The 139286-nt window shown below is 34.4% G+C and overlaps 4 protein-coding genes, 2 long non-coding RNA genes and 1 pseudogene across 6 annotated transcripts; 4 read left to right on the top strand and 3 right to left on the bottom strand.

Annotated features, from left to right (window-relative positions):
• The first annotated feature begins 29991 nt into the window (after positions 1-29991).
• Positions 29992-41718, top strand: LOC117690846 (uncharacterized). Its single transcript, XM_034475585.2, has 4 exons — positions 29992-30515; positions 38835-39282; positions 39467-39682; positions 40062-41718. Exons 2-4 carry the CDS (start codon positions 38836-38838, stop codon positions 40380-40382), a joined length of 984 nt encoding a protein of 327 aa, XP_034331476.2. The 5' UTR covers positions 29992-30515; position 38835; the 3' UTR covers positions 40383-41718.
• Positions 41719-45907: 4189 nt separating this feature from the next.
• LOC117685331 (uncharacterized) lies at positions 45908-58860 on the top strand. Its single transcript, XM_066087184.1, has 6 exons — positions 45908-46155; positions 53605-53739; positions 55016-55225; positions 56244-56299; positions 57271-57408; positions 58599-58860. The coding sequence occupies exons 1-6, from the start codon at positions 45925-45927 to the stop codon at positions 58858-58860; spliced, it is 1032 nt and encodes a 343-aa protein (XP_065943256.1). The 5' UTR covers positions 45908-45924.
• A 14493-nt stretch (positions 58861-73353) lies between these two features.
• LOC136274060 (uncharacterized) lies at positions 73354-75879 on the bottom strand (annotated as a pseudogene).
• A 30217-nt stretch (positions 75880-106096) lies between these two features.
• Positions 106097-113809, bottom strand: LOC117681027 (uncharacterized). Its single transcript, XR_010712339.1, has 5 exons — positions 112255-113809; positions 111098-111166; positions 110927-111004; positions 110205-110387; positions 106097-106499 (listed from the first exon to the last, which is right to left on the bottom strand). It is a non-coding gene; the product is annotated as an uncharacterized lncRNA (long non-coding RNA).
• A 2628-nt stretch (positions 113810-116437) lies between these two features.
• LOC105345982 (uncharacterized protein F54H12.2-like) lies at positions 116438-117848 on the top strand. Its single transcript, XM_066087177.1, has 2 exons — positions 116438-116995; positions 117294-117848. Exons 1-2 carry the CDS (start codon positions 116438-116440, stop codon positions 117846-117848), a joined length of 1113 nt encoding a protein of 370 aa, XP_065943249.1.
• A 6138-nt stretch (positions 117849-123986) lies between these two features.
• LOC136274037 (tropomyosin-like) lies at positions 123987-125562 on the top strand. The gene has a single exon (XM_066080056.1). It carries the CDS (start codon positions 124205-124207, stop codon positions 125498-125500), a length of 1296 nt encoding a protein of 431 aa, XP_065936128.1. The 5' UTR covers positions 123987-124204; the 3' UTR covers positions 125501-125562.
• Positions 125563-131222: 5660 nt separating this feature from the next.
• Positions 131223-132599, bottom strand: LOC105348297 (uncharacterized). The gene is made up of 3 exons (XR_010712299.1): positions 132258-132599; positions 131611-131666; positions 131223-131446 (listed from the first exon to the last, which is right to left on the bottom strand). It is a non-coding gene; the product is annotated as an uncharacterized lncRNA (long non-coding RNA).
• Between the last annotated feature and the right edge of the window lie 6687 nt (positions 132600-139286).

Below are 139286 nucleotides of genomic sequence, written 5' to 3'. Positions count from 1 at the left end.
ATGGTTGAAATTTTTACACAGTGTTTGTTAAGGCATGCCATATCGTGGGATTTATTTTTGTACCAATCGGACGTCAACTTCCTGTTAAATGACGACTTTGCTTATTTTTAAACCAAAATTTGCAAACAAATTTTCGTCAAAGATTTCTCAGCAACTATTTATCGCAGATGCTTGAAATTTTTACACAATATTTGTATAGGCATGCCATATCGTGGGATATATTTTTGTACCAATCAGACGTCAACTTCCTGTTAAATGATGACTTTGTTTATTTTAGCCAAAATTTTCAAACAAAATTTTGTCAAAGATTTCTCAGCAGATGCTTGAAATTTTAACACACTATTTGTTTAGGCATGCCATATTGTGGGATATATTTCTGTACCAATAGGATGCCAGCTTTCTGTTAAATGTCGACTTTGCTTATTTTGCATATTCACATCAGAGCGGGGGTATCACTAGTGAGCATTGGCTCACAGATATCTTGTTAACAACAGTTTATATAGCTTTATCATTTAAAAACGATATTTGATTAACAAAATTCATGCACAACTAGTTAACCTTTATTTTACTGCGATTTCATTATTGCATTGGGAACAAATTGCCAGGTCTACACGTGGGTGTTTAGAAACCTGTGCAAGTGTTGCTACTGTTGCAAAACCATTCCGTAATTAAATAAAGAAAACAAAAGAAAAACAAATCATTTAACGTTATTTTTGTTTTCTTCTACGCAAGATATATACATCGATATTCAAACATTTGTTGTAATGTTGTATTTGTTTTCATGAATCGACTTTATTCTTTGAGCAATTGTCTGAAGAGTACCTGACTTTAGCAAATCTTAAATAGATAATAAACACTGATCAAATATAATAAAAAGAGATTATTTCTAAAAGAGTTGATAAGGAGTTTGGGCTCATTCAAGGGGTTTATATCCCACTTGATTTTGATACAACGAACTTTGAAGCACACGCGTTAAGTAGAAGAAAAGAAACTTTAAATACATTTATAACAAAAGTCTTCTATCATATCTATGCCCATTTGCTCACTGAAATTTTATTTTTTTCTTATCTTTTAATTACAACAAAGTTGATTTAACTTATTCTGGACAATTGATATTTTTTTTTCAATTGGAGGACTATAGGAAAGTTTCTGTGATATCTTGACATAAGATTAAATTACTTTTGTCAGATGAAATACAAAAACTTTGCAGTCAGCCCATTTCCTTTAATTTACATTATACATATATTACATGGCCTCGAGGGCGACATACCAGAATATTGCCCCGAGGTGACAGGAATTAAAGCCCTGGAGTGTTATGTCGGCCGATGCCGAAGGCAAAACATTCGATAATATATCAGCGATGTTGAAAAAGCACATGCATATTAAAACAAAAAGTGATAATGACTCTGATCTGTTTATTCCTTTATTATCCCGATTAATAAACTCAGTTTTAATATATATCAAGCATAAGCTAAGTCCTCTAACCGATTAATAAACTCAGTTTAAATATATATCAAGCATAAGCTAAGTCCTCTTACCGTTTATCTCGTGTGCCCTCTGCTGAGATCGATTCTGAAGTTAACAGGCTAACGATACTCTCTGCGGGTGCGAGCGTTTTTTTTTTTGAAGTTTGATCGGGATAACGTCAATTTTATATCAACTAATTACTGTTAAGATATAAAATAATTGGAGAAAGAGTTTTTGCTTGAAAATAAGCATGCATAGCGGAAAGCATGGTGGCACTAAGTGATGCTTGTTTGTTTACTCCACTTTTCTGCGTTCTATTATTAGAGATCGAGTCATCAGTCTATTTTTACTGAATATAGATGGCGTTTAATCGGAAGCGTCATCCCCATATTGCAATGCCAATAAGCGCTTTGCGTACTGCGTACGCTTAGCGCTTAAAAATGTTATAGGAATGGATTATTATACCCCCCGCAAACGAAGTTTGGGGGGGGGGGTTATATAGGAATCACCATGTCCGTCTGTCCGTTCGTCTGTTTGTTCGAAATTCGTGTCCGGTCCATATCTTTCTTATGGAGAAACATTGAAAGTTCTTACTTCACACAAAGATTGCTTATGACCTAAGGGTGTGTCATGACCTTGACACAAGGTCATTCAGGTAAAGTCAAGGTCACTGGCAGAAAAAGTGCACATTTCGTGTCCGGTCAATATTTTTCTTATGGAAAAACATTAGAAGTTCTTACTTTACACAGATTTCTTCTGACTTAAGGGTGTGTCATGACCTTGACCCAAGGTCGATCGGGCAAAATCAAGGCCACTGAAAGATAAAGTTCAAAATTCGTGTCCGGTCCATATCTTTCTTATGGACAAGTAATGAAAGTTCTTAATTCACATTAAGATTGCTTATAAGCTGAAGGTGTGTCATGACCTTGACCCAAGGTCAATTGAGAAAGTTCAAGGTCATCTTTTAAAAAACCCTTGATTCCTGTCTGTGTCATGTCTTGTATTAATGGACATAATAAGAAGCTAAAATTTGACACAAAGCTTGCTTGTCCAAGGCCAAACATTTTTTTTAGATTCTTATCCCTGTTTCTCTGGTAATGGCCTTCTTTTACTTAATATTAATTATTTATTATTTTTTTTTGGAAAAAAAAATGTGGAGAAAAAATTTTGAAAAAAAAATCGGGCTCAATATACCAAGAATTCAAAATGTTTATATTAAATGGCTGCTTGACATGTTGATTTTCGTTTTGATTCGAGTCAAGTTTGTAAACAGAAGGATGCAAATGTCCTCATGCATTAACGTTTAACTTGAAACAAAATGAAATTTAAAGAATAGAAAATGGTTTGTGTACTCATATTAGCATAAACAATTTTAAAAAATAGAGCAGTTCTTATTTATAGACAATGGACGGTGAAATAGATTCATCCAATATTTTCTATATTTAAAAAAAAATACAAGAATTTTGATTTTTTCTTAGCGGGGGGTATCAATTGTGAGCTTGCTCACAGTACCTCTAGTTTTTGCTGCAGCCCCTATAATCATTTTCACAAACAGATAGACAGTGATAATTCTATCGAACTCCTGCATTTTCATGTGGGGCCATTATTAAAAACAGTTGTACCCATAGAATTTAAAATAAAAAAATATAATTTTGATGTCAAACTAAATGCATACTTACAATGTATAGAAACATTTCTTTTATAATCATTTTTCTTTCATGTGCGATGACCACTCCATTAAAAGGTACTCCGATATCAAATAATTTACTGAAGTTGCGCTAAGATATTTCAGTGTTTTTCTTATTCATATAATGTCATAATCTGATTCTCAGTATGTTGATATAACTCTCCACAATATTATTATTGACCCCACTAGCAACATCTTCGGCAAAAAAATACAGAAATATCATTTGATGTTTATTGTTTGATTTTTTTTTTTTTTTATAAAAACGCAGTCTTATGAAAACAAATCTCATTAAACCCAAAAGGGCTTTGTGAAATATGTGATTACATGATATCATAAACAAATTGTTGATGTTTGACGGCTTGTTTTTCAAAGGCAAGAATAACCATCATGAGGAGTGTCTCATGGACAAAACCATAGGAAATGTGTATATTTGTGTTATCATTTAAAGCTCTTAATACATCTGCCAATAATCGTGAGAAGTGCATCTCACGAATTTAAAAATCGATGTTGATGGAAAGAGACAATGTTCTTAAATGTGCAGTTCTTCTTAAATGCACAGGGGTAGAAGAAGCCATTTTGACAACGATGTGGTTTTATTACCTAAGGATATTACCCTACCCAGCCCAGGTTACTGGACCGAGTCTGCTCATACAAGACTTGGTACTTGAGGATAGAATATACAGTGTGGACACTTATGCTCTGAATAAAGCTATTAAAGAATATGAAGCCTACACGTCAAAGAAAAATGATGAGTCATTGCTCTTTTGGTCACTTTGTTTTCATGCTGCAATGAAAAAAAAATTAAGTAAACTAGCGTCATTTTCATTTTATCAATTATTAGGCCTAGAATTTTTATTTTATTCGCTAAATATAAAATTATCAGGAATTAATTTAAATTCTTCCCAGGTATATCTATTTAAGGTCTTCCGTTTCAACGGAAGTCCTTATTGTTATTGCTTTGTTTCTTTTCCTCTATTATTATTATTATTATTATTATTATTTTTTTTTTTCTGTAACGTTTTCTCAAAAACGCTTCAGCCGATTTTCATGAAACTTTCAGAACTTAGTCTAGACAAAATTTGTAAGAAAATTGTCGATCATTTTTTTGATCGTCACTTCCGGTACCGTGATATTAAGGATTTTATGTTTTTGCTTGTGGCTCATTTTTCAAAAAAAAAATAAAAGATGGAACTTTCAAATTTTCAGGGATGGTAGAGAGTCGTCAGCCGCAGTGCCCTTCGCATATCCGAACGTCCGCCGTTACTTCCGGTCGTCACCGGAAGGAAACAAAAAACAGTCATTTTTTAACTTTTTTGATTTGAATTTTTTTGTTGTTATTATTTGATAGAGACGCTTTCAAAACATCAGAATATGAAATTTGTTTTAAAATCGATCCACGCTTTCTCGAGATTTTGGGATCTAAAGTCCTGAAGCGAGGGTCCGCGTAGCTCAGTCGTTAGAGTGGTGGACTTGTGTCCAGGCGACCCGGGTTCAGTCCCCGAGTGCGGAATGTTTGTTTTTTTATTTCTTAATTGTGTTTTGTTTAACGATTTTATCTTTAAAATGATTGATTTCTAATGTTTTCCATTTTAAATTTATCATACATAAAAATAACAGCGCTTTTTTCCAATACAAATATAGAGCTTGTTTCAAAATACCATCAATATCCCGGTTTGTGACAGTCTTGTTTTGATCAGCAGCTCTCTAAATTCAGACTTTTGTTGCATCGCCGGCTTCAAAGACATTGCCGGCATCAAAGAAATGCCGCAATCTCAATGACTGTATGCAAAGAACATTTAGCAATGCGCCCACGTTGCAAGTATTCTACGGAACTTTATAAGGAGGACTGATTAGTATTTATTCACATATATAGATACATGCATGCATGTATACATGCGTTTATTGACATATGTTGCTTTTATCTATTGATTTCCTGAACACTCTAAAACACTATAAAAAAAACCCTCTCTCTCTCTCTCTCTCTCTCTAACGTACGAATATTTTAGTATTTGAATAAGAAATACCACAGGTAACAGCAGTAATATGGGTAGAGACTAAATGTACGTTCGGCGCTCAAATATTAGTTACTGGATAATGGGTATATGGATTTAAATGATTTGAAATTCGTTGTTTATTGTTTGTCTTCTTACTGATTGGAAATCAACGCTAAAAAGTCATTTTTAAGGCGTCGAGCTAATGCTCGGTAGCCATTCGTCCAAAATTCATGTTCTGCACCGCCTTTTAAATGCGCAAAAGAAATAAGTTCCTTAAAGTATTATATGTATTACAAGATTTTTATTCTATTTATTCAACTAAATTGTGTTCAAAAAACCCAACTTTGCCTCCCTGGTTATTGACAACTTATTGCATAAGTAAATAAAAATTTGCTTAATCAAGAAATGGCGGATGAATACAATAAGGTGTAAAATTTTACTAAATATTATATTAGTTTATCGTTTACATTTTAATTGGAGACCTTGCCCGATAAAAATAAAATTTGATATGTAAATTTATTTGTTATCGGGCACAGTCTCCAAAATAAATGTAAGCGATAAACGCATCTATAGTGATTTTGATCTAATGAATAAACACGATAATGCAGTTGGTTTGGTCGGGCATTTTAGATAGCACGTGTTGTGGATTTGTTTGTAAACAAACACCTCATAGGTAATCTTGTTTCAAACGGGAAATGAAATAAATAAAAGTATGTTTTATTGTTACTGTATTTAAATTATGAACATGTGAAAATTGTTCAAAGATTGTTTAAGCAGAAAGAAAATAATATATTTTTGAACTTTGAAATTTCTTCGATTTTTGTAACCACGATCAGTTAAATATTGTATTATAAACGCATCACTACCTATTTTAGAAGGAAATATACTGATTTTTGTTTTTAAAGCAGCACAAAACATAATTCGTTTACTTTTTTATTCTAATGTTATTTGATATAGGACTATTAATACAGAAATTCAAATTATTGATATCATTCTATATTTAAAAAATGTCAGCTCGACGCCTTTCTGGCCGTTCCAGCCTTTGATAAATATAAAGACATTGTTCTTTCTTCTTTCTGTGTACGTCTGCAGATACACATCTTTTGTCTGTTTGGAATTAGGAAAAAACTATACACAACAACCGAGTGACTGCGAACTGACCATCTGTGGATGTGTGTTTGAGCCTAGGAATAAACAGATATATTTACATCTTCAACTGTCTTTCTCCGTAATAACATTACGAATCAATTTTGAACCCTAAAAATGAGTGACACAAAATGGGCGTGGCTTATCGCATAATCGAAACACGGTATTGGCTGCGCCGCGTAGTAATACATACCAGGTGCTACATTAAAAAAATAGTTATTTAAAATAATGTTGTTTTAAGTGTACAAATTGGAAATAATATAAATATAAGTAATAAGGAATCATTCTTTGAATATTATGAGGTGATAATTTCGGTCGGAGCGTGGTCAAATCTATCATAAAGCCCTTCGGGCCTTTTTTGGATTTGACCACGCCCCGACCGAAATTATCACCTCATAATACTCAAAAAATGATTCAGTATTCCTTAAGTAAACACCGATAGGGGAAATACACTGTTTTTATACATAAAAAAAATCATTACGGCAGGGTACATAGGGATTATAATCATTTAAAATATGTCGTAAGTTTATAATTATTTACAAAAGCCTACATACAGGTCCATAAGCGGGATTTATTATATCTGTTAAGTGATTAAGCATCGAGGTCAAAATTTATTAATTTCGTATTTTATTAACCGATTGCTTGACACCGATCGTTTAGACATAGCACTGGGATATCCAGTGGATTCGGGAAAACGGGGGATAATTAACCATTCTACATTTGTGAGATGTATGCTTTTCATTTGCCGAGTTAGCAGAATTTGCTATCAGACAGTGTTAGTCGGCAAAGATACACTTTAGACAAAAGGAAAAATAATCGATATATAAAAGAAGTAGATAAAAAGATAATCAATTTCTTTACCGAATCGATTTTTCATTTATTCTCTCTCTCTCTCTCTCTCTCTCTCTCTCTCTCATGGATTCACTAGTCCTAAAATTTGAGGCCCCAAGTTGGACAGGTTAAAGAACGATGAATCGCCGTACAGCATCACTTATTTTCTTTTTGACATGGATATCTGTGTTAAGGTAAACCCAGTGTTTTAGGAATTTAAGTCAAACCAAACTTTTTTTTATTTGAACAGTTACAACAACTTATGAACTTTTCACGTTTGTTTTTCTACAGTGAGCTTAAGCTCACAAATTCCGAAAACTCAACAGCCAAATTTGACACAACGAAGCATCTCATAATTTATTAAATTATGCATCAAAATATATTATTTTAGATTATAATTTAAGAAAATCTTATAATAAATGTACAATGAAAATGTCTCTTTGATTTTTTAGAGCAAATATGACAAAAATATTACATTTATTCACACTATTTCCCCAAAAATTCATATTTTTGGAAATTGCTAAACATAGCTATCACAGATTACAAAGCTTACCGAGACTAGATATCACCTTTATGAGGCATCACCTTTATGAGACCACCTTTATCATATTATATAAATATCATATTTATGATCTTGGATATTCAGATACTGTTTTGACACAATATCGTAAATCATATCTTAAAAAATTGTATGATAATCATATGTTCATTTCATACGGTATTAAAAGACACACGTTTATCAATATAAACATATAAAATATGATATTGCATCCTATGATATTTACAGTATATATTATATAATACAATACTGTAATAAATCATGATGGAATATAATATTGTAATTAACATATGATATGACATTGTATCGTGGTATATATTATTGTATTTGATCACATATTACAATATCACTATATAATATATAATACAATATAGTAGTATATAATACAATATCATATTATACAATATCGTATCATATGATACATTATTTTTTCTACAATATCTTATAACACAACTTCATGTGATATAATAATATATCATATAAACCAATTTAATATTATACAATATCGTATCATATGATACGATATTACATATTTTACAATATTGTATAATAATATAAAACAATGTAATATAGCAATTTTATATGAAACAATAAAATGTGATAAAATAATATATCGTAGAGTATCATATTATACAATTTTGTATCATAATTTACAATTCTATGCATAAAATTACATGATACAATATCATATCATGTACAAAAATATGATATAATATCACATTGTATCATATAACTTTTTACAATATAGTATATGATATAATATTGTATCATATAAAACAATAGTGTATCATATCATATCATACAATAGTATATCTTAGGAATCAAGTTAAATATCATTTAACAACAAATTAATCTATCAAGTATGTTTGAGTGATGTAGGAAATTTTTTAGCATCCTTGATAATAGAGATCAGGCTCTGCATCTGAAGCTACCTCTGCAATTCATTTACATTATAGTTAAATCAAGTATGCAAGTTTGAAAAAGTTCTTTTATCTATTTAACATGTGACCTGTTCCAAAAAAACTAAACCTCATCCAGCATCCAAAACCTATGACTCAGATTCAGCATTTAAGCCTGTCATGTGCATCAGTATAATAAGACCCATCATCCATGCAAGTTTGGTGAAGTTAGGACCAGAATAACTAAGATGTAATCATCAGAGGGAAGCTGCTTCAAAAACTTTAATCAGCTCTAAAAACTTTAACCTCCTCCAGCATCTGAATTAATGGCCCAAATATAGCATCCAAGTCCATTAGTAGATCCAGATGCATCATCCATGCACGTTTGGTGAAGATAGGACAAGTAATAAGTTAGATACAGGTTCTGCAACAAAAACTTTAACCAGGTCCGGACGCCGATACCGACGCCGGGGGTATAGCATAAGCCCCCCCCCCCCCCCCCCCCCAACTTCGTCTCGGTGAGCTAAATATTTATACAATTTACATACCATTTTTTATTTAACAGTTATTAAGATTTATATATTTTGTTAAGAAAAAAAATATAGTTTATCAAAATTGACCAGCTCCTTTTTGTTTGATAGTTTTTTTAAACATGTATACCCCGATATTGTTGGATTTAGTTTTACAAGTTATCTTTTACAAACATTTTTTAAAAGAAAATTGAAATGTTCAAATAAATATAATTTAACAGTCACTTGAAAGTAAACCCTCATTTAAACTGTATAAATAGTTTTTTGAAACATATGAGCAATATATTTGTGAAGCCATCGAACCATACTTGTACAATACATTAAAACAAATACACGTCATCTTAAATGACAATTAAAGTTTATTTTTTTTAAAAGATAGGTGAGTTAGCGCTGTAGCCATTCTAAAACACAGAAGAAGATTTCTAAACCATTGCTTTAATTTTCTGAATCGATTAATTGTCCATAGGAGGGCACCATGCGTACAGAGTTGCACTGAAATTGTGTTGGGGTGGGATAATGGTCTCCATTGATACTCGTGAATCTAGCCTGAGTGGGCTTCACATCGGCACTGGCTGGCATAACTCATTAACTGTGTTAACATAATTGACACACTCTGTTTACTGTAATTTCCATTTTGAGGTGAAATACAAGAGACCAGTACAGCCAACGGTATTGTTTTGTAGCAATCGTATCATCTCGGGCCTTTCCGGCGAGGTCTAAAAAAATATATCCGAGGTTGTTTTCCGAGCTTAACGAAGAGAACCCAGGATAATATTAAAGATAGATGTGTATTATAATTTTAGAAATAACTTTGCATTTTAAATTTAAGGTACTGTTACTTTTTTGCCATTTAAATACAGGTTGAACTACAAAACACAAACTTCAGATCATATTTAGATGATAGAACGAAATTGAAATGGTACAGTTTATCTATAAAAGTATTCCCAGAATGCCCTACTGTGAAGTCGAGCATGCGTATTCCAGTAAAAAAAAAAAAAGGTAGTTGTTACCGCTCGAGAGCGCTACCAAAAGATTGACGTGTCCAAAACTATAATCGGATATTTAGCACCCTGTGTTAAAAAAAAAAGAACCAGACACGAGATTTTGAGTCACTTGGTCTACCTTAATTAATTTTAGGATGATTCATTTGTACAACTCTCAATGGTTCATTTGTCTGAAGATGTTATATTTAATCTAACTTGAAATTCCTTTTTTTTATTCTTGTAAAACTGATATCAACGATCCCAATCTGTTAAACCTTACTGAAAGCTATTCGTTGATCATAAAAAAAACCTCCTGATGAGGATAAAACAGTTTATATGTTAGACAATTCACAATCACACTGTATGACATTTTAAATAATAAACCTTCAAGGGATGTTAGTAAATGTTTGAAATTAATTTATATCGTTTTTTTAAGAGGATGAAAAGTTACGACATGTTTAAATATGATAAAATAGTCAAAAATTGTCATTATATATACTTGCAGTATTTCAACTCTATTCCTGTATAAAGATATTTTAAAAGGGTTCTTACACATGATTTGAGATCAAAATTTTAATGTTAGAGGTCAAGTTTTAAGCGAGATATAGAGGTAAGAAATTATTGTTATGTAAACAAACCCGGAGTCTCATTTTTTGTATGTAAATAATGGAGAGTACAAAAATTACCATTCCTTTGGCAAATTGACTAGTACCAAACAAAATAAATTAATTCGATGTGTTCATAAATAATCAAGAAAATAAAAACAACATCTCATTGAAGTCTATACCAATACCACACATATGTAAACAATAACGAGACTCGATTTTTTTTTAACATAACAAATAATTTCGAGCTTTGTATCTTGCTTGTTACTTAATAAATGACTTTCAAATTTTGATGAATCATAAAAAAAGCCCATATTTACCATTCTATATACTAAAAATGGAAAAAAAATTAAAACATTTGAAGCCAAATCGTGTCAAAGTCTATTTAAGCATGTATTTTGGAAGCACTAAGGTGTTTGATGTTTCATGGTCAGCAACAAGTAGAGAAAAACTCAAGCATTATGATCCTTTGGATGAATTGTGACAACAACAGCATCATGATAACTAAAGTACGTAGACATCTTGCATACGCCCACTTCCAAAGATCCAGAGACATATACGTGATCTAGAATTGTTGCTCCTTCTGTTGTATTAAAAGCAACAAGCTGCCTAAATCCCTGATTTGTCATGAATGATTGTATTGGCCCTGTCACGTGTGCATCCTCATTAAAGTCTCCAATGCAAACAATGTTCCAGTTTTCTTTCCTATAATGTTCAAGTAACTTTTGAAGCCGCTGTAGAAACTGGCTTACAATGGTTGTTGCAGGGCGATACAGAGTAATAATCAATGTTTGAATGCTTTGTAAATTGACAGCAATTCCTTCAATATTTTTCACAGGAAGACAGTTAGCCATTATTTCATTGTCATTCTCTTTTATGTATACAGCAACTCCACCACCCTTTTGAGCACGTTTGTTATGCATATCAATAGACTGATCATCATTGGCATTTCCCCTCGCTTGAGAATGGAAAGAAAATCCATCCATAGAAAAGTTTAAAAGATTTTCATTTGGTCTCAACCATGTCTCTGTCAAACTGATTATGTCTGCTTCTGTAAATCGCAAATCGTGCTTAAAATCTAACAAGTGTGCTTTAAGACTCTGAATGTTGTGAAGTATAATTCTGGTGCACTGAGGTGACCTCTCAAAGCTATCTGAAAACTTCACTTTTGTCATTCCAAGAAGAGCGTTTTTTACTTCAGCATCAGCGTATATCTTTTTATTTAATGCCGTGACATCGTTAGTTTCGATGAATAATCCGTCTTTGGATCTCACTCTTGTTAACGCAACATATCCTTGACCTGCAGAAAATGTTCGGACTAAATTGACGACGACTTTGTCAACAGTCATTCCTTGGACCTTATGAGCTGTACACGCCCATGAAAGTCGTAAAGGAAACTGATGTCTTACAAATGATCTTGATTTTTTTTCGACCACTTCCTCTTGCACTCTCTCAATTAAAACAACATTTCCTTCAGATGTTTTTCTGCCAGTTTTTCTTCCAACATGAATATTATCGAATATCACCCCAATTGCAAGAACATTATTTACATTTCCATCTTTCAGTATAAAATGTGAAATGTTTCCCATCACACCATTCACAAGTCCGTCCTCTACATCACAATTTCGAGTCAGCATTACCCGTGCATTCACTGCAATCAAAAGGGAACTTGACAAGCCGTCTGATTTTGATCTAGATAAAGGCTTTTTTCTGAGTGTTAGTTTTCCTGATGCTGTGTCTTTTTCGAAATCCTGAGCATCAATCTCAACAAAATCCTTGCATTTTTCACGTAGCATTTTAAGATTGTAGGTGTTTACTTCATCGTTTGTAGCATACACATGTAACACGTCTTCTGGTCCGTCCCTTACACAATCATGAAGCATGGACAACATTTCACCTTGTAAGGGTTCACGCAATTCCCGTGTACGCAGAGAATTAAGAACTTTTGCAAATGGTACATCCTCTTTTTGTCTCATGATTTCTGTTAACTCGACAACTTTGAAAAATTCTTGCCAGTGGTCAACTGGATATGAAATGTTGTCTTTGTACAGTCTTTCATCTTTACGTTGTTTCACAGGAGGGAGCTGGTAAAAGTCACCTACTGCAATCACACTCACTCCACCAAACGGGTCTTTGCTTTTTTTTATTTGCACAAGCCTTTCGTGGATATAATACAGCAATCTCTTGTAAACCATTGACACTTCATCAATAACCAGTACATTAAGATCTCGAAGCTCTACTCTTATTTCGCTGAGAGTCTGTTCTTTTAATGGTTCATATGGTAGACGCATAAACTTTGGCAGGGAAAATAGGTGATGAATTGTATTTCCCCCAATGTTAAATGCAGCTGTTCCTGTGAAAGCAGTTAGCAGGACTGCTAAACTATCTGGCGTCGACATGTTTTTTGCAAGCAAACGTGAAGCCTCATACTGAATAGCCTTGATTACATGACTTTTTCCTGTACCAGCACCACCTGTTATAAATATGTGAAAGGGGTCTGGACATTGTCCAGCTGATTTCTCTAGACACCAGTCTCGAACATAATAAAAAATGTTTTTCTGTGTCTCATTTAAATTTTTGATTATCTGCAAGGCTTCTTCTCTGCATTGGTTATTTTGTTGGACTCTGTACATGACATCGGCAGAGTTAATTTTGGTTTCCATTTCCGGTATATCGTCGACAGGATCATCCAACAGATGCAGTGTATTTCTTTCTTCCAAACATTGTTTTCGTATCAATTCAGTTTCTGGACATAAACTTGCCCATGCGTCCTGCGGTTCTCCAATAGTCTCAAACGTTTCTTGGGCATCTGCTATCACTTCTTCATTTTCTGCAAATTTTGAATGATTTCTATCAACCAATATCTTGACTGCTTGTAAGTTTTGATCATTTCTCATTGTAACATAACCATTTTCATAAAATGTCTGATACAGATCAAAACTTGGTGGTTTTAATTGGGTTTCTCTCTGGTGAGGCAGGAAAAGCTGTAAGAGACACTGATAGTATTTTTCAGGCGTTTTATCAACACTAAACCTAGGATATCTAATAACAGCTGCCTTTGTTCTCGTTCTCTTCTGTATAAATCCCTTCGAATTCTGCAATTCAAATACATTTTCATTTGGAGTCTTTGGAACCTGTGACTTTGCAAGAACGCGGTATTCTGAACAGAATTCAGCCAAACACATGTCATGAAACATTGTCTTGCTTGGTCGATTTTCATACCTTTCAACAATGTTCGTCATCCATAAATCTTCCTCCTCATCTCCCTCCTCATTGCCCTCTTCTTTCTCCTTATGTGTCCGTCGTTTTATCTGAGAAAGCGGTTTACTTAAACGGGTTGGGTTTTCTCCCACTGGTACGAAAACAACCTTCCTCGAACATTCTTTCATTTTCAAATTACATACACGATATACAGCTTCTTGTGCACTTACTTCCCTGTGTTTCAAGTAAGCAGACCCAATTTTCTTTAAAGTTTGGCGTGCTTCACAATTTCCTTCCTCGGCTTCTATCTTTGTTTGTTTAAGCAACATGCCCATTTCCCTCTCGGACTTTGAGATATAAGAAATGATATAAACAATGCAGCTAAATGGATCTAAAACAAATTGTATGTCCATGTTTGCATCCCAGCACCTTAGAAGACATGGGTTGTACTGATTGGTCCAAATCTCACATGGCTGTCTACGTAAAACAATCGACTTCTTTTTCGTAATCATGTTAAATGCAGCTTCGTATTGTTCTTGTGTCATTCTCAATGTATTGAAAATTTCCTCTACTGTCCTTGAAGCATTGATGTCGAGTTGCATTTCTTCCCAGACGCGCATTAGCATTTCTTTACCTACACTTTTCTCTGTCTCATTTTTGGTTTCTGTTTCATTACTTCCTTCACTGTCATCAGTTTCAGGTGAAGTGATAAATGTACGCACAGATGGTGGTCTAGGAAAGTTAAATCTGCAATCTGAGCCCTTCTTCCTGCATGACTTTGAGTGCTTTTTACTGTGTTGTTGAACAGCTATCACAATATTTCTTAACTCAGCGTCTTCTTCCTCTGCAGGAACTGTGCAATATATATATCTGTCGATGAAATTGCAAACTGCGTCTTCGCCATCTTTATCAATTTTAGGAGAGTTTTCAACCCAATATAGGCAGTGCATATGAGGCGATCCCCTTTGTTGAAACTCAACTCTCTGAAAAAAGTCTACAACTTTTCCAATCGGTTCGGATGGCGATAAAATGACATCTTTCTGAAACACGTGAAATCTGTGCTCAAACATCCTTGCAACAGTCACTGGATTACTTTTCATTACTTCATTCTTTTCAGACCAATCCAACAAATCTGGATCTCTTTGGTCATTTTGTTGCTGTAGAATTGTTCTAATCGCGTCATTCCATCTGTGTTCAGCAGCAGAGAAAGAACAGAACCATGTCGGTATACCCAACTGCCGAAGCATTGCAAAAAGATCTTTCTGGGCTTCGGACCAATATGCTGGTGTTCCACGAATAGGCTGCATGAATCGTAATGCCTCGTCATTTCTCAATAGCTTTGAAAGGGTCTCAGGATCTTGTAACATGTCTGTTGTAACCAATTTACCACTCCCAATCTTTGTGACAGATTTTCGAATTGAAATTTGAGTTTTCTCAATAACTTGATTCAGTTCTGACAAATATTGGCTGAAAAAAATGTAACTTGTATCTTTTGCAAATCGGTTATCTGCATTCATTAACCTGTTGTTGAAATATCTAGACAACGTTATCTTTTCCGACCTCTCGTCATTCCAGGAATACTTTCCACTAGGAAAAAGATATGGAAAAGCCTTAGCTTCATTTCCTGGTTCTTGCAACATACGCACTGGATTCTTACCTTCTCCTGGTGCTATATTGTATATATCATCAAAGTAATGATCTAAAACTTCCTGTGCAATATCCAGTGGCTGTAAACAAGTATCAGTGGCTACTTCATGGTGTTCTTCATCATCTAATTGCACTTCATCGGTTACCTCGGTAACTTTTTCATCTATATCATTTCCTTTCCAATTCTTGTCTATTGTGACATTTGTATACCATTTGTTATTCTGTTTCAAGTAATCCAAGGCCGCAAAAACATGCTTTGGGTCTACGAACTGATATTCGAAATAGCCTTTGTAATTCAATTTCCTTTTCAATTTTACACGCAACAACAGATTTTCATCTTCCTTCATCGGTAAACGTGTTACTTTCTTTATGTCTGATGGCACACACACAACTGGTCCATGAACATTCCTCTGACCACCATGAGGAAGCCCAATCAACTTCATAAAAGGTATGTGCAATGCAATTAGGTGTCTTTCGAGGCTATTTAAATCGGAGAGTTCCTTTGGAATATCTTCTAATATCAAATTGTTCACTGTCGCCTCCGCTGGAATTTTCCCATTCAAAATCTTCCTATGACACGTAAAGCAAATCCACAATGATGATCTTGTACAGTTTGGAAGGCAAAACTCTGAACACTTATGGAAATACTTTTTCTGAATGCAGAACTCGGCTGCCGATGCCGCTTTTGTGTTCTTCTCATAAGTACTGGGATTGCACCTTTGGACTTGGTTTTCAAATAGCAGTCGATTGCAACAACAACATATGTAATCAATGCCTTCCTTTACTTTAGACTTAAACAAGTTTACTACTTCTTGTTTAGTCTCTAGTTGTTTTCTTTTCACTCTCCTTTGCTGTATCACTGCATCTTTTTTCTGTAATCTGACAAAAGGTTTTGATGCATACATTTCTTTGCTATAGACTTTAGCTTTTGATCTGAAAGCATCATCTGTTTCATACTTCATAGACCTTTTCCTTAGATTTCTTTTCCTGTATGATTCATCGGTATTATATCTCAGAGTACTTGCAGTATTAACACGCTTTCTGTGAGGTTCGTCCATACCATAAATCTGCTTACTCCTATTCTTTACATTTTCTCTGTGTTTTTCATCTGATTGGTACTTGGTTACACTTCTTTTTTTCATCTCTTCTCTATGCATAGTATTAGTTTCATATTTCACTGTACTTCTCTTTCTTATTTCCTTTTTGTGTATAGGGTCTGTTCTGTATTTCTCTATGCTTCTCGTTTTCACATCTTCTTTATGTTTTTCATCTGTTCTGTATTTCTCTATACTTCTCATTTTCACAGCTTCTTTATGTTTTTCATCTGTTCTGTATTTCTCTGTACTTCTCGTTTTCATCGCTTCTTTATGTACAGGGTCTGTTCTATATTTCTCTTTACTTCTCAGTTTTACATCTTCTTTATGCAAAGTGTCTGTTCTGTATTTCTCTGCACTCATTTTTTTAAGGTCTTCTCTATGTTCTCTGTTGGTATTATACTTCATAACACTTCTCCTTTTAAGGTCATCTCTATGTTCGTCATTATACTTGTACTTTTTAATACTAATCTCTCTCTTAACATCTCGATCTTTGTCATACAGTTTCTTACTCCTTTCTCTGTATTCAGTACTAGATCTATACTTTTCCCTGTACTTTTCCTTCACAGATAATTGGTAATACTTGTCTTCTCTATACTTGAGAGCTGTTGTAGCTAATTTCCTGCTTCGTACCTCTGGGTCCTGATTGTATGTCTTTCTCTGCATTTTTTTTCGCTTTTCATAAGAAGTTAATTTTGAAGCTTTTCCAATATTCCTCCTTTGCATTAAATTTTCTCCTCTTTTCACATGCAGAAGTACTGTGTCATCACTATCAGAGTTGACATGCACAGAAACCACAACATTGTAATGGTTTTGATGTAAATGGTGCAAGTAAATTGACCCACGTCTTTTGTTCAAACGCTTGCTAACCATGTCCCCTGAGAATTTCAACCATCGACCACCAGAGTATGTAAAAATATCCACTCTCAAGAAGTGTGCCATTGCCAAAATCTCTACCTCAGTTGCCCAAGTCCCTTCATGTGTCATCAACGAAGCAGAAAGATGACTCTCAATAGACCCCTCTCCATGACGTAAAAATGTTTTAAATAACTCTTGATTTGTCATCATGTGTTCGCAAACTGCACTTCTAATGGTACTATGGAAATCTTCTGAGTTGACACACTAAACGAAACTGCTCTGAAGAAACAATTACCATCTCCAGTAATTTCTTTTTCTGTTGCAGGTGAAGTTAATTCTCTTTCTACATCTTGAGGAATATGTACATTTTCAATGCACATTAAAGAAACATTCAGTTCTTCACATAGATTTCCTTTGACATCTTCATACAGAGGCACAAACGTAAAGCGTTCAATTTCATTAGATAGAATCATGAAATCATCATTCTGCAACTCATCTTTGTTCCCATCTAGCCTTCTTTCTGTATCAATGAACGTACAAAATGGTTCAAACTGACTCTCTGTGTCTGTCATACCAGTAGTTTTGCAATACACCCCAGTTATATTACAAAGCACATTCTCTGAGTATCCCATTGAAAACGCTAAAGAATAAAGATGCATATAGACATCTTCCAGATCAGCTAGAAGAATTCTAGTGCTTTTCCCATTTTCATTTACCATTCCATCAATAGACCTTGAGTGAGAATCAAACAGAAAAAAACCATGTTCGAATTTGCCAATTACAAATGAGTTTCCTCCATAACAAACAAAACAACCATCAGTCTCTCCAAGAGCAATCTGTAATGCTTCGTTCAGTGGCAAGGCATGGAAATTTGCATAATTCAATTCATCACTAGGCAAAATCACACTGGTCAGTGGCTCATCTGCTTTAAAAACATATGCCATACCGAAACATTCATAAAGTTGGGGTAGTTCCTCTACCAACAAGTATCTGTCATTTATAGTTGAACTTCTTTGCAGAAATGTGTACAGTTCATTGCCTGTTATAAGTATTTGGTCCATGTCTTCTGATGTCCAATATATGGCATTTTTTGTTTTGTGATAAGAAATACTTGCAAGACAATTTGCAACACACTGAGTACCAGCATTTTCTCCAAACATTATGTCTCCTTGATGAAATGACCCTTGAATTACTTTTTTCGAAACAAAATTTAAGTTTTCATTAGTTGGAAATTGTTCTGACACTTTTAACTTTCTTCCGGAAAGAAATGCATTGTTATAGAGTTTCATTTGCATGTAATTGCTTTGTGATGCAATAACATTCCTTTGCCCCTTTCTGCCTCTTTCATCATTTTTATTTGCTTCCAGATCATATTCATTTTCTTTTTTATGATTTATATCCTTCACTGTCCCCGTCGGTTGATTCTCATACACATTGATATATTTTCCATTCTTGATCTCTATTACTTCTTTCTCTGTATTTTCATACAGATTCTCAGATATCTCATTATGGTTGTCATACACATTCTCTGCTATCTTCATGCATTGGTTCTCTTTCCTATTCTTTGATATCCCATTATTATGATCAAATATATTCTTTGATGTCTCATTGTCTTGGTTATCATATATTTTCTCTGATATATCATTGTTCTGGTTCTTATATATTCTTTCTAGTATCTTGTGTTCGTTCAAAATATGTTTTGTTCTTCGTTCAGAATACGTTTTGTTTTTCGTTAAAGTTTCCTCATCTTTTAGCATAATGCTGGTTTCCTCCTCCCTGGAGGTATCCAGTTGCGCCTGACCTGCTGGACCAGACACGTGCACGGTGTCCGGTCCAGGTGCCCTCGGTGGAGCACAAACCCACGCTGGGGAGTCAGGGGACGGTGCCTTGCCCTTGTTGCGGACAAACAGACGACTTCCCTGAGGAGATGGCAACCTCTGGGCAGTTGAATGCATTCTCTCGTGAAGAGAGGCCTGCACTCTGGCCAGGGGTTTTTCAAACTGAGGAAACTCCATGGGAACCTGCCCCAGAAAATTACTGGGGGAAGTAGAGATTGTTCCATCCAATGGTTCAACAGGAACACTGCACTCCACAACCAGCTCATTGGGAGGAGTGTCTAGGCCCTGAGACTGCTGTCTCTTCTGTCTCATTTTCAGTTTTTTTTCTCCCTCTGTTTTCTGCCATCAAGTGTTTTACGTTTTGGCATCTACAATATTAAAAAAAAACCAAACCTCTGTGATTAATTTCACGAATCTTAAAATCTGAAACTGTGTTTGTTCCACAAAACTACTACTATTAACATCTTTTCAAAGACAATTTGAATTGTCACATTTTCCTTCTGAATGCATTTATACTAGGTTATAGATCAACAAACAATAAAAGCATGGGTCACATCGCTCACCTCAGCAACAATTGTCATAATTAAATCATTATTATAATTCATATACTAAACATCTGGACAATAAAGTAGAATAGACCCTGTTTAAAAAGATTTTCAAATTGTAAACTCAAATTATGATAATTCTATTTTTAAAATACATACCATACATTATGCATTAGAATCTTGTCTTTATATTTTTCTGAAATTCTTTACAATTTACAATGTTGTTTTCTTTAGTTTGTTTCAGAGTCAACAAGATACCCATAGCCACATCACTTGCCGGAACCTTGCTCAACAAAGTACAGCAGAAATTTCTGCTTATGATCTTCCATTATTGAATATTGAACAAAATTAATCCCTTTGATTTACAAATAAATTTAATAAAAGTTTTAAGTGTTCACCCTAATAAATAGAATAATTAAAAAATTATGCAATAAAATAATGTGAAAATTTTCAACATTTCATAACTGATATGTCTTTTCATCCATAGCACACATAAAAAAGGACAACAATTGAAATCAATTACCCGTGACGAAATGTCAAAACATAAAATTGGTATATATTCCTGCACGTTCTTAATACCTAATATAATTGACAATTTTTAGGTGAATGATTTAAGTCTTTGGTGGTAGTTTATAAAGAAAAGCACTTAAAATGGCCAAAATGATCCTTCAAAAAACATTGCACTCACTGTATATTTGCTGTCTATTTTGTACTTGATAACATTATTTTAAGTATTTACAAATCAAATGAAACCTTATTTTGATATCATTTTTCAATTCCATAAAACTAACATTATTTCCATCTGCAGTTTAATACAACCCAAAAGCTCTGAGCGAATTTCAACTAATCAGAAACTGGAAGTGTTTGTGATATTTAGCAAAGGTCATGTTCTTGGGTCGGAACAAGAGGTCAAGGTGAATACATCTTAACTATTTGAAAATTAAGTGGATATCAGTTACCCAGACAACAAGACAAATAAATGTGATAATTTCATTCAATAATACATTGCGTAAACACTTTGAAGTTCTGTTGAGTGTACATGTCTACATAAAAATTACAATAGCTTTCAATATACAAGTTGATATAACAAAGGATAGGCCTCGGATGGCCTACAAAAAGGCTCCTCAAACATTTTGTTATTTATTAAATTATAAAACAGGAAACCCATGAGCCACATCGATGAACTGAGCAACAATAGCCATAATAAAATCAGCTTTATGGTAATGTTCTTATTTTCCATCTGATAATGCGATAAGACATACGTAGAACTAGTCATGTTTCTTGATTGAAGCAATATTGACACTTATCTGGTTTTCACTTTAATTTTTTAAAATTTAAATTATTTTCTTTTGAAACACTGGAAAGTTTTAAACCGAGTTTAGGGGAAATAAACATCAATAAGTGCCAGTCAATCAATGAACGAACTAACATTTTAAAAACAAAATGGCGGCTAATATGGCGCGTCCAGGACTGGAAGGAATTTTTTTTTAACTTATACTTCCCCCGATTCAACTCTCATTTTTCACTGATTTTCTTATATATACGTGTTTCCATTAATTCTCGCTTCATGAGGCGGGCTTTGCCCGTCTCTCGCTGCGCTCGGTACAAGTGGTTTGTGTGCTCATAATACCATTAACAATTTTGTATGTAAAAATTCACCCCACCCGACATTGCAGTTTTATCATTTTTAATTTGATTTTTAAAGATTTTTTTTATATACTACACTGTCTAAAGTTGCTTCCATACAAGGTACACATTTTCTGATTCATTGATTTTTGAATAAAAGATATTTTTCTTATACATTCCTATGTAAAATTTGACCACGCCATAGTATAACCACCCTACCCCCAGGGATCATGATTTCAACAAAATAGAATCTACACTACCTGAGGACGCTTCCACACAAATTGCACCCTCTGTTACCAAATGATTTTTGAGAAGAACACCCATCGTGGTCTAAACCGACCCCCAGGGATCATGATTTGAACAAAATAAAATCTACACTACCTGAGGATGCTTCCACACAAGTAACGGCTTGTTTGGCCAGTTGGTTTTTTAGAAGAACAGAAAAAGATATTGAAAGATTTTTGTCTATAAATTCCTATGTCAAATTTTGACACATCCACCCCGCCCCCCCTGCCACTGTGGCCCCACCCTCCAGTGATCAGTGATCATGATTTCATCAAACTTGAATCAACACCACCTGAGGATGCTTCTACACAAGTTTCAGCTTTCCTGACTGTATAATTTTTGAGAAGATTTTTTTAAAATATCAACAAATTTTTTGAGAGCCCTACTATGTAAAAATATGAAAATAAGAAAATTTAATATTGCAAACAATTTTAAAATTGCAAAAACACTGCAATCATATCCGTAGTTTTGAATTTCATTTAAATTAATGCCCTATAGGGTCACTTCATCAATTTACTTGACTAATTAATTTAAACAGCTTCTAAAAATAGCTAACTTCTTTATTAATAATGATATTATTTATTTCATTATAATAATAGAAACTTTTGGTTTACATGAAGCAGTATTAAAATAACCCCATAACCACCACCCATTTTACAGATTATCAATTTTCCCTAAACCCATGCTCCATCTAAACCATGGCTCAGATAATGGCCCCCTTGGGACAACTGAATTCAGCCACACTTGTCTTTGATGTTCTTATTAGCTCCTAAGAATTATTTATCAATGACAAAAAAAACTTTTGCATTGTCAGTTGATAGAATACTTATAAAAAATAAATTAAGTTAAGAAATAAAGACAAAAAACCTCCATCTGGATGTATTAATATAAATATATTTTAGAGTGTTTACTATTAATTAATTAATAAAATCTGTAAGGATTACCTCCCTTACTTTTCAACATCAGTGGATAATATATAGAATAAGGAAAATGAAAACTGTCATAAAATCATTAAATCTTGTCTGATCTTAAAAAAAAATTGCAGGTGCACATCTTCAGATGGTGTTTAACATATGTACAAATTTTCAGACTATTCCTATGTAGAAAATCAACCCCCAATTGTGGCCCCATCCTACCCCGGGGGTCATGATTTTCACAACTTTGAATCTACACTACTAGAGGATGCTTCCACACAAGTTTCAGCTTTCCATACTAATTAGTTTCTTAGAAGAAGATTTTAATAAAGATTTACTCTATATAATCCTATGTAAACAAGAGGTCCAGGGGCCACATCGCTCACCTGAGGAACAATAGCCTTAACTCTGATCAAATTAGCATTACAGTATCAAAATCAAAATATCTTGACAACTATGTACAGTAGATACCGTAAATCTGGAAATTTTTTACGTCGATTAGTTTTTGCGAATCCGAGTCATAAAGCAATAGATTAATTTTTACGCTTTAAATTTTTGCAAATTGGCATCAGCGCTAAAAATAAAAATCACCCAAATTTTGAATGTCGCACATATTGACATGCACAATGTTAGTTAACCTTGGAAATCGTTTATTACCGCCGTCTCTAATTTTCTCAGGAATCGTACATATTTACAAACTTCATATAGTATCACGTAAGAGTTGATATCTTGTTCAAATTACTGGTATATACATCACAGCAATGTTAAACAAGAGGCCCATGGGCCACATCGCTCACCTGAGGAACAATAGGTATGATGAAATCAGCTTAATGGAGTCATAATACAAACTATCTGGACAATGTAGTATAATACATGTAGATCCTGTATAAATGAAAATCCATTTTTCCCCCTGCATATTCTTATTTTTATTATCATTAGTCCCTTTTCTAACGGGGTGATTTATAGTCATAACACATGTTGAGCATTGCAGTTCTCAAAAAGATCCTAAACAATTGTTTATGTATGGGATATAAACCTACATCAACCTCTGAACCCCTTGTGAGGCCCAAGAATCATCAAGGGACCAAAGTTTAAACAATTTTAAAGAATCACCTGGCTGATTAGTTTCTGAGAAGAAGATTTTTAAAGATCTACTCTATATATTCCTATGTAAAAGTTTGAACACCCATTGTGGCCTCATCCTACCCACCGGGGTCATGATTTTCACAACGTTGAATCTGCATTACCTGATGATCCTTCCACAAAAGTTTCAGCTTTTCTGGCTGATTAGTTTCTGAGAAGAAGATTTTTAAAGATTTACTCTATATATTCCTATGTAAAATTCAACCCCCCATTGTGGCCCCACCCTACCCCCAGGGGTCATGATTTTTACAACTTTGAATCTACATTACCTTAGGATGATTCTACACAAGTTTCAGCTTTCCTGGCTGATTAGTTTCTGAGAAGAAGATTTTTAATGATTTACTCTATATATTCCTATGTAAAATTTGACCCCCCCTTTGTGGCCCCACCCTACCCCCAGGGGTCATGATTTTTACAACTTTGAATCTACATTACCTGAGGATGATTCCACACAAGTTTCAGCTTTCCAAACTTTTTAGTTTCTGAGAAGAAGATTTTTAAAGATTTACTCTATATATTCCTATGTAAAAATTTGACCCCCCTTTGTGGCCCCACCCTACCCCCCGGGGACATGATTTTCACAACTCTGAATCTACACTACCTGAGGATCCTTCCACACAAGTTTCAGTTTTCCTGGCTGAATAGTTTTTGAGAAGAAGATTTTTAAAGATTTACTCTATATATTCCTATGTAAAAATTAGACCCCCCATTGTTGCCCCACCATACCCCCCGGGGTCATGATTTTCACAACACCTGAGGATCCTTCCACACAAGTTTCAGCTTTTATGGCCAAATGGTTCTTGAGAAGAAGATTTTTGAAAATTTCTCAAAAATTCTCAATAATTCCTAATTACTAGTAACTCCCCTTGAGAAAGGGCGTGGTCCTTAATTTTCACAATTTTGAATCTCCTTTGCCTAAGGGTGCTTTGTGCCAAGTTTGGTTGAAATTGGCCAAGTAGTTCTCAAGAAGATGTCGAAAACGTGAAAAGTTTACAGACAGACGGACAGACAGACGGATGACAAACAAAATGTGATCAGAAAAGCTCACTTGAGCTTTCAGCTCAGGTGAGCTAAAAACAGCAGCAAATGCAACTAAACTTCCTATTGGGATATCATGTTACGGACTAATTGTGAGATAATTATTCCAGTCAGTAGTTCACACCTTCACATGCAACGGTTTGTGTACACTACACAAGTATCATAGGGTCACGTGTCAATCGCAGGTGATGTTTTCCTGTCTCGAGCGAGCGAGAATGAGAGGAAAATGGCGGCATTTAGCGAGAAATTCAATACACTGTACAAATTTTCATATTCCGTGAATTTCGGTACACTGTGAAATGTGGTAAAAAAAAAAATACTACATTCTGCTTAATGCTGGTTCATATCACATGTATGAATAAATCACGCATGCATGCAGTGTCATCAGTAGATACATGTACATACACATGAGGCAATCTAAGATACCGATTGCGAGTGGAGCCCTTCTCCACACACTGCTTATAAGGGGAAATTACCTTGTTCAGTTTTTTTAAATGACTACTTCTTACGGACACCTGTTCATATAGTAAGGAGTAGAGACCAGCCTATGGCAAAATTTTTATTAACTTTTTTTTTTATTGTTGATTAATTTTTAGGAAAATTTTTTTAGCAGAGTGCACACAAATTTGCTAAAAATTTATCTACGGTAAAAATTTCCAGATTTACGGTATTGCTCAAAAAATTAAAAATATCTGCCGATTTTTATCCACATATTTTTATGGTAAATACCATGTCCCTTTTGTTGTTGTACCTGTAAGAAAATTTTTCTCTTTTCTTATATAACCCCCCCCCCCCCCCCCACTTTTCTCTAGGGAATCATGGTGATCAAATTTTAATCTGCACAACCCGTGCTTTCACACGTGTTACTGCTTTTTGGACTGAAAACTTTCCGAGAATATTTATAAAGATTTTCTCTATATATTCCTATGTAAAAATTCATCCCCTTATTGTGGCCCCGCCCTACCCCCTGGGACCATAATTTAAACAAACTTGAATCTACACTATTTGAGGATGCCTGCACACAAGTTTGAGCTTTTCTGGCCAAATAGTTTTTAAGAAGAAGATTTATAAAGATTTTTTCTATATATTCCTATGTAAAAATTCATCCCCCCATTGTGGCCCCACCCTACCCCTGGGGACAATGATTTGAACAAACTTGAATCTCCACTATCCGAGGATGCTTCCACTACAATTTGGGCTTTTCTGGCCTAATAGATTTTGAGAAGAAGATTTTTAAAGATTTTCTCTATATATTCCTATGTAAAAATTCATCCCCCATTGTGGCCCCACCCTACCCCTGGGGACCATGATTTAAACAAACTTGAATCTATACTATCTGAGGATGCTTCCGCTCAAATTGAAGCATTTCTGGCAGGCATGGGCACAATTACTAAAAAATGTAATTGATTAACAATCGATTACATACGGGAATTTAGTGTAATCGATTATTAATCGATTACTTTTCAAAAAATTCATTAAAATGTGCATGGTACCTCTTCTGAACATATCATAAACTCTTTAAGATGATGGTTTTAGAGTTAAGGGGTATTTTCATTATGATTGAATAATTTGATATAAAAATTTGAGACTTATTATTTCAGTCTTAATAAGATAACATTTTATAATTTCTACTGCTTATTCAAATGTCACGTTATAAACAATTCTATAGAGAGCTCAGTCATTTAAATTATGTAAACAAGGTTTTTTGGGGTTTTTTTTAAGTTACCGAATTTGTATGAAATCTTGACCTTGCACCTTTAGCCATCATAATTATTCTGTTGTTTTTGATAATTTCTCGAGGTTTGGAATTTGATTAAAATTTTATAATTTTAAAAATATCATCGACAATATGCAAAGAACTTTGAGGGAACCTTGCTTCATGATTTGAATGATTTGTGTTTGGAGCTTGTAATTGTTCTGATTTAATAGATCCTTGTTCGGGCTATTTTAATTGTTATCTAAACATGATAAGGGTGGTCACACCTCATTAACTGCTTTGTAGATTCCTTACATGCCAAGGACAAACACACTTAGTAACACTTACACACCCTTTTGTTTCTTTCTCTGGCAAAATAGACACAAAATATAACCTCTCTCTCTCTCTCTCTCTCTCTCTTTACATAAAATGTGCATTGATAATAAACTAAAAGCTCTACAGTTTCATAATTTATTGCAAAATCAATGCAACTAATTCCCTGCACTCTCCTAGGTTCTGCAAACTTTAGCAGTTTAGCAACTTGCCTGTAGACAGTGGTAGACATCAGCTTACCACTAAGAGCATAACATCCAAACATAGATTTCGTGTGCAACACATACTTACGGTGATTTTTTGAGTTGGAAACACCTTCTTCTACTAGAAGTTGGTAATTCTTCCTACCAATAAACTTTAACTCAGCAAAAGACGTGTTAAAGATAAAAATATTCAGAACAGCGTTAATTCTTCCACTTATGTAAACAAGTGACGTTATACATAAATGTTAGTAAAGCGTACAAAAGATGTTTCGGATTACTCATAGACGAAATAATTGGGGGGGGGGTGTAAAAAAAAAAGGCAATATAAATATAGTAAGATGAAATACACGCGTGGGAGAGGGCCGGAGTGCATATTATCTTTACAAGCTTTCGGATTCAGTATAAATATAATAAGATGAAATACACGTGTGAGAGAGGACCGTTGTGCATATTATCTTTATAAGCTTTCGGATTCACCTCTGCCTTCCCTCCCCTTCCCCTTTCGTTTGATTTTCTCCGCTTTTGATCCAATGGCCAGTGGGGCTTCAACGTGTTCAAGGCAGACCGATGAACTGTTATTGCTCCCTCACCACTTTTGTTGTAAAATTTCCACAAAGAAAAATTCAAACGAGTACCCAAACTCGTCAACATGAGAAGAAAACCATCCCGAGTTTCTCTGTAAATCAATTTTTTTCTCTTTGTCATTTACAATCACTAAATATTACCTAAAACATTATAATTTATAAAATTATTATCAAAAATATTTCATTTTTATCCAAATAAGCCCACTGAATACGTTTATCACACGTGTTTATTGTCATGATAACTAATTATAAACCTAGTTCCGTCACCCATATGCCCCGGCAATGATACACCAGGGAATGAAGACCTTTAACAATTAACTTAAAACTCAATTTGTATCTAGGCCAAGTTATAATAAGTAAAAATTAATTATAGTATTAAATTTAATCAAATTAAAGTAAATGATCGCTAGAATAAAAAATTATGGGGAATGGAGTGGACCGAAAACTTTTGGTTAGCAAAGATAAAAAAAAGTGTCCTTGTAAAAACAATCACAATGACCTATTCATCTGTTCAGATTGTATGGAAGCCGTTTGATTTTTGTCCTGATATACTTTAAATATTTCATATCATGAATGCAGAGACGTAGCATCGGAGGGGGGGGGGGGGGGGGGGGGGGGGGGGACTGCGCCCCCCTCAATTCTAACTGTTTCTTAAATTTACATATAAAAAAAATGAATTTAAATGAAGTTGCCCCCCCCCCCCCACCCCGGATAAGGATTTTGAGGATTTTGAAAGTAACCTATTTTCCTTTTTTTCTTGGTTCAGTCACCCCCTCCCACACACATAAGGAATATGTTAATGCATAAGCCGATATCGAAGGGGGGGTCAGGGGGTAATTTTTTTTAAAGTTTCATTATTTTTAATATTTTCACAATCTCACTTGTAGTGCAAAATTTTTAGGGGCTTTTCTTAATTTTCCAAAAATTACCCAGTGACCATTTACTTAAAAACTAAGCCATTGACCTATTTTTTCAAAGTGAAAAATAAAACTACAACAAAAGGTCTATAACATACAATAGATGGTGTCCATTATCATCAGTATACGTTTTCATTTTCAGTACATCGTCCTTAAACATCTTGACACGAAATCGGTTTCAGAAAACTGAACCCCGCCCCTCCCTCCTCCCCACGATTGCACCATCCATATAATATAATTCATTCAATAGTATGAAATGAATTAGAAGAATAAATAGGATATTGAAACGCAAACGATCGATGAACACTTGGTATATATATATATATACTGTATGTCTTGTAGGTAAGCCTAAGAACGACTTACTGCAGCTATCAAATGCAATGCGCATGCGTATTGTTTCCCGCGCATTTGTCATTCTCTTTTGCCGTGTCGTAGCGTCAACTGCGTAAATTAAGCAACTACAAGAAATCGTCGTTTCATGATGGCTTGCAATAGTGATGGTCCTGCCGTCGATCATTTGGAAGGTCCGACAGAGCCAAAGAAATCCAGACCCTTCAGTTCCCCTGTAAGTATCTATTTTTTTTTTGGAAATTGATACACAATAGCTTGACAATTAACTATTTCTCCTTCAACTACTCTTTAATGATCCTTTGAGCCTAACATACATTCCTCTAAAATGTAAATTTAAGTTTCTCTGTTTTGAAACAACCCTTCAGTAGTATATTTACATGATCTAAGGAATGTAACTGTTTGTTTCTAAAAACGAGTATGTTATGGTGCATGTTATTGTGTGTATTGTTCGAAAAGTTATCCTGGTTGATCAGGTCCAGTACGATCTCTTGATTTAGCTATATAGCTTGAAGAAGCTATAATGGTTTATATAATAGCTTAAAAAATTATTTTAAAGAATTGTAGACCTGATAGTTAATTTGGTTGACCATCCAGTCTCCTTAATTAAACCCAGGCATAGATGCCTCTAAACTCAGCTATGCATTTTTCAAAACATTTTTTTTTCAAATCTCAATTTTTGCATTTTGGGGTTAATATACAAGGAGTATAATCAGAATACTAATTCTGACTGTTTAGTTTGATACAAGACATTATAAACTTACAATAATTCATTTAAGTAGCATATTGAATGGTTAGAAGACCAATTAATACAAAATTTCAGTTTGTACACGGTTGTTCTTTCTCCTCTTAAAGAGAGATAGATATACATTGAATTTGATTAACCCAAACAAGAGGTATAAAACCTTTATATTCACACCAACCTTCTTTTTTTACAACAAGTCTTAATTTGCATTCTCTTTTCCTTTTTTATGCACATCATTAACTTTTAGGTACATCAATACCTCTAGGCTGATATTTACAGTACTTTTTAAAGCGCTAAGCATAGCTCAGCGCTTTATTGTCGTTAGACTTCTATTTCCGGTGCAAGGAATAACTGCCCTCTATGAGCAGAAATATACATCATTTAAACTGGTAAGAGGTATAGGGAACCAGTTATCTGGGTGACGGAAATGGCCGAGTAGATACGATTGGTTTGCGGGGCTTACGTACATCAGCACGGGATGCTACGCAGTGATGAAAAAATATAGTGCGTATTCAGAAGCTAAAATATAGAAAAAATAAAATCGATTCTTTGCAAGAAAATGTCAAAATCTGTGATAAATTACTGTTCAAAAGCTATAATTTGTGATTTTAACATATCTTTTTGCGAATTCGTAGTTTTGTTACATTACTGCGAATGAATACATCGAACAGCCCGGCGCCAAAATATAGCGTGGGTTTGTTTTGTAAACAGAGCTTATCGAGATCGGAGAATTGATTGTGGATACAGCCTATCAAGATCAAGAAAAGGCGATAAAAGGCGTGACCAAACCAACATCAAGGTAAATTTTATGGTTGAGTACTCCATGTTAGACTGTGTACTATATAAAATTAACACATAAACAGTGATAAATGGCATGAAATCTTACAGTTCGAGATTGATCGCTTACGTACTTGACTGAAAAATATTTCTGTAGGGATAAATTTTATCAATTTACTTTATCATCCTGTTATACGTAGTTGCTAAATAGTTTATATTCTAACAAGGAAACAATCGGATGACCCCCTCCGGTTATTTAGATAGCCTACGCATATGATTGTTTACTTGTTTACCATGTTTCATTGACTATACTGTACTATAATCGTAAAAAGGCGACATGTTTTAATATTGTTTTTCCATTGACTGAGATAATATTGAAAGTTTGTTTATTTCTTTTCGATGGTTTTCTTTGACTGAGATAATATTGTAAATGTAGAATGTATGCAGGCTAATTTATTCTACTATCCGTATTTGAATCAGAAATTTGTAATTTTACAAGTTTGTAAAAACTGTTATATATTAGCGTAGCAGATTATATATTTGTACGTCAGAATAACATTTAAGTAAATGAATAATTTAGAGCACACAATTGAACCACAGTACTAGTATTGAATGCAGAAATTTGAAGAGCAAATTATCTGAGTTTATATGACAATTTAACACATTGATACAAAGAGATCTTTGAGAAATCTAATGAGACAGTACCATAAGAGCAATCAAAAACCCATTGAGAATATGTGAGAAAAATGAGATCTAATTGAAGAACATTGTACAAAAGACATTTTAAGAACATAAATTGAGACATCTGAGATATTATGAGAGTTTTATGAATATGAGAGATAAAATTTGAAAAGCAACTGAAAGATTGTGAATATAAAGAAATGAGAATCGTGCTCAATCAAAACAGAGAACCTGAGAAGCAACTTTATCAGATTTAATGTAGTTAATAAAATATTGAAAAATATAAAGCTGCATAAAAATTTGAAATTTAATGTGAAATCATTTCAGTTTTAAGCACAGAAGAAGTTATTCTGAGGGAAAAAGTGACAATATTGAGAGAAAAAAATACATGTACAAAAAAAAATCCTAAACAAAATTTGTTAACCAACTTGTGCAATAACAACAATAAAAAAAACTGTATGAAACAAAATTCCCAGAAGACAAACATCAAAATTGGTTAATTACAATATTATTGATAGAAAAAAAATTGAATATTGAGTGCGAAAATTGCAGGATAGTAAGAAAGTATTAATCTTCTGATTTAAATATATATATGAGACAAAAAATTTTCAAGATACATTAGATAAACATTCCAATTTGAATTTTTTTTAGTTCATGAAATAAGAAAAAGAAGAGTGCGTATGTTATTACAAGGAAAAAGATTGTTTTAAAAAATGTAGGTGATCAAACAAGAGCTTTCGCCCCCTCCCCAAAAAAATCCTTGACCATTGTGATGATAATTTGAAAAATATTTGAGTTTTTATTTTCTGTATCGTTCAAATACATATCCTTTTAATCACTTAAAAATGTTGTCATATAAAAGCATATCGAGCAATTTCCTTTATTATTTAGAGTAAAAGGAACTTTTAAAATTCTTAATTATATTGTATGAATTAAAACAGACAATTTCTTGAAAATGACATGCAAAAGTGCAGCATTTGTTAAAACTGAGTTATTCTAATTATTTATCAGTGTTATTGATTATAAATAAGAAAGGATAAAAAAAGACAGACTTTTATGTGAACTAGTACATGTACATGTATATTTTAAAAAACTTGTTCATTCTGTTACTTCAATTCTTTATGCTGAGTGAGCATACATTACAAACAAAGTTTTGAGTCAATTGTGCATACTAAGTTTTTTAAAAGATTTGTATAATGGCTAGTGCGGAATTGTCAAATTTAAATCAAAGAAAAGTGTTGTTTGCAGATTTTTGTCAAGGTGATGAATGTTTTTCCAATTTTTCAAGGGGAAGGCAGTGTGTGACAAACTGCATATCATTTCTAATGAAATCTTTTCTGAAAAAAATTGATGATTTTGACACACAAGATATGAATTTTGTTTTGATAACTGGGGACACTTTATATCAGAAACTTCGCAGTGAAGGAGAAAGTCATGATCTTTTGCATTTTTCAGATATACCTAAATTTATTCTGTTTCAAAGCTTTTGTTTCACAGTTTATGGAAAAAAGTCATATGTAGGAACTATGTGTAGGGAAGGAGGCATAGATGGAGTAGGATTATCATTAGAATCAAGCTTAAATTTGGTTTCATCATTAGCTCGTCAAGAAGTTTCCTTGCTTCTTACTTTTCATTCTGCTGCTATAGCAATCAAGTATTACAAAACAACAGGTGCATTTTATGTGTTTGACTCTCATAGTAGAGGAATGGATGGACTCTGTTTACCAAATGGAACTGCTGTTCTATCAGTTTTCTATTCTTTAGAAGACATTTGTGTTTTCCTGAGAAAACTGTGTGTGTCTTTAAGTGCAACAATTCCTTTAGAAGCAGTGCAATATGAACTTTGTTTATTTGACATTAATTATGGTAAAAGGCGAAAAAGGGGAGCAATTGATTTAGATAGAAATCTTGTAAAAAGGGGAAATGAAAACACAATTTGTAATGAAAGTACTACCAATACACCAGAAACAAAATATCAATGTTTGCAAATCAGTGGTAGTTCTCTAACACACCTGGATGGAACTAGTCCACCCATTGCTCAAATAAATGATAATGACAGTCATTATAATTGTAGTACGTCTAGTCCTGACAACAAATTTGCTAGAAAAATTGAAAGTTTTCATAAAAAGGTGGCACGAGGTCCAGTATATCAGTGTTCTTGTTGTACGCAAACTTGGTTCAAAGAAAGTGTTCGAAATGCAAGTAATTTACACAATTCGTTATTTGCAAACAAATGTTTGACAGGACTTAAAAGTGTTGATGATATTGAATGGGTTTGCAATACTTGTTACAATAGTATCAAGGCATGCAAGGTCCCAGCATTAGCTGTTGTAAATGGAATGGGTTTTCCTCCTAAGCCTCCAGAGTTGTTGATTACAGAGTTAGAAGAGAGATTAATTAGCCCTAGAATTCCTTTTATGCAACTTGTTGAAAAACCCCGTGGAGGTCAAAATAGTTTACGCGGTAATGTTGTTAATGTTCCATCAGATGTTACAACAACAGTCACAACATTACCAAGAACCTTATCTGACTCTGAAACTGTACAAGTAAAGCTAAAAAGAAAGCAGAGTTTTAAACACTGTGTATTGCAAGAGGCAATTCGACCCAATAAATGTATTAAAGCTCTACATTGGCTGTTACAGAATAGTGTTTTGTTTCAAAAACAAGGAATTTCTATCAATGAACAATGGAACATAGATTCAGAGCAACAGAACTGGTTAGGATTGCAAACTGATGATAATGATGACTGTTCAAATGTTGAACAAGATTCATCAAATAATAACATGAAAGATCATGTTGATGATTGTTCAACAGATGATTCCAGCTCTGATGAATGGACAGAGGATCCCAACTTTGAAAGTCGACTAACTGGAAATACTGATACGTTATTGCATCCACTTGATGTCAGATCATTATGTAAAACAATGTCATTTTCACCTGGTGAGGGACAGACTCCTCTTGGATTGTACCAGGACAAGAATGCAGAAATTTTGTCATTTCCTACAATTTATTGTGGTCAAATGCGCCCTGAAAATAAAGATCGTGAAACTCCTGTTCATTACAGCTCAATTTGCAAATGGGAATTGCGCAGCTTAGATAGACGTGCAGCAAGTTCAATTCCAAATATTTTTTTCAAACTTAAAAAAATTCAGGTAAAGCAAATTCAGGATAAAGTCTCTCTAGCAATGAGAAAGTGTCAAACTGAAGGAAGAAAGGTAACTGTTGGAAATGTACTCAACCCTGGGGAATTTGATAATATTGTAAGACTTAATGAAGGATTCAGGGTTTTGAGGAAACTGCGTGGTTCACCAGCTTATTGGGAAAATGCAAAAAAAGACCTGTTTGCCATGATGAGACAGCTTGGCATACCTACTTGGTTTTGCTCATTATCAGCTGCTGAGACTAAGTGGTCTGACTTGCTGAAAATTCTCGGCAAATTGGTTAAAAATGTAGAGTATACTGATGATGATATTAAAAACCTAACATGGACAGAAAAATGTGAGTTGATACAAGGTGATCCTGTTACCTGTACAAGATACTTTGATCATAGAGTACAGGTGTTTATTTCGGATGTGTTGAAGTCACCTTTGGCTCCACTTGGAAATGTACAGGACTTCTTTTACCGTGTAGAATTCCAACAAAGAGGATCGCCCCATATTCATATGCTTGTTTGGATTGAAGGTGCTCCAAAGTATGGTGAAAACAGCAATGAAGAAATTGCTGACTTTGTACAAAAACATTCTACTTGTCAAAAAAATGATGACATACCAGAACTCATTAACTATCAAACTCACAGACATGCCAGAACTTGTAGAAAAAGAAGCCAAAATATTTGTCGTTTCAACTTTCCTTTGCCTCCCATGTCCAGTACCCAGTTATTGGAACCATTCCAAGAATTTGAGAAGGAAAAATTTCCAGATATTGCAAAAGAATATGATAAAATTTGTTCATTCTTGAATGAATTAAAATCAGGTGTAGAAATGACATTTTCTGATTTCTTCAAAACATTGAATTTGAGTGAAGAAATCTATATTACAGCAATAAGATCTTCCCTGAAAACACCTAATGATATTCCTGAAAAGAAATGTGTCAGAAATAAGGGTAAATGCATACAATGAACTCATTCTTCGATGTTGGGAAGCGAATATTCATGTCCAGTTCATTACTGATGGTTATGCATGTGGTGCTTATGTAGTTAATTACATATCGAAGTCCCAAAGAGGAATGTCAAATCTTATGTATGAAGCATGCAATGAAGCCCGGCAAGGAAACAAAAATTTGCAGCAACAGGTGAGGCATATTGGAAATAAATTCCTTTCTCATGTTGAAATAAGTGCACAGGAGGCAGTATATTTGATTTTGCAATTGTCATTACGCTCATGTTCTAGATCTTTTGTGTTCATCAATACTTCACCTTGTGAAACACGCACATTTCTCTTAAAGCCCTATGATGTTTTGTCTGACATGCCAGAAAACTCAACTGATATTCAGTCTGATAATGCTCTACAAAGGTACCAGCGTCGACCAAGAGTGCTACAAAATTGCTGTTTGGCTGACTTTGTGTCAGGATATGATGTTGTATATCCTAAGAAATTTGATGAACCAACGAAAGAAAATCTTGAGTTTTTACCAGAAGATGAGCATTTTGAAACAAATGAGGATGAGATTTCATTAGAGGAATGCAACAATGAATGCCAAGTGTTTGATGAAGAAATACCAATGAGAAATGGAACCATTTTGAAAAAAAGGAAAAAGCCTAAAATTATTCGGTATGTCAGGTATAATAAAGAACAAGATCCTGAAAATTATTATAGAGAACAGCTGATGTTGTTTTATCCATGGAAGAAGGAAAAGAAAGATCTGCTGGGTAATTCTGATTCATATGAGGCAAAATATAATGAATGCATTTCTGTAATCAATACCAACAAAAAAAAGTTTGAAATGGATAATGGAATAACAGACTTGGTGGAAAATAACAGTAATGAACAGAGTTATGAAAATTATGTCGTTGCACCTGAAGTTCAACATGCTGAAGAAATAGACACAAATGCACAGGTAGAAAATCAAGGTCTTTATCATGGTTGTTTTAACCCAAAGGATATGGGACATGAATATGATCTAGGCATTGACCTTGGTATTACAAGAAAGCAAATAAGCAGTGAGACACTGATTAACTGTATAAATCATAGTGAATATACACAACTAACAAGGAATCTGAATGAAAAACAAAGGATATTTTTCTATCATGTCTTGAGCAAAATTAAGAATAGTGATTTGCCATTTTATTACTTCCTTACTGGTGGAGCAGGTGTTGGTAAAAGTGTTCTGACCACAGCTTTGTACCAAGCAATTACAAGGTTCTATGTGAAGTCTTTGTCAGACAACCCTGATGAAATTAAAGCAGTGTTATGTGCCCCAACAGGAAAAGCTGCACACAACATTGGTGGCCATACAATTCATTCTTTATTTTGTATTCCTGCTAATCAAAGCTTAAAATTCAAACCATTGGATGTTCAGCAGCTTGATACTTTTCGTGTGAAATTTCGATCTTTAAAAGTTATATTCATCGATGAAATATCAATGGTTGGAAACAAAATGTTCAACTTCATTAACTTGAGACTTCAGGAAATTTTTGCCACTGAACAAATCTTTGGAGGTGTGAGCATTATTGCTATAGGAGATCTGTTCCAGTTGAAACCTGTATTTGATAACTGGATATTCAAACAATTGCAAGATGGATATGGGCCTCTAGCAACAAATCTTTGGCAAGACTACTTCAGAATGTTTGAGTTGACAGAAATCATGCGACAGAAGGAAGATGGCCAATTTGCTGAGTTGTTAAATAGATTAAGAGAAGGCATGCACACAGAAATTGATATCGCTAAACTAAAACAGAGATTGACTGCACCTGAAACAGTAAATTCTAATGTTTCATCTTTGCAACATTTATTTACTGTTAATGCTTTAGTTGATTTGCACAACATGGAAGCTTTTGAGAAAGCAGATGATAGAAAGAAATGTGAAATTGCCGCTATAGATGCTGTTGATGGTGATGTAAAAGAAGAAACAAGGAAAATAATCTTGAACAAAGTACCAGATGATCCTTCAAAGACAATGGGACTGGTTAGTAGATTATTGATAGTTGAAGACCTGCCAGCAGAAATTTGTATAAATATTGATGTTGAAGATGGTCTTACAAATGGTACTTCTTGTATAGTAAAAAAACTGGATTTTAGAGTAAAAAACTCTACTCGTTGTAGTATAATCTGGGTTGAATTTGAAACTTTGCTAATTGGAGCAAAAGCTCGATCAAAATACGCACATTTGTATACTTCAGATTGTAGTAAGACATGGACTCCAATTCTGGAAATAACTAGAAATTTCAATGTAGGTCAGCATCGAAATATTTTCGTAATTCGAAGGCAGTTTCCACTTCGCCTTGCGTGTGCTAAAACTATTCATAAATCGCAAGGATCAACAATGAACAAAGCAGTCCTGCACTTTGGAAGTCGAAAAATTGAACATATGCATTATGTTGGACTAAGTCGCATAAAAAAATTAAATGATGTCTTCATCTTGGAATTAAGTGAAAAGAAGATTGCTGTGTCTAAACATGTCATGCAAGAAATGGAAAGATTAAGAACTGAAACCCATATGCATTCATGTGTGCCAATTTTGAAAGACATTACCAGTGATCTTAAAATTGTGTACCATAATACAAGATCTCTTCATTTGCACATTAGAGACTTAGCTCATGAAAGCAACATGCATGCAAGTGACATCATTGCAATTTCTGAAAGCAGACTGAAACAATCTGATAAAAATGATGACTACAACATTCCTGGCTTTCATATGTACAGATTTGATGATGATGTTGGTGTAAATTGTGGAAGGTCTTACAAGGGTATTGTTGTATATACAAAGCTGGGAGTTATGGACATTAAAAGGTTATTCTTGTGTGAAAATGTTGATTCTGTACTCGTGTGTGTCACTCACAATGGAAAAATGCATCAGATTGTATTCCTCTATTGTTCTCCACAAGGAACCAGTTTGTGCAAACTCTGCAATATCCTTAATCAATTGCTTGGCATTCTGGAAATGGACAAACCTATTATAATAATGGGAGACACAAATGTGGACTTCAATAATCAAAATACTCTAAGTAAATTTATGGATTTAAAAAATATTCGCCAGCTTGTTCAAAATGCAACAACAGATTATGGTACTTGTTTAGACCACCTTTATACAAACATGATGTCCAATGATCAAATTTCATCTGCTACATTAGAATCCTATTACTCTGACCACAAACCAATTGTTGCTTACTTACCATTTTTATAAAAATCTTCTGCAAGTCAAATGTAATACTTGTGTATATCCGACCATCATTAGTGTTAGTCAACTAAGTCAACAACTAAATTGATTCATCGCATCACTCATATAGAAAACTATAGCAGGGAAATAAAATTTGAATAACCCTTGCCATCAATATTTAATAAATTGTTTGATTCTCTTCAATAGGATAAATTTCAATGATAAACAAACATTCAGTTACTTATATAAGAACAACTAAGCAATTTTAATTTTCATGTTCTATCCCTATACTTGTTGTCAAATTTCAATGCACTGTTTTATGAAAATTTATGCTTTTTACTTTCAGAATGGCTCAGAAAAGCCTGTCAGAGCTTAAAAACTGTCACAGTGGGACCTCTAAGCCAGTTCCTTACTCAGATGGAGTAACCGTGGTGGTAGTTAAGAAAGGTCACACAGCAAAGTTTCTCGATAGTAACGGACAACAGGGGGAACTACTAAACTTCAGTGTTGCAGACAAATCTGCTTCCATGTTGGCCACACTTTCTGACAAAACCAAACACAGCAAAATTGTTGAAGGGAAAACTTTCCTTGTTCGAAACTTCATCCTGAAAGGAGGGAAGATAACAATGTCGTCCAAAACCTCCATCATGGGTAAACCTAGCCTAGAAATTCCAGATGAAATCAGGACAAGTGCTGTCCAGTTAATCTTACCACCTTCTCCTGAAAAGAAAGTTGCAGAAGTGCACACTGCTCCCCTCAGAAGCATCTGCTCTGTGAAAGGTCAAGTGATTAAGGTGATAATTGCTTTGCTTCCCGTAGTAGATGTACAATCTTTTTATCAATACTCCTCTTTATTTAAAATTAGAAGTTTGCTTGTACATGTACTAAGATTTAATAACAAAAGTAAATATAAACTTGTTTAAATATATATATATATATATATATATGTGTGTAAAATTTTGCAATTCTTCTCTTTAGAATGAGGCTACAAGAACTGTAAGAGTAAGTGGATCAGAAACAACTATAAGGACCATTACAATTGAAGAGAACAGTTCTACCATCGAGATTACTTTATGGCGAGAACTTGCTGAACTAGCGATAAACATTGGGGACACCCTGCAAATCACACACTGTCTCCTGAATGAGTGGCAAGGAACGAAAGCCCTCAATACGACTAGGAACACCACGATACAGGTACAGATTTTGAAAAATATCTTTGATATAATTTTCACTAATCACTATAATTTTTAAATAATAAGGAATCATTCTTTGTCGAGTAGTATGAGGTAATAATTTTGATCTGGTAATGGTCAAATCCAATAAAGCGCGAAGGTCTATGATAAATTTGACCACGCTCTGGCCAAAATTATCACCTCCTTATATTCAAAGAATGGTTCCTTATTATTTTATTTCTAATTTGTACACTTTAAAATAACGTTATTTTAAAAGCACTATTTTTTTATGTGGCACATGCTATGTATTACTACTGGCGCAGCATATAAGTTGTTTTATGTACAGTTTTTTACAAACATGTTCTGTATCTTTTTTCTGTATTCTGTACTACCTCTTTTAGGAAATACAGCCCTTGGAGGCAAATGTATCAGGAACAGTGCAAGCCCTTAGTTTAACAGAAACTTCCTGGGAAGTCTGCCTCAAAGAAGACAACAAAGAACAATATAGAGACATTGTTATTGAAAAAGACATGATGCAAAATGCATTAAGCCATATTGACGAAGCCTGCCTTCTGACAGAAGAGGAGTTAGAAAACGTCCTTATCAACAGAATTCCATTCAAACTTCAAGCTGTCATGATGGGATCAAGAATTCTTAATCTGCAACTTGGAATTTTACCAGCACAGCAGATTCCACATCCACAATTTGAGAAAATGGAATGAACATTGCCTTTGTAAATAACATGCACTTGCAAGTACATATATAGTCACTCTTTCTAGATTCTGGGAGTTTTTTTTTTTTGAGAAATTAGAATACAACTGTAAATAATAGTTACACTTTCATGAGTCAAAGGATATACTCATATGTGTTTGAATGTGTTTTACGCAACTAGTGCTTATTTTTGGGATGTTATTTGTATCAAAAAACAACAAATTTTTCTTATGTTTTTTTGTACATGTATTTTAAATAAGACAGATGTTTGTAGCAGACTACCTTTCTATTTTTTATTTGGTTTCAAAATTTTTTGATCAACTGATATTTTATGAAATTCTGACAGATTCAGGTAATATTTTGGAAGAAACTGAAAAATTAATTGTTATTTCCTATAACAACTGTAAAAAATAATAAATATGTCACCTTATCATTCACAAAAATCCAAAATTATCATTTCTTAGCTACAGACTCTGTTATAACTTTGCATCTGCATGGCTGAAAATTGAAAGAAAACATATTTTGAACCTGTACCTTTCATGTGTAGTTTTTTAAAAATATGTTAACTGACTGTGTGTGCGTTTACTAGTAATAGTACATTTTCTTAAGTAGTATTTAGTCTTCACACTTACTTGTAGTACAGAGCTTTAAACTACTTCCTTTAATAAACATGTATCATAGATATTTCTAAAATTAATATACTTTAAACAGGGAAGCTTCTGTTTAGTTTACTCTTCATGTTAACAACCAGACAATCTTGCATGTCATTAATTGTCTTTGTGATGTTTCTAAATGTAACTTGAGATTTGAATGATTTGTTATTAATTGTCAACTACTATAGATAATGGCTAAACTTCTAAGTATTGTTGAGTTGATAATACGTGTATTCTTTGTACCAATATTTTGTTGAACTGTACACACCTGTAAATATAGGTTTTGTATACATTTATGTAGATTGAATTTTGTCATTCACTTCTCATTTTCCATTGATATTATCATTATTTTTTATTATTATTTGGTTATGAAGAAAAAAACTTACCAGTCTGATATATATCAGAAAAATTCCAATTTTACTTTCAATATGCCAATAACAAAAAGCCTAAAACTCATTTTGTTGTACACTATGATAAAAAAAAATGCATGACAGGGTTATGTCCAAGTCTATTTTAATCATTTTTCAATGTTTAGCATTTAAATTATACAGTAGTGTTAGGTATTTTACTTGCAAGAACACTTTTTGTATACTTTCAATATGTCTTTTGTTGCATTTCCAAATGTGTAAAAATTATGCACAACATAGAAACTGTACAAGTTATTGTTTAAAGAGGAATGATAAAACTCAGCTTGTAAATGCCATGCACATAAACATGCTAACTTCTGTTTACTTTAACTTTAATATATAATTATTGGACACTACTTCTCAGTTTCATAATGTAACATTTATAATTTCCCCTCTTCCATTGCTGCCAAAATCTCACTTTTTCTTACATAATTTACCAAGACAGTTCTTCTTGTCACTGACTGATGAAAAATCATCTTGTGAAGAGATATATTCTATTAGAATTGTCATTAATTCCATATCTGTTTTCCAAATAACATAAAAATTACTTTTCTCCATTTTTAACAAATTGAAGTTTTACCACATGTATATGTTGTAAAAATAACTCATTGTTCAAACAATTTTGATTAGTTAAAATATTACTTCAAAATAATTTGTACAAGGTCTAATTTGAAACATCTGCAAATAAACGTTATCTTTCCTCATTTTGAGTCATTTATTGTGAGATGTATTTGCAAATTTCTACCACACCTTTGGTAATTTTTATACGGTTTTAAGAACTATTTTTTTATTGTTGACACTAGTTATTAAGCTTTGCTGCAAAATAACCTTCAATGGCGCCAATAGCTGTATAACAAAACAAAACAGAATAGTGTTATTAAAGGTGGTATAACACACCTAAAAAAAATGTCGCTCAAACTGGTAATAATCTAATATAATATGAAGTGAATTATGATGATGAACTGTAAGTATATCAAAAAAGCAAAAAATATGCAATTGTGCAAACGTATAACAACAATATAAAGTGCAAGCATTAGACCCCAAAAAACATTCAAAACGTCGAACACAAGAACCACATGAGAAATTAAGTTTTATAAAATCAAAGGCTTTTATGTACCATGTTTCAGGCAAGTATCCATATACAAGCTTTAATTCACATCATCTTCAAAAAGTAACATATATTTAAAGAAATCTGGTCTTCGATACTTTAAATTGATATTCATTAAACATAAACCAAAATTTCAATAAGGCTCATTTCCGCCTACGCTTGCACACAGTAAATTTTCTTAGAACCAAGCTAGGTTAGCGCTTTTCAGTACTTTCAGTACTTTGATTATTATTTATCCTTGTAACTTTTTTTCTTATATATATAGTATCTATCTAAATTTTAGAAAAAAGGATTGATTTGTGTTATGAGAAAGAGAGTTAGAGAGACAGACAGAGAGAGACAGAGACAGAGATATTAATTAGTATCAATGGCTTACATGTTAATGGCTCGATCTATAAATTATGGAGCATCATATAGGCCTCACATAGATTTAAGTTTTATCTTTATGAAAAAGGGCTAAAACTATTGTGTTTGAATTAGAGTGTTGATGAATTATTTGGCTGTACGGATTCTCCAGGGATACAGACGTCTCGGCCTAATGACACCTCGGCCCAGGAAGGTTGACACCTCGGCCAAGACGGGTCGGCCCAAATCTATTGACACCTCGGCCCATGTAAAAGACACCTCGGCCCAATGAAAATTTCGGTTAAAAATGTTAAAATTTAAAAAAACATTGGCAGATAATTACTGTATCTATTCATTTATGTGGTTATAATAATGCAGCTTCATTAATTTTCATTTCGTATGAACATTCTTTAATTTCGTGCTACATAAAAAGTATTAAATCTACAGTTAATGTTACACAGTAGCTGACATGCTGAGCTGACCACAGGTGCGTAACTACGGTTTGTGTCTTTCAATGTTAAATGTTAATGTTAAACACTACTTATTTAAAAATTCTGCAAAAATTAATAAGGCATGCTTTGTTCAAAACTAAGTACTGTTTTTGGCTTTCAATTCCTTGTGTAATCAAGACAAACAGTCCATTGGAGCTATTCCAAATTCACAAGGGTTGTCTATCCCCAATAAACAAGGAGATGTAAGTGTCATGCCAGGTAAATATCAAATTGCACCAGTCACTCACTCACTCACTCACTCAGAAGCCATTGTGTTTACATGTAAAAGATAATGTTGGTCCAAGAGCTACCAGGAATATACAAGAGGTGTCTACCTGCAATTAACCGGTACCTAGGTGCCTTTCAGATGAACATGAAAGAACCCACTGTGACCAAGTTTAATACAGTAACTGAACATAGCATAGTATTTTTTGAGAAGAAGATTTTCAAACAATTTTCCTATATTTTTCTATGCTGAACTTTGAACTCATCTTGGGGACCCAGTATTGGTCTGAGGGTCACGGTTTTAACAATTAAGAATCTAAAAGTACCCATTCTTAGAATGCTTGCCTAATAATCCAACAAATTTTATTTTTAACAAGTTCTATATAAATAAAAATTTAAATTTTGAAATTTGAATGCCTATTGGGGTACCAGTATTGATCTTGGTGTCACTGCTTCAACAATTAAGAATCTACACTATTTAAGTTCATTTGCATAGTAATCTCACTAATTGTAGCATTGTTGTTCTTAAGAAGATTTTTAAACAATTTCTCTATATATTTACTATGTTTAACTTTAAACCTGCACTCATGGGGTCACGGTCTCATATAATATTTTGAACCCCGCAAAATATTGAACCCGGGTTCAAAATATTGCTGCAATGTATTGAACCCCCCCCCCCTAAAATATTAAAGCCCAAGTTCAATATATTATGGCTGCTATATTTTGAACCCCCTCTTCAATAGCCATGGAAATTAGAGGGGGGTTCAATATATCACGGTCATAATATTTTGAACCCCCTTTCCAATGGAAATTGAAAGAAGGAGGGAGGTTCAATATATTGCGACCAAATTATTTTGAACCTCCAATGGGATTTGAAATAGGAGGGGGGGGGGGGGGTTCAATATATTGCGGCCATAATATTTTAAACCCCCTATCCAATAGCAATGAAAATCATCAGGGGGGTTCAATATATTGCGACCATAATATTTTGAACCCCCTCTCCAATGGGATTTGAAATAGGAGGGGGGTTCAATTTCTGGTATTTCTTGTTAGGTGGTTCTTGAGAAGACATCCACTGTATTTTCCCTGTTTCATAATTATCAACCTTTTAAAAAAGGTTACTCCCTTTATTCTAATAATTTAGAATCTTCTCTCCGTATAAGGAAGATTTTTACCAAGTTTGGTTTGATTTAAATTGGCTCAGTCGGTCTAGGGAAGCTAAACATGGAAAATCATGATAATTTATTATGTCACTTTTATAGAGGACTTGGACAAATAAATCATAATATAAAGTTAAAAAGAAATGATGAAATAAAAAAATAAACGATTATTATAGGTATACAGTTTTCCTTCACAGTCAGTTTGAATATATTATTGTGTGATATTTCTTTTTTTGGTGGTTTATTTGTTTTAAAGATTGTATCAATTAAATCTTAGAATTCTTTAGAAATGATGTTATTTTATTCAATAAAATATTAAATATTTGAAGATAAAATATCCAATTAACCCTCCATACATGTTTGAAAAGTCAAAATCAGCAATTAATATGCATTTGTCAACAACAACTAAAAGCATAGGGTCATTTGCAATTTCCAACCAAACAAGTTCTTCCAATTCCACATATCTTTACACAGAGATTAATTTAGTTTAATGATGGCTAAATCATCAAGCCCTCTTAATTAAGCCAATAAACTGTAAGTACACATGCTACAAACAAATTTGGGTAGGAATCTCTGGTAGTAAGAATTTTTTTTTTTTTTGAATTAACTATGCTTTTATAGTTTTATTCTTAAAATGCTATTAAATTATAACTAAAATGTAAGACAGTTTTCTACAAATTTCCAGTGCACGACACGCGGTTGAAACTGTCAACCCAAGCAAAGCATGACTTCATCCATGATCTTTTTTAATCGATGTTATATAGATGTTTGCAAGTTACAAGCGATATTTTTTATTGATTAAAGCGTCTTTGCAATTGGGATATAACATACGAAACCATTACTTTAAAACCAATATAATCAATATAATAATTTCCCCCCAAAAACTGAGCTGCTATTAGTGATAAAAAAATGATTCAGTCGGGCCAATTTTAACAGGTCAGTCGGAGTACATCAGACAAATCAATTTTTGATTTAGAACTTGTGTTAAAAATCTGCCTAAAAAGCAGATAAATGCAAATAAATTTTAATATCTATTCTAACTTTTTTGTACTTTAAAAAAAATATTTATAACATACCCTTTCATATTATTAAAATCTTTTTACAAACATAGTTGTCTCTGTATAATATTTCATGTTCCATATTGTTTTACAGATCTCAGGTGCAATGCAGAAAATTTTCCTGATAGAGGACGTTGACATAAGATCAAATCATGAAGGAAGAACATACGGGGTGACCTACGTCCTAGCAAAAACAACTTCATTCAAACAGTTGCATGAAGTCTTGATCCCAGCAAGATACATTGCTAAGTTTTCTTCTTCCAACAAAAAATTCCTCATGATAAGAGGATATAGTCAAAACGAGCAGGGACAAATAAGGATCCTAGAATCATCCATGGTATGAATATCACAATTAAGGTTTTTTAGTAATTTTGAAATTCCAGTTTCCAAAATTCAAGCTAACTGCATAAAATGTGATATCTCGTCACTGCCTAAGTTTCCCTTATACCATTGTAATTTTATTTAACAGTAATTAAAAAAAAATATATAAATAACCAAATGAAATTTATACATCAGAGAGCTTAATTTAGAGAAGAACCACATCAGGCCTATTCAAAACATCTAGCTAGTTTAACACCCAACTTTTTAAAAGCTTAATTTCATTTCTCAAACTAAAGGCCATGAATGACACAATTCTAATTACATTTTTTAGGTCACCTGAGTAAACTCTGGTGACCTATTGCTATCTGTTTTCGTCCGTCGTCGTGCGTTAACAATTTACATTTCTAACTTTTTCTTAAAAACTACAAGGCCAATTGTTGCCATTTTTGGTGTGAAGCATCTCTATGGTAAGAGGAATGTAAATTTGAAATTGGTGGCTCTACCACCCCCAGGGTGCCACAGGTGGAGCCAAATATGCAAAAAACAGCCAAATTTTCAAAAATCTTCTTCTCTACTCCCACACATGGGAGGAAAAAACTGATTGCATGGTTATGATGTCCGTGAAGCCCTCTACCAAAATTGTGAAATTCATGGCCCCTGGGTCAGGGGTTCAGGCTCTATGGTGGGGCCAATATGGTCATATAGTAAAAATGTATTAAATCTTAGAAAATCGTCTTCTCTACTCCCATAGATATTTGTTAAAAACTAAATGCATGGTTATGATGTCCATGAAACCCTCTACCAAAATTGTGAAATTTATGGCCCCTGGGTCAGGGGTTTAGGCCCTAGGGTGGGGCCAATATGTCCATATAGTAAAAATGTATTAAATCTTAGAAAATCTTCTTCTCTACTCCCATAGATATTTGTTAAAAACTTAATGCATGGATATGATGTCCATGAAGCCCTCTACCAAAATTGTGAAATTTATGGTCCCTGCGTCAGGGGTTCAGGCTCAAGTGTGGGGCCAAAATGGCCATATAGGAAAAATGTATTATATTTTAGAAAATCGTCTTCTCTACTCTTATATATATTTGTGAAAAACTAAATGCCTGGATATGATGAACATAAAGTCTTCTACCTAAATTGTGAAATTTATGACCCCTGGGACAGGTGTTTAGGCACTAGGGTGGGTCCAATATGGCCATATAGTAAAAATGTATTAAATCTTAGAAAATCTTCTTCTCTACTCCTGTATATATTTGTGAAAAACTAAAGGCATGGATATGATATCCTTGTGTTAAGTGGCATCAAATAGTATGTAGGTCATGAGCCCCGGGGATGGTCCTGTCCCACCTCAAACAGGAAGTGCAAGAATATCTTGAAAACGGTTAATATCCCCACCCCTAAACCATATATATTCTTGTTCCCTGTGTTAAGGGCCATCAAATGGTATGAAGGTCATGGGCCCTTGGGCCTGTCCTGACCCCCTCTCAAACAGGAAGTGCACAAATATCTTGAAAACGGTTAATATCCCCACCCCTAAACCATATATATTCTTGTTCCTTGTGTTAAGGGCCATCAAATGATATGTAGGTCATGGGCCCCGGGGATGGTCCTGACCCCCCTCAAACAGGAAGTGCACAAATAACTTGAAAACGATTAAGAACCCCACCCCTAAACCATATATTTTCTTGTTCCTTGTGTCATGGGGCATCAAATGGTATGTAGGTCATGGGCCCTGGGGATGGTCCTGACCCCCCTCAAACAGGAAGTGCACAAATAACTTGAAAACGGTTGAGATCCCCACCCCTAAACCATATATATTCTTGTTCCTTGTGTCAAGGGGCATCATATGGTATGTAGGTCATGGGCCCTGGGGGTGGTCCTGACCCCCCTTAAACAGGTAGTGCCCGAATATCTTGAAAACGGTTTAATAGTCCTCTTTGAAAGATTTCAGGCAGGGAGGTGGTCGTCATTACAAATTAAAAAATGTTCTATTCCAGAATAAAACTTAATTAAATGCATATATGAGATTCCTTGACAAGTTTGTGTATGGGTTATGCTACTCAGGTTACCGTCAAGTCCTATTGGCCTCTTGTTTACTACATTATGGGTCACTTAAGTCTAAAGAAAGTTTAAAAAAGTTTTACATGTACAATTCTCTCATTATTTAGTTTTGATGGTTTTTAGCTCACCTGAGTTGAAAGCTCAAGTAAGCTTTTCTGATTACCCGTTGTCCATCATCCGTCTGTCCGTCCGTCTGTCCGTCCGTCTGTTTGTCTGTCCGTCTGTAAACTTTTTACATTTTGAACTTCTTCTCTAAAACCACTTTACCAAATTCAACCAAATTTGGCACAAAGCATCGTTATAAGAAGGTGAATATAAAATGCAAAAATAAAAGACCAGGTTATATTCAAAGCGGAGAAAACCTCGAAACTGTAAAAAAGGGGGGTGCATTTTAAAAAATCTTCTTCTCAAGAACCAATGAGTCAAATTCAACGTAATTTAACAAACATAATCCTTATGGAAAGGAAAATATAAATTGCAAAAATTATGGGCTAATTCAGTTTCAAATTTGAGTAATTTACGTAACTAATAATAAAGAAATAATAGCTGTCAATCAGTTTATAACTATGGGTTAGGTATTCCATACCTCGAAAACGGAAGTAATTTGTTCGAAGCAGCCATGATGAACGCGTGACACAGGGGTTAAACTGACAAAGATGAATTTGCTGGTTGTGCAAAACTTTATGTGCGAAGAGAATATTTGAAACATGCAACATCGATTTGTGCCGATTTTGTGAAATAAATTCAGGTTAAATATTTCAATGCGTTGACATTTTAACTTGTGACATTGGTATTAGCTTGTTTCGATTCTCGTTTCATTTTCGTTACTTGAGGGGAACTATCGCCTGTATTTTGGAATTTTTACGTATCAAATCAAATATAGACTTCGGTAAATCAGACAGCTGATTGTTTATCTGCTCAAAATGAGCAAAATCTGATGCACTTACAACATATTATTAAATACTATACATTTCATTGGTAATTCGGTACGATCTCTACGTAATGGTCGATTAATGCAACGTGTTTTGTTAAGATGCTCAGCATTTTCAGATTGTTTTCACTGCTAGAAATATATAGGTATATATATGATGAAAAATGAATTGTGATCTTTCTTTCTTGTGCCCGTTTCTTCTGTTAATTGTTTACAATTTTTTATTTACTTACTTTCGAATCATAAGCAAGATACAGAGCTTTGCTCACAATTTTCTGTTTGCACACAGAGCTGAGGCCATGCTTTTGTTCATTTTCTTTTGTTATTATTTCTTCATTTTAAATGCTGATTAGGAAGTACCAAGTTTAAAAATCTTAAGTTGAATGTAATAAACTCTAGTGAACAAAAAAATTGACTCAAACCTAGCAGAACTACGAGCTCTGTATCATGCTTATAATTTTACGATTGACGCTGAAATTTTGATTGATCACCAGAAATGTCTCGCTAAACGTTAAGTACGTGTACAGAAAAATTATAGAAAATTTGCTGCAACTTCTTTCTTGGGCCCCCTCCTAATACGGTGAATTATATGAAATATTTGGGCCCCCTCCTAATACGATGAATTATATGAAATATACACCAACTTTGATGGTTTTCAGACACAAATATAAACGATTGCTTTAAAACAGTTTCCATAGTTATGACACATTACTGTTACGGGGATAAATGTATTATCACTCTTAAGAAAATATTACAGAAAATCATATTGGTTTGTAGCCATTTGTTGTTTTTTAATAAAGATGAAAATAATGGGTGGGCCTTAGTAAAATTCTGTCAATACATTGCAGTGGGGTCGGAAGCAAATTGAAAAGGGGGGGGGGGTCTAGACCTTATCAGAAATCTTGACAAGCAAAAAAAAAAAAAAAAAAAAGATTTTAAGTATGGCTATGTCTAACTTTGCAAAAAAAAGGGGGGGGGGTGTTACCCCCACCCACCCCATTCCGACGCCTATGCTTATAATTATAATGATATTATATTATTGATTATAATAGCTCTTTTATAACATATCACATGACACTATTTTTCATTTGAGTGTATTCATCGATCAAGTGAGTAAGGTTATATAAAACATCCTATGAGTTCACGCCAAGTAAACAATCGTATTACAAACGCATTAAGGTACAATTTTCTTCTTTCACATATAGGATTTTTTAAAAAAAAAATACAATAACTAGTAAGAAGTTGAAGAAGAAAATTACCTATATGCTCTAATATTTTGATCGCTTTATAAAGTGGGGAGGGAAGAACTAAAATAAAGGAAATTGGAAGTTAATATCCTTTGAACACCCATATAAAGCCATTGTTGCTCAAGTGAGCGATGTGGCCCCATGGGCCTCTTGTTTTGATAATGCTCTATGTGCATTGAGGAAAGATTGTGGATGCCAAACTACACTACATAACTGCATCTCCTTTAAGATTGGAAAATACCTCCTCATCAAAATTCACATGTGGCTGTTATTTTGTTGGATCTCTCTAAGACTTTTCACTGTTTGCTACCAAATATATTATTAAGTAAGATCTCTGCTTATGGTCTTTCTCCAAATTTTATATCCATTCTGAGTAGCTACTTAACGGATCATTCTCAGCAAGTAAAACTCCAGGCAGTTGTCAGTAGTTGGCTGTGGTTGCTCACCATGGTCTATGTAATATTTATATGTCAAATGTATGCACATATATATGTGTGTCTTGTTCAGATATGTCTTTCTAATAAAACTACATCACAAATGGCAAATGGGCATTAATATTAATTTACTGTTTTCAGTCATTTTTACACCCCTCCCCCCCCCCCCTCCAATAAAAAAAAAAAGAAATGAAAAAAACCACTTGTTGCATTTTATATCAATTTAAAAACACTGTGTAAATCTAATATATGAAAAAGACTGATATTGATTTTTTACCAGTAGTATATCTTTGTAAGCTACTCGTACAGATGCACCATGAATCTTGTTTATGATAAAGCTCTATATTTGTATAAGGAAAATAATAGAAAAATGTGCACTTAAGGAGGCTAGCACCTGAAATAATAGTAATGTCAATCATCCGAAAACCACTTGGATATAAGGATGGGGACCTATAATGTTCATTTATTTTTTTTTTGACCCATGTCACATGCCACTTTTTGGAAATATTGGGCCCCAAACAAAAATGATAATTTTCCTGAAATTTTTGCTAAAATTTGACATAGAAGACATCAAACAAATATTTATAGTTTGAACTATTATTTAGTTATGATTTTAATACAGTATGAAGTTGATCACATGTAGTGACTATAAAAGTAAAATCTAAGTCAAAGTTTAAAAATTCTTGCTTTACTGGTGGCTTCAAAGGCCAGTACATAATGAACACAACAACAGATGTTACATGTCAAATTATAACGCAAATAAAAAAAATCATAATAATGTGATCTTTCAAAAACTTTGCATACAAATAGACATACATTTATTGTCTCACTTAAAAGTAAAACAAGTAGGGGGTCACATCTCAAAAATTTGAGATATAGCATGAAATAAGCTAATTTTTCTTAACTTCTATGAAATATAACCTAAATATGCCAAAATATATCGATAGAAATATCAAAATATTGTTTAAATATGTTTTTTAGAACATCATGAATATATCGTAATACACAAACTATCTAGAAGTTTGGTCTGCACTGAAAATTAGGGAGCTAAAGCAACAGAACTCTAAAACTAGTGAGTTATGAAAAATGTTCATTTCCTTCTTGAAAACCTTCCGCCACAAAATATAGTCCCTTACTAAACTCTGTAAAACTGTATCTTTTTAAAAACAATTTTATTCAATATAGTTTATTTTGGCATTGTAAAACATAAATATACTACTAGAATTGATAAGTGATGCAGAATTTTCAGACTATAGGTGACCCAAAATGGCTACCCAAAACCTAAGGAGCGAACCTCTTTAATAGCTTGAAATTTTTTTATTAGCTCACCTGAGCTGAGAGCTCAAGTGAGCTATTCTGATCACATTTTGTCTGTCGTCCGTCTGTAAACTTTTTACATTTTCAACATCTTCTCAAAAAGCATCCTTAGCCTAAGGGAATTCAAAGTTGTGAAAATTAAGGACCAAGCCCTCTTACAAGGGGAGATAATTAAGAATTAATGAAAATTGTGAAAATCATGACTTCCGAGGGTAGGGATTGGCCCACAATGAGTGGGTCGAATTTTTACATAGGAATATATAGAGTAAATCTTTAAAAATCTTCTCAAGAACCATTTTGCTAGGAAAGCTGAAACTTATGTGGAAGCATCCTAAGGTAGTTTAGATTCAGAGTTGTGAAAATCATGACTTCCGAGGGTAGGCATTGGACCACAATGGGTGGGTCGAATTTTTACATAGGAATATATAGAGTAAATCTTTAAAAATCTTCTAAGAAATCATATGGCCAGGAAAGCTGAAACTTGTGTGGAAGCATCCTAAGGTAGTGTAGATTCAGAGTCATAAAATTCATGACCCCCAGGGGTAGGGTGGGACCACAATGGGGGGGGGGGGTCGACTTTTTACATAGGAGTATATAGAGTAAATCTTTAAAAATCTTCTTCTCAGAAACTAATCAGCCAGGAAAGCTGAAACTTGTGTGGAAGCATTCTCAGGTAGTTTAACCCCCCCCCCCCCCAAGGGGTAGAAGGGGCCACAATTGGGGATCAAATTTCTACATAGGAATATATAGAGTAAATCTTTTAAAATCATCGTCTCAGAAACTGATAAGCCAGGAAAGCTGAAACTTCTATGGAAGCATCCTCAGGTAGTGTAGATTCAAAGTTGTAAAAATCATGATTCCTGGGGGGTGGAATTTTTACATAGGAATATTAAGAGTAAATCTTTAAAAATGTTCTTCTCAGAAACTAATCAGCCAGGTGATTATTTAATATTGTTTAGACGATGGGTTCTGGATGATTCCTGGACGATTGGGTCTCACAAGGGGTTCAGTGTAGCTTTATATCCCATATATAAACAATTGTTTAGGATCTTTTTGAGAGCTGCAATGCTCAACATGTGATATTACTATAAAATCATCCTGTTAGAAAAGGGACTAAAGATAATAAACATAAGAATATCCAGTGGAAAAATTGATTTTTATTTATATACAAGATCTACATGTATTATACTACACTGTCTAGATAGTTTGTATTATGACTCCTTTAAGCTGATTTTATCATACTTATTGTTCCTTAGGTGAGCGATGTGGTCCATGGGCCTCTTGTTAATTATGTGAAAGAGCAAAAAATCTAGGAATAAAGATGTGTATCTTTAAAACTGAACTATGTTAGAAACTTCTACAAACATTACTCATTACAGCTAGACTACTCTTTCAAAATTGAGAATATCATCTTTGCGGGCACAGAACTAAATATAGTCCTTTACATAAAAATCTCATTTAACTTTAAGGTCCTTGACACAGTGGACACTAAAATTGCTGATTCAGAAATTGCAACATTCCTTAATCCACCAGTCCAAGAAATTGCTGCAGTGAAAACAAAAGAAAAAGGACAGAGAGTGTCCATTAAAGGAACTGTTGAAAGAGTAAGTGTAGATAAAATGAACCATCACATCACTAGTCTCAAAATACAATACGTATAGAATGATCCATATCAGAGTTTCCGAAAACTATCGGTCCTACCGGCAAAACCGATAGAAAATCGAAATGTCCGATAACATTTCATATATTACCGGTCCGTGTGACCGGATATTCCACTTTCACAATCCGGAAATTTTCTGTTTCTACGTACCTTTTTTGTCTTTTAGTAGTAATCTCTTAAACGCTTTAGGGAGTGTTTAAGTTTCTTCTAACCGCTTATCTTACACTGATATAGCATTATGTCGTGATCGCGGTTCATCACTTTTCTGTTTGTACGAGGCTAACAGCTATGCGAGGATTGAGAATAAAGAAAAGTATGAAGATACTGTAAACCAGAACAGCAGGAAATTGTTGAAATGTAGCGAGGTTAATGGCAGAACTTGTTCCGTACAATAGAGAAGGGTCAATCATGGCCGTTTCATCAATCAACTCTCACTTTTGATTCCATTAATTTTCGATTGTCTATGATCATGAAAAATCATGTGTTTGTTTAGATTTAATGAAAATTATCCAGTCCGGTACAGCGGCTAACAATCTCGAGTTTGTGGCACATACACTACTCATTTGTATATCTGACATGGAGCAGAATAAAAACAAGGAGAGAATAAAATAAATTGTAAAAAAGTAATCAATAGAAACAAATCAAAAATAAATTAAAGACTGCATATTTTGGCGGTTTTTTTTAGAAACAGAACAGAAATTAATTCTAGTTTATATAATTCGGAGTTTTTTTTAGTAATAATTGAAAGCTTTTAATATTTTGTTTAGTAGTTACATAACACTGAACAACTACTGTAGCACTAATATCTTTTTTAGTCGGACTGATAAAATTTGCTTCGGACTGGCAGAACATGCTAAGTCATCAGTCCGAATGACTGATAGAATTTTCTGGTTTTCGGAAACTCTGCCATATTATTTTAACATTTAAAGAAAAAAAATATTAAATGAGTATTTTATATTTCATAATATTTAATTTATTTTGTAACCATGTAATATTATTAATTGTTTATTGCTTTTCTGTTATCATGATAATACTGTAACAAAATTCAGCTTGGCTGTAGTTGTAAAGCACTCCCTATACAAACCAAAAAAAAGTTTCGAAAAATATGCAAATTGTTATGCTCCTGTTAAAGTGTATTAAACACGCAGCTAATCTTGTAAATCTGATGATTCAGATTTTAAAGGAAAAAATATTGATTTCAAGATATTATCTTTTTACAGATGTCAAGTGTCCTTGAAACAGGAACCAGCAAAAGAAAGATCATCACAATTAAAGATCAATCGGGATCGATAGAGATAAAACTTTGGGGGAATATGGTCAACCTGGCCATGGATTGTGAACTTGACCAAACAGTTCTTCTTTCCTGTCTAACACTAGACCTTTACTTAAACCGTGCAAGTTTGAACTCGAACCCCTCAACAACTCTAGAGGTATAACCATACTTCATCTTTTTTAATATGGACATTATCCTGTTTTTGGGTAGTCTGAATTTATCATAAACTTTAAAGACTTTTCCACCATGCCTTGGCAATAAGAGCTAGACCTATGATAAGAGGGAATTCAAATTTAAAATTAACATGAAATCTACTAACCACAAAATGAATGCAATAAATATTCAACAATTTATACCCCTCATATAACACTTCAAACCTTACATTACCCACTTATTTAAAAATTTTACCCAGATGTAATGTTCAAAACTTATCCCCTGTCATGCACCTCTAAAGTTTTACAAACTAGTGAAAAAATTGAAAATTAGAATAGAATTTACTAGATGCTTTCAAAAACTTTGAATTGGAAAATGATGATGTGGTCACTATTTGGTAAGTATTACATCATTAAGAATTCTGCTGCAATTCTATATTTTATGATACTGAACTCTATTAGTTACAATATTATTTAAACATATTGACAATTGTAATTCTTCATGCTGATCCTTTGTAGAAAAGAGTGTATGCACATATTAAAAGATTAAGGGGACCAGTTCAATATCAATTAAGGACTCTGATCTTACAAACTTACTAGTCAGCTTAAATGTATACATGTCCTTATTTATTCAAACCCATTTACAATATCTGCAAATTACTGTGGTCCACTTCACATTTTCATTTCAAACTGCTAAATCCAAATTATACCCTAAAACCTTGAAAATTAGCCGGATTTAACAAAAGGCCGCGCTTAAAAATAACCCACCTATTTCTTCCACTGAAAATTACTCAAGATTTCATGGTCTTGCAATGACATCCATAGACATGTATTGTACCTGGTCATGTCTATAGATTTAAAAGATTGTTAAATAGGATGCCTCATCTAAAAAATTTAATTCAAAATTATCCATGCATATCATTATTATTTCTGTGTATATGAGTGTTAACCTTTCACAACAATCATTAGAAACAGCTTTGTTTAAACAAAATTCCAAATGATTTATTTTTCTATCTCTTTCAGGTCTTGAATGAAGAAGAACATGTTAATGGCATAATTGAAGCTGCTTGCTTTGATGAGTAAGGGCAATTATTATTGATAATCTCATAACATTTAACACAAGGCGAATTGCTACAAATTTTAGTGTGAAGCACCTTTATCGTAAGATTAATCTAAAATGTGAAATTCATGGCTCTACCACCTCCAGGGCATCATAGAAACATCCAAATACTAGTATGCGAAAAAGCCAAAACTTTCAAAAATCTTCTATACTTCTCCCACACATATGAGGAAAAACACTGAATGCATGGTTATAATGTCCATGAAACTCTCTACCAAAATAATGAAATTTATGGCCCCTTGGTGAGAAGTTCAGGCCCTAGGGTGGGGCCACTATGGCCATATAGAAAAAATGCATTAAAGCTTAGAAAATCTTCGTCTCTATGCTCATTTAGTTTTGTATCAAATATATATGGATGTCTTGCACATCTGTAAGGAAAACTGAATTCATTATTATTTAGACTAGCAAGCCCTCTACCATAATTATAAATTCTATGTCCCTTCAGGTAGGGCTTCTGACTCCAGGGCCAGAAAAGTCATATAGTGTCAAGTCCATTCAATGATTAAAAAGCTTCTTCTTTACTTCCGCTGAGTCTGCATTAAAAAAAAAAATGACTGCATATTAACCAAGAAAATAAAGACCTGTTTATTTGATGATAGTTTCCTTCTGGGTTGTAGGGATAGCGCTGATTAAATAGAAATATGGCGGACAGTGCCTATTTACGAGCAATGTTCAGCTTTAAGATATTGTGAAAGCATTTTGAAAGGGTTCAAGGGGAGGGAGTTTTATCAATTAATAGAGTTATCTTCCCTTCTTCATATTTAGTAACTAATCATTCAATATAAATCAAATGTAATTAAGGTGACATACTATTTATCGAAATAAACAAAAAATCAAGTGAAATTTATCAAAAATTTCTTTCCCTAAATTGTTAACACCTCTATTCAATAAATCAAAACTTATCACAGTTTACAATTTGAATTATTTTAGAGATGAGCTATCCATCCTAGTGAAGGATCATTTATGGAAGATGGAGGGACACCTCATGCAAACAATATTCCCATTGGGTGAATTTTCACCCAACATGATGCTGAAAGCTATCACCAGAGGAAGGAATATTGTGGAGATGTAAGTTGTAAAAATTCAAAAAACTCCAAAAGATGCCATTAAACGAACAGAAAATAGCAGTGTCAGCAAAAGTTGTAAAAGAAATGGAAAGGCTAGGAGAGGATGCTGTTTTAAGAACATGCTAACCAGTTCTGAAACATATAACATCAGATTTGAAAATTATTTATCACAACACTAGCTCCTTACAATGTCATATGAAAGATGTTGCAAATGACGAAATCCTGAAATCAGGAGACATAATTGCTATAACAGAAAGTAGACTGGTACCTAATGATAGGGGTGAGGATTTCCTACTCCCTGGTTTCAATATGTATCGATTTGATACGTAGCAAGTGAAGGATGACCATTTAATGGAATGGTATTGTACTCAAAAAAAGAGTTGCCTAACCCAAGAAAATTTATTCTGTGTGGAGTAGAGACTGTGATTGCATCCATTGATTACCGAGATGCATCGGTGAATCTTCTGTTTATCTATTGTACCATAAATATGGCAAGCATAAGTAATATTTGCAAGTTTTTGAGGTATATTCATCAGTTAATATCACGGGAGACACAAATATTGACTTCTTTTCTCAGAGAGATCTCAGTTCATATCTGGAAAGATTGAATGTAAGACAAATAATGCACAGTTCTACAAGAGACTATGGAAGTTTCTTAGATCATGTTTATACACTTACATGTCAAATTCAGATATTTCCTGTGCCACCCTCGAATCATATTATTCAGATCACAAACCAATCATTGTATATTCGCCCCTGTAAAAGTAGTAATTCCCACAAATCAGATTACATTCATAGTACCGTTGAAATTGTTCTATTTAAAGAATGTGTTTTTTAAAGTTGATGTGCTATGTATATAAATTCATTATTTTCAAAACATTGATTCAGAAATAGCCTTTGCTAACTTTGGAGGTTATATTTTACTGAACAAATTTAAATTTAATAATGGGGAAATTCTAAGTACAACTAATTTTTTTTGTCAAAATCAACACATTTTTAGTTAAAAGCAACCTCAGTAGAATTACGATTAACACTCAACATTCCATTTATCATCATACAAGCTCATTGTGATGTTTACATTCTGTATTATAGAGTCCTTAAATGTTAGGGGGGGAGTCAAATTCATGAATTAATACTATGAATTTCAGATGCATGAAGAAAGTCTCAAAGATTTGATTATGGAAAATAAAGGGAAAGAAGAAGCAGCATATCACATGGGAAAATAGGTTGTGGTGCAAAAGTTGGACACACTGCAAACTTCACTGGCAGCAGTGGAACGAAGGGAAGCATGTTGAACTTCAGCATAGCTAATAAAACTGATTGTATGCTGGCCACATTGAGTGACGAAAACCAGATGATGAAGATCAGAGAAGACAAAACCATGCAGTTAGGAAATTTCCTCGTGAAAGAAAATAGGGTTGTCTCTTTATCTGACGAAAGAGCAGACAGATAAAGCTGTGCTGCTCATAACACAACTTCACCTTCCAAAACAATTAGAGAGGCTCTGGATATGCCCATAAGGGGTATTATAACAGTACAGGGACAGGTTATTCGGGTAAGTACAACTTAATTTAGCTTATTTTTTTTTATATCTTCGGTCCTTTAACACATCAGGCCATGCAGGCAAATTGCACGTTAAGAGTGATATGATATTTTGACTGCACAGTCTGGTGTGTTAAAAAAAAAATGTTAATGCTATTATTTATGTTAGAGTTGATGTTTATTTGTTTGTAATATTTGTGTATCCTGGCTTTAAAGCCTTTACACGCCATCTTTGTTGTTTTGCGCGTTATAGAAATGATAGGAAAATGATCATCACAGATTTCCAATGGCAATGCAAACATAACGGGAAATAGAAACTGAGTATATATATTTGTTGATGGATTGTAATTTTCTTTGTTAGAATTTTCTACTTTTCTTTCAGGATGAGGCAGTAAAACTTGTTCAAGTAGGCCACCAAGAAACCAAAATAAGAACTGTTAGCTTAAAAGAGCAGGGGCACTCCATGGAGGTGACTCTGTGGAGAAACCTAGCAGAAACCGACTTAAAAGTTGGAGATTTCGTAGAAGTTACTCATTGCCTAGTGTCTGCACCCTCTGCGAGTTTACGCCGAACCAATTCACCTTCTGCTATATTTAGCGATGGCAGTAAGAAATCAACAGTTTTCCCACTTACAGAAGAAAGTGAGTTACTTAAAGAATACACTGTTTGTTAACAATAATGTTAAAAAAGGATTATTGATATATAAATTGCAGAATATTTATATATATGAAATGAATAATTATTTTTCTCCTAGAGTTCCAACGAAGGAAAATTTTTTTGTTAACAGAAATCAGAGACCTGGTACAGTTGATACAACATATGCCTTAAATTCACTTGAGAACAGCCTGGAAGACAAGGACTTTAAAATGAAAATGGTAAGTTTTATTTATATAAATATAAGAAAAATACTCAGTCTTATTGTATTCTGTGTTGTTAAAGAAAGTGTTATTTTTGGCATTGTAGAAAAATATGTTGATGTAAGTTGGGGGTTATGATGAAGCTGACTGTGTAAAGAAGTGTATACAGAGGTAAACAAATCTTTAACTTTTCTCTTGGGGAATGGGGAGGACTGGAATTCAATGCCATCTCAATTTTCATACATGATGTTTTCCTACTAGAGATGTCTATCAAATGCATTGATGGCTAAAATTAATGTTCGAGGAAATAATGTTTTTGAATTAATGTGTTTGATGGTTCGCTCTATGAGGATACAGCGCTAGCGAATTCTCTCCAACACTCCATTCACTATGAACCGATAAGCGAAGATGAGGATTGGTTGTCAATTAACTCAGAAATGTAAAGAGAACTTTTGGCTTCAACAAACAGGGAAAAGATGGACGCTATGGTGGACAAGATACTGGAGTGTGCGAGCCAAGAGCCCATGATTCCATTAAAGAAAGACGACAATGTTAACGTCGCTGAAGATGACGACTCTGAGTGCTCCGTTGATCCGGATCCAGCGATAATTCCGCCGACATCGAGGACTGTTACGGAAAGTTATATAAAGATGACGAAAACAGTTATTTTAAAGATGACGAAAAGGGCCGTAACATATAAAGACGGCATAACGGAAATAGTGCAAGAGACTGAAATATCTCATTCAGATACTATTCCTGCAAAAGACCTTGATGTTTTCAAATTCGCCACGGACGTCCTAAGCGACATTCCAGAACATTTTCAAAATTATCGGAACGTAAAAATTGTGAAATTGAACAATTGAATCAGATGCTACACATATTGTACATGCAAATTGTAAATACTTTGAATTAAAGAATGTATAGCCGTGAATAATGTTTAAATATTTTTTTTATGTTGAGTTTTTATTGATCTGGTAATATAATTTTATTCATTGTTTTGTTTTATACATAGCCTACCAATTTCAATAGTTTAATTATGTTTGATTGTTTATTATTGCCATTATTACATGTGTCTGTTATTACCGAATAATGTAACATGACTACTTGTTTGCACACGACTATGCCTTGTAATGTTTTTTAATCTTTAATTATGTACAGTAAAAATATTGTTTATTTTATGTGTAGTCATGTGACGTGTGGGTTATACTATATTTCATTTAGTTTAAATATACATGTAAGTTTTTTTGATCGGAGTCAAAACTTAACTTGGGGAGAGTTGTAGCAAATTCATTCTTAGTACTGATTAATATTCAGATTGTAAAGTGTTATCTATTATCAATTTCTCATTTACCGTAAGCCTTACCTATCATCATGCCAGAACCCTAATAACCTTTTTATTATATTGATAAATAATTAATTTCCTGAACCGTTATAATTATTTAATATTATGTATTGCCTCCCCGCACTGAGGAGGTAAGTTTTTTACTCCTCACACTGAGGAGGCACTGTTTACTATAAAAGAAGGTAAACTAGAACTGTCCTAATGGGACTAATACCCCCGTAAGGCTAATTTCAAATGGGACAAATAATTGAATTGAATAATAAAGGTTTGGAACACATGCAAAAAAAAAATTGTAGAATTTAAAAAAAAAAAAAAAAAAATAGTAAAAGAAAAATTAAAATCAAAATTGTCAGAATTTCACTGTAAATACATATCTATATCAGTAATACAGTTACAAATTTATGTATCTGATGATATATATATAATTTTAATTTGCTTTAAAGAGAAACCAACAAAATGACAATAACCCCTCCCTTTGCAGTAAATGGAAATACCAGTAGCCAGGCAATGCTCTTCTGTTGATAAAACTTTCAATATCTTTCTAATAAGAGTCTTGACAGATGCAATTAGTTGTTTCAAATTTTGCTCACTTTCTCCTATGGCACAATGGAACTCCATATCAGAAAATTGATCCCATAGGACTATGATTTTCTTTGATGATCTTGTTAAGTTTAATAAACTCCCAAAACATTACCATAATTACCATACTATGTAAAAATATGTAAAAAAGAAAATTTAATATTACAAAAAATTTTAAAATTGCCAAAACACTACAATCATATCAGAAATTTTGAATTTCATTTAAAACAATGCCCAATAGGGTCACTTCATCAATTTACTTGACAAATAAATTTAAACAACCTCTAAAAATAGTTTAACTTCTTTATTAATAATGATATTTTTATTTCCTTATAATGATAGAACTTTTGGTTTACATAAAACAGTTTTAAAATAGCCCCAAAACCATCACCCATTTTACAGATTATCAATTTCCCCTAAACACATGCTCCATCTGAACCATGCCTCAGATAATGGCTCCCTTGAGACAAATGAATTCAGCCACACTTGTCTTTGATGTTCTTATTAGCTCTCAAGAATTTATCATTGACAAACAAAAACTTTGCATTGTCAGTTGATAGAATACTTATAAAAAATATTTTTTTTATTAATTAAGACATAAAAACAAAAACCTCCATTTGGATGTATTTATATAAATATATTTTTGAGTGTTTTAATACTATTCATTAATTAATAAAATCTGTAAGGATTACCTTTCTTACTTTTCAACATTAGTGTACAATACATAGAATAAGGAAAATAAAAAGTGTCATAAAATCATTAAATCTTGTCTGATCTTACACAAAATTGCAGGTGCACACATATGGTGTTCAACATATGTACAAATTTTCAAACTGTTCCATGCAGTAATAAAAAATTCTATAGAGGGGACAAAGTTGCGTCTACAGACAGACGGACAGGGTGAAACCAATATACCCCCCTAAACTTCGTTTGCGGGGGTATAATTAGCAATAGCAGTGGACAGTGTAGTGGAAATGTAGCAGTAGATAACGAATAGATTTGGATTTATACATACATGATGTTCTTACGTGGATTATTTCTTTTGTGAATTGTGTGGATTGTTTTTATGTGATGTGTAGACTTTGCGCTGTGCGTAGATATGTAGTAAATTAGTAATCTCTTTCAATGACTTTTCCATACAAGGACTTCATACATTCATTCTGACCTTGTTTGCATACAACAAATCAAAGTACTGAAGAACTGACGGGAATTGATTTTGTCGATGTTTATTGATTTTAAAATCAATGATGTTATTTTTCATGACAAGTACATGTAGTTTCTAATTTGAATTACGCACATTTTTATAATATGAATTTTTGGACTTTTTCGACAAGAATGTCGAGAAACCCCATATGAATTTTGTTAAATAATATTTAAAGATAATATTTATTCAATCAAAACTATGTATCAGTAATATAAATATTTCTCGAAAATTGTTTGGATCCAAGCAATATTGAACTCTGGTCTCGTTCAACCAAACGCTCGGCTGACACCGTACATCTCCAACAAGGATTTACGGAGACAGCCGAGCGTCGAGTTGAACGAGACTATATTTAACTCTGGGGTAGGAATATATACGACTACAAAAAATATTTAAATTGTTCGCACCATTTAAAATCTGACTATTCTCAAAGTATTCATAAATACGTTTCCTTAAAAAACAATGCTTTAGCATACATTACATCGCATTTATCAATTATTTTCAAGAACTTAGTCTTATCAGCAGCAATGATTTGTGCTGAGGTCCAAATAGCTGCAATAATGTAGCCCTCTCCGATTTTTTATATCTGACGTTTACTGGAGAGGGCTACAATTCCACAGGATCTCCGTAATGGTGCAAAATTAAGTTTTTAATGCGGCTGACTTCGGTCTGAAAAGATCGATTTTATATTTGTCTTCCTTGAGATAAAATTATTTTTTAACTCAGGTTGAACAAATTAATCGTATATAAATCAAAACCAGATAAAACACATCAGCATGTTTACCAGTCGTCTTTTTCAGCAGCCATGACAGTTCTCGCGTGATTTAATGGGATGTACGCTTGGAGTTTTGATGGGCTTGATAACGTTAATGTCAGTGTAAACTAGAACTGTCCTAATGGGACTAATACCCCCGCAAGACTAATTTCAAATGGGACAAATAATTGAATTGAATAATAAAGGTTTGGAACACATACATGTGTACCAAAAAAAAATTCTAAAATTGTAAAAAAAAAAAAAAAATTAGTTAACAAAGAAAAATTAAATTCAAAAATGTCAGAATTTCACTGTAAATACATATCTATAACAGTAATACATTTACAAATGTATGTTTCTGATGATATATTTTTTAAAAAATTTAATTGATTTAAAGAAAAACCAACAAAATGACAATAACCCCTTCCTTTGCAGTAAATGGAAATACCGGTAGCCAAGCAATGCTCTTCTGTTGATAAAACTTTCAATATCTTTCTAATAAGAGTCTTGACAGATGCAATTAGTTGTTTTCTTTGATGAGCTTGTTAAATTTAATAAACTCCCAAAACATTACCATAATTACCATACTATGTAAAAATATGTATAAAAGAAAATTTAATGTTACAAACAATTTTAAAAATTGCCTAAACACTACAATCATATCAGTAATTTTGAATTTCATTTAAATTAATGCCCAATAGGGTCACTTCATCAATTTACTTGACAAATAAATTTAAACAACCTCTTAAAATAGTTTAACTTCTTTATTAATAATGATATTAATAATATTTATTTCCTTATAATGATAGAACTTTTTGGTTTACATGAAACAGTTTTAAAATAGCCCCAAAACCATCACCCATTTTACAGATTATCAATTTCCCCTAAACACATGCTCCATCTGAACCATGGCTAAGATAATGGCTCCCTTGGGACAAATGAATTCAGCCACACTTGTCTTTGATGTTCTTATTAGCTCCTAAGAATTTATCATTGACAAACAAAAACTTTGCATTGTTAGTTGATAGAATACTTATAAAAAATAATTTTTTTTATTAATTAAGACATAAAGACAAAAAACCTCCATTTAGATGTATTAATATAAATATATTTTAGAGTGTTTTAATACTATTCATTAATTAATAAAATCTGTAAGGATTACCTTCCTTACTTTTCAACATTAGTGTACAATATATAGGATAAGGAAAATAAAGACTGTCATAAAATCATTAAATCTTGTCTGATCTTACAAAAAATTGCAGGTGCACATCTTCAGATGGTGTTCAACATATGTACAAATTTTCAAACTGTTCCATGCAGTAATAAAAAATTCTATAGGGGGGACAAAGTTGCGTCTACAGACTAACAGACAGACAGACGGGCAAGGTGAAACCAATATACCCCCCTAAACTTCGTTTGCGGGGGTATAATTAGCAATAGCAGTGGACAGTGTAGTAGAAATGTAGCAGTAGATAACGAATCGATTTGGATTTATACATACATGATGTTCTTACGTGAATTATTTCTTGTGTGAATTGTGTGGATTGTTTTTATGTGATGTGTAGACTTTGTGCGTAGATATGTAATAAATTAGTAAACTCTTTCAATGACTTTTCCATACAAGGACTTCATACATTCATTTTGACCAAAGTAAAATGAGTTGTAACTCCGAAATGTTCAGTTCGCACGCTCGGCGGAGAACTGCGCTACATCTTGTATTCCTTCTTTGTTGAAATATTCACTTTTGTCCAAAATTCATTTACCGCTTGCCGACTTCATTAGCCTTTTAAAAAGCTTACCTTGTTTGCATACAACAAATCAAAGTACTGAAGAACTGACGGGAGTTGATTTTGTCGATGTTTATTGATTTTAAAATCAATGATGTTATTTTTCATGACAAGTACATGTAGTTTCTAATTTGAATTACGCACATTTTTATAATATGAATTTTTGGACTTTTTCGACAAGAATGTCGAGAAACCCCATATGAATTATGTTAAATAATATTTAAAGATAATATTTATTCAATCAAAAATATGTATCAGTAATAGAAATATTTCTCGAAAATTGTATGAATCCAAGCAATATTGAACTCTGGTCTCGTTCAACTAAACGCTCGGCTGACACCGTAAATCTCCAACAAGGATTTACGGAGACAGCCGAGCGTCGAGTTGAACGAGACTATATTTAACTCTGGGGTAGGAATATATACGACTACAAAAAATATTTAAATTGTTCGCACCATTTAAAATCAGACTATTCTCAAGGTATTCATAAATACGTTTCCTTAAAAAAACAATGCTTTAGCATACATTACATCGCAATTATCAATTATTTTCAAGAACTAAGTCTTATCAGCAGCAATGATTTGTGCTGAAGTCGAAACACTGTTTCACTTTCGGATTGTCTGAGTAACTGCATAGAAGAGTTGATTAAAATTAACTTTCAAAAAGTACTTAGTCTAGATGAAAATGTAACGTACTCAGTTTTGTGGTATTTATACAGTGTTATGAAGAGATTGTAACTTTCACCCTATGAAAATACTTTGTCGTAAATTCTCATGACAAATAACTTGAGGTCGAGCTATCAAATCATACTTTAATTAGTGGAAGGTAGGTCATTCTTAAACTAATTCGCAGATAAGAGGAAATTAATTTTTTATTTGTTACTCTATTTTACCTATTTAATTACATTATGTTTCATTAGCAGATGCTCTGGAAAATATCTTCTCACGATACTTGTAATACATATATGCAAGTTAACTTATATGTGCAGTATATATTTAAATTATATCAGATCCTTTCCCCCTTGGTGCCCCGATAAAAAAGGGGAAAAAGACTTCAATACAACACAGATGTAGTAGGTTATTTCGAAGTCATTTCTAAAAACTATGATTAGACAATATTAAGTATCCATTAACGCATAAACCTAATTATGTCCAAATGAACTATGAATGTTAGAACTTCGATGAATATTTATCAAGATATTCAGCAAACAGTATTTTCTTGTGTGCAGAAAACTTTGAACCTTTCACCTCAAAATCACTAGATCAGTTCTAAAGGGGCTACCTTAAACATTGCTTAACCTAACTTCAAACCATCTTCCTATGTGTCTTTGACCTTTAATCCCAACGCAGCAAGCTAAGGGTCATGCAGATATCAAAGTTAACTTAGTTATAAAATGATCAATTCATTTTGAATATATGAAAACTTTATTGACACAACAAGTTTTAAAAGAATTGACTCGTTGTAACGACTAGAACAAAGAATATCATGTTTTGAGAGCTATATTGAACTAAAATAATACAGCTTGTAAATATGTTCTATCGAGTGCTAAAGCTACAGTTTGTATAATGCTGCTTAAGTTAACAAAATCAACAACCTTAAATGATGACTACTGATACTACGTAATTCTATAGCATTGAAAATTACAAAAAAAGTAAAACAAAAGCAAAAAAACCAAAAAAACTAACATTACAACATTATTGCTTACTACAATACAACTGTCAGAGGTTAAACAACTCTGAGATGTTAAAAAAAGTGTATATCTCACACAAATATAATGTTGGAAACATTTTCAAATGGACACCTACACAAGACATGCTCTCACTTTAAAAGTCAACATCCTTTGTAATTTCTTGTAAATTGTCTCTTTAAATACAGCGCCTATTTCATCTTGCATCAATTCACGTCTGAACATATACTTCTATAGCTAGTGAAACTATTAAACAAAAAATCTACAGAAAAAAACCAGCTATATAAAAAAATCTGAAATAAAAAAAATCTGAAAAAACTAACATTGCTCTCTACAACTGTGAGATTATTTTGCTGTAATGTAACCTTTCAGAAAAACCTAACATTGCTATCTACAACTGTGAGATGTTGTAAAATGAGTTTTTCGCTGCATCTCGTAGTTGGTTATATTTTGTATAGCTAAAACTCCCATGCTTATCTATGGAAAGTCTGTCAATATTTTCCTTTGTGCAGTCTCTTAATTTCTCTGTTTCCTTTTCACTTGGCAGTCTAACTGGTCTTCTTAAATCAGACTCCCTTTTTCTACTGATTCATCAGCACTAGCAAAAAAGGAAGGCCATATCAGATGTAAACGGGAGATAAATTTGCCATTTCTTCTGCTCTTTCGTCCTCTGTCCTCATTAGGTAATTTGCTCCCATAACCTTGCAAACATCACTTTTAAGATAACGCAGGAAAACTTTCAGGGCCATATTAATTTTGCAAAAATTTAATTTCATATTCCATGCTTTCCATTATTTTACTTTGAGCGGAAACTGATTTCTGATAAACTAGCAAAGTGCTTGCGAATAACTGACGTCATATCAAGAGTTTGTTTTTACACAGCAGCTGGACTCAGTGGGCTATAATTAACAAATGCAGAAAAACATACCAGTATTTAATAAAAAAAAATTATTAAAGAAATTTAAAGGATATGTGAAGTTAAAAGCTGTCACAAATTCTTGAATATGTTATGCGACAGATTGACATCCATTAAAACTTTGTTGATGATAAAGAATCAAATTATATAAAAAATAGTATGATAATAACTTAGTTCGCACTTGGGACCCTTCAGTTAAATAAACCAACGCACCGCCGACAGAGCTAAAGGATTAACCCTAGTGCAAGTAGAAGCCTGTCAGTACTGAGCCTTATATACACAGTATTAAACTCTTCCCCTTTTCTTTTGAGATTTCTATCCCTAAAAAATCTCGCATGAGACACTAAACTAATCCACGTTGTTATTTTGTTGGGCGCCAATGTAATAGAACAGGAGGAATGAACAACTTGGCTCGAAATTGGGACCATTTAGCTATAAAACCAACGCTCTACCGACTGAGCTAAAAAGTTAACACACTAGGTACATGATTATATCAAACTTTATAACTGTAAATAGAGATAGTGGAGGTTTATTTTTCTCATAAAATTAATGAATAGCAAACTAGCATGAACAAAAAATACCTTCCAACTGATTCAAAAATTTTCCAACTTGTGTAATTGTTTTTCATTGCCAGGGGGCATTGGGGATACATCTAACAGAACATATGAGGTTGCAACATGGTGCATCATATATGTTGCACTTATGTTGCGCTCCAATCCTGATTTTCTGCATAAATTATTTACAACAATCCACCCTGAATCATGCATAGGAGCATATGAATTATTTTTTATTAATTTCTGCTACTCTGCGTATTTCGTAATCGTTGAAAAATTTCATTGCTTGTCAGCATTCCTTGGGTATGAGAAGTGGCACTATAGCTTGTTACCTTTAAAGCATGCCTGTAAGCAATTTGCTTTCACACAAAAGCTTTTTTTACGTCATCTTCAACATGCTTTACTCTTGCTTCATCTATCAATGCACTTTGAAGGGCATCTTCCTAATCTTTGACTGTCATTCTGCTTGGCTCACCTCCTCGCCTGGCATTTAACAGTGTTAATCTACAAACAGCAAAATCACGTAGCTGGTTTTTTTTTTTTACAGCCAAAATTTTCATGCATATCTATGGAAAGTCTGACAATGTTTTCCTTTCTGCAATCTCTTGATTTCTCTATACTTGGCAGTCTAACTGGTCTTCTAAAATCAGACTGTCTCTTTTTTACTTCTAAAACATCAGCACTAGCAAAACACTGAAGGCCAGTCAGCTGTAAAACATTTGTAAACGAGAGATGAATTATGCCATTTCCTCATAACCTCACTTAGATATAACGCAGAGATGCTGCATCCATGAATAAATTTTGATGTTACTAATGCATTTCAATGACAACTAAATTAATAACCAGCATGAACAAATAAACTGTGCTGTTGGTTTTGAATTTAAACAGCATCATGATTAACAAACATCAAGTTTTGCTAGGAAAGTTTTTACAGTCAGCAAGTTTGATTCTTAAGACATTGCATATATATTGAGAAGTTGGTACATATGCAGAACTTGGACAACACCAAAGTGATCTACAGCAGGATTACTTTAAGTTTAGTACTTTATTTTCAGTCTTTATATGCCGCTGAACCAAATTCCAAACATAATATTTAACCAATTGCCATCTTCTCTCTGAAATTAACTTTTGGATGCCCTCACATTTCCTCCCTTGTAATAAAATATCGTTTTTACTTGGTGGACACTTTGAAGTAAATGTACTTTGGAATTTCTGCGCAGCAGTTGACGGTCTTCTTCTGCCCAAGGGTGTCGGATTCTTTTTTTCATTTATATTTTGCAATAGTCTCCGTCTTCTGATGGTCGTCCGACATTTAAGCTTCAACCAATTGAACAAAATCCATGAATTACATCTGTCAACAATAGTAATCACCCCTCATCCTGCCCATACTGCATTAAATATGAAATAAATGGTAAAAGGGAGACGAGAAGTTAACATTTTTATCAATAGTCATACTTAAGGTTCAACAATTCTAAAGGCGTCGATTTTGAATCAGATCAACATACAAGTAAAACCATGATGTGGATAATACTGGCATCCAAATTGTTTCATATCTTGTTTCAATTTGGATTTATATTTGTAGCAAATCGAACATAGATCAAACTTTTATTTTATTTTCCAAATTCTTAAATGCCAAAAGAAAAGTAATAAGACGTATCTTGATGTATTAATTCACATTTTAGTCATAATAAACACTTTACAATGACAAAGACAAACTGGATAAATTTATAACAATTTGATTAAAAATTGTCCTGTTAATTACCTTATTATTTCTTCTGATTGGCTTTCTTAAGAGCTTCATTAAAATATCAGGGTTAATTAAGACCCATCTGATGATTTAAAAACTCCCTCATGATCTTTTTCTGTGTTGTCACATCATTTAACTCATTATACACTGCATTTTTAATATTTATGTATTAGACGCCATTCCTCTAATTTGTAAATTTTATAGACCAATGAAGTGATATAGTTTTTTTTGTCTATTACTTTTGCATCTCTTTGGCATGATGTAGTGTATTCAAGATTCATTTAGTTTCCGCAGTATAGAAACATGGGCTGTCCACCAATAAAGATGGTTGCCGCAACGGAAACTTACTGAAACTTGAAGATTTTGCATAGTGTTAACATCCATAAATTGTTTGGATACATATGGTTTATAAAGGGTTTCCTGAATTGCAACCTACTGAAACCCTATTTTTACAACCAAGAAACTCTGCTGACTATATGAGCTAAGGATTGGATATGATATTCGAAATGGCAGCTTGGTATCTAAATTCCTTTCACCCTTCTTGAACAAATTTCCAAATTACAATTCAAAGTGAATATCCACATTTCATTAAATACTTGATTTCTTTTTCAAAAGCTTCCTGCTGTAAGCGATTATTTCTGTCACACCATCATTAAGTTCGGCGTCTGATGGAACGTTGAACCCATTCTTCGAACACTAACTTTATACATAGTCTGAAAAACCAATTTCAAACAGGTCCAAATTTATTCTAAATTGTTACTGATAATGTATAAAATACAGCCAAGATAAAATAATAGAGAGACATTCCTATGGCAATTCTCTTATCGTGGACTTTTATTTAAAATATTACAAAAAATGTACAACAAAGGTTTTAACATCAAGATAAAATAATAGAGAGACATTCATATGAGTAGTAAGGTATAGAGTCTGGGGTCTGTATGGGGTCAATGACGTCACGGCTCATACCCTAAAAACCGTCTGGGGTCACCCATCCCACAAAACCGTCTGGGGTCACCCATCCCATAAAACCGTCTGGGGTCACCCATCTAGGTCATTCACCCCATCAGACCACCTGGAAATACAAACTATAGTTCGAAGCCATTTTTAAGTCATCCCCACTTTTATAAAAATGTTGGGGTCACCTTGCACTTTTGTTTAAGGAGAATGGGTTAATTGTAGTTGTTAAATTTTTTTTAGACATATAAAAACTTTTCTAATTATCTGTGTTTGCAACTATAAGGTTATATGTCCAAAACTATATAAAGTCCAAGTTTTCTCACATTTTCTCAGTTCAATCTCGGCATTCACAAGAACACACCACCTTGTTCTAGTAAGTTATCTGAAGTATTTCTTGTGACCAAATTGATACTATTGTGATAAATTTTCGATACCAAAAGTAAGAACATTTTAAAAACTGCTTGATAATTTTTTTTTAACTCAATATCAATAATTAAAATGTACATGATCTTATAAGTATTATAAATCTAGACACATTATAAATAAGTTGAATATACCAAAAAAAAAATATTTTCGCAAAGAAAAATGACATATTATTGACCAGCACCGATTCAACCAATTCCAATACACCCTATAAAATACCCCGGTTTTAAAGGGTGCCCTCAGAAAAATGAAAAGCTTTAGGTATCAAATATACCATGCATGGGAATTGTGTTTACTTCCAGTTTTTTAAGTAGTCAGAAATGTAATTTACAAGCATTGACGTCTGCAGAAGATCGATGCGCACAGAATTGACTAACTCCACAAGCACACTCAGCTCCTTTTTCAAAGGGTATTGCCCGCTTTCAGTTGTCGTTGATAAGAGAAGTAAATTACAATCGGGTGTCGGAAGAAACTGAGCAGGAAAAGGCGGGATATACCCTGGTGACGCTGGGCCGTACCGCGGTGACGCTGGGCTGTATTTGGGTGTCACCAGGGTAGATGTTGATATTGTACGTTTTTCAAACGCCTCGTACTTGTTAGGGTTTTCCTCTAAATAATTTGGGGCCCTATATTGTTTTTAAAAAATGGCATTTAACATATGGGTCAAAAATAAAATTAATGAACATTTTAGGTATCTTTATTAACTTTATTAACATATTGACTTTATTGATTACATACATGCGGACTTTTTTTCAATTAATTGTAAAATCGTGACATAAATACATTCATAAAATCTGTCGTAAACATATTTAAATTAAAAACTACGCAAAGTATGTATTATTGCTTTTTCAGTTGTAATACACTTTTATAGCATATCTCTATTTTAAAGCAACACATAGCCACAATTACTATAAAAATGTTTGAAAAGTTGCGAAAATTACAATTTTTGTCGTTCGTCCAAATTGTTCAATTCCCAAATAAACAGTGATGCACATCTTCTTTAGCGCACACGTTAATGTCACACAGCGTTGGATCTCGCACGAACTTTTGGATCGGTCTTTAGTTATTCATTTAAATATACACAACTCTTCATTCGCGATAGTTCTGTAAACAATTTACCAGGAACGTCACCAGTAGCATTTCCCTAGTTATCTTATTGCAAGATCTTGACTTACTACCTCCCATAGCATTTATATAACATACTGTTGTAGTATTGTCTGACAATATGTGGACATGAGCACAAGAAATCTTTTTACACAGAGATTTAAGAGCAAATAATACTGCTAACTTATATGCAATTGTAATTCCTGTTCATTCCATCTACCACCAGTAGTTACATTATCAAACTCAGCTCCCCATCCACTACTGGATGCATCAGTTCTGACAAGAAAATTGGGTTCACCATGACAAATTTGCTTCATACATTTGTGTACATTTTCTATCCACCAGTTTATGTCATTTCTTGCTTCCAAGGAAATTTCCATACTTGCATTATAATCCCCTCGAGAATATTTTAATGCATTAATTTTGTCATTTTCTAAAGTACGGTAAAATAAAGGTCCATATTCAACTCCTGTAAAACTAGCCACCATAAAGCCAAGCAATTGAGAAATCTCTAAAATTTTGACTTTTTTCAACTTTAAAATTTTTTGGCAACATTGGTACAAGTTATCAATTTTATTTTGTGTTAATTTCACTGTCATCTCTACTGAATTCAAAATGAACCCTAAAAACACTATTTCTTGTTTAGGGATGAAGACTGATTTTTCAATATTCAAAATGAAACCCAAGCTCTGCAATTTGTTGACAGTAGTTTTAACATTTTCCCAACAATCATATTGATTATCACCTTGCAAATACACATCATCAATGTATGGAACATTAGAAAAGCCTAGTTTTCTAAGATCTGAATAAACTGGTTTCATAAGTTTAGTAAACTTTCTTGGGCTGCATGCTAAACCCATAACAAGGCAAGTGTACTGAAACAATTCTCCTTTCCACATGAATCTCATGAATTTTCTGTATTCTCTCGCAAGTGGAACTGAATAGTATGCATCTTTCAGATCAACTGATGCCATATAACACCCTTGTTTCATTAAATTCAGAGCCGATTGTAAACTTTCCATTTTGAAATGATTGTATTCTACATAACTGTTGAATTTTTTCAAATTCAGTATAACTCGATAACTTTTGTCTTTTTTCTGCCTGATAAATATATTTGATATAATTTCATCAGAACAATGATTACATTTCTCAATGACATTCTTGTCTAACATTTTGTAAACTTCTTTAGACACAATATCAGCTTCTCTTTCATTAAATCTCAAGGGGTATGATGGGCTCAATTGATTTAACTCATATTCATTTGTAATTTCAATATGACATCCTTTTACAGTGTCTAATATAGTTTTATCTGATGTAATATCTTTCCATTCATCTAAAAATTGTTTCAGTCTACCTGCCCTGAAATTTTCAGGTAACAGAACTTCAACCGATTCATTTTCAAATTTGATGTTTTTAATTTTATTTCCTACCCCATCAATAATCATTCTTGTTTCTTTTTGCCTTTTGTGAACTTCCTGTTGTAATTCCCTCTCTTGGAAGTTTGGCCTAAAAAAGGGACATTCCTGCTTCGGAAATAGCCCTGTGACCCAGACGGCCTGGAGTAAGGTTGAAATCTCTGACCTCGAGCTCCATGAAAGGTGCCTCGTCTCATATTCTTGCTTGTCATAACTTTATTGACTGCTTTATTGGTCTTTTCAATTTCATCTTAGCGTTTTCCCAATTCTCCCCCAAAAAGGAACTGGTTTATAGGAACTCCAGACGAAAAAAGAGACAAATAATTCACACTGTCTATGTCACTTTTTAAACATTCTCTTCGTCTCATGTTGAGTTCGTAATTCGAATAACTGAGCATTTCAACAGTCTTGATCAGTTCTCTGACTAACTCTTCTTTTTCTACATCTTTGTTTGACACAATCTTATCCAAAATGTTTACAAGTACTGTCACACTTTTCACTAAAAAGAGTTGACCGTATTGAAATCTGCTGTCAAGCGACTTGGTTGGAACTTGTAATCTGTTCCATATCAATTCATCGACTTTTGTGCACACGAGACTCTCGCAATTTTCTGGTCGTTTGATTTTCTCAGCAGATTCTTTCACCTGTTCGGCCAACTTTTTGTCAATTTTTACCTTGAACATAAGATCGTTCACAAGTTTTGCTAAGTCTTTGTGTATGGGCTCTGTTGTAACGTCTTGCAAAGTTACTTGTTCAGAAGCGACTTTCATAAATCTCGACTGTGACCCACTTTCGTTTTCATTTTTCCCGGAATCAGGTTTACCGGATATTGAGCCCGACAGTTTTGTTTTTGACAATAAATCATCCACAGTCATTGTATTTGACTCACTGTCTTTCTCATAAATTTCACCATCAGAGTAAAATTCATCAGACTCATAATTATTGTCTACATAGTTATTGTCACTTTTCTCACAAACAAGTTCAGCCATGTCCGACTTAAGTCCTTGAAAACCGGCTGTGATAGTGTTCGTCAACATTTCTAAGCATTTGGCCAAATTGTCAAAATTCTGAGAATTTCTGTTTTCAACAGACTCATTTCCGGTTTCTTCATTAACTTGATTTTGAGGTGAAGTACATGTCTCTGTCCTGGTGGCCATAGTAGATCGTGATGATCCTCGACCGACAGTATTTTTTGTCACATGTAACGTGCTCGGCGAGCTCATTCGTTCAAAAAAACTTTCATGTGAAATAGTAGTCAACGGAAATTGCACTGGTAGCGAGACTGATTCAGGCTTGGTGGTCTTCCCTCTTGAATCTTTCTCGCGTTCCGACTTTTTCAACATGGCGGATGCCATAGTCATGCACGTGTTCTGCGAACTCGTTGTATTAATTGGTAAGTATACTAAAGAAAATCTGTCCACGACAGATTATTATGAATTAAATGATTCACCCGTTAATTTTTTGTCCACGACAAAAAAGGGTGTAAAACTCCGATGAAATTTTCCGTTTACAACGGAATTAGAACTATTTAAATCGGAGCGCCCGTCTACTTCAAGCAGTAACAACGCACTGACCCGTCTGCGCAGATGCAATGCTATCTCACGTGATTCCCTTGGTATGATGACATAACAGAATTGATGTTCATACAATTTGTATTGAAACACTGTACCTACAAAATATGATGCATGTAAATAACATGTAAATATATAATACCTACATGTACCAGACTCATCCATAATTTGATATGAAGACATCAATCAATGTCTCTCTGTATTTCTCTCTCTTTCTCTCTCTCTATCAAATTCAACCAGATGTACATGTATATGTATATATATAGATGTATAAAACCCTGACCAAAACATATTTAAAAGTGTTTAAGTCATGAGAAAATAAATGATATGGGAAGCAACCTACACATTTTCTTAGCTATAAATGTGTAAACTGTGGAAAATAGTAATTGAACATTTTACTCACTTTTAAAAGTGACCCAGACCATAAGTCTGGATTTCCTTAGTGTGGTCTAAATTGAGGGGAAAGCCACACTTCCCACAGGCACTAAGTCCTTTTGCTAGCACATCTAGCTCTACTATTCGTCTCCCTACTCTCCAGTCTTTGCATTCCTTGGTATCAGCAGACTCAACTTTTCCTTTCTTTCTACATGTGATAAATCTGGACCTATAAAATATTGTACAAATTTAATTATATGTTTTTACCAGTACCCCCCCCCCCCCCCCCAGCCTCGTAAATCTGTTAAAGGTAAAAACAGGAAATGTTTTGTAGTATTGGATGGTTAGAAAATTGCCCGTAGGTAAAAGTTGAAGCGGGCAAGAAATTAAAAGTTATCTGATTAACATTGAAACAAGCATTCGACTTTCGGACAAATGTTTCCGTACCACTTACAATAGAACTAGTTCAAAATTCAGAGGAGACTTTGACTGATATCGCGAAGATTGTTTCATATTAATAATAGCTGCATATCTACTATGGGTTGACATAGATGTACCACACGCGAAGATTGTTTCATATTAATAATGACTTTTTTAATGATGTATTTTATATAATAATGTTTAATAATAGCTGCATATCTACTACTATGGATTGACATACCAAGACGATAGAAATGTCCGTCAGAGCAGACTACAGATCGCTAGATCTTCAGCTACGTCTCATAGTGTATACGGACCGTTTATTTCTGCATCTTTGAACATGAATGTCACTTAATGAAACAAAATTATTTAACTTTAAAGCATATGTTAATATGTATTGAGTTCCTGCTAGGAATATGAAATGTACCCCCCCCCCCCCCCTTCCCCAAATCTATATACCAAAGCTTGGGGATTATGATAAAATAGATATATATTGAGATATACTTGTGTCATATTTATTTTCATCGGATAAATTTTGATCTGAAAAATGTTCATGTATTTACCTAAATAATGCATTTTCCCCTGAACAAGTCATGTCGCGAAGGGATGCTCCGCTTTTCAGTGCCCTTGTTCAAATTAAAATTCGAATTATAAGCAATATAGAGAGTCCAGTCTTTTAGTTTATTTAAACAAGATTTTTTCTTCAGTGTCCACAATCATTCCAATAAAAATAAAAATGTCAACTGTTTTAAGCCATAATTAATCCAACAGTAAATTAAAAAGTTATTGCTTTTAACCTATTTTTTTCTCGAAAATGCATACTATACATGTATAAGAGAAAAATAGCATACCCTAGCAGCTTATCTTTCTATCCTTTGTCCCTGCTATGTTCTTATATATATCTATAGATTATTCTATTATATAATTAACAATCTTATAACAAATTTATGGCTTTAACAAAGTCATTTTCAGACCTCTGTGTGTAACATGTTAATGTAATTTATCATTTTAAGACAATTATTTTTTTTACATCCAAAAAGGATGATTTTTTTTACCCTGAATATTTTCATTCAGCTCCTCATTAAATTCGGCCATTGACACTTTCTTTGTTTTCAGTTTCATCAGGTGTTCGAAAAAACATCCTAACCTTTCACACCAGGCAACTGAGCAAACAGCATACAGTTGATCTTGTTGTTGGTTTGCTGTTTTTACTCCCATCTACTGTAGGCTTCCATGATCTGTTCAGCCAACACGAAACATCTCCTACTCAGGCATGCCACACTGATGTATTCTTTGAATAAAAAACCTCAAAAGTGTCCTTTAAAAAGTTATAAGGAAGTCTATAATTTTAAACTTACGACTGAATATCCAACCTGATGAAATATAAATATACCGGTACTATTCAGGGCTTTTCTACTTTGGGTCGAAAAGACTAATTGTTTTCGTGTTTTTTATATTATTATTCTCAATGGATTTGTGTCAGCGATTTTTTGAAAACGGAAGGACACATTGAAACAATTATGTCTTAAAGCAATTGTTAATGACATATGTATGTAAGCTTTTGGACTTCCGGTTCTGTTACTTCTGATTTTTACAAGGAAATTACTAAAAATGGAAAGAAACACAATTCAAATTTTAGAACAAGCATTCTGAGAGTATTGCATAAGCAATACACGTCCCCTACCGGTTTGTATTATTCTATGAAAGGTTCCAAGCACACAACTATTTCAGAGCTATTGTAAACGAGATGTCATGCTTTAATCAGAGATAAAAGAACAGAGGAAATTAAAACTATATAGTTGATATAGAAATTAAATAGGAAATAGGTAAAATAATACTCTTTATTTCATCTCCTGTAATTTCGCCAAGTCTATTCTGTATTCGCTTGTAAAAAATTGTGAAAACAATGCACTGTTATGCACAATATCATTTCTTACCGTCTTCTGTACCCCGAATCAAACGAAACAGTTAAACAGCCCAACCCGACAACGAACCCGATTGTAATAATACTACAAAAAAACCCTGCCGATTAAATTTACAACACAATGCTTGACACTATTTTATAGAATTTATTTGTTTGTTAGAAATGATAAAAGGAATGGTACAGGAAAAGAAATGGTACAAGTAACGCACGATATTATTACTGACTACATACTGACCTCGTTTATTCAGGTACACACCGAACCCGATAACGAACCCGAACATTAAACAATTGGAATATCAAAAATTAATTTTCTCGAAAATATGTCAATCAGACGCTACAAAAGTGTAAACTTGATATGTAGTTTGACATTTTGAAGCTGTTCAGCAAGTTTCATATTATTCCTCAAATGCATAAAGAAAAAAAATGTGGAAAACTGAAGTGGGACAGACAGACGGACGGACGGACAGACGGACGCAGAGGAAAGCTATAGTCCCCTCCGGTGAAACCGGTAGGGGACTAATAAGATATACCTTGTCAAGCTGTACAAATCTGTCAGTGTAAACGTTTTTCTATATTTTATTGTTTTTAACCGGGTTTTCCAACGGAAAATCCGGTTATCAAAATGGTGAAAATGGCGGGCGGGCGGGCGGCTGCCAAAAGGGTACCCTCATTGTACGGATAACTCCTCCTACAGTTTTCAAGATAGGAAGTTGTTCTTTTGCAAATCAATTGTACATATATCAGAGGTGTGCATATTGCTAGGATTTTGATTTCCGATAATTTATGGAAAAAATACCAGCTTTTGAACTTAGTCATTTTTTGGCAAAATGTTGCATATAGGGTACCCTCATTGTACGGATAACTCCTCCTACAGTTCTCAAGATAGGAAGTTGTTCTTTTGCAGATCAATTGTACATATATCAGAGGTGTGCATATTGCTAGGATTTTGATTTCTGATAATTTATCGAAAAAAATACCAGCTTTTGAACTTAGTCATTTTTTGGCAAAATATTGCATATAGGGTACCCTCATTGTACGGATAACTCCTCCTACAGTTCTCAAGATAGGAAGTTGTTCTTTTGCAGATCAATTGTACATATATCAGAGGTGTGCATATTGCTAGGATTTTGATTTCCGATAATTTATCGAAAAAATACCAGCTTTTGAAATTAGTCATTTTTTGGCAAAATATTGCATATAGGGTACCCTCATTGTACGGATAACTCCTCCTACAGTTCTCAAGATAGGAAGTTTTTCTTTTGCAGATCAATTGTTCATATATCAGAAGTGTGCATATTGCTAGGATTTTGATTTCCGATAATTTATGAAAAAAATACCAGCTTTTGAACTTAGTCATTTTTTGGCAAAATATTGCATATAGGGTACCCTCATTGTACGGATAACTCCTCCTACAGTTCTCAAGATAGGAAGTTGTTCTTTTGCAGATCAATTGTACATATATCAGAGGTGTGCATATTGCTAGGATTTTGATTTCCGATAATTTAAAAAAAATACTAGCTTTTGAACTTAGTCATTTTTTGGCAAAATGTTGCATATACATGTAGGGTACTCCATTTCACTGGATAAGGGTTGACATGGATTATGGATACAGTTTACATAAAAGAAAACCCGGTTTGCTGTCACATTGACAGCTTTTCACTTCTTTTTTTTAAATATAAGACCTCAAACTTCAGAAAAGGGGGATAACAAAAATTTCAAATCAGTTTATCTTGTATGCCACGAGTCAATTGCTAAAAAAAATGTTAATTCCATAATTTACATTATTAGTAAACAATATAAGACTCGAGCTTTGTTCACATAACAATGATTTCTTTCTTTTGTATATCTCTCATAACTTGACTTTTAACATTCAAATGTCGGTCAATCATTCAAAATGAGCAAGTAAACCATTTTTTTCATATAAAAAAGGAAAGAAAATTTTGATAAAATTGTGTCCAAGGATTCAAGTTTCGTTTTGATATCCGTCTTAATTTTCGACAGTTTGTTCAGTTTATTCCAACACATACCACAAGAATAGTTGCTCCCATCGTCGTCAGGGTGTGGAACACAATTGATTATCTCTAGCAGCTGATCGGAAACCCCGAACGTCTCGCCAATAATTGTTCATGGTTTTTAGGCAAAACGCTGTAACAAAGTCGACAACACGGATGGTCACTTGGCACTGCCTTTGCTCTTACCGAACATATTTGTATAGCGCAATTTGATTAGATGCACTGGAACGTTAAAGCGCAATGATTTGAAAGCTTACACACTCGGCTAAATCTGCCAAAAGGGGATGAGAAAAACGAAATGGACACTTGGCTAGCGAAGATTGTTCCCTGCATCAAAACAATTCTCGCCATTAGGTATTTCAGCCACCTGTTGACTTGTTAATGTTTGTTCAACAACTTCTGGTTAGGCATGCACTTTTCTGGTTAATCGGATGTATTTAAATTTATCAATAACGATGATTTGATTGAAAAAGTATTTCCACCGTATGTATTCCGTAATGGATTTATTGCCAGGGTTTTCCGAAAAAAAAATTAAAATGAAAATTGGTAACGTAAATAAAATCGATGAAATGTAATATATTTCAGAAGAATTGAAAATTTTGCAAGAATATGACGATCAAGACCTACTGCAGTTAATACTATATTTTTTTAGAACCCCCCTCTGTAGGATAAGACAAGTTTTGCTGTACAATGTACAAATTTATTTACAAAATATTTCGCCTCGTGTTTAGACTAGCTCCTTACGTCGAAGTTAGTATGCTTGTATTACGACTTTGACATCTGTCCTTTTTATATGATCTATCATAACATATAAAACATTCAGCATGAGTATTTAAAAGAACGAACATAAAGCAGTGTGCATTTGTTGATTAACAGTTTTTAAGTTTACGTTGTTTATAATCGATGCTGAACATGCAGACTGAATAAACCCAATCATTCAGAGGATGAAACCCAACGGTTTTCTTTTCTAAACATCACCATGATGTATTTTGGGGTTTTTTTGTATGCCCATTTTTTTTAAGGACTTTGAATATTTCTAACGTTGAAAGGAGAGCAATTCCATGTAAATACGTCTATAACTTTGTAAGATCATTCATTTGGTTTGCATGGAAAATTATTTGATACTGTAATGGCCGACAAATTGGAACATGCAACTTAAATAGGCACCTAACAATGAAGGGAAATGGATCTAAATGTTAAAATATTCTTATGATAAAATTGTGTATTTATGGCAAACATAGATTTATCTCCTTCAAGATATAATCACACTTTTGTTTGTATCAATCTCTTTTTAACTCTTTGTCACCAACTCTGTCAAAATTCGTGGTCGTTTGTAAACCACGCTGAAATGTTCACAATATTTGTACCACTTAAGCTGCCTTATCTCGAACGCTTTTCATTAAATATATTTTACCTTTTACTTTCTACACCTTGCTTGCTCTCTCTCCCTCTCACTCTCTCATAAAAAGTCTAATATGTTGTTAGTCAAATGAATTATCACAGATTGCAGATATTTAAGATGTGCGATTGGAATAATCCTGTTGTGAATAGCGCCCTTTTTGTTGAAATGGGTAGTGTAATACTTAAATTCTCAGCAGCAAAATGTCAGAAATGGACACAGGTGAATGTATTTACGATTGTAAAACGTTGTATTATATTCATTGATGACAGTGTGTTTCTTTATTTTACGCACTCTGATTTAAATCAATGGTTTGAAGCAACCTTAACCAATATAATTGAAAATTGAAATAATTTCACAACAAATCAATGTGTGATAACGTATACATATTAACATGTGTCCTAGACTACAGCGAATCGGTTGTCCACTTGCGCGGCGTCTCCCGTCCCGTGTTATGTAAATATACACTCAACGTGCTGGGTTTAAAATGTTTTCAGTTTGATAACTGAGTTTGTTTTCCAACAATAACACTATTTTATGACATATAGAAGATCACAATGAACGCCTTATTTCATTGACAGTCATACTTTCTTTATTGTTTTTTAATTACGAGGCCAAAACAACATTATTTCGTAGGTACTGGTATAATATTTTTTTCATTTACTCTTTTAATATCGTTAAAATCGGAATTCTTTGTGTTTGCAGCTACATAAATAAACCAATGTGTGCATTTCAGCAAGGCGCAAATTATGTGTATTGGATAACGGTAGACCGCTCGCTAGTCCTGCCGTGACCTGTTTCTTCGGCCGTGGGCAATGAATCGGATACATATCATTGTTTACATAAATGCAGCTCGGAATCCAGCTAGGTTTTAAAAGTGACTCAAATGCATTGCATTGAAGCAGGTTTTCTTTTACCCATATTGTGTTTCCCTAGAATAGAATTAAACTGTTTAGACACTTTCTGAATGTAAGCTGGTACATTGTCTCTGGTAGTAGGTAAAGGTATAATCTTTTTTTATTTGTTATTCAAATCGTTAAAATCGGAATTTTGGAGATTGCAGCTACCCATGTGTGAATTACAACAAGTCGCAAATCCTGTGTATTATTAAAAAACGGCAGACAGCTCGCTAGTCCAGCTAGCCGCGACCTATTTCCTCGGCCGCGGGCAAGAATCGGATATGTAATTGTTCACATACACTAATGCGACTCAAATGCATTGCATAAAAGCAGGGTTTTTTTTTTATCCATAATGTGTTTCACTAGAAAATAACTAAACTGTTTAAACACTTTCTGTAAACTGGTACCCTTTATGTCAGTTATACGCACAAATACCCCGTTTATTTGTAAAATAAAACACAAATACATGGTAACAAGTCTCGCTTTTTACTCTCATATTACACGATACCCGAACAAAATATTATTGTTATGACATTAATAAGATCCTAATGAACAACTTTTGCTGCGACAGTCATATTGAAATCTTAACCGTTTTTGAGTTATAGAGCGATTACTTTCAAGAACTCTAGGTCCCTAGTTTGAGCGGCCAGTCCCTTTTTAGCTCACCGAGACGAAGTCAAGGAGAGCTTATGCTATACCCTCGGCGTCGGCGGTGGCGTCGGCGTCGGCGTCCGGACCTGGTTAAAGTTTTTGTTGCAGGTCCTGTATCTAAGTTATTACTTGTCCTATCTTCACCAAACTTGCATGGATGATGCATCTGGACCTACCTATGGACTTGAAAGACTTGGATGCTGAATCTGGGTCCTAAATTTCAGATGCTGGAGGAGGTTAAGGTTGTTGGACCAGGTTAAAGTTTTTGTTGCAGGTGCCCTTTGATAGCAGTATCTTAGTTACTGCTGGTCTGTACTTCACCAAACTTGCATGGATGGTGTGCCTTATGATACTGATGCACCAGACAGGCTTGAGTGCTGAATCTGAGCTATAGGTTTCGGATGCTGGAGGAGGTTAAGGTTTTTGGAGCTGGTTAAAGTTTTTGTTGCAGGTGCCCATTGATAGCAATATCTAAGTTACTACTGGTCCTAACTTCACCAAACTTGTATGGATGATGCGTCTTATGATACTGATGCACCTGACAAGCTTGAATGCTGAATCTGAGCAATAGGTTTCGGATGCTGGAAGAGGTTAAGGTTTTTAGAGCTGGTTAAAGTTTTTGTTGCAGGTGCCCTCTGATGATTAATCTTAGTTACTACTGGTCCTAACTTCACCAAACTTGTATAGATGGTGCGTCTTATGATACTGATGCACCTGACAAGCTTGAATGCTGAATCTGAGCAATAGGTTTCGGATGCTGGAGGAGGTTAAGGTTTTTAGAGCTGGTTAAGTTTTTGTTGCAGGTGTCCTCTGATGATTATATACTGGTCCTAACTTCACCAAACTTGTATGGATGGTGCGTCTTATGATACTGATGCACCTGACAAGCTTGAATGCTGAATCTGAGCAATAGGTTTCGGATGCTGGAGGAGGTTAAGGTTTTATGAGCTGGTTAGATAAAGTTTTTGAAACAGGTGCCTTCTGATGATGATATCTTAGTTATTACTTGTCCTTACTTCACCAGACTTCCATGGATGGTGTGTCTTATGATACTGATGCACTTGACAGGCTTGAATGCATAGTCTGGTTTCGGATGCTGGATAAAGTTAAGTTTTTAGGAACAGGTCACATGTTTAATAGATGATAGTACTATTTCAAACTTGCATAGTTGATTTAACTGTAATATGAATGAATCGCAGAGGTAGCTTCAGATGCAGAGCTTGATCTCCATTATCAAGGATGCTAAAAAATAAATCTTAGTTATTACTGGTCCTAACTTCACCAAACTTGAATGGATGGTGTGTCTTATGATACAGATGCACCTGACAGGCATTGATGCTGAATCTGAGCCATAGGTTGCGGATGCTGGAGGAAGTTAAGGTTTTAATTGCTAGTGCCCTCTGATGATGATATCTTAGTTATTACTGGTCCAAACTTCACCAAAATTGCATGGATGATGCGTCTTATGATACAAATGCACCTGATGGGCTTGAATGCTGAATCTGAGCCATAGGTTTCGGATGCTGGATGAGGTTTAGTTTTTTGGAACAGGTCACATGTTTTATAGATGATAGCTTGCATAGTTGATTTAACTTTATTATAAATTAAATGCAGAGGTTGCTTCAGAAGCAGAGCCTGATCTCCATTATCAAAGATGCTAAAGAAATCTCCTACCTCACTCAAACCAGCTCGATAGATAGATGTGTTTGTTGATAAATGATATAACATGATTCCTATGATAAAGTATTGTATGATATGAAACAATATTGTTTGATATGATACAATATGATATCATATGTTATATTATAAAAAAGTTATATGATACGATATGATATTGTATCAATTTTTTTGATATTTTATGATATGATTATGTATCATGATATTGTTATGTATAGTATTGTATATTATGATACAATATTGTATAATATTATATTGTATTTTTAATTTATCATTTTATCACATGATACAATTACTTAAGATACTGCAAAATATTATATTGTATCCTATGATACAATATTGTATATTCTATAATATTGTATCATATGATATTGTATAATATGATATTGGTTTCAGTAATATAGAATTATATCACATGAAATTGTATTATATGATATTGTAATATTATATAATATTGTATCATACGATATTGCATGATATGATATTGGTTTATATGATATATTATCATATCACATGAAATTGTATTATATGATATGTAATATATTTTATTGTGTCATATGATGCAATATGTATAATATAATAATGTATTTTATAATATTTTACCATATCACATAATATTGTATCATTTGATAAGATACAATGTTGGAATCAAATTATATTGTATGATATGATATAATATCATATAATGTATCAAATATGTTTCAGTGTCATTCAATACAATATCATTCTATATTATACAATATAATATCATGTTTCAGTGTTATGATGTATTATGTAATATGATATTGTAATATGATACTATACTGTATTATATTTTATGATATTGTATTATGTGATCAAATACAATAAGGTATAACACAATACAATGTCATATCATACGTTACAATATCAAATCTCATTATTGTTTATTACGGTATTTTATTTATTATATGATATATATTATATTAGAAATATGACATGATGCAATATTTAATTTTATATCATTGTATTGATTAACATATGAACATATGATTATCATAAAAAAATTTATCAGATGATATACGATATTTTGTCAAAACAGAATCCATGAATATCCAAGATCATAAAGTATGATTTTCATATAAAATGATAAAGGTGGTCTTATGAAGGTGATGTCTCATAAGGGTGATGCTCCGTCTCGGTGAGCTTAGTAATCTATGATTACCTAAGATCTTTTAAACAAAAATCTTTTTCGTTCTACATGTCTTAACAAAATATTTCCGGGAAAGAAGATAAACTAAGAAAACCATGCAAAATCACAACACTTGTTTTATCTCATTTTTGGAGCCCTGACGAGCATAGGCGCTTCTTGCGCTGAAAAATAATAAATGCCCTATTACATATCTACATTCGTTTGACTATCATTCCTAAAATTTTGAACTCAATATCTTTTTTAGTTTATGAGAACCTTCGTGGACAAGCCGACCCTCTAAAAATCGTTGGATTAATAATATCTCAAAACCGAAAGCGACGTCACGTTTAAAAAAAATTTCCAATAAGGTTCAGAGCTATATCTATCAGATCGAAAAGTTACAAGTAAATCGACCAAGTAGTTTCTTAGAAATGGTGTACACAAAATTTGTAAGAAAAAAAAGAATAGGGAAAAAGAAAGCGAACGAAAACAATAAGCTCTTCCGTTGGAAACGTAAGACCTTAATAATAGGGAAAAAGAAACCGAACGAAAACAATAAGGGAAACGGAAGACCTTAATAATATAGAAGAATGAGACCGCGTAGAAAAACAGTAAGGTCTTCTTCTGAAGACGGAAGACCTTAATAATGATAAAACCCTGCCGTTAAAATTCATACAATACTTATCACCATTTTACAGAACTTATTTGTTTGTTATTAGAAATGATATATGTAATGATACAAATAACGAACCCGATCATTAAAAAATTTGGAGTGAAAACAATTAATTTTCTGAACATGGTGTTGACCAGACGCTACAAAAGTATAAACTTGATCTGCTGTTTGATATTTTGAAGTTTCACATCATTCGTCAAACGCATAGAGAAAAAAAAAACACTGGAAAACTGAAGTGGGACAGACAGACAGAAGGACGGACTGAGGGACGCAGAGGAAAGTTATAGTCCCCTCCGGTGAAACCGGTAGGGGACTAATAATAAAAATAGAATTGGACCAAAATGGTGACCATGCCCTTTTAATTACCACTTTATAGGTTTTTTACATTTTTTTTATTGTGTGACATGACATAGAGGTAAAGGATTGCTCCTTTTGACTAAATGTTTTAATTTTTTCAGATTGAATATAATAAAAAGAAAGACTGCAACAGTAGGAGCAAGAGAAGAGGCAAGGGAAACTCAAATAAGAAGGTCAGTATTAAGGTATCCGATGTACAATTGACCAAAAAATGATGCCTGGTAAGGTATATATTCAAAGTACTCGTTTGATTGGTAAGGATATGTAGTTTCTAAAAATAGATGTTTTTCCCGCCAAATCACTAGTAACTCTAGCTCTGCAAATCACATATGGTAAAATACTATTTTTCTTTGACGAAAACATGTGTAATCATTCATAATATTTACTTTTTATACATTTCTAAGCACATTTGATGACATAGAAAAATATTAAATTTAGAGATGATTGGTGAAAATGTTTGGGACACTGATAACATATAACAAGAATGCTTAATTTAGAGACAATTAAATGTTTGAGACATTAATAATTATTTACCGGTACATTGAATATTACTGAGAATGTTCTGGGGTTTTTTAAAGCAATATGAGTTGCATGTTAGCTTTATTTTAGTGGGAGAAGCAAAATTGAATTATTGTCGTCCTGTACGAAAATTGAACAGCTATATGTTCCTTCGAAGAGAAATCTTTTTTCTGACAAAAATATTTTTTTTTCAAATCTTATTTATCATAAAAGTTTAAGTTACATGCGGACAAGCAGGTTTTTGCAGCAAAATAAAATTCTAAAAAATACAGCTCTTATTGCTTGAAATAAAATTTGTCAGTGCTGTTTCTGGAATATACAACATGTAGATTAAAATAAATGATTGACTGATTGAAAAATATTATAGTAATATACAAGTAAGCCACTTTTTTACATTTGTCTTTCAAGACCTTATACATGTAAAAGTCTGAAAATTTTAAAAAATTGAAAAATAAAATTGTAACTAGATGCAGGTGAATGAATTAAGCAAAAATATATTTGCAGTATTCATTAGTCTATAAAAGCATTCAAACAGATTTTTAAAAAAGAAAAAAGAACTAGTAGACTAATTGTTCTCGAACAATTATTCTCGAACAATTAGAGGTCTTTCCACATTATTGTCGTTTATGTTTGAAATAAGATTGCTTTTATAGAATAAAGTATTTTTTCTGTGTTACTTTGATAAAAAAGTGTCAAACGATTAAGTTTGCAATTTTATATTGCTTGACCTTTGACCTTAATGTCATTTTGATCTGACAAGGTAGACGCTTCAATACCAAGTGGTCCGATGTATATATGATTATTGACTCAAAAATTATTTGTGTTTTTATTAAATGTTAGAAACTTTCAGGGGCAATAACTGCTAAAAAGGGACTTGAGACCCTTTCGGTATGAATAAATTGAAGGAGTGTCTAAGTGTACTGAATAATTAGTAAACATTTCAAGTCTCTATCTCTAACGGTTAAAGAGGAGTAGCGATAACAAGCATTTTGTACAATAGGGGCAATAACTCTATAATTGTTACATGGTAAGGGTCAATGGGTTATGTATTGAAATGTCTTGAGATGTCCTACTACATCCATGAAAAAGTTTTTCTCTAGCACCCCAAACAAAAGAGATCTGAAAACGCATTAATTTAGAGATTTCCAAATGACCTTGACCTTTGACCTTTACGTCATTTTGTTCGGCCAAGGTTAGCGCTTCCATCACAAGTGGTCCGATGTCTCTATGATAAGTAATAAAAAAGTTGGAAGTGATTTTATGGAAATGTATATACTTTCAGGGGCAATAACTACTAGAAGGGGGCCTCAGATCCTTTCGGTATGAATAGATTGAAGAACCCTCTAAATGTACTAAAGACATTGGTAAAAGTTTCCAGTCTCTATCTCTTACGGTTAATGAGGAGTAGCGATAACAAGCATTTTGTACAATAGGGGCAATAACTCTATAGATTTTTTAAAGGAAGGAACCAAGGGGTTATATTTAGAAATGTCTTAAGATGTCCTACTACATCCATGAAAAAGTTTTTCTCTACCACACTAAGCAAAAGAGATCTAAAAACTCATTAATTAACGGATTTCTAAATGACATTGACCTTCGACCTATATGTCATTTTGTTCGGCCAAGGTAGACGCTTCCATCCCAAGTGGTCCGAAGTCTCTATGATAAATAATAAAAAAGTTGGAATTGAATTTATAGAAATGTAAATACTTTCAGGGACAATAACTACTAGAAGGGGGCCTCAGATCCTTTCGGTATGAATAGGTTAAAGAACCCTCTAAGTGTAATGAAGACATTGGTAAAAGTTCCAAGTCTCTATCTCTTATGGTTTCAGAGGAGTAGCGATAACAATCACTTCGTACACAAAGGGCAATAACTTTGTAAGTTCTGGGAGTTATCACGAAAAGGGTCATTTGGTACCATAACTTTTAATGGTTAATAGCATAAAGAAAAAAATGTTTCAATACATCTAGAAACAAAAAAGCTGTCCCTGGAAAAAAAGAGAAGAAAAAAAATAATAAAAAACATAAGAAATACAAAAGGTCTTTCACCTGAAAGGTGGAAAGACCTAATTTCCAGATGATATATTTTTTTTATTTTTTGGGTGTGGAATAAGAGTGGGTGTATGGTGTTATTACTATTTAAAGTATATAAATTTGAATGAATTTAAAAAAACATTATATTGTATTATTGACCCCAACTTTTTTGTTAAAAAACTATTAAAAACAACTAGTAAAAAATGATATAACATTAAATAAATTGATTGCTAAATTTCAATTGTAAATGAAATCATTTTTTTATTTTAATTAATAACCAAATTTTTTGGTTGTAGATTCTAAAGAAATGGCGTCCAATATTTCTAAAGACCTTCCTTCTTACAAGAAATCATTTCGGAGATCGATGTTGAGTTGAAGGCTGCTTGTTATGACAAAGCAATCGGACAGATGAAGAACGCTCTGAGTATTATTGAAAAAGTGAGAAGAAAACGCATGGTGTTGCAGAAAAAATCTGATATTTATCACAAAGAAATAACAAAGGAAAAAGTGGAAATTAAGAGATTACAAGACATGGTGGCCAGCCTAAGAAAAGAAAAATATAAACTTCAGGAAGAGCTTTCTACTGTCAGCAAAGAACTGCAAGATTTTGAGTCAATGGTATCAGTACTTGATACAAGCCAGCCAGCATCTAACGACGAGGATGAAGTTATGGTCAGCCAACCAAGTGAAAGTGTATAGAACATGACTAAAGATATAACAAAAAAGCTAATTTGGACGTATTTGCTGTATTTTACTTGTGCTATACATGTATGTAATTCGGTCATTCTTCCTTTAACGGGACATGTGTCTGCTTTGACTGCATCTTTTCATGTTTTATAAGGGAAACAAACTCGATTAAATTGGAAAGTTGTGCTGTAATTGTTTTACGAATCATTAAAGGGGCATGGTCACGATTTTGGTCAACAATTATTTTTTCATTATTATTGTTTAAAATGCTTCAGGAAGGCATTTTTAATAGGCAACCAAATGTGAGTGTCATATAATGAGTTATAAGCGAATTACAGAGCTTACAATTCTTCGCTATGTAAACAAAGCGTTTGTTTACATTTAGAATGTTGAAGTGAAAATTCCAGTTTAGACCTAAAATAAATGTGTTAATCGTTAGGAACTGTTTCTTTATGCTTAAAATGAATAATAAGATAGACAAACTGGCATTAACATTTTTTTTACTGGTATATTGAACCTATGAAAACAAAAACTGGACACGAGCCTTGTTTACATGACGAAGAATTGTGAACTTAACGACTGGCACCCAAATTTCATTTGATCATTAGAAATGCATTCCTAAAGCATTGCAAATAATAAAAACAGAAAAATAAAATTTGAATAAAATCGTGACTATGCCCCTTTAAAATGTGAAACATATTTCTTATTTTTGTTTTATTTCATGAAATATAGCAAAAAGTATTGCCCTGTCCACATTTAATCATTTATTCTATGGAGTCATTAATAAACTTGATAGCTTAATTAGATTTTTTGGGATGTATGTGTATTTTTGTACCTCTGAAATTAAAATGTACTATATATTTAATTAATATTGAACATTAATATTTGACCAATGTTTAAAAAACAATTCTCTTTTTTTCATTTCCACAAACTACATGTATCAAGAAATATGATCCTTCTTTTTTTTTAAATGAGAGGACCATGAATCTTTATAGCCATGTATATTTAGCAATAGCCATAGCTACACAAAACCAAGCTAACAATATTATAGGTCTGATAGGGCATACTCATACATAAAACTAGGCCTGAATGATTATGCTTTTAAATGCAACATAAATATTGTTGTACTTGTTATTTCATGATCATTTCATTCAATTTTACTTACATATGATTGTTGTACTTGTTATTTAATGATCATTTCATTCAATTTTACTTACATAGGATGGTATGTTTTAAATAATTATTTAATAATAATTTTCTAAGTAATCTTTTAAAAAGCTTAGAAAAAATCTAAATAATCTGTTATAATTCCCTTGGGACCATTAATCAGTTCTGTAGAATCTCTTGCTTAGGAAATTACAATGCGTGAATACCAGAACTTGACGCAGAAGCACAATCCAGATATAAATTTGTGGTTAAATATATGCTTTCAAACGAAAGTCATTTATCAAGGATTATTAGAAATAAATCAGTTATGAATGACTGAAATAAGTCCAAGACTGCTTCATGATCATTAGGCATGGAGTACCAAGATGATGATATCGGATAGCGACTTTCAAACCATGTATTTCTTTTTCTGAAGAAAACAAAAAATAACATTGATAAGATCTCCATTTATTCCTTTAATTTATAAATAGTTCTTTTCACATACATGTATTATAAATATATGAGCAATATTGAGTTATAAAAGTACTTTTATTTCAGAACTGAAGTCATTATTCATAGCTTGTAAAACAACAATGAATTTTTTAAAACCGCTTTGCACAATTCCTTGTCAAGTGATAACACAAACAATGTATGTATTTCTAAAGGCACAAAACTGATCCAGTACATTGCATAAAAATATTATACATTCATAAGTTCAACATAGATTTTGTCCTGAACCTCACAAATCACAAAGCAACTCATAAAATAGGTCCATTGCTATTGATAATGGCTGTCACAACACGCACTAGTTTGTCACCAGAGGTAATACATGAATCCACTTTCCTCTTCACTAGATTGATGGGCAATGTTCCTTTGATACTTTCAAAGTCCTTTAATCTTCCCTTTACCCTTTCACTGTGGATTCTAGCACGAGACATCATTCGGGACTTCTCCACCTCTTCCCTTGATAACTGCTTCTTGCCTTTGGTGAAGGCAGGTACAGTCAACATGGCACATCTAATGGCAAAGTCCGCCGACATATTGAAATCTGTCTGCTAACACAAAATCACCAGGCACTAACTTGTCCAAAAATCCAGAATCACAGGTAATATGTCGGTCACTCACTCGGTTTCCCCAACAGGTTGAGAGAAATGTCACACAGCCAGATGGACTTATTCCTACCAGGATCTTGATTGTGTTGTGTCTTTTGTAGTTCGAATAGGTTTGATAGCTGATGTCAGTAATCGCCAATTTTAATGCGAGAAATTCCAACTTATGAGTTGGGTAATTTCGTTCTGACTTACTTAGTCCCCTACTAGCATATGCTATGACCCTTTAAACACCTTCCTGTTCCTGGTACAGAACAGCCCCTAAGCCACTTTGACAAGGATCTGTATGAAGCTCAAATGGGGAATTGAACTGGGAATAACCAAGTACTGGCGCTGAAATTAATTTCTCCTTCAGTAGAGCAAAGGCCTTCTCCTGACTTGGTCCGCAATTCCAAGTAGATGTTGGCAGCTTTTGTTTTCCTCTAGGCTTCTTCCCAACTGCAATTATACTAATAAAAGGGCGGGCAATCTTGAAAAAATCTTGAATGAATTTTCTATAATACCCTGCAAAGCCGAGGAACTGCCGAACATCTTCAGGAGATTTAGGTGTAGACCAATCTCACACTCTGTCTACTTTCTTAGGGTCTGCTTGTACCCCATCTTCAGTGACAATGTGGCCTATGTACTTTACCCTTTTCATAAAAAGGAATATTTCTTGGGAGACAATTTCAATCGAAAGTCTCTGAATCCCTCAGGTGCCAAAATTTCAAATGGGTGATAACCAGATTTCATATCCAGGACGGAGAAGAACAGGGAATCCAGGATTTCATCTATCCTAGGCAGTGCGTAATTATCCCTTACTGTCCTCTGATTCAGCTGTCTGTAGTCAACGCACATTCTCAATGATCCATCATGTTTCTTCACCAAGACGACATTAGATGAGAATGGCGAGTGTGAAGGCCTTAAAATTCCAGTACATGTAGTTAAAAATTCCTGTATATGATGCCTAACCTCCTCTATCATTGCTGGGGGTATACGTCGATATTTCTGCTTAAAAGGAGTAGGATCATGGATGGACTTTAAAACATTATTTTTCATTGTTTATACTGTCTTTGATCAAAAATACTTTGGAAATTCGGGTTTAAATTCGATTTTGTAAGAACATTTGGTCGCCAATGTAATCTAATCACACTTTCATTTTTATCACTCATACAACTTGTTTTAAGAATTATAAATTTCCAAAAAATATATTTTAAGTTTTATTTACCGTTTATAATATGTTTGGAGCAGATCCTTGAATGTTCGATGGGCTTCAAATGTTCTCTCTTAATGGCTGACACCCACTTTGCTCTCAGGTGAGGGTCCGTAGGTATTCTAAAATACTTGAGATCTACACCTGGAATCTGTCTGTTTTTGCAGCCATACCTACAGCAATGGGCAGGCATCGTGAATATTTTAAACTAGAGAATCCAACCACGATATCGAAGACACATGTCATACACGTAAACAATCAAAATGGCCCATAAACAGGTAAACTACTATAAGATTATCGTGGCCTTGGCCTACAAAGCACTGGGCATGCGTACTAAACTATCGAAAGTTTTTTTTTTTAATTTAAGTCGTGTAATTAGGTCTTTAGCTATTCCGGGAACAGACAAGGCCATTTTAAAAATGTCAATGTCCCTTTCGAAATAAAAAGGTTTTAAATTTTTCACAGCCTAAGCAATCGTCCTACGTCTTGGTTGTTATACCACTGTTAAAAAAAGTCTCGTTAAGAGGTCATGTTCTGTTTCTGCAAAAATATCAACGCAAGTCCTCCTCGCTGATATTTGTTGAAGATTGCTGTAGAAGGCACTGTGGGATGGGAGTTTCTTTTTGTCCAGTTGGTTAAAACGCTAGAGGTATTCATAAGGGAAAAATTCCTTGGCTTCTTTAATTCCATATGCCTTAAAAAACTTTGAAAATGACGTTCCAAGTGCCAAAAATTTTGTGATTGGAAAAAATCGAAGTCTGTCATTACTAACACAAGTCTAGGAGTTGTTTTTTTTTTGGAGCAACTAAGTTTTCTGTACATATTAACAAGCACGCATTAATTTTCTTCGATTTACCCTTCTAGTTTTAATTTTTTCAATGCTGCTCTTGTGTGATTTCCTCCAATTACCTAATTATCTGCCGTATGAGGATGTTGCAGAGCTCGGTATTCTCTACATCTGTTTTTGTACACCGATGTGTGGGATAATGGCCATGGTCTTTTTGAATGTTTGAATATGTTTATCGTCCTGAGAGCGTGCCTGGATATCATCCGACGGCGATATAAGATTTGATACATGTACCGGAATTTGAGAACCTACAGCATATTAAAAAAGGTATTAAGTAAAAAGTGATGAAAAAGTACGTACATTAACAAAATATCATTTATAGATACATTATTATTTTAATCAGGTGAAAGAAAACCCTAAATAGATAATTAGACTACACCTTGAATGTATTTTATGGCTAAGATATAGCGCATGAAATGTACCTAACAATAACTTCTGCAGGACATCTTTGACTAGAGTTCCAGATGTCTGAATATTTTCATTTTTATCCTCAGGTTTATTTTCTCTACAGTTAGTCTTTCCTCGCCATTGTTTACTGCCAATTTCTCTTCACTTCTGTCAAACGCCACACTAGCCTTATTATTAAGGGCAATTTGGGCCAGCTTGATGATCTCTGATATGGATTCCTAATGATGTGTATAATGTAGGCATGTCATCAACTGGATATTTTGCTGAGTGTACAACCAACTTTACTTCTTTCCACTGGCTCCTTTCAAGATCCTTATCTAGAATGGGCTCTCAATAGCCATTGTGAAACCTTTTTAAAATTTTAAAAGACAATGTATTTCTTAGACGCCTCTCAAACATTTCAACTTTAACTAAAAGTTTTTATAACAAAAATAAAAGAAAATTAATCTTAACATTTACTGCATTTTAAATTACTTATTCATCTAGATTAATAAAAATCATATTTATATAAAACTGGGTATATATGTAAAGGTATTTCTAAGTGATGTGATGCTTTCATTTTGATAATAGGTAGTATTTAATAAAGTTTCTTATCAAAGGAGATTGAAAAACAATTGACCTCTAATAGATTAAGTAATGATGCTGTATTTATGGAGAGTCCTTTGAATCTGTGTTAAATAGAGGAGTGGAAATGGTGTTTTCACTTGAATGGCCATATTTTTCTTAAACCTCAATGGAATTAGCAACATGTGGCCTACTTTTTCTCAGAATAGCATAAGCTTTTTAATATTAGAAAAATATTACGTTTCAAAGAATGTTATGTAAGTTAACTAGAGGTACTGTGAGCAAGCTCACAATTGATACCCCCCGCTAAGAAAAAAATCATAACGCGTGTATTTTTGCTATTATAGAAACTATTGGATGAATCTATTTCACTGTCCATTTTCTATAAATAACAACTGCTTTATTTTTGAAAACTGTTAGTTTTTAGCTTCTAATGTTTCCATTAATACAAGACATGACACAGACAGAATTTAGCTTTTTTGAAACAATGACCTTGAACTTTCTCAATTGACCTTGGGTCAAGGTCATGACACACCCTTTAATCATAAGCAATCTTTGTGTAAAGTAAGAACTTCCAATGTTTCCCCATAAGAAAGATATGGACCGGACACGAATTTTGCATTTTTTCTGCCAGTGACCTTGACCTTGCCCAAATGACCTTGGGTCAAGGTCATGACACATCCTTAGGTCATAAGCAATCTTTGTGTGAAGAAAGAACTTCCAATGTTTCCCCATAAAAAAGATATGGACCGGACACGAATTTTGCACTTTTTCTGCCAGTGACCTTGACCTTTCCCAAATGACCTTGGTTCAAGGTCATGACACACCCTTAGGTCATAAGCAATCTTTGTGTGAAGTAAGAACTTCCAATGTTTCCCCATAAGAAAGATATGGACCGGACACGAATTTTGCACTTTTTCTGCCAGTGACCTTGACCTTGCCCGAATGACCTTGGGTCAAGGTCATGACACACCCTTAGGTCATAAGCAATCTATGTGTGAAGTAAGAACTTCCAATGTTTCTCCATAAGAAAGAGATGGACCGGACACGATTGCACAGACAGACGGACAGACAGACGTACGGACGGACAAGGTGATTCCTATATACCCCCCAAACTTTGTTTGCGGGGGGTATAAAGATAGCAAGGGACAGTTTTAGATAAAGCACCCATCAATATTTTTGTACAATTGAAAGTTGCTGTACTTAAAGGCTTAACGAGTATTGCTAAAATTCATGGAAGTCTCAACATGAAGTGCTGTCCCATGGGTTGAATTGTCACAATCCTCACACTTGACTGCTGCTCGACAAAAACGCATCTTGTGGGAACGAGAGTCACAGGAACGGAAGCATATTATTCTCCTTTAAGAACTTGCTTCTCTCTTCCAAGGACTTCTGCTTAACCCCTTGCACTTGTTCATTGTATGAAAGGTGTTGTGTAAGTGACACTTCCGGTTTGAGGAATTTTCTCTTCTGGGTTGTGCAACCTCTGTTTTCCTTGAAGAAATATGTATACACAAAGCACTATTAATAGGACTAGTACAAGGTAATGACTTTTGTATGCTAAAGTTTTCTATTTAATACATATAAGCACTAAAAATAAGACAAGAATTAAGAAATGACACATATTGTAGTAAAATATCATAGTTTTAAAGTAATAATTAAAAAACAATTTTGAACATCAATATGCACATGTAAAATTTTTATCAAAATTAAAAAAACATTTTAAAAAATCAATTTAACATAATGACACCTGATGTTTTGCCTAGTTAATACAAATTAGTCACGTCCTTTATTTTATTTGAAAAAAACACATCACCATGTGTATAATTATATACATTTTTTAAATTTTAGTAAAACAAAAACTGGCGTGTAATTACATAATTACATAACACAACCAAACAAATATACTCATTGTTCAGTTTACAAAAAAATTCTAATGTATACTTATTGTAAAGCTTACAAAAAATAATTCAATGTATACCTTGATTCCTGCATAAATGGTATTGGTGAAGGTAATCTATGGATGGTAGAGTGGCGTTTTCTTCTGGTGACAATAAATATGATGGTGATGATAATGCAAATGGAAATGGAAATTGACGTGACTGAAAAAAAAATAAAGTTTGGTTATTATAGCCTTGGTAATTGGTTCCAAATATAATTCATTTCCTGATAATGATGGAATAGATGCATTATCATTACTAAAAGATGAATCAGAAAAACTTTCATCCATGTCAATATTGTTTGATTCATAAGTGTTTAAAGATTAGGTTTCTTTATAAACACCAGCCATATTTATGGCTTTTTGTCTAGTATCAAACTGATTTTTTTTTTTGGAATTAGAAGAAACAACACTAGTAAAAATAAAAAGTAAAGGTAATTTACATTCATATGATAAGTATTTGATTGCAAATTACCTAATATGACATGGGTAGAACTAGGCGAAACATCAGGTGTCGTAAAACCAGTATAGGATGGGTAGGTAGAATTGCCTATTCTACCTGCAAACGTAACCCCCTTCTCTACTGGTGTCGAGGTCTCCTCCTCCCAGCCCGAGTCGTGGTGGTGGCACCCAGTGGTCTCCACACCGGCCTCCTCCTGGGTGTTGATCATCCCTGGGTTGGTGGTGCCGGCCTTGGTAGTTGAGTAGGGACCCGGCCCGGTGGTGGTGCCGGCCTTGGTAGTTGAGGAGGGACCCTGCCCGGTGGTGGTGGCGGCATTGGTAGTTAAGTAGGGACCCTGCCCTGTGGTGGTGGCGGCATTGGTAGTTAAGTAGGGACCCTGCCCTGTGGTGGTGGCGGCATTGGTAGTTGAGTAGGGACCCTGTCCGGTGGTGGTGGCGGCATTGGTAGTTAAGTAGGGACCCGCCCCGGTGGTGGTGGCGGCATTGATGGATGAGCGGGCACCCGCCCCGGTTGTGGTGGTGACCTTCTTGTCTTTCGCTGTTGATCCTTTAAATAAAGACAACTATTTAATATTTTTCTGCATAATAATTTATAAAAATAATTAATATATATTCTGCAATAAATTTCAAAAAGTTGAGCTCATAAATTCGGTAAGGTGTTGTAATTTTTTAATTGTTTTTGTAGTTATTTTTTTTACATAAAAATATGATATCTTTGAATAAATATTGTCAAAAACATACCTTGACATGGCATCCTTGTATAGACTATGGAGTTCTGCTGGTGGACAATTATTTTCTCTGAAGCAAATATTCTGTGGGTAGCGCGGTCAATGTCCACAATCTTCTTGTCCGCCACCCTGCACAGAGAAATACAGGAACATGGATCCCTCTGTAAGGCGCAATCAAACCCGCGAACGGTTCACATTATTACAATGCTGGGCCGACAGTCCAACAATTCCGAACAGGAGAAAAACAGCAAATTGCATTTTTACAATTCAACACGTTATAAAAGATACTCGGTGTGAAATGAAGACAAAGTGCGGTACTGATAAAATTTTTAACTTATATAGTTCAATTGTGACCCTCATAACTTTAGAGGGTCAAAATACTGTGAACAATGTCAGCTATCTTTTGATAGAACCGATTTACATGCACTTATTGGTTGGTTTGATAATTATTAACATAGCGGGATCTAGGGTCGGGGATTCGCATATGTCTCGGACCCCCCCCCCCCCCCCCCCGCCGGGCAAACATAATTACCCTTCGGACCCCCCCCCCTACCCCCGGAATAAAAATTTGTGGAACCGCGCATAACTTTTGAAATAAAATAATTTTTTTTAAAGCAATTTGCTTAAAAACAATTTAATTTAAATATAGTTCATTGAGAAATCAAATGGATTAGGCAACAGGCAAAGCCTTTACATAAAAGCCCTCTCCAAAATACAAAGTCATGAAGTGGTGTTATAAAATAATCAAAGAATATAGTATGTAGCATAATTTACCAGTTTACAGAGTGATATATTATTGATATTTTTTGTATACAAGACAAGGGATAATTGGATATTAAATAATAATCTTGACTTTTGTCATATATAAATTGTAAGTTAATTTGTTGTTTAACGTTTACATGATCTCATTGATACCTAAATTTATAAACCCACCACCTCATTCATTCATACCGACTGACAAACATAAGTATAGATTTTTCATGATCTAGCCCATTTGAAAAGAACAGTAATTAAAAAGAGTACTAATTAATAAAAAAAATGCAAAAACGTTTAGAAGCTATGATATAACTGTGAACATAAGGAAAAAAAATACATTTCAAGTTGTATGAAAAGTCGTAACTACCATAAATAATATAGTTAATATAAAAAGCTACAATTCGTGATTCTAATTGCATTGGTGGTGAATTTCGTTATATTTTAGAATGCACATACATGCGTTTTGCAAACAATAGGAAAATCATGCGCACATCCATAAAATTTGGCATGGGAAAAGGGGGTTTCACGGTTATTTGAGTTTGCCGGGAGGGGGTGGGATGTGTCCGAGCCATATTGTTGATAATTTTATAGTGTAATTGAAAGAAATTTTAAATTGGGGGGGGGGGGGGGGGGCTGAACTTCCTCTAGATCTGCACATGAAAATGCTTTTGTCCAAGAAATACTAGTACTATGAAAACCGAATTATAAAATCTAACGATCTCGTGAATACTTATGATGTACAAAAACTTTCAAAGTCTGCGCTTCCTAAACAAACTTAAAAAAAAAAATACTGCATTGAACTACTCATTTTTTTTCTAAAATCTTTATTTCTACTACTGTACTTGTGATCCTTGCCTGTTTTTGTGTTCATTTGTACATGTATATATCTATGTTGAATCTCAGATACCAGTGAACTGGTCTGAGTGAATAAAGAAATTGAATTGAAATTGAACACACCCTTCTAATCTTCTATAGATACGCGCATGTAGCAAAGAGCAACTCGTGTTTTTATTCAATATGCAGCAATCGCTGCTATGCGGTATCAAAGTTAGCTTATTCACTCATATTAGTCACTGCCACGCTGTAATTTTACGCAGTCATAACAGTGCTGTACCACAACGACATGTCAAGCAAAACTGGTTTTAATTTATGTCTATAGCTTATTGTTATAAAAGATGACTGCACTTAGCGCCGGGTTTTGGGCCCTTTTCGGTCGTTTCTGTTGCGTTTATTTCTTAACCTAATATCAATTTTGTTAAATTTTTCAAAGAGTCTAGTCAATTTCCAACATGAATTAAGATTTTAGACTGTGATATAATAAGCTCATTTTATGTTTTTCTCCTTACAACTTTCGAAAAAAGGAGAATTTTTGCTGCTTATCTGCCGAAATCGTGATGACCCTCGCCTAAGAAAACAACTTCGTACTTGGTAACAACGTACTTTCATTTAACGCAATTACGTAACGTTGCAGTTTTGATGTTGACCATTTCTGCGATTGAAAGAATAATTCTCTTTTAAAAGTTTATTTTCTCGCAAATATCAAATATCGCATGTCCTTAAGTGCAGTCATCCTTTGATTTGATCATATTTTTAAAAACAAATTCAGCACAAGTTCCGAACTAAGACCGCCCTCTCCCTGTAAATGACATCGTTTTTAGCTATTGGTCAATTCTGTTAACGTGCATCATGTCTATTGAAATAAAGCAGCCAATCGATAAGCGATATGCTACGTGATCAACCTAGAAAGCGTTGGCACGCCCTATCAAGCCAACTGACACGATGCTTTTGGAATTATTGTAGCGAACATTTCGTGCAGTTACAGGATCACGAAAATAACAAGGAACAAAAAACAACACAATGAGTTTAAAAAGAGAACGTTTATAAATGAACATGAACACGTTATGATAAACACATTATGAAATAACTGTTTTCAAGTCTTAAAAGTTTTCTAACATAATTAAAACCGATTGTTTTTAAATCATTAATAATCAATGAGTGTTGACAATTAAAATTGAATTTTTAAAATCTTGATTGTATTTTTAATTGCTTAATACACTGCTTCACTAAAACATATACTTAAAATTAACATGCCAGAGCTCATAATCAACATACAAGCTAAATCATGATAAAGGTCGCAAATGACTGTTAACTGAACAACTCACTAGGCTTGTTTTAAGTGTTTCATAAGTTATGTAAAATTGAAAAACTCTCCTTTTTTAACTAGTTGTGCTCATGCATATTTTTAATTTTTGGTAATTGCTAATAAATAAAAACAGGTTTACGTGTTCGTTACATCTGGTTTTGTTTTGAATCCTGTATTGATATAATAAACAATCTTCAACTTTTGTAAATATTAAAAAACACAACTGACACAATCTTTTGAGTTCTCACTTGTTACTTGTCAATTCTGGCTACCACTTGAAACACCTTTGTGAGGCACTCCATTAATCAAAACTAAACAAAAATGCATCTTTGTGAATATAGCCATATATTTAAAAAATATATATCTACTGATATAAAATATTTCCCACAACTTTAGAATATTTAAAATTGTCAAAAAGCTTGCAAGAAACTAATGTAGAATAATTCACTATCCCACACTCTACTTAACTTTTATGTCTTTAATTATCAATCCATCTAAACAATAAATAAACAAATAGACCTTACACATCTCATAAACACTTCAGGTATGTCCTGACGAATATTGAATTCAATATTAAATTAAAATCAATTTAACACTATGTATATACATATTTTCCATTTAGCACTGAAGCTTATCACACATCATTATTGTTAATCTCGAACTTATTAAAAGTATTATCTAATTTCACCCATATGACTACAATAAGAATATTCAAACTGCAATACCAGTTAAAAAAAGGTCACTAAATGAAAGTAAAGCATTTTCAATATTGCCCGTTGAAAATACAACACTGGCTTAATATGTGGGGAAAATGCATAACGTCATTTAGCACGTTTGCTAAAATGTAAATACCTGCTATGCATACTACAAACATATACCATTTTGTAAAATCAACCAAGTTAACATCAGGTGAACACACACTCATCCAATACTTTTGTCAAAAATTAAGGGGAAAGGGGGGGGGGTCGTAAATGTACAGTACATGAAGGAAATTTGACATCACTCAAAACAATCAGCCATTTGATGTAGTAATCAATGTTGAAGACAAAACTGATCATTTAAAATCAACCCATTTGTACCCATTATTTACTAAAACGTTTATTAATTTTTGTCCGTTTCCTGAGCCACAATTAGGCAATATATGCGTCTCAATAAACAAAACTTTGATTGCCCCAACAGAAAACAACAGACAACTATGCGATCAATTTAAAAAAAAAGTGGGCGTGCCATAGTAGCATAACAATCGATATCCAATACTAGTAGACTAATTGTTCTCGAACAATTAGAGGTCTTTCCTCCTCATTGTTTCTTATGATTGAAATAAGATTGCTTCAAAAAAATAAAGTATTTTTTCTGCGTTACTTCATAAAAAAGTGTCAAAAGGTTAAGTTTGCAAGTTTTTATTCTTGACTTTGACCTTTGACCTTTATGTTATTTTGATCTGACAAGGTAGACGCTTCAATACTAAGTGGTCCGATGTATCTATGATTATTGATTCAAAAGTTATTTATGTTTTTATTGAATGTTTAAAACTTTAAGGGGCAATAACTGCTAGAAAGGGACTTTGGACCCTTTCGGTATAAATAGATTGAAGGAGGGTCTAAGTGTACTGAATACATTAGTAAAAGTTTCAAGTCTCTATGTCTAACGGTTAATGAGGAGTAGCGATAACAAGCATTTTGTACAATAGGGGCAATAACTCTATAATTGTTACATGGTAAGGGTCAAAGGGTTATATTTTGAAATGTCTTACATCCATAAAAAGATTTTCTCAACCACACTAAACAAAAGAGATCTAAAAACTCATTAATTAACGGATTTCCAGATGACCTTGGGTGTGTATATATTTTCCTAAATTCCCAGATGGTGTAGAATTTTTTGATTCACTAGCATACCCTCCAAATGTATACAACAATTTTATTTCGACGTTATTAACAGCAAATGGTGCCAATTTTATTTATTCAAAGAAACGAATCCAGAACTACTTTACTTCATCATGCGGACTCTTTTGTATTCTGTTTTCCGTTTTAAGATGCGAAGGAAAATTTTTTTGTGATATTTTAAATTTGTTAACAAATAATTTGAGATTTAACGAAGAAATCATTTCTCATTACATCACAAATTTAGGATGTCTTAGTATTTACATAGTAACATTTTGTATATCTAATTATTTCGAAAACAAGCGTGAAACAAGGAGTGTGTCTCACGATATTGATATTGAAGAAGAAAATATTAGAACAGTAAATAATGCACCTCGACGAAATTTTTCTTCATCTAAAATTTTTATCATTTCCTGTTTGATTTCTATTTTATCCATTGTTTCTGTTGAACTATCACGTATGAATTATATGGATTGCAAACATGTTGAAATAGATACCTAAGTTTAATGCAGATATCAGTACTTTTCTACGAAATCCTTTGTTACTTTCGGAGAATAATTCTGTTGAATTAATAAAATAGTTTTACCTTAATCGCTGAAATATACTATACTACAATTTCCATCTTCGTCTTTAAACTATGGAGAAAAAACATGTTTACAAATACTATCATGTAGATAAAACATTTTAGTCTTACACATAATTATAAAATTTTACATTTAACTATTCGTGTAGAAAATTATAAAATGTATAATTTGTTAGTTTGTTTTATATGGTAAAAATATGAAATAAATGCTAAAAAAAAGAAGTCGTTTGTTGTTGTTTTTTGGGTTTTTTTTTTTAAATACTATTTTTGGTTTGCAGAATCATATTTAAAATTATCTTACACAATCGCACTCCTCAACATGTAGGGGAGATACCGCCTCACTATTATTTTCACCCTCCCCCGCGGTATCTTCCTCCTTTTCGTTTGCTCCACTGGAACCCTGTTCTCTAGCAGGCTCCATCGGCATCGATAATATGATAAGTTTCAAAAAAAAAAAAGCAACAAAACTTTAAATGTACATGCATGTATATATATTATATATTTTAAAATTTAATATATATAATTTTTAAAAATATAAAAAAACAACAACAACATGCATTTATATCGTATTTAAACGCTTACCAAAATATTCAAAAACAATTCCTCTCGATTCATCTTGATGCGGTGTTAAAGTGCTACAAAATATACACCATATATATATACATATGATGGGTAATAAACGTTTAAAAATATCTCATAATAAAAGAATCACACGTTGACACATTTGTCAATTTATAAAGTATCTATCTATATTCATGAACAAAGAGTAGTTTTTTTAGGTATATATTCACAGGGTTATTATGTAATTTACATAGCCTAAAGGACATATGGATCAAGTAAATGATCATACATGGACATTTTTTTTATATTTACCCACTCCTTAACAAATTACCTACTTTTACCATGCACCAAAGCTTATTCCCGCCAAAGTCTAGGATCTGGTATTGGGTAAATCTAGTGGTAAAATTTATCAAACTTTAGAAACTTAAGAATACATTAAATAATTTAAAACAGTGTATAAAAATGTATAAAACGATTTGTATGCTTTTTATAATTTTTAGGTTGTTTTCCCTTTGTTTTATTCAATAAGATTTAATCATTCTTTGTGTTTTATTTAAACCTAAATGAAACTAGTTTTACCAAACACCGGAGCGAAAAAACAACAAGAATCGAAAAAGTCGTTACTTGTATTATTAGGGTTTGTTTGCGTTTTAGGTTGCAGTGTTCAAGCGATTTGTGATGAAAAAGTATGGTGTAGTTGTTTGTGAAAGATTCACAAAGCAAACCCGCATTGCTAATATGGAAAAAATTACTCGCCTTATTGTAAGTGGAGTGGAAGACATTTGATTTCAATTATAGCCGTTGTTGATTTTTCACACATTATGCCATCAGGTGTTGCACCGAGAAAATCCAAATCAGGGTTGACTATCAAATCAACTTCATGAAGAAGATTTCCTGTATTTCTGATGTACATTTGCTTTGCAACAATTTCATTAGCTTTCCCATAGGATGTAGATGAGGATGAAAACTCTTTTTTTTGAAAGGTATTTTTCATGAAAGTTTCATTAATGTCCTTTTTCCTTCTCATTATGAGTCCAAAGTTGGAAGCAGTAATTCTCTTACTTCGCTCTGTGTACCATCTCGGGTCAGAACTGTAAGCGAGTTGACTTTTCTAACTCATTGGCATCACTAAGATTGCTCCACTCATGTGCTAGTCTTCTTTATCTTTGTCACGTTGCGGAGTTTGCAGGTCTGTAATTTTCTTCAGAGTGATATCTGTATGGTTAGCAATTTCATTGCTCATGATTTGCAGGGTATTCAGGATTCCTTCTTGAGTGGTAGTAATAATCCCGAAGTCTTCCTTGCTCATGGGCGGAGAATCGTATCTGTATGCTGCCATTTCTAAGGCCATGGGATCCTGTGTTTGTGTCAAGAGAGTAAATCGTAGTCCATAATATTTTGATTGATGAATTTTGTTTAAGAAAAACGCTCTATTATATACTCTCTGGGAGTGATGACAAAATGTAGCTGGGGTCATTGCGTAATAATCTGCAGGTATCAGGTGCTGAAACCCTATGAGTCATTGTAAACATCGCTGACTGTCTGACTGACTGTCATTTCTAAAAATCATAAAAAAGTGATGTAATCAGAGAGGTATATAATAGAGTGTTTTGTTCATTTTGAAATTAAAACAATGATGGGTGATTTGTCTTCCTACTCATTTGAAGGGTATTTGATTGTGACCAGATGGAACACAACGATAGACGAGGAGAAACAAAAGAAATTATTAGAGATTACAGACGTGACTTCAAGAATCGAGAGTCTGGAAGTTCTTCAGAAAATACTGGTGCATATAGCCGAAAGACCCACTCCCGGAAGACTACTTACGATTTATTGGGTTGGAGAGGGAGCCAAACTTCATTTACTGGAGAAAATGACCGGAGTTTCATTGAAAGAATTTCAAAATTGGAATTGTTTGAGGAGAATGTTCAGCCAAAAAGGGAGAGAGTGTTTACAAATAATCAAACAGATAGACAACATGAAGATTGCCTCGTTGGAATTTGCGTTCATGAAACTGAAAAAAGATCTGGAGAAACCGGGAGTCACCTTAAGCCAAGGGACCAGCGTGTAAGATTTAACCCGAAATTGGAATTTTTTGAAGTGCCTAACGAAGATCGGACAATTGAATGGATGACTGCTGCGGTAGATCGGAGCCGATTTGAGCGACGGATTCAAGAGACTGGTTGCCTCATTGAACCTATTTTAAAAAGACGTTTAAAGTTGTATAATTATTTGTCTTAAAATGATATTTACTGTTGTCAAAAAAATCTCTCTCTCTCTCTCTCTCTCTCTCTCTCTCTCTCTCACGCTAATAATGTCGGCAAAGCTTCAAAGCAAACCAGAATAAAATTTTGTTTCATTGTCTGAATATCTGATGTTTTTGTTATATCATAAATGAAAGACAGAGACAAGTCAATATTGAGGACATAAGAGTTCAGAGATCGGCAAATAAAATATGACGTCATAGCACGCGCTGAAAGACCTTGGGGTGTCGAGTCTAGGTACATGAACTCTGGGTAGCTCGGTAACTGTCACTCTTTTTTGCTTATTTCGCGGGGATTTCGGTTAAACCCCTCCCCTTTTTCCTTAGCTCCTCCTTCTCGTCGTAAATACCGAAGTTCTCAGTCCCCGCACCTCATTCATCTGCTAGATTTATCACAATCGCCAAAAGATGAGTTTTTTCCCCGTTCCTGTGATTCACCCACGGCCGTACAGCAGACACGTACTTGAGATGTGGGAATATCAATGGCATGCCGGTCGACAGACTTATGAAAGGATTTGTTTCCGTCCTATCCAGATAGCTGAGTCTGAAGGCAATCCGACCAAGAACATCGAGGGCTATGAGTTATTCCCGGCACAGAATATTCGTGTGGAGGATATGGACTTAGAGGTTCAAAGTTTGATGAATCGTGCTCCGTATAGGGAAGAGAGCCAAAGAAGAGTGCCACCGCCCAGACCGCCGCCACCAAACTTTGGGATGAGAGCCGTAGCAGCATTAACTGGAGCTGACAGGGATAATGCTATTGAACTGGACTCCCCTGCCAGCCCTGACCCTTCGCCGTCGACCTCCCCGGTAGACACGCCAACAAAGAGACAAGAGCCATCCCCACCACCCTTGTCTCCCTCCAGAGTAAAATGCCAATCTCCGGTTTACATTGCTCTGCAGGATCATGATTACCAATTGCCCGAGTGTACCAATAATGATCCATATGATGATCCATCGTTAGGGATGAGCGCCGATGTTTGGCCCGAAACAAATCAGCCTGAGAGCCAGAGGAGACCATCGCCTCAGAGGAGACCATCGCCGGAGAGCCAGAGGAGCCCATCGAGTGAAAGACAGAGGAGACGTGCTCATCACCTCCCAGATCCAGCCCCCATCATAGAAATCTTAGAATAAGGAGTAGCCCTAGGGTATTACCTTATGATGTGTCTCCTACTCAGCAGCAGCAGTCACCAGCACGTACTTTTACAAGAGGAAGAGCGAGGAATTTGTTTGAAGATTTCCTCACTACTCTCCCGAGACCTTTTCCTGTGCCAGCTGCTGAACCACCTGCTTCAAGGAGGACCCCTTCTCCTGACCTGATGCAGGAGCTGTATCAGCACAGTAGACATCCCCTTGATTTAAGAACGCATTTGACAATAGTACCTAGCTGGGCAATGAAGAGCGAAGAAAAGCATGGAGAATGCATCATTTGTTACCAGGAGGGGAGACATCTGCAGATCAAATGCCGGAATTGCAAAGGCATGAAAGTATGTTGTACATGCGTCATGGGGGTATATCAGTCCATAAATTCATGCCCCACTTGCCGGTTTAGAGGAGAATATTGAGAGAAGAGAAGAGAAGAGAAAAAAACCAACGGCCCTTTTAAGGGCTACCCATATTTTACGAAAAGTTGCTTTCTATTACATTGCAAATAGAAATAAAAATATGAACACCAGTCTCACTTCCCTCATACACGAACATGTATTCTTACGAGTCACTCTCTCCTTTTCAATTAAAACACGAATTTACTATGGTCGTAGCGGGTCCTTCAAAATCGGGGAAAACAGAATTTGTTAAAAAGTTAATATTAAATAAACATTGGATTTCCCCTCCCCCCGAAAAAATTGTTTGGTGTTATCGAGAATGGCAACCCGCTTACGAATCTTTAGAAGATCAAGTTAAGTTTATTCGTAATATTCCAGAAGACGACGAGGAGTTAGTAGCTGATTTTAGTGTCCGTCACCTTTTGATTTTTGATGATATGATGGGATGGAAAGCCATCGAATCTATTGTAGACTAGTTTACTCGCAAAGCTCACCATCGCAATACTAGTGTGATTTACATTACTCAAAATGTATGATCGAGCCGTTCAACACCGCACGATTAGTTTGAATACTCATTACATGGTGTTGTTTAAAAATCCTAGAGATAAATCTCAAATCACGGTATTGAGTCGCCAAATAGATATGCCGAATTTAATGTCTGCTTATTTAGATGCTACTCGCATCCCTCACGGGTATTTGTTGGTGGATTTAAGTCCACAAACTCCCGACGAATTGAGATTGAGAAGTCGAATGTTTGAGGATTTAGTCGTTTACATGACCAGAGGAATATAAATAATGGAAACATAAGAGGATGACCATCATTACGATATAGGACATCATGGCAAGACAAAATAAAATTTTGAGACTCCTGAAACTTTTACAAGGAGAAAGAGATCCTAAAAAAAGACAAGAAATCATCGAATTGAGTCGTAAGACTTTATTGAAATGGTTTTTTTTGATTGGGGCTAAGAATTTACTGAGAGGGTCTATTCCTGTTGATAAACAGACTCAACGTTTTATTGAGAAACATCGGGAGGATTTGAAAACCATTGCTGACAAAAAAGCGAATGAAGATCATAGATTGAAATCCATATTAAAACGAGGAAAAGCGGGATTCTTAGGAGGGGTCATCATTCGTAATTTATTAAAATGGAATTTGAATAAAGAGAGACTTGCTAAACCTAATAAACGTAAATTAAAGAGTGTTGTGGGAGTCAATCTTAATCCAGGGTGGATGACTAGAGAGAAAAAGAAATTAAAGAAAGAAGATTTTGTAAAGCCCCCTCCTTTTAGAAAAGAGCAAGTAGATTTATATCGTCAAGATCAAACAGATCGATATCATCAAGATCGAGCACCTAGAACCCTAGCAATGAAAAAAACAGTTACCGGATTGGATTCAAGATCAAGTGAGTTCCTATCATAAAAATCAAACAGATTTAGATGAAACTATTCCCTACATCGATGATAAAGCTGTTCAGAAAATGGATAGGGCCATGCAAGGACCCATAGGAGTCGCCCGAACTTCAGATAATGTCATGACTTCTACCCCCATCAAAGCCACTCAAGCTCCCTCTCTGTTTGAGGATATTCTTCCTTTTTCCCCTTTACGAGCATCCCCCACTTCTAAGCGTAGACCCTCTCTGAAATTAAAAAAAAGTAAAAGAAATGATAGTGATGGTCTCTGGGATGTTATGATCATGCTATAAAAGACAATTAAAAGAGATATTTCTCTCAGTTTTTGATCATGGCTTCAGATAATAAGAAGAAGACCAAGAAAGCAGTAAAAAAAGCGGGTAAAAATAATTCTTGTGAATGTAGATTGAAACCTCATATGCCTGTGTTTCAAGTGTTAATGTCTCCTGAAAGTTCAGGTAAATTAAAAAATCAAGTTTTAAAGCATTGCAGTAATGATTGCAATTATAAGATTTGTGAGATTGTTTATAACTTAATAAAAGGCAACATTCCTCCCTCCCCTTCTCAGAAGCAAGAACTCTCTACTAAGAAACACATCTTGAGAAAACTGGTTAAACCCCAGAGTAACAAAAAAAGAAGACATTTATTGTTGAAACAAAAAGGAGGCTCTCTTCTTACTTTAGTTTTAAGAAAAATCTTGTCAAAATGAGTCGTAAAATGGTATTGGTTCCCGAGACCATGTTATTGGAATTAAAATGTAAATTACCTAAATCTCCCGAATTTCAAGCGGCCATTGGATTAGGACATCAATTAGATCAGATTGAAACGAGAGCGGATTTGACCCCTGAACAAAAAGCAGCTTTGTATGGCCTACAATTATTCAGGTATCGAAATTATTTACGTCAAGCTCGTAGCGAAGGAAAGGAAATGATCATACCCAAGCCTGTTACCGTCCAAGAGGAAGGAGATGCTGGTGCTGCTGCTGAGGCTGAGGCTGAACCCAGTTCTTCAGAATTAGAAGAGCAAGTCATTAAAAGTGTTAGTATTAAAATGCAAAAGAAAACAGGGCTTCTCTTAGAACATCTTAAAAAAACTAATGTCTTAAAATGGAATGACGAGGGAGAAATCAGTTATCGAGGAAAAATGATTCCTGAATCTAACATTGTGGATCTAGTCACGAATACCATGAAAACTAAATCCCGTAAAGGGTTTGCTTCTCCTTAAGGGACAGACGAATTTGCACAAGCTTTAAAAAAAAACCAAAGTACCTAAAGATTATATACAGAATCCAAACATTATAAAAGCTATGGAAAAGCCAGGAAAAATCAGTACTCCTAGACCTATGTTGACTGAATATGATGATGACTACGACGATACCGGGTTCCAGGAGGCTTCAAGTTTTAGCACACCTCAAGGTTCTTCTTTTGCTTTAACTCCAAAGACAACCAAAAGGACTAAAAACGCTATTCTAGATTGGTCTATATAAAGAGATGAAGAAAAAGGTGTTACCAGAGATTTTAGCAGACATTTATTACAATCCTAAAACAGGATATGGAGGAGTACAGTCTTGATATCGTCAATTACGGGCCAAAGGATATTCAATTTCTGTTTCTCAAATTAGAAAATGGCTCAAAGAACAAGAAGCTTATACTCTGCATAAACCCATAAAAAGAAAATTCATAAGAGAGCAAACGAGAGTGACCGGTATCAACGAACAATGGCAATTAGATTTAGCTGATGTGTCTCAATTGAAAAAAGACAATAATGGCTATACTTTTTTACTGTGTGCTATCGACATCCTATCTAAATATGATTGGGTAGTGCCTTCAAAACAGAAATCGGGGAAAGAAATGATTAGAGGTTTAAAGGAAATTATTAAACAAGACGGGAGACAACCCCTTCGGATTCAATCGGATCAAGGGCGGGAATTTACGAACAAGGAATTTAAAAGTGCTTTTAAATCTATTCATTTTTTTACTACTCGTAATGCAGAAACCAAAGCGAGTATCGTAGAACGATTTCAACGTACCCTCAAAGGAAGGATGTGGCGGTATTTCACTCGTCATAAAATTCGGCGCTATGTAGATATTTTACCTGATTTGGTGTATGCTTATAATCACAGCTACCATCGAAGTATCAAGAGAGCTCCTGCTGACGTGAATTCCTCCAATGTGTTAGAAGTGTGGAAAACTCTGTACGAAGAGAAAATAAGTCTTAAAAGATCAAAGTTTAAAAAAGGAAATCGAGTGAGAATCAGTAAAGCGAAACGCACTTTTGAAAAAGGATATTTACCGAATTGGACTAGAGAGATATTTACCGTATCTCGTATAATACAGGGATCTGTACCTTATCGATATAAGGTAGAAGATTATAACGGGGAAGAATTAGAAGGAACTTTTTATGAGTCTGAATTACAGAAAGTGATTAAAAAAGACGATGTCTATGAAGTGGAGGAAATTTTAAGAAATAAAAAGCGGCGTGTCGGGAAAAAAGTCATTTCTGAAGTCAAAGTGCGCTGGAAGGGATATCCTTCCAGTTTTGATTGATGGATTCCCCAAGCGGATCTTCATACTTCCTCCTACAAAATAGATCATTGGAATGTATGTGATGGAAAATTCCCCAGAGCCGAAATTATTTTTTTTGCTCAATTACTGATTTGCATTACTTTAATAATTGCTTCTATTGTAATGTTAGGATTACACGATGAGAATCGAGATTTTTGGATGGTGACTCTCAGTTCTTTAGTAGGTTATATCATGCCCACCCCGAATTATCCTATGGTCAAAAAAAATAAGGGGGCGGGCTAATATTTTTGTTTTTCTAGCGAATGACTGGTAAAAGCTATGACTCATAGCAATGACTCATCAGAGTCTAGACTGTGAGTATGACGTTATAACAGATGTTTTGCCAGATGTTTTCGTAAATATAGTATTGCACAATTTTTTTACCTTGAGCCAAAACACATAAAAAGAGACGTTTCAGGCGTTGTTTGACATTCAATTTAACAATGAGCCCAAGATATGAATATCGCTGGAAAATTGAACGTGCCTACCACCAAAGAACAGACGCACGGCCTTCACTGAAGGGGGAATGGGAGACTTCCAAGACAGAATGTTACAAAGATTTTTTCAAGAAGACTGATGCACTTGATGGAGATCACCTGGCGTACCTGTACAAGAGAATCGTTCTACCTGAACATTTTCTGGTCTTCGGAAAAACCAAGTATCACCAGTACAAGTATAAAATCAAAGCTGCTTTTTATCGGGAGGAACCTCTCTGGACCATGTACGAATCAAAGTGGGGAAGAAGACTGGGTAAAACTCTAGCCGAATTAAAGAAATTTAGAAAAGCGGGATATAGTTACGTAGATTGTTGTGATCCCGTTGAATACCTGTACATGAGAAAACCCTTTCCGATGCAGAATCTTCCTCCTTTTGATGCGAAATCCATAGTCGTACCCGTCAAAGAAATTGAACACGCCCCCATGGATCAGGGAGTGATCGATGTGAAAGAAAGAAAAGAAGAGAGGAGAGGAAAAAGAAAGAGAGAAAAAGAAAGTGGAAGAAGTCGGCCAGATGTGAAATTTTTTTTTCAATTGACTTTAAAAAAAAAATTGTATGTTTTTGTGTTTGCATGTTTCTTAAAATTAAAAAAAAAATTGTTCACTCATATATATATATATATAATATATATATATATATATATATATATATATATATATATAATATATATATATATATATATATATATATATATATATACTTGATTTTTATTTGAATCAGAGTCATTTCGTATTTAACCATGGCACAGAGCGAGGGGTTTTACTTGACCTTCCCTAGTGATGGTTCAATGCAAACCTTTCCCAATAATTTGATCTCTCAGTTTAAAACCTTGTTAGCCCAAACTATTGACTTAACCGATGGAGAATGGGAAGTGGCTCTTACTGAAATGATGTATGGGACTTCTATTGAGAACATTTCAGAAAACGAAGCTTTTTTGATCTTTTAATCACTAAACCATATACCAATCAATTAGGAAATCCTAACCTTTTTAATACCAATCGTTTTCAAATGAGAAAAGAAGGAAGCACATTTCTCTCTGATTGTGAAACTTTGGTAGACTGGAAATATTCTTACTTTGGTTATAACTATAGACAACCAGAAGAGAAATCTAAAATACAAGTCCCGCCTACTTTAGAAATGGATATTATTCGAATTCAATTTCAACCGGGTCCTTACATTCATCCCAAGGCCCTAATCTCTGAAATCAACGAGGGTCTCCGAAGAACCCTGTATGATCTCTGGACAGTCTTGAGTACTAATTCCAATGAGAAGAATAACATGCAATTAGCGTACCATGATAAATTCGATCGAATCGAATATCAATACAACGGAAATACAATGCGTCAAAACCACCCTTTTTGCATTCGTTTTCCCGTACCCCTAGCCTTAAAAATGGGGTTTGGGACAAAAGCTTTTCTTTTACCACAGGAGGAGGAGGATATGACTAAGTGGATTAATGTGAAATATTTGGCTCCTAATAACATTGATTTGTTCGAGAATTTGAAACAGATTAACGTGTACTGTGACATCATAGAACCTCAGATGGTAGGATCGAATGCCTTAAAATTGTTAAGAGTCGTCCCCGTGACTTCTGGCATTCAGAATCAAACGCAGGCAAAATGGGAACCCGTGAGAGCCGAATATTTGAAATTGAGTAAAAAACATTTTGATACCATTGAGATTCAAGTCAGAACTTCATTAGGGACCTTGTTTCCCTTTATAAGTGGAAAAAGCCTCTTTAAACTTCATTTCAGAAAAGTCTATTGAAATAAATGGAAACTTTCCTCATAGTGTGTGCTGCTGTCTTAGGGGTCATTTTCTTGTTTTCCTGGTGCATGGAATGTCTAAAAAAATATTGAAAAAAAGTCTATAAATACCCTAGAAAATAAACTATATCATCATTATTGATTAACATGGCATACACTCACAGACGTCGACGACGAAGAAGGGGACAGAAAGGGGGAATTTTACCTCTCTTACCCTTAATAAGTGCTCTTGCCCCTGCAGTAATAGGACCCCTAGCCTCTGGACTGGTTCAAGGGGGGAGAGGTAGACTAAGAGCTAGAAGGAAGAAAAGATATAGAAACAGACCTTGATGTAAAAAAAAATGATATAAAGGCAGAACTCATTCAAAGTTTTTCTCAGTTTCATGATGGCTTATCACCAAGGATTATTACGTCAAAGGGGATTTGGGGATTATCATCGGGGATTATTACGTCAAAAAGGATTTGGTCTTGTTGGTAGTCTCCTCAAAATAGGAGGACCCTTAATGACCGGTGCTTTAGGACCAGTGATCGGAGAAATCTTAGGAGGCCTAGTTAAAAAAACGAACAGGAAAAGGAATCATTGGTGATGTCCTTAAAGGAGGTTATGAAGTCACAAAAAATGCTATCATTGACAGATTTAAAAATAAAGTACCCTTTATGAAAGGTGTGAGAACACGAACTAAAAATAAACTGAAAAGGTTTGCCATTCCTTTAGTAGATAGACAATTAATGAGAAATGTCCCAGGTATAAGAGCCCCATTCGTTGGTGATTTACTTAGAAAAAAGGTATTGCCTTTGGTCAAAAATAAAGTAGCCAACCTTATTGACACCAATGTCGACAAATTCTTGGGAGGTCAGGCAGGAAAAGGAAGGAGAAAAAAAAGAAAAAAACAAAGGGGTAGAGGATTGGTGACAGACCTGCTTAAAGGAGGAATTAAAGGAAGTAAAGCCGTGAAAGACCCGATTAAAGGATGAAGTGAAAGGAGGAATTAAACAATTACCGCAGTTACTGAAACAAGGTACAAGGAGTCTCATTAGATCAGGAGTTAAAGAAGGGGTAAAAACAGGGTTAAAAAAGGGGCTCAAGACTAAGTCAAAGAAGGAACCAGACAAGCCATACAGAGTGCTGCCCAAGCCGGTTTAGATGCCCTTGGAGGAAATAAATCTTTAAAAAAAGCCGTTCTTGATCGAGGGTTGGAAGGTTTACAGAAAACGGGAAAAACTATGGAACAGAAATATCTACCTGCAGAAGAAACCAGAGTCCTTCTAGCTAAAGGAGGTCCTCAAAAAAGAAAAAGAAGAAGAAAAGTAAAAATAGAAAAAGGTAAAAAAACAAGAATCGTAGACATCTTTGACTGACCAGTCCCCTATAAAAAGGGAGTCAGTCCCCTCACCCCAGGCAGTTTCACTTAATAATTCAAAAGTCACACATCTTTTTAAAAAAAGAAAATGATGCACAGAGAATCTTGTATGTGTGGGATGGAAAACTTGGAATTATTTCAAGTACCCCCCACTAATATAGCTATAGCAGAATCGAAATGGATGGAATATTATCCCATTTCCAGTACCCTTGAATCCGATACAGCCCCCATCGAATTCGATATTCAAGGACAGGGAGACGAATACATAGATCTCTCACAAACTTATATACAAGTGATTTGTAAATTCACGAAAGCCGATGGCGGTAATTTAACGGGAGCCAACACGGATTCTACTCCGGTGAATAAAATCTTAGATTCCTTGTTCACAGAAATCGATGTCACTCTGAATGGTAAAATCATTAGCCCAGGAACAGACACCTATCCTTACAAAGCTTATTTAGAAAAAATACTATCCTATAGACCCGAAACTTTGGGAACTCAAATGAAAGCCTGTAGTCTATGGGAAAAAGACACGGCAGGACACATGGATGATTGTAAAAACGGGGATCCGACACAAGTCAAGTCTAAGTTTGATGTCGCTGAGGCAAATGGTGTAAAATCAGTGACAGTCAGGGAATCGGATCTGGTTATGAATTTACCTGACGGTGGCAAAAATACGAGTTTGAGAAATCGCCATAGTGCCGTGTCAAACGGTGAAAAATTTACTTTAATAGATCGACTCTCTATCTGGATCTGTTTCAACAGGACAGATTCATTCCTAATGGAGTAGATATTCGTTTGAGATTTAATCGAACGAAATCTGATTTCTACATGATGACCGCTGCAAATAGCACAGGAAAAATAAAACTTTTGAGCGTGTTACTCTGGGTCAGAAAAGTCGGACCTACTCTTACTGTGTTAAATGCCTTTTATTGAACCTACAGACAGCCAAAAATCCTCTTAGACGAGTAGATGTCAAGACTTTCACCATTCCTACTGGAACTCAATCTAAAATCAGCGATCATCTGTATCAAGGTCAAATGCCAAAACGAATAGTTTTGGGATTAGTAGGTAATGATGCTTTCAATGGAACTGCTGATAAAAATCCATTCCATTTTAAAAATGCTAAAGTCAAAAAGTTAGAAGTCAGCATCAACGGAGAAACTATCAGTACCCGACCCTTTGAACCGGATTTTACTAACGACTTGTATCTCAGATCTTACTTGAGTCTGTATCAAGGACTGGGAAAATTCGGTGCGGATTGGGCTCCCGACATCACTTTCGACGAGTATAAAAACGGTTACACCCTATGGTGTATAGATTTCACCAAAGATCAGGAAGCACAGCTAGACAAATTTCATCTGATTGAAACTGGAAATTTGAGAATCGAAATTCAATTTGCAGTAAATACGACAGAAACTCTGAATTGTTTAGTGTATGCTGAATTTGATAACCTGCTAGAAATCAACAAACAAAGAGAAGTTAGCATCGATTTTTAATTTAAAAAAAAATGGATACCTATCGATTGAAAAAAGTCTTATCGAGAGATTTAGGAACTTCTTTTAGTGGTGTATATCCTCGAGATTTAATTTCTGATCATTTAAATTTTAAAGAAAAAGCCATGGTGATTAACACAGATCCTCACGATAAACCAGAAACTCATTGGGTCTGTTTATATTTAGACGGAGATATAGCCGAATATTTCGTTTCTTATGGATCCCCCCCCCCCCCTTGTACTCTGAAATCAACGAGTTTATTCATAAAAATGCCAAGACTATGAAATATAATGAAAATCATTATCAAGAATTGGATAGTAATGTGTTCGGACAATATTGTGTATATTTTTTACATCATCGACATAGAAGAGGGCCTAAAGTATTAAAACAATTATTTCCTAAACACTGGACAAAAAAACAAACAGATCGTTATGTGAGACAATGGTTCAAAGAAAATTATAGAAAACCTAAAACTGGCAAAGGTCAATGTTGTAAGAGTTTCGATCAGTATTGGTGCGAGAGGATGACGTCATAATGAAAGGTCAAAGAGTTGAAGCAGCGCGTGCTTGAACAGCTGGCATACACAGCTGTGTGAAACTTGTCACGTACTCCAGTCAAGGGGAAAAAACCCACAATGAGTCTTACTATCGGTTTACGATTGCGCCATGGATTATATATAAAAAGGAGGTATCTGGACATTTCACCGTCACTTTTCATGGGTAAAAGCTACAGTAAACTAAATCATAACAAGATGGAAAAGAAAGATGCTATATTCGAATTACCCTCAGCCGACGGGAGTGTAATACCAGGGATCCAACAGAAAAACAATGATGTTCCGGATCAACCTTACGGGTGGCAGGGAACGATGGAATATCCCCCCTTGTTTGAGCCGATGGAAGAAGAAGATGAAAAGAGAGAGAAAAGAGAAGAGGAGGGGGAGGGAGAAGAAAAGAAAAGAGAGGAAAAAGAAGAAGAAATAGCATCTGACATTTATGCTGAGGAAGAAAATAATTCTGAGGAAGAAGAAGGAGAGAAAGAAGAAGGGGCTTATGGGGAATATTTCGTGGTGAGTGAGAAAATGGAGGAAGGGAGAATAAAAACACAATTGGAAGAGGCCGCACAAGAATTGGCAGAATTTTCTCAATATACTACTTCTAACATGGATCCGGACTGGGATTATGACGCCCACGAAGCGTATGAAATACAGAAAATGAAAAAGAAAATGAACAAGGAAGAAAAAAAGGAAATCCAGGGAGTAAGAGCAGATAAAGTAAGTGGAGTTTACACCATTTGTCAAGAGTACGAGAAAACAAAAGAGCAATTAACCGGGCTATGTATGACCAGCGAAACTTACAGTAAAGCAATTAAAAGACTGAGAGAGAACAAAAGAAAAAGAGATGAGGAAAAAGAAGAAGAACAGAGTAGGAAAAAACTGAAGCTAGCGAAACGAGAATTACTGTGGGAGTCCTACCTAAAATTGAAAATGATCGAAGAGGACAACGCTGAGCTATTGAAATTACTCCAAGTGTGTCAAGTCATGGAGAAAATTAAGAAGATGTGAACTACCCCGTAGACTGAAACTTTATAATTTGACTACCTTTGAACTGTTTAATTGTAAATATGTTTGAATGATCATTACCCAATATAGTCTTTCACTTGTATTATAAAAAAAAGAGTTCTTGTTCAATACATTTTGTTTGCATTTCATAATTGATAGTTTTTTTTTATTTCACACACCACAATAGGACTCTGGTTCTTACAAAGTAAAACAAAAAAAAAATGTTTTTATATGATGTTATTGAAGCAACAACAAAGTTAATAACCAAAAGGAAGTGTTTTATAATCATTAATGATCTGCCGTTTATCATATACAATTTGATATTTCTTAGTAAAACGTTTAGTCAATAATTCATGTCTCTTGGTTCTCTGAATTTTATGAAGATAAGTCACGGTGACTTCATCCAATTCTTTAAAAATCATTTTCTCCAAAGCTTTCATCGTCACGATTTGAGAGGCTCGATGATTTAAAGTGATGCCTTTGACTTTTGCACGGACTTTCCAGTATCGGTTCCAAACGCATAATTCTTAGGCCCTCCCGACATGAATTTGGTAATGTGGCTCCCCTCTAGTTCGTCGGTCCATCCTCCTAAACTATTGACAATAGTAGGATTATATTCCCCTTCCACGTGTTGATAAATAATGCTGTCGGTATCAAAATAAAGAACACGATCTCCTAATTTTTCTAAGGTGTCGTATAAATGTAAACGAGCATGAGCGGTAGTAATCGCAGCTAATAAAACGTTTCCAAAGGGGCAGTCTTCGATGAAATCCTGTTTTTCCAAGTAATTAATCAAGATCAGGTCGCATTCGGGTTTATTCACGTTGTTTAATAATTCAATTCCTTTGACTTCCAGGGTACTGTCCTGTAACATTTTCGTCAATTGTTCTTCTTCGCTCAAATATTCAATTTTAGGTAATTGAAGTCGCTGAGCAAATTTTCCCCACAAACAATTCAAAAATAACTTGGCAATAGTTCGTTTCACGGGATTTTTCTCAATTTCTAAAGGATTCAGCATAAATCTCTCTCTCTCAAAAATATCGTGGATGTAAGCACTTTGTTGTTTCTCGGTCTCACAATCGGGGGGATATCCAGAGGCTTCCTGTTTGATTTTCAAAAAGGTATCGATGTAACTACGAAATAAATCTTGACTCTTTTGAGGAAAATGCCACACTTCGTAAATTTTCTTTAACTCGTATCCGCATTATATAGCTTTTTGAAGTTCGACAGTCACCCAGGTTCCCGTTATACAGCGTTCAGCCTTTGAATGCTGACAGCGATAATGAGGATCTGGACAAAGTTCTTGGGCACAAGTGCGACATAAAGGAAACCGTAATTTTCCTCCATTGCGATAGGGTAAAACGGGGTGATAGAGACCCCGAGGGGCTAAGATCTGACATTAAATCAAACCAAAATAATTAGAAATCTCCTCAAAGATCTCCGCGATGAATTCTGGATGACCCATGGGAAAAGGTTTATATTTTAAAACAAAAGGGTATAAAGAACAAACATCTACATATCTCATGTCTCCCTCGGTACAAAACAATCGAGTGGCATTAGTGCGCCCCCCATACAAAGCTTCCCGAGGATTCAAAGGATCTTGAAAATTTAAATAGTCCACAAACCCTCGCAGTTCGGAATTCTTTTTCATTTCCATATCAAAATCGTGTTCCCAAATAGAAACTACCTGGTATCCCTGTTCTCTCAAATGATGTTCTCTAATTAAGGTCTCTTCGTACAAAGTACCGTAGGTACAATCTATTCGATGAGGATGATTTTCATTTTCTAATTCAGGATGACATTTAGGGCATCCGTGCCAATAACAGCCATAGAATTCGTACACGGTATTGGATTCTGGGTCGTATCCGTCTACGGTATAAGGGCCTAAGTTTATTTCTCCACCATTTTTAGCATGCCGAATAACTGGACCGTCGCGACTCATCCAAGCTAGCCAACGACAAGCTTTCATTGAAAATTGTCGAGCTGGGTCGTATCCCAAATTAGGAATGATGGCAACACTGTCTTGGGGCATGAATCCTCTCCGGTAGGCTAAATTAGCGGTACTGGCAAAAGTAATGGCTTCTTGAAAGGGATTGACTTGTACCAAATTCTGTATAGTCTTTCTGAATTGAGCACAACAACGTTGTAAAATATCTACATCAGATATACAGTAATCTATTAATTCCTTTTGAAAATCAAATATTTTTCCTTTCTGTTGCTGATACCATTCATAAAAGGCTTTTCGCCCCGAACTGGTCATGTCGTCAGGAATGTAGTAAGTCGCGGGGGGATAGGGACCCACATAATTCTGATTTTGTTCGGTATTAAAAAAATGGGGAAAATATCCTTTTTTCATTTCTTGAAATCCAAAAGACGAAGGCATTTTTGATAAAGCAAAAGGTAAATAATTATAAGAATCTATAAATTTCAAACCAAGGGCTTGCATGGATAAAATCTTAGTTCCGTTCATGATCACTGTGGGAGTAATGCAAGCGGTATGCACCAAATAATTCAAAATAAATTGCCCGTCGTAGCCTTTGAAATTGTGAGCTATGACAATAGCCTCTTGATGCAAAAGCTGAGATTGACTTTTTTGAGTGGCATGAGGTTGGGCTTGAAAAAGCCATTCCATAAATTGTTTTAATGTTTCGGGACCGCGGAACAAATGGCGTCGGGGGCCTAAATGTTCACAATGAGAACAGGTCTGATCTACCGTCAAATGATCACAATGCTGACAAACACGATGAGCCACACATAAATTAGGAACATGAATGCCATTTTCTTGAGTACATTCAAAATCAAAATAAATGTACAATTGAAGTTTTTTTCTCTCTTTAAGAGTAGGTTTCACTTGCACTAAACACTGGTGATCTTTCTCGACTACTTTTCTACAAATCTTACACCATTTTCGATCCCCACATTTGTGAATAGGTAGTAATTTCTTACTCATCTATTTTTGACAGTGAGAACATTGATCCATTAAATTACAAACCGTTTTCTTTCCACTGCAGGGTTGTAAATGTCTCTCGTGACAAATCTTGCTTTTAAAATAACCTTTACAATCAGAACAATAAATGGTACTACCATCGCGGGGGGGGGGGGGGGGGGGGGGGCAAGGCGTGTCCCCTAAACAAAGAGAACAAAGGTGAGGACATTTGACTCTATGATCTTCGATGTGATTATAACCTACATTACAATAATCGCAATAATATTTGTTTTCGGTCACTCCAGGCATAGATAAAATAGTGTCGTAATGTTGGTCATCGAACAAAACATTCAAACAGATTCCATTTCCCTTTCCTTTGTAAATCGGTTCTAATTTCAGACGGGTAGACCCCGTTTTAAATTGAAATATTTTCAATCGAAATTCAGGAGCCAATACCTCTTGTAACTTGTTCCATTCCTCGGGGCCACAGGGTAAATGAGGATCACATTGAGCCTGTTTCATCAACTCTAAAGCTTGTTTTTTCTGCTGCGGGGAAAGAATATCATTCCTTTTAATACGATCCCACTGTTTTTTCCAACGGGGCAATTCCAAGGGATCCGTGGGGCGCTGACTGTGTAATCGAGCTACGACAATAGCTCGAGGGAGACAGAGATGATCACCTAGATTTTCAATTTTCAATACAGATCTTTTTCCTTTCTTAAACTTTTCTTTGTTGGAATGTAAGTGTTTTACAGATTGACCCCCGCTCCCCTGAGGATACTTGACATGAAACAATTCAAATTCCGCAGATCCGTCCGTGATAGTAAATTCTTTTTTCGATTGTTGCACTGCCTGAACTTTATCTAAAATGGTAGCTTCGTTCAGATTCTTACATTGAGTAAATTCGTACCAAATCTCAGAATCTAAAGAGGGGTGACGTAAGTTCAATCGTAAATAATCGTTAGGATTACACTGCATGCGTTTTTTCACTTGTTTCAACATGTCACTTAATAAACGTTTCACGAAACCGCTCTCTGATTTCTTTGGAAAAGGACGAAAACTGACCGTATATACATTTTGTTTCACTTTAAATTTGCGAGATTGTCGGCCCCTGTCTAATCTAACATTGTAAAAGTCAGAAACGGCTTTTTTCTTAACCGTTTTATTGACAGGTTTTTTCTTTAAAAGTTTTAAATTTCGTTCAATCAATCGCTTTCTTTTATATTTTAACAACCTTGATTTATTCGTCCAAATACTTTCTTCTAAATTCATCTTGCCTTGAGAGCGAGCGATCAAATGAAAGAGTATGATCAAATAGAGTACAGTTATATATTACCCCCCCCCCCCCCCCCCAATAAGAGGTGTTTTACAATGACTCATCATGAGTCACGTGCTTTAAAAGGCCGTTTTCACAGCTGCGGGTATGTCGCAGGCGTTTACAATGACTCATCATGAGTCACGTGCTTTAAAAGGACCCTTCACAGCTGTGGGTATGTCGCAGGTGTTTACAATGACTCATCATGAGTCACGTGCTTTAAAAGGGGACCCTTCTAGCAGGTGCGGGTATTGCGCAATGCCCCCCCCCCCCCCCCCCCCCCCGAGGCTATATAATAGAGCAGTTTTCTTCAGATCATCACACAGAGTGAATGAGCATATTTCAGAAACTCTACAACAGATTATACCTTGTCGAAAGATGGCCGCGGAAAATCAACTCCTGGTGAAAATCAAAGAAGAACCAGAGGACGAAATGACAGAGATCGAACCCTCAAAGAAGTTCGGATTTCCAGAGACAGCAGAAATGAAGGAGGAGGAAAAGAAACCTGCTTTAGGATTTCTCTTTTACCCCCTCCAGAGAATCAAGAAACGGTATTAGACATGCTAAAAAGAGAAAAGGAAGAAGACAAAGAATTCTACAAAATGGTCGTCCTCCAGGAAAAAAGAAGACTAGCTAAGAACCCTCACTTAGTTACAGGAACCTTTGGACCCGGAACGGGCATAAAATCCCTCTATCAAAAAATACAAGACCTGCTCAAGGATTACTATTACCCAGAAAACGAGTTCAACAGACTGAAATTAGACGTTATTTTGGCGGAGAAACAACTAGAGGAGGCCCAAGAGGAACTACAAAAAGCCGAAACAGTAATAGCAGGTATGAAAGAAAAAGAGAACCAAGCCATAACCATAACAAACGAATTGGCTAGACAAGTAGCCCTGCTGGAAAAAGAAATACTGGATTCACAAATGCCGGAATATGAAAAACTCTACGTTTCAGGCGAAGATTACAGGAGAGTGAGCTGCGAGCTACAGGAGGCCAAAGAGGAACTACAAAAAGCCGAAAAAGAAATAGCGGCCCTGAGGAAAGAAAAAGACGAAATCACAGTCCAGATGAACGAAATAAACGACGAAGCAGAGCGAGCTAGAAAAGCATACCAAGAAGCAACAATGCTGGAACATGAAAACGTCTATGTTTCAGGCGAAGATTATAAGAAACTGAGCTGCGAGAAATGGCTATTACAGGAGGAACTACAAGAAGTCAAAGACAAAATGGAGCAAATGGAAACAGAATTGGAAACAATCGAAGACAGAGAGGAGGAACTGGAAAATCAACTGATAGAAAAAGAAAATGAACAACAAAACTTAGAAAAACGGGCACTGGAAGACGATCTAAAAGAAGCCAAAGAAAAAATAAGTCTGATGGAAAACGAACTCAAAAATCTCAAACAAGACGGAAAAGAAAATACCAACATCTTCGGAGAAATCCTGGGGGAAGTGTTAAAGGATTTCAGCGAAAAAAATCCTTGCGCAGCCTGGATGGAATCCGATAAAACCAGAGAATCCTGGAGTATCTACATTGAACCCAACGAAGCCACGGATGCCAGATTCAGAAGCTTAAAAGAACTATTCACAGAACACTGCAAGAAATTCTGCTTTGTCAAAAACGGAAAAACAAACAACATCAGCGGGGAAATCCAGCTTAAAAAAGCCCTCAACTTCGATGAACTGAGAGATCTCCTCGGCCCCAATATCTACCTTAACGGAGGACCAAAAGAAGAAGCCACAGAGAAATGGTCCATGGCCGCCAAATTCAACGAAAAAGATTATTTCTCCATCTTTTTCACCGACGAAGCCCAGAAAAATGTGAAATTCAGAAATAGGACTGCGGATGTGTAAATATGTTTCTTAAAAGACTTTTATCTCCAAAAAAAAAAATTGTTCAATTTGTTCATTTCCTATTTGTGTTCTTGTTCCAATAAAATTATGAAAATGTCAAATTTTAATAAATCAATCATCAAATAGGAATGCGGGCAATAGACATATTGTCAGTTCCTTGGTAAGATATTGATGTTGACCTCGCCCTATGCTCTCAGGCAACAGTTGTTACCCCAGAACTCACACAATGACTACTGCCCTCATACCCATTTAAAGAGATGTATAGTGTCTATGAATGACACACAACGACAAACAAAAGACTTGATAGTAATGGGTTTCCTGACAGACACAGGTACCCTAATAGTACAGTGTATAACAACTTAAGAATAGTGAGATAAAATGAATACTATTCCGCCTATATTCCCTTTTCGATCTCTCAATCAACAGTACAGTCAGACACAGGAAAACATGTAAAGCGATAAGAGGTTTTTTGTCTATGAATGACACACAACGACAAACAAAAGACTTGATAGCAATGGGTCTCCTGACTGACTCAGGTACCCTAATAGTATAGCTGCAGGACTGTAGCTCCCGGTCTGAAAAAATTCGGATGGACGACCTGGGAGCTACAGTGCCTCCCATAGTAAAAAACTGCAATTTACGGCGCACAAAAAATTGCGCTAGTTTTGGACTTATTAACCTTATTTTCATACAAATTCTGTAAAAATAATAAGTACCATTAAATTCTTCAGCAAATTTACTACTGATATCGTCACTACACTTGCCTCAGATCTTCTCTTAAACATGATAACCGACCTCGGAAAAAGAAGGATGCTAATTTACGTCGAGATCGAGAGTCGCCATTTTTAAATGTAAACAAACTTGCACCTCTTTAATTTACAGGGCTGGTGATGGTGTTTAAAAGACTATCAGAAGTAAGTGAAGTGACGATATCTGTAGTAAAATGTCCGAGGAATTTTTTGGGATCAAAGATTTGTACAGAATTTGTATGAAAATAAGGTTAATAAGTCCAAAACTAGCGCAATTTTTTGTGCGCCGTAAATTGCAGTTTTTTACTATGGGAGGCACTGTAGCTCCCAGGTCGTCCATCCGAATTTTTTCAGACCGGGAGCTACAGTCTTGCAGCTACCTAATAGTACAGAGTATATCTACATAAGAATAGTGAGATAAAATGAATACTACACCGCATATATTCCCTCTTTGATCTCACAATCAACAGTACAGTCAGACACGGGGAACCTGTAAAGTACATACTACAGACTGGTATGACCTATCGGTCAACAGTCAGACACAGGGAACCTGTAAAGAGACTATCAACTATTACATATTACAGACTGGTATAATCCTAAAGACTAAAAAAAATGTCACCCACCTCCTATTTTCACTTTCTGTTCTTGTTCCGAGAAAATGATCAAACTGTCAACACGGCCTTCTATGACGTCATAATGCCGAGCTAGTCTTTTTGACCTCAATATTGACCTCTGACCCCCCCCCCCCCCCCCTATGTAGCCGCCTGTCAAGTGCACTCAGTTGAGCCCCCTATCTAGGGACCTTATGCTACTTATACCCCTGAAAGCAGACGCTAACTGAGTATTCGAAATATACAAGGAACAGGAATTACTGGCCGGAGGACGGTAAAATAAAAGACGGTTATGCTTCACACTTCAGTGCGTACAGATGACCTTAAAAACAATTTCCGAGTAAACCCTAAGTAAACCCGAGTGGACCCAAATTTTCAAATAGTAAACCCCAAAAGTAAACACGGAGTTTTGTTGGGGGTTACTCTGGTGTTAGGTTGGTCTGATCGGCACTGTGTATGCATGAAATGTGCCGGCGAGTGACCGCAGCTGTGCCAAGTAGTCCGTGTAGCTGGAGACAACTATACAGTACATCAGTGTTAAGGTTCTGAAACTAACGCCTTGACCCACAGGAACACGTGGAAAGCATACGGCATGGAGAGAGACAATCAGTAAAAAATCTGATATGGTCCTTAGCTGTTCAGCTTACTCCTTCAGGACATATTCCAAAAAAGACGAACTACCGTCGTATGAGTATTGTTAATATATTACATTGTTATTGTCACTCTCAAAGTGTTAATTTACTGAGAGATGGACGGATTGGATAAAATGGATTAAAGATAAATAATATTAAATGTTACTATAAATATCTAAGGTTGGGGATGAACCCGGCATTATTGTCCCTCCTTTGACGAAATACATGAGAATATCAACGAATTTGAAAACGATGTCAAGACTAGTTTCAAGTATTTCGCAAAGAAGGAAAACAAGGAATGGTGGAATTGCTTTTTCCGCAATTATGATGCCAATGGTAAGTAGACTGCCAATTGCAATCAAGATTAAATAAAAATTAAAATTATTATTATTTTACAAGTGAACTTTTGTTATTATAGACACCAATCCATAATGACCATTAGAGGACTTGGCTGCAGAAACACGAAGTAAGCTGAAAATTTACTTTGACATTAGATATATTTAGTTTAAATCTGTCCTGCTAATTAGATTTACACTTGTAATTGATTGGTGTTTTTTTTTTTTATTTCTATTTATTGTTTTAATTTCCAATATGTCCGATTGGAAGGGCATTATTCAAACCTATTTCCTTGCCTTTTTTTTTTAATTTGAAGAACAAATGAATTTTAAGACTAATCTTACATTACAGAGAAACACTCGCGTGCAAATGAAGAAGAGTTTGGGGATCCCTTCACATTGGACTTACAAGAAACCCCCATACCTACAGTAAGTTTATTTATTAAGAACCTAATATTTATTCATTATTCATGATATAGCTAAAATGCATTTTAGAACATTATTATTTTGTTAACATAGGTTGTTATCCGAAAAGGCGCTACAGCTACTAAACCTAGGCCTGTCAGTAATGTTGACTTCGTCCTGTTGGACATACCATAATATGCCGGCGAGTGGCCCAAGCTGTGCCAAGTAGTCAATGTAGCTGGAGACAACTTCACAGTGCATTGGTATAGAGGTTCCAAAACTACCGCCTATAAACTCCATGCAAGAGAAGAATTCTAGGAACGCGAGGAAAGCAAGAGGCATGGACAGAGAAAATGAACAAACAACAGATATGATCCTCAGCTTTTAAGCTTACAGCTTCAGGACATATTCCAAAAAAGATAAAAGACGAACTAGAGTCGTATAAACATTTTTAATACATGTATCATCCGTAGGTGTATATATATATCATATTGTATATTAATATTTCATAAAAGTCTTGAGTGTTTCTATCGGGGGCGGAAATGTGACCGCTCCATGTACATATTATATTGTGTAGTAATATTTCATAAATTATATCTGGAGTGTTTCCATCGGGGCGGAAATGTGACCGTTCCATGTAATGTTTATAACATTGTGTAGTAATATTTAATAAATTATCATATGTCGTAATCACGGTGCTTGCATCACCAGTCCGTCCATTAGGTGTCATACGATAGAAGCGTCTAAAATGTCTTTTTTTTTAGAGAAAAATGAGAGCGTATTCGTGTTATTAAATGGTAGGAAGGTTGTTGATTTAGACAGTGGGGAAGAGTATGGACCTATAGAGACAATTGACATGGACAAAAAGCGGATGAGTTTTGGGCGAGTTTTTTTTTAATTTAATCATTATTGTCATCTTTTGCATAATATGCACTAACGCCAATTTTTATATCAATAAATAAAAAAAGGTGAAACTTGACATAAGCCTCGGAACCGGGGGAGGGGGGGGGGGGCTTAGCCCCCCCCCCCCCCCCCCCCACCAGTCTTTTTGCAACGTAAGACCTAACCATCAGGATACTGGATTTAGGTAAAGTAAACACGAATGGAGTGTTCACACTTAAAAATAATAATATAGCCCCTATAAGGCAAAATAAAATTATTTTTTTTATTCTAATCCCCACAGGCTCCTCTGAAAATGGCCCGCCCCGATGTATTTTATTTCATATATAACAATATTATCTCGTGCATTGTGTCATTCACCAGGTTCTACAAACTCCTTAGTCCAGAATAAATAAAAGAAAGTTGTGTGAACCAATTTTCGGGGGGGGGGGGAGCTCTTTTCAAGTTTTGAAACTTTGGGAGTTCTTCAATTATAGGACTAATTGCTATACCCGATTTTCCATTATCGTTTTTGACCCTCTAATGTTATGAGGGTCACAACTAAACTATATAAGTAAAGGTAAAAAGGTTATCAATACCGCACTTTGTCTTCATTTCACACCGAGTATCTTATATTTCGTGTTGAATTGTAAAAATGCAATTTGCTGTTTTTCTCCTGTTCGAAATTGTTGGACTGTCGGCCCAACATTGTAATAATGTGAACTGTTGTTGTCGGGAAACCGCTCGTGGGTTTGATTGCGCAATAAAGAGGGATCCATGCTCCTGTATCTTTTTATGCGGCTGGCGGACAACACGATTATGGATATTGGGTGAGCCACCCATAGAATATTTGCTTCTGAGAAACTAATTGTCCACCAGCAGAGCACCACCGCCTATACACGGATGCCGTGTCAAGGTATGTTTTGACAATATTTATTCAAAGATATCATTTTAATGTAAAAAAAAAAAAAAAAGATTTAAAAAAAGAGGGGAGGGATGTTACGAGTTTGCAACTGTTCATGAGTTCGAATCCACCTGGGACTTTTGTTCATGTTTATAGAATGAAATTTTTGAAAATATCATTTTTATCTAAAATTGCACATTTTTTCGCCTATTTGGCATATATACTTCTTATCCATCATACTTTCTATCATAATCAAGTAATCTCAGCTATGTTAAGGGCGTCCATAAAAAATTAGCGATATTTATCACATAAAATGTTTGCCTTTGAACAATCTTGGATTTCTACTCCAAAAAATTGTTAAACAAAGTGATATTTTATCGATTATACAAATTAAATAATTTGTTATCGCATGAGCAATTTTTGAGTCTCTTGGGAATCCCCTGTCACGTGATACTGCTAAAAATAGATGAACCAGGAATAATACGAAAAAATGCAAAGTGCAAGGGCCTAACATAAACATATATAGTTATTTCTGTTTCTGAATTGTAAAATGAACCTTCAAAATTTCGAAAAGTGCTGGGAGCTTAAAATATTGAAGTAAGAACACTTATTAAATTCAATGTAAACAGTGTATGAACAGCAATTTACAGGGATTTCCCGCAATTAACGCTTATTTATATGAAATGCGTAGCGATTTCATACAGCTCCCAGCACTTTTTGATATAATGGGGATACAATGGTTAGACATGGAACTTTTCAATTTATTTGATCAAGTGTATGCCCTTGCACTACTGCATTTTATCTGACCCACTTCACTTTCAGCGTCATTTGTGTGAAATTCAAACGCAACACTGACTAATAAGATCATGATTTTAATTTTCATTCTTAAAATAATTAAACGCTGTTAATTTCACTAAAATAATGTTAAAATGTTGTTTCTGCTCACACCAATCATCATTACAAAATTGTTGAAATTGGAAAAAAATAATTTCATCAGTTGCCTTTATTTGGGGGGGGGGGTGTAAGTATTGAGTTTGTAATTTAACATTACACATTTATGTTTCATAATTTAATAATTAATTTAAATCTTGTAAATAAATTCTTTTAATGTATAATCAGGTTTACTTGTAATTATTATACTCAGGTTTACTTGTAATTATAATTGATATTTTAGTACTAATTAAAGAAGGCAAGAAGAAACAATATATCAATATTATCAAGAATTTATTCTAATAATCAACTTTACAAATACTATAGAGATTGCTTTTCTGTGACAAACTGTTCAACAAGACTAGTGTTTTCTGATTTTTAGTATTTTTCAGTCATAATGTGGAATTTATGGAAATTGACAATTCTTCTTGCACACTTCATGTTCTTCTCTTCTGTCTTTTTGATATTAGGAGGTAGTCCAGTTGATAAGAAAACCAATACCTGAAATGATGAAATTATCAATTTCAAATTTCATTTCAATAGATATCAATGCAAATTATTATAATAGGTTACATTAGTATCATTATCAATATGATATTAAAAAATAACAAACTATACATGAAGTTGAAGTTAGTGAGTAAAAGAAATATTTATATAGTACCTACTTTTTATCAACATCCCAATAAGTGTTTTCAGTGGACCATTTACTGCCTAAATAACCCTGAAAATGAATAATGTGTCATAATTAGCAAGCTATTGTGTTAAAGATAACATGAAAATGAAAAATTACTCTATTATTGGGCATATTAATGGGGGTTTCAATTTCAGTGATATTACAACAGGCATAATCAAATGTGTGTGGAAAGTCAGATTTAGCACACTTTAATTTTGTCTTATATAAAATTAATTAGATCTTTATAAAAGGAGGCTGAATAAAATAACACATTTTGATTTACTTAAACAACATTACAATCTTGTCTAATCATCATATTATCATTCCAGATCCTCACAGTAATCTTTGTAGTGCTAGCACATACAATGTTTGAAATGCGATCTAATATTATCGCGATATGAGACCAGTAAAAAGTTACAATGAGCCTCAATGCTCTTTATGATCAAAACTAGCGAAACGCAGAACAATTACTTTGCCTGACTGAGTCACCAAACTAATGTTTGAACACAATATTACATGAAAAACAAATGTAAACAAGTAAACAAAATCGAAGCCGAGGAATTTCACTTCGTTTCCGTTCCATCCAACAATATTAAATAATAAAAAACAATATCTAGGGGAAGTACAGATAAATCCTACCTTTTTCAGTTGAATCCTATGCCGATTTCTGTCCACGCTGGTTGTAAACGAGTTAAATTCCGAGATATATCATTGAATTCCACATGTTTATTCTGATCACAGCTGCAAGCGCCGATGTGACGTAGTCAGCCTCGACACGTCATCAGACGACTTAGGAATTTCATGATTTCGCGAGATATAAAGAATAGTTTATGATTTTATTTCAGTACACCTTTCTTGAACCATTCAAACCCAATAATTAATCATATTCATTTTGGTAGATGTTCGTTAATTACCGAAATACACATATCTCGTAAAATCTCATGAATAAGGGGCGGGGCTTATGCAAATTTTTCTAAATCACACGTGGTAGGATTCTTAGACCTTCCTTAACATAGCTGAGATTTTCTGCTGATTTGAGAAACTATTTCAAGGTGTAGTGAGACACCTTAATAACCTACATATGAAATATCCACTTTATATATGCGTCTCTCTAAAAGCTAGAGAACGGAAACAGAGAGTTTTCTAAGTTCAAGAGGCTAATTGTATTCGGCGCGTCCGCGCAACAGATTTTGTTTGTAAATTAGATTACCGATTATACGATTTTATTTTCATCGGGCACGATGTTTCACTCTGCCAGAATGAATATTGAACAACGATGGTAATTGATTCACAAAGTAATAAATACTCCTGATATCAAAGAGTTTAATTTAGATAGGGCACTTGGTGTCTTTTTCAATTAAAATCGTTTAGAAACATTTAGTATAAGAGAATGTAGAGATGACAAATGAGGGAAAACATCTGAAACTGTTGTAATATTGGGAATTCCGTTTCTTTGATGTGTTCGTTATAATACAATTTTACGTTTTTTGTTAAAAATATTCCTTGCGATAAAACAAAATAGTGTAAACACATGTGCATACATAGGTCTACTGCCATATTGTAAGCTATGGTCAAAGAACAGCTACATTAACTTGTGCTTTCTTTTTAGGTATACAGTACCCAGATAGCATGACTACGTTGGGCCAACGTTGGCCCTCAGTTGTTCATTACGTTGTACCAACGTAGGCAACTTACGTTGGGCCAACGTAATTTTGCTCATCGGCCCTACGTTGGCCCAATATGTTGGGCCTACGTTGATCAAACACTTTGGGCGAACGTAGGGCCGATGAGCAAAATTACATTAGCCCAACGTAGTTTGCCAACGTTGGTCCAACGTAGTGAACAACTAAGGGCCAACGTTGGCCTGACGTAGTAAACAATGATGTCTAATGTTGGCCCAACGGAAAGACTTCGGGGAAAATTACATTGGCCCAACGTAGTTTGCCAGCGTTGGTCCAACGTAGTAAAAACTGGGAGCTAACGTAAGGACGATGAGCAAAATGAGCCTAAAACGTAGGCTGTCGCAATTATTCAATGTCATCCCAATTGAATTGCAACTCTCATGTCCAATTAATTTCTTTTTGCTGTTTGGCTATTAAAATGCAGGGGTTCAAATATCTTACGCAACGCAAACTAAACAATTATACAGCTTTTATTTTTTCTTAGCAAAGTATTAATCTATAAATTTACAGAACATTAAAAAAATTTTTTTAATTTAAAAGAATCGTTTAAGGCAAAGTCCCTTCGTAATAAGCCAGTCTTATTCACTGCCCGGGTCACTGGTTGCAGTAGCTGGGGCAGCCTCCTTTCTTTTCTTTCTTTCCTCCCTTTTTTTCCTCCCACCTTTGCGATCTTTTGCAAAGCGGAACCAGTCCTTAGCAACGCTTGCAATCTCTGCATCTGTCGCAGACGCACACATTCTGTTTTTCCTCACTGCGGCTAAAAAATGTAAATTCTAGTTGTTATTTTTATTCTGCAATATGTATCAACATTATTACTTATACTGTAAAGGAATGTATAACTAATACATCTATATCCTTATTTACCTGTTGGACAATTCAAACAACATATAATATGAACAAAAATATCACAAACATTCAGTTTTATTGTTTTTTTACCTTTCAAGACAGTAAGTAAGTTTAACTTGGAGAAGGCTACTTTTTCTCCTTTCCCCATCCAATTGATCTCCTGGGCCAGGTTGTTTGTAATCATATGAGTCAGAAGCCGTCTGACTGACGACTTCATATTTTCCCCTCCTATGGTGCTTAACGATCTCGCCTTAGTGTAAAAGAATTACAACTATTAATACAATATTAATACAATCCTAAATAAAATGCATGCGCAAGTATTTAGGAGTCATAAATTCCTATATCAAAAATTTAAATACACACACAAATATATTTATCAATTGCTCATGTCAAAAGCTGTAAAAATTTTAATTTTGTACATATATTATCGTTTTTACAATCTCCGATATATTGGTGATGTACATGTACATACATATATACATATTGAGTAACAAATACTTACAAGTTTTTTGCGGTTTTCGTCGCCTTGAAGAGCTTCATCAGCTTGCATAAGCTCAGTTTTTGATGTAAGGGGAAATGTTACATCAAGTCCTCCAACATCCTCTTCCATTTCCTCCAAGTTGGCACTTGATATATTGTCAATTTTCTTCACTATTGTTTGCAATAATTTCGTGTTAAAATGCACTTGCACTTTAACTTCTTCAACAGTCGCAAGTAGCTTTCTCTCTATAACTAAAATAGAAAAATAAACATTGCTTAAATAGAATAAAATTGAAAGCATATAAAATAATTCACACGATTTTATGTTACTTTATAATTTATGCAGAAATATATAATTACTCAAAGAATTGTACTAAACTTCATATTTAACTGATTGCAATGCAGATAATGCTTGAAGCAAAACAAAATTTTAATTTCCAAACAATCTTGTTATAATTATGATATACCTAGTTTCAAACAGCATGGTTGACTGAGGAGATAAAACTTGGGATGCACTAGTACTTGGTGTATTCTTAGATGCGATTGGTGACGACGGCAGTTTTGGCAGTTCAGGTAAATCTGGAACTGATCAAGCCTTTTTCCTGGAAGACTGTCTCTTCTGCACAACTGGCATTTCAGTTTCTGACTCTTCACTCGAGTCATCCGATTGCAGAAACTTGCGATTTGGTCCGAAATAAGAGAAAAAAATTTAATTCATGCATTAAATCATAAAATACTGCCAAGTTGAAATCTAATTATTTTCATTATTTAGTAGTTAAGGTTTGAAATTGTATATATGTACTTTCCAAAAAAAAAATTAAACATGTGTCTTTTACTTTTTAGTTCTCTTCTGAGATGCATGGGTTTCATCTTCAGCCTCAGTTTGGAGGTCTGAGGCGTACGTTGCTTTATCAAGATTTTTCCTCGCTGTGTCAAAATTATTTACTTCTATAAAAATAAGCGACGTATTTCCCCCCAGAAATATCTACATTTTGAGATGTTTATTCTAGTACATAACATTTTTATACTACTTACGGTACTTCTTATAGACTCTGACTGGAAATTTTGAGAATTCTTTTGTTGGCTGGATAGCGGCCATAATTGCCTACGTTGTTTTTGTCGAGTTTTAAACTGTGGCCAAAAGCATTCCTTTTCATCATTTGTTAGCCATCTCACTGGGACAGCTTCTACACCCCCCTCGTCCAGGAACTCCACCACTGCATACTTATATTCCGTCCTACAAATTTTTAGTTTTAAAATCTTTGATAACAGATTGATATGCTCTAGAATTGCTTAACAAACAATACTTCAACATTCATTAACCCCAATGACACTTATTCTAATCATGTACTATCTTTGTTAGAGATTCTGAGTTCTTATTTACCAAGCAGCATATGTATAGGGAACAATTACATGTTCATTTTTATACGGAAAGATAACACACTTCGCCTCAACATCAGCTAGTTTCGCAACTTGCACATTGTCCTCCAAATTGGATACCTTTACAATCCCTAGCAATTGTGATTCTAAAGGGGAAGTAAAAAAATTGTCTGTATCTTGAAAACATTGATACACAATATATATTTCACCCTCTGAAGACAGTACGATGTTTTTCACAAGGGAAAACTTCCCTTGTATTCGAACACAGCTATCTTTAAAACTTGTTTTGAAAATGTATATTCCAGTATTTATTTTTTTAAATTGATGACCATCTATAATAATGTCTGGTACATGCCCATTATTATGACTTTTTGATAATTGTGGATATGAAATTTGGTCAACTTTCACATCTGCTTTTTCCGATAGTCTCCGAATTATTTGTGGAAGTGGGAATTCAGGTTTCCGCACCATGTGTTTAAGGTTGGATAAATAATTTTCAAAAGGAAAAGCTGAAATATTTTCTAAGCTCTTGAAATATTTAGCATCTTCTGCAAGATGAACTTGTCCATGTATATTGTAGACTGCCATGTCATTCCCATATATTTGACAAAAGTGTGTAACAAATGCTACCAGTAAGTCATGTGCATACTCACTGTAATGCTCACACAATTTCTCATTTAACAAAATGTGTATTCCTACACACTAAAGTAGAAAGTTTTTATACATATTCTGATGAATAACACCACGTAAAACAATTATTCCGGTGTATAGTAAAAATTGTCTGAATTCAGTAGCCTTCCACCTTTCAATTTCTTTTAAAGATCGAGGTTTTCTTGCAAATTCAGATGGAATGCTGTTTTTTAAGTTAAGTACACCAGAAGAAATTTGATCAATAACCCTTGTCCCAAGTCTACAACACAATGGACCTTTTATCCACAAAAGAAGAAAACGTGTCATTACTCCTAAGCACACTAAATGCATATAATCTAGAGGTATTTGAGATACCATTCCTATTTGAATCTGGGTTAACGGAGAAACACCCTTGTGGTGATCTTCATCATCTCTATTTGCAAATGAAGCATCTGTACGGATCGAGAGGTGCATTAGTTTCAGGGTATGTCATTTTACCTATCCATGTACTATTTTGTGTACACTTGTCACACCTATGATAGCCTGAAAACAAAAACACATTTAACATAAGCCCTAGCAGGAGTATCGCAAATCACTGAATCAATCACTACCTAAAATATTTTCCCAGAGTACTGAATTCCGTTTCTTTGTATGTCTAAATACTCATTAACAAAGTCCTGAAGGTATTGGTCCTCATTATCTGGTTTTGCTATCCCATGATACAGACCAATAACAAAGGGTTTTTTCAGTTCTAAATTTGCAATCATTCCTAATATTGGCCAGAATTGGTCACTGGTACTTTTAAACAAAGGTAAGCCATCAATATTTATTTGAATTTTTAAACAAAATTGATCAGGCAAAGATTCACTCAATAAATGATGAGAATCGATCTGTTGAATCAAAGCTGAGGACATTCCAAAATGATAATATTGTCCACCACACTTGTTTACAACTGCATAATTGACTTTTTTTTAAAATAAAGTTCGTGGGTCCTTAGGTAAATATGCATGTTGTTTTCTCAAAATGCTAAGCAGATCAGAAACGGTGGAATTTGGAACTTGATGGGTAACAGCCCAATTCCGTAACTCTTCTTTAAAATATTCCTGGTCATACTGATTATTTTTTTATTCAGGCTCAGAATCTTTATCAGAGGTCTTCGTTTTCAGACAACTCTCCAAATTCTGAATTTTCAGGGTCTTGATCCACCCTATTTACATTTTCATCAACGTGAGACAACTGTGTATTTGAGGTTTGTTGTTGAGATGAATAACTTAATGTGTCTTCAATATCGTGTCTACTTAGACTTTCTATTTCTGAAAAATGTTCCTCTAGATTTCGTCTAACACGTCGTCTGATAGACCAGTATGAGGAACCCCCGCTAGCCATATTGGATGTGTTTTTGTGTCTTGTTGAGATCAATGAATGACTTAAATTATCTCTCTATATAATTTTCTGTAATGTCCGTTTGTGGGTCCAAGAATACAAACACCAGTACTATTCGATGTTTATTATTTATCAACTTGAACACAATATGGCTGCGCGCCAAAACATACAGAAAAACGAAAGTTACCGTATAAAAGAGAAAACCAATGGTTATCAGAAAAGTAAGTTCCGGAAATAAACACAACACTTTTCTCCCCTTTCCAATAAAATTGTAAATCATTACAGTTTGGTAAATCTAGAACAAGATTTTAACATTATAAGTAAATCACACTGGAATTGATAGTTTAACACTGTTCGATTAGTCGCTGTGGCTGGCGACGTTCACGAGGTGGATATCTGGGTTGTGTTGGACTGATGTTTTCATGTTTGCGGTCATCACTGGTAGAGGGTTCAGTAGACAGTGAATCCTGGGAGTTAAGGACATCACCGGTATTGTTGAATGGTTCCTCCCCACTCTTCAACGGTGCACTTATGGGAACCAGGCAGTCGAACACACTTGGTTTTACTGGCTCTGAACCTCTTAATTCACACATGGCATCACATGTACGTATCTGATCTACATGTCGTTTCCACAGCATACCACAAACACTCACATGGTAAGTAACTGGTCCCAGTCTTCTCGAGATGGTACCTTTTATCCAAGAGACTTTGTTTCCGCGATAATCACGCACCATGACAGTATCACCAACATTGAATTCTCGAGTATTCTTTTCAACTGGGAGTGATTTCTGATGGATACGGTCAGACAATTGGGGTTTCACCACATCCAGTCTTGTACGAAGTTTTCTGTTGAAGAAAAGCTCACTTGGTGTTGTATTGGTAGTTGTATGCGGAGTAGTGCGATAGGACAATAAAAATACTGCCAATTTCTGATTTAACGTTCCCGTCTCACTTGCCATGTTTTTCATTGCTTGTTTAAAAGTACGAACGGCTCTTTCTGCTTCCCCGTTTGATGCAGGATGATATGGTGCAGACTTAATGTGACGTATTCCATTCTCCTTTAAAAATGTTTCAAATTCCTCGGACACAAATTGGGGTCCATTGTCAGAGACAATTTCTACAGGTAGCCCATATGAAGAAAACAGGTATCTCAAAGCATTGATGGTACTCTCTGAGGTAGTAGAAGTCATCATCACCACATCAATCCACTTTGAATATGCATCTACTACTATTAGGAACATGCGCTGCATAAAGGGTCCAGCATAGT

The sequence above is a fragment of the Magallana gigas genome, chromosome 1 (assembly GCF_963853765.1).
Source record: "Magallana gigas chromosome 1, xbMagGiga1.1, whole genome shotgun sequence".
NCBI lineage: Eukaryota > Metazoa > Mollusca > Bivalvia > Ostreida > Ostreidae > Magallana > Magallana gigas.
The sequence above is the reverse complement of the archived record's forward strand: the minus strand, read 5'-3'. Positions and strand labels throughout refer to the sequence as shown.

Coding starts and splice junctions, on each gene's coding strand:
- LOC117690846 (XM_034475585.2), top strand. CDS start 38,836: ATGGCTCAGAAAAGCCTGTCAGAGCTTAAAAACTGTCACAGTGGGACC. Junction 39,283..39,466: donor TGAAAGGTCAAGTGATTAAG/GTGATAATTGCT, acceptor TCTTCTCTTTAG/AATGAGGCTACAAGAACTGT. Junction 39,683..40,061: donor CTAGGAACACCACGATACAG/GTACAGATTTTG, acceptor TACCTCTTTTAG/GAAATACAGCCCTTGGAGGC.
- LOC105345982 (XM_066087177.1), top strand. CDS start 116,438: ATGATGCACAGAGAATCTTGTATGTGTGGGATGGAAAACTTGGAATTA. Junction 116,996..117,293: donor CAGTCAGGGAATCGGATCTG/GTTATGAATTTA, acceptor TTGAACCTACAG/ACAGCCAAAAATCCTCTTAG.
- LOC117685331 (XM_066087184.1), top strand. CDS start 45,925: ATGCAGAAAATTTTCCTGATAGAGGACGTTGACATAAGATCAAATCAT. Junction 46,156..53,604: donor GGATCCTAGAATCATCCATG/GTATGAATATCA, acceptor TTTAACTTTAAG/GTCCTTGACACAGTGGACAC. Junction 55,226..56,243: donor ACCCCTCAACAACTCTAGAG/GTATAACCATAC, acceptor TATCTCTTTCAG/GTCTTGAATGAAGAAGAACA.
- LOC136274037 (XM_066080056.1), top strand. CDS start 124,205: ATGCTAAAAAGAGAAAAGGAAGAAGACAAAGAATTCTACAAAATGGTC.